Source organism: Mesoplodon mirus (genome assembly GCF_964341445.2).
Source record: "Mesoplodon mirus genome assembly, chromosome: X".
Taxonomy (NCBI): Eukaryota; Metazoa; Chordata; class Mammalia; order Artiodactyla; family Ziphiidae; genus Mesoplodon; species Mesoplodon mirus.
The window spans coordinates 138,214,743-138,356,072 of record NC_138981.1 but is presented as its reverse complement, the minus strand read 5'-3'; the positions used below and the strand labels follow the sequence as shown (position 1 = coordinate 138,356,072).

Here is a 141,330-nt window from a genome sequence, read left to right as displayed (position 1 = left end):
AGAGCAAGTCAGGAGACAGGCGGGGGCTTTGCCGGGGGCTGGACTCCGCAGGTACCGGGGGGCCCTGGGAAGGAGTGGAGGTGGGGGGAGGGCTACGGGCTGCTCGGTTGGGAGCGGGGGAGCGTCGGCGGAGGGCAGCGGGTTGAAGGGGGGGCTGAGGGAAGGGTCCCCCTGTGTTCGGGTCCGAGGGGAGGACCGCTGGCTGCTGGGGTGGCTGGTGGGGGGCGTTTTCGAGTCAGGGTGCAGAGGGTGGGGCTAATGGCTAAGCGTGGGGGGGCCGGAGGAGAGGGCTTCCTGCTGGACGGGTGGGGCCGGCTTTGGGGGCCAGAGGAGAGGACGACTGGCTGTGGGGGTGGGGAGGATGGGATGGGCGGGCCCCCGCCCCACGGGCTGACAAGGGAGGGGAGGGCTAACGGCTGCTGCGTGTGGCGGGAGGAAGGGGGTGCTCATCTGCCCTCAGTCCTCCCTCAGGGCCCTCACCTTGACTCCACGCAGGACCTGGGATTCTCTCCTGTGCCCGCCTGAGACCCCGCCCCTTATCCCCCCTCCCCAGCCTCTCTGAGACCCCTCCTGGCTGAGGCGGGGGTCGATGGGGAGGACTCCCGGGCGCGGGTTCGGTAGTTGTTAGGGGAGCTCCCGCCGGGGCGGGGCGGGGCGTGGGGTGGGGGGAGAGGACGCTCGTGTCAGGAAGGGGGCTCGGGCTCCCGGGTGGGCGGGGGCACGAGGGGTGGGCTCTGCGTCTGGGGTGCGAGAGCTGAGAGCCCCTGGTGCTGAGGGTGCTCGGAGGTGAGAGAGGCACTCAGATGTCTGTGCATGAGGGGGCGCCAGCGGAGAGTCAAGGTGAGGAGCCGAGGGAGCGCTGAGGGACCCCCGCGGGATCATCTCAGCCCTGAGAAGCCCTGGGCTTGGTGGCCTGATGTGTTGTGCATAGATTCCCCCTGGGGGTCTCGGGGCAGTGAAAGCCTTGGTGTGAGGGTCCGGCCTCGGGTGAACACAGGGGGCGTCCCCGGACCTGCCAGGGCTCGAGCTGAGGACTCTGAAGGAGGACAGAGGGGACGCCATTGATCCCCGCCCCTGCCATCAGCCCTGGGCAGTCCCGGGACGGAATGAGCACTTGGCAAGGAGTTTTGACTTCCGCCTCCAGGTCTCAGAGACACTGGGGACCTGGTGTAAGGGGCGAGGCCTAAAGAGGGCGGAGGGAAGAATCCCAGGACCTGCCGGGAGTCGAGGTGAGGAACCTGAGGGAGGAATGAGCGGACCCTGGACCCCAGAAGAGAGGGGGCCCTGGGGAGGCGATAGGGTGGGATGACCCCATGCAGCACTTCCTGACATCCGGGTCTCAGAGACCCTGGTGAGGGGTTAAAAGGGGCGGGGTCTCAGAGAGGCTGGGGAGGGGGTATAAGGGGCGGGGTCTCAGGCGGGCACAGGAGAGAATCCCAGGTCCTGCGTGGAGTCAAGGTGAGGGCCCTGAGGGAGGACTGAGGGCAGCCTGGACCCCAGAACAGAGCTGGCCCTGGGAGGCCATAGGGTGGGATGAGCACAGCAGCACATCCTGACATCCGGGCCTCAGAGAAGCTGGGGACCTGGGATAAGGGGCAGGGTCTCATGAGGGCAGAGGGTAAAATGTCAGGTCCCTGGTGGACTAAGGTTAGAGCCCTTAGGCAGGACTGAGGGGACCCTGAGAGAGGACAAAAAGGACCCACCAGATCCCCGCCCTGGCAGGTGGCCGTGGGAGGCCCCGGGGCGAGATGAGCACAGTAGGCCTGTCCTGACGTCCTGACGTCCGGGTCTCTGAGAGACTGGCGCCCTGGTCGAAGGAGCAGGGACTCACACTGGCAGACGGGACAATCCCAGGTCCTGCCCAGAGTCCAGCCTGCACGCGAGGAAGCAAGGATTGAGGACGTTAGACCCCAACACAGGGAGGGATCCTTTGCCCTTCCACGGGGGCCTTGGAGGCGCCAGAGCACGGTCAGCAGATGAGATGTTTCCTGACTTCTGGCTCAGGGTTCTCGGGAGGTCAGGTGTTTGGTGTGAGGGGTGAGGCTTCAGGTCCGCAGAGGGTGGACTCCCAGGACCCCGAGGGCGGACTGAGCAGACCCCCAGCCCTGGTACAGGGGCCTCCACAGAAACCTGCTCCTGTGGTCAGTGCTGGGAGGCCAGGCAGGATGTGAGGAGGAGGTGAGGACCCAGAATGTCCCCATCCTAGGACCCTCGGGAGGCCCTGGACAGGTGCGGCCACATGTGGGGCCCCCTCACTGCTTTCTGTTCAGACTCGAGGTCTTGTTCTGAGTTTCCCCTCAGGCCCACAAAGGGGAGAGTCCAGGCCCTTAAGGGGAACGGTGAGCACTACGAGCCAGCCCCGAGGAGACCACCCACCCCAGAACTCAGAACTGGGGGGATCTCACAGAGTCCGGCCCATCCCTCCTACCAGCACCGAGGGGCCCAGGGCTGTGCCACAGTCTACACAAGAGGTGCCCCCTCCATCCCTCTTACAGGGGCTCCAGGAACCGGGAGGCGAAGGCCCAAGTCTGAGGACCGTGTCCTCAGGCCACAGAGCAGAGGAGGCCCAGGCAGTGCCAGGAGTCAAGGGGAGGTGCGTGCCCTGAGTGTGTACCCAGGGGCTCCCCCTCCCAGAACAGAGGGGACCCCACAACACCCGAGTCACCCCACCGTCCTGTTCAGCCCCAGAACCTGGGGCCGTGCTGGCTGCACCCTGAGGAGCCCTCTCACTTCCTTCTTCAGGTTGGCAGGGGACAGGCCGCCCAGGAGGAGCGCCCCTGTGAGGCCCGAGGGCACCCCTGAAGACGAGACCTGTAAGTGACTTTTGTCAGAGCTGCCCAGGGTGCCTTTCTCTGCCGAGGCCGCTCACACGCCCTCTCTCCCCCAGGTCCGTGGTCCCTACCTGTCACCCCTGCCCACACTCCCGTCGGCGGCCCGACCCCAGTCATCATGCCCCTGGTCGAGATGAGTGAGCTCCGCCAGCCGGAGACAGACTTTCAGACCCCGGTCCCGGCCCAGGGCCTGGTGGAGGCACAGCTGTTGTGGGCTGAGGGGGAGGAGGCCGTATCCCCCTCGTCCTCCTCTTCTTACTCTGACCTGTTCCTGGGCACCTTGGAGGAGGTGGCTGATGCTGGAGAACCCAGTCCCCCCCAGAGCCCCTCCCCCACTGCCATGGCCACCCCGCCATGGAGCCAATCTGAAGACGACGGCCTCAGCCCCCAAGATGAGGAAGGGCCGAGCACCTGGCATGACCAGGAAGATGTGCTCCAACATGCTCTACGTCAGAAGGCGGATGAACTGGTGGCGTTCCTGCTGTTCAAGCATCACACCAAGGAGTTGACCACAAAGGCAGAAATGCTGACCATCCTCAAAGATTACCAGGACCACTTCCCCGTGGTCTTCAGGCGAGCCTCCGAGGGCATGCGGCTCATCCTTGGCCTCGACGTGAAGGAAGTGGACCCCAGCAATCACTCCTGTGTCCTCGTCCCCACCCTGGGCCTCACCTACGATGGGATGCTGAGTGACAGGCCGAGCATGCCCAAGACCGGCCTCCTGGTGCTGCTCCTGGGCCTGATCCTCCTGGAGGCCGACTCTGTTGCCCCTGAGGAGGTGGTCTGGAGAGCACTTAGCAAGATAGATGTGTGTGCCGGGAGGGAGCACTACATCTTTGGGGAGCCCAGGGAGCTCCTCACCAAAGTGTGGGTGCAGGAGGGCTACGTGGAGTACCGGCAGGTGCCCCACAGCGACCCCGCCCGCTACGAGTTCCTCTGGGGTCCCCGGGCGTACGCGGAGACCAGCAAGTGTCAGGTCCTGGAGCGTCTGCACAGGGTCAGTGAATGGGATCCCAGGTCCTTCCCATCCCTGTCTGCAGAGGGTGTGAGCGACGAGGAACAGGGACCCTGAGCCAGAGCAGCAGCCAGGCTCCTTCCAGGCCCACGTCCAGCAGCTTCTCCTGTGGGGCAGGAAGGGAGGCTGATCCTTCACTCTGAGTTTGAAGAGGGAGTGGTCATCCTTCTAAGCAGTGAGGGCCCAGGCAAGTTGGGGCAACCCGGTGTAGCATCTTTGTTTTCCTGTTTTCTAAGATGACATGGAAATTCATCTGTTTCCTTTAGTGATTTTTCAAATGTTGTTCTTTTTCATAGAAGATGTTTTAAATGCCAATACTTTGTATTTTTTATACAAGTTTTAAAGGTTACATTCAATTTACAGTTGTTACCAAATATTGGCTCTATTCCCCGTGTTGTACAGTACATCCTTGTAGCCCGTCTTACACCCCAAAGTTTGTGCCTCCCACTCCTCCATCCCTGTAGTGCCCCTCCCTCATCCCTACTGATAAGCACTAGTTTGTTCTCTGTATCTTTGAATCTGCTTCTTTTTTGATATATTCACTAGTTTGTTGTATGTTTTAGATTCCACATATGAGTGATATCGTGCATTATTTGCCGTTCCCTGTCTGACTTACTTCACTTAGCATATTGCCCTCCAAGTCCATCCATGTTGCTGCAAAAGGCAAAAGTTTGTTCCATTTTTATGGCTGAGTAGTAGTCCATTGTACATATATAGTACCCGTTCTTTATCCATTCATTTGTCGATGGACACTTAGGTAGCTTCCGTATCTTTGCAATTGTAAATAATGCTTCTATGAGCATTGGGGTGCATGGATCTTTTCGAATTAGTGGGGTTTTGAGGGGATATATACCCAGGAGTGGAATTGCAGGATCCTATGGTAGTTCTGTTTTTAGTTTTTTGAGAAACCTCTATGCTGTTTTCCCCAGTGGCTGCACCAATCTACATTCTCCCAACAGCGTACAAGGGTTCCCTTTTCTCCACATCCTTACCTGCATTTGTTATTTGTGTTCTTTTTCATGATAGCCATTCTGACTAGGTGTGAGGTGATATCTCTTTGTGGATTTGACTTGCAGTTGCCTGATGATTAGTGATGTGGAGGATCATTTCGTGTGCCTGTTGGCCATCTGCATTTTCTCCTTGAAAAAATGTCTATTCAGTTCTTCTGCCCGTGTTTGTAATTGGGTTGTTTGTTTTCTTGACGTTGAGTTGTATGAGCTGTTTATATATATTGGATATTAATCCTTTGTCAGTCACTTCAGCTGCAAATCTTTTCTCCCATTCAATAGGTTGTCTTTTAGTTTTGTCAGTGGTTTCCTTTGTTGTGCAAAAAAGCTTTTAAGTTTAGTTAGGTCCCATTTGTTTATTTTTCCTTTTACTTCTTTTCCTTAGGAGATAGATCCCAAAAAATATTGCTGTGATTTAGGTCAAAGAGTGTTCTGCCTGTGTTTCCCTCTAGGAGTTTTATAGTATCCGGTCTTACATTTAGGCCTTTACCCTATTTTGCATTTATTTTTGTTTATGCTGTTGGACAGTGGTCTAATTTCATTCTTTTACATGTAGCTGTTCAGTTCTCTCAGCACCACTTATTGAAGAGACTGTCTTTTCTCCAGTGTATACTGTATTCCTGCCTAGTTTGTCGTAGATTAATTGACCATAGGTGTGTGGGTTTATTTCTTTGCTTTCTATCCTGTTCCATTGATCTATTTGTCTGTCTTTGTGCCAGTCCCGTACTGCTTTGATTACTGTAGCTTTATACTGTAGTGTGAAACCAGGGAGTATGATTCCTCCAGCTCTGTTGTTCTTTCTCAAGATTGTTTTGGCTCTTCAGGGTCTTTTGTGTTTCCATAGAAAATTTAAAATTATTTGTTCAAGTTCTGTGTAAAATGCCAAGAGTATTTTCATAGGAATTGCATTGATTGCAGTTCTGTAGGTTGACTCGAGTAGTTTGGTCATTTTAACACTACTGATGCTTCCAATTCAAGAATGCAGTGTTACCTTTCCATCTGTTTGTGTTGTCTTCAGTTTCTTTCATCACTGTTATACTTTTCAGTGTACAGGTCTTTGGCCTCCTTAGGTAGGTTTATTCCTAGGTATTCTATCATTGTGATGCAATGGTAAATGAGATAGTTTCCTTAATTTCTCTTTCTGATACTTTGTTTTTAGTGTATACAAATGCAACTGATTTCTGTATATTAATAATAGTATTTAATAAGCTTCAGTTTCTACGTTTGTGAATGGTATTGACCACATATATTTGTACTGATCCAATACAAGGCTGAATTTTGGTATTTGTAAAATCAACTGGGAAACATTCCTTCATAGTTTGTGATGCCAACCTAGATAACACAGCATTGCAATAGGAATTTACTTGGAAATGTGAAAGTAATTACCAGTACAATTAATGGCCACCGGGTTGTTCTTCGGGACACCACGTCGTCGGCTCAGTGGTGCGTGCCCTGCTGTGGGACTGTCCTGTGCCCACCATAGGGCAGGGCCAGGCCCCAGGCATGTGGGCCATAGGGGGAGGGGCTTCCCTGAGGGGAGCAGGCATTGCCAGCACACATCGTCCTGGAGAGAGGCCACATGTGGGGCCCTCAGGAAGGGAGACTGTGGGGGGATGGAGGGCCGATGGGTGGGGTGTAGCGGAGGCACCTTGTTGGGGACCCTGGGGGGGGTGACCCGTGGGGTCCGGTGGCCGTTAGAAGTTCCTCTCTGTGTTATCATGCCCTCCGTTCAATGGTTTCAGTCAATGTTTCTCTTTAATAAATTTCTCGGAACGTTTCAGCTGAGTGTGGCCTCCGCAGTGGGCAATGGAGGGAAAGGATTGCTGCGGGTGAGGGTGGGGGTCCAGAGTCGGATTCCTGCTCAGCACCCGTGGGACACCTCTCCAGTGAGAGGGTAGGGTAGGCACTTTGCAGACCCAGACATGGTGAGGGTTCTTCTTCCATTTCATAGGTGAATTGTACAGTTTTAGCGAAAACTGATAATTGCCTGAAAAGGCAGTAGAGAAGTTAAAATGTAAATGAAAAACTTGATTATCTCAGCAGGAAAAAGGGAACATAGGAGCAACAATAGTTGGACTGACAGTGCTACGGACTGAATATTTGTAATCCTCTCCCCCTCATTCACCTGTGAAATTCTAACCCCCAAAGGGATGGGATTTGGAGGTGGGGCGCTGGGAAGTGATTAGCCCATGATGGGGGAGCCCTCATGGATGAGATTAGCTCCCTTATAAAAGAGACCCCAGACAGCTGCCTCATCCTCTTGTGCCATGTGAGAAGGTGGCTAGTTGATACAACTAGACAAGAAATCAGTCCATATAAAGAAGAGCTTTATTACTATTGCTTTATTACTCAGCTGTACAAAGGAACGAAATGGGTCGTTTGTAGAGACGTGGATGGATCTAGAGACTGTCATACAGAGTGAAGGAAGTCAGAGAGAGAAAAACAAATATCGTATATTAATGCATATGTGTGGAACCTAGAAAAATGGTACAGATGAACCGGTTTGCAGGGCAGAAACAGAGACACAGATGTAGAGCACAGACATGTGGACACCAAGGTGGGAAAATGGTGGGGGCGTGGGGGGTGGTGGTGTGATGAGTTGGGAGATTGGGATTGACAAATGTACAATTTTATGTACAAAATGGGTAACTAATAAGAACCTGCTGTATAAAAAATTACATAAAATAAAATTCAAAAACTAAAAAAGACAAAAGAAATCAGAATAGGTTTATGACATTATCAATCACAGTAGAAAACCACCTGTAAAGACAAATTGAGTGATTTGCCACAATGGGCTCTGCATCGCCAAGTTTGCTCCCCCAACTCCACAGCCTTGCAGGGAGGCCTTCCTACTGGTGCAAGGCCAATGGGCGTGTCTTTTGCTTCCTGAGGCGCCAAACCTTGGGACCTCAGGCCCTCAGTGCGCATGGCTACTGCTGCTTCCGTAGCAAAGCGCCTCCTCACGTGCTCTTGTCATCCAACCACTTTCTCTGTAAAGAGACGTCTAGAACTTTCTCCCTCATCTTCCTGGAGCTTCCGGGAGCACCCGGAAACCCACGTGGCGTTCGCACAGAGTGCCTGGGACCGTCGGCTGCAGAGTTCCTGGCTGCACTGCTGAGACGAGCTCTTCAGCCCCTTCTGAGCGGGACTCCGGAGTCATCCACAGAGTCAGAGCAAGTCAGGAGACAGGCGGGGGCTTTGCCGGGGGCTGGACTCCGCAGGTACCGGGGGGCCCTGGGAAGGAGTGGAGGTGGGGGGAGGGCTACGGGCTGCTCGGTTGGGAGCGGGGGAGCGTCGGCGGAGGGCAGCGGGTTGAAGGGGGGGCTGAGGGAAGGGTCCCCCTGTGTTCGGGTCCGAGGGGAGGACCGCTGGCTGCTGGGGTGGCTGGTGGGGGGCGTTTTCGAGTCAGGGTGCAGAGGGTGGGGCTAATGGCTAAGCGTGGGGGGGCCGGAGGAGAGGGCTTCCTGCTGGACGGGTGGGGCCGGCTTTGGGGGCCAGAGGAGAGGACGACTGGCTGTGGGGGTGGGGAGGATGGGATGGGCGGGCCCCCGCCCCACGGGCTGACAAGGGAGGGGAGGGCTAACGGCTGCTGCGTGTGGCGGGAGGAAGGGGGTGCTCATCTGCCCTCAGTCCTCCCTCAGGGCCCTCACCTTGACTCCACGCAGGACCTGGGATTCTCTCCTGTGCCCGCCTGAGACCCCGCCCCTTATCCCCCCTCCCCAGCCTCTCTGAGACCCCTCCTGGCTGAGGCGGGGGTCGATGGGGAGGACTCCCGGGCGCGGGTTCGGTAGTTGTTAGGGGAGCTCCCGCCGGGGCGGGGCGGGGCGTGGGGTGGGGGGAGAGGACGCTCGTGTCAGGAAGGGGGCTCGGGCTCCCGGGTGGGCGGGGGCACGAGGGGTGGGCTCTGCGTCTGGGGTGCGAGAGCTGAGAGCCCCTGGTGCTGAGGGTGCTCGGAGGTGAGAGAGGCACTCAGATGTCTGTGCATGAGGGGGCGCCAGCGGAGAGTCAAGGTGAGGAGCCGAGGGAGCGCTGAGGGACCCCCGCGGGATCATCTCAGCCCTGAGAAGCCCTGGGCTTGGTGGCCTGATGTGTTGTGCATAGATTCCCCCTGGGGGTCTCGGGGCAGTGAAAGCCTTGGTGTGAGGGTCCGGCCTCGGGTGAACACAGGGGGCGTCCCCGGACCTGCCAGGGCTCGAGCTGAGGACTCTGAAGGAGGACAGAGGGGACGCCATTGATCCCCGCCCCTGCCATCAGCCCTGGGCAGTCCCGGGACGGAATGAGCACTTGGCAAGGAGTTTTGACTTCCGCCTCCAGGTCTCAGAGACACTGGGGACCTGGTGTAAGGGGCGAGGCCTAAAGAGGGCGGAGGGAAGAATCCCAGGACCTGCCGGGAGTCGAGGTGAGGAACCTGAGGGAGGAATGAGCGGACCCTGGACCCCAGAAGAGAGGGGGCCCTGGGGAGGCGATAGGGTGGGATGACCCCATGCAGCACTTCCTGACATCCGGGTCTCAGAGACCCTGGTGAGGGGTTAAAAGGGGCGGGGTCTCAGAGAGGCTGGGGAGGGGGTATAAGGGGCGGGGTCTCAGGCGGGCACAGGAGAGAATCCCAGGTCCTGCGTGGAGTCAAGGTGAGGGCCCTGAGGGAGGACTGAGGGCAGCCTGGACCCCAGAACAGAGCTGGCCCTGGGAGGCCATAGGGTGGGATGAGCACAGCAGCACATCCTGACATCCGGGCCTCAGAGAAGCTGGGGACCTGGGATAAGGGGCAGGGTCTCATGAGGGCAGAGGGTAAAATGTCAGGTCCCTGGTGGACTAAGGTTAGAGCCCTTAGGCAGGACTGAGGGGACCCTGAGAGAGGACAAAAAGGACCCACCAGATCCCCGCCCTGGCAGGTGGCCGTGGGAGGCCCCGGGGCGAGATGAGCACAGTAGGCCTGTCCTGACGTCCTGACGTCCGGGTCTCTGAGAGACTGGCGCCCTGGTCGAAGGAGCAGGGACTCACACTGGCAGACGGGACAATCCCAGGTCCTGCCCAGAGTCCAGCCTGCACGCGAGGAAGCAAGGATTGAGGACGTTAGACCCCAACACAGGGAGGGATCCTTTGCCCTTCCACGGGGGCCTTGGAGGCGCCAGAGCACGGTCAGCAGATGAGATGTTTCCTGACTTCTGGCTCAGGGTTCTCGGGAGGTCAGGTGTTTGGTGTGAGGGGTGAGGCTTCAGGTCCGCAGAGGGTGGACTCCCAGGACCCCGAGGGCGGACTGAGCAGACCCCCAGCCCTGGTACAGGGGCCTCCACAGAAACCTGCTCCTGTGGTCAGTGCTGGGAGGCCAGGCAGGATGTGAGGAGGAGGTGAGGACCCAGAATGTCCCCATCCTAGGACCCTCGGGAGGCCCTGGACAGGTGCGGCCACATGTGGGGCCCCCTCACTGCTTTCTGTTCAGACTCGAGGTCTTGTTCTGAGTTTCCCCTCAGGCCCACAAAGGGGAGAGTCCAGGCCCTTAAGGGGAACGGTGAGCACTACGAGCCAGCCCCGAGGAGACCACCCACCCCAGAACTCAGAACTGGGGGGATCTCACAGAGTCCGGCCCATCCCTCCTACCAGCACCGAGGGGCCCAGGGCTGTGCCACAGTCTACACAAGAGGTGCCCCCTCCATCCCTCTTACAGGGGCTCCAGGAACCGGGAGGCGAAGGCCCAAGTCTGAGGACCGTGTCCTCAGGCCACAGAGCAGAGGAGGCCCAGGCAGTGCCAGGAGTCAAGGGGAGGTGCGTGCCCTGAGTGTGTACCCAGGGGCTCCCCCTCCCAGAACAGAGGGGACCCCACAACACCCGAGTCACCCCACCGTCCTGTTCAGCCCCAGAACCTGGGGCCGTGCTGGCTGCACCCTGAGGAGCCCTCTCACTTCCTTCTTCAGGTTGGCAGGGGACAGGCCGCCCAGGAGGAGCGCCCCTGTGAGGCCCGAGGGCACCCCTGAAGACGAGACCTGTAAGTGACTTTTGTCAGAGCTGCCCAGGGTGCCTTTCTCTGCCGAGGCCGCTCACACGCCCTCTCTCCCCCAGGTCCGTGGTCCCTACCTGTCACCCCTGCCCACACTCCCGTCGGCGGCCCGACCCCAGTCATCATGCCCCTGGTCGAGATGAGTGAGCTCCGCCAGCCGGAGACAGACTTTCAGACCCCGGTCCCGGCCCAGGGCCTGGTGGAGGCACAGCTGTTGTGGGCTGAGGGGGAGGAGGCCGTATCCCCCTCGTCCTCCTCTTCTTACTCTGACCTGTTCCTGGGCACCTTGGAGGAGGTGGCTGATGCTGGAGAACCCAGTCCCCCCCAGAGCCCCTCCCCCACTGCCATGGCCACCCCGCCATGGAGCCAATCTGAAGACGACGGCCTCAGCCCCCAAGATGAGGAAGGGCCGAGCACCTGGCATGACCAGGAAGATGTGCTCCAACATGCTCTACGTCAGAAGGCGGATGAACTGGTGGCGTTCCTGCTGTTCAAGCATCACACCAAGGAGTTGACCACAAAGGCAGAAATGCTGACCATCCTCAAAGATTACCAGGACCACTTCCCCGTGGTCTTCAGGCGAGCCTCCGAGGGCATGCGGCTCATCCTTGGCCTCGACGTGAAGGAAGTGGACCCCAGCAATCACTCCTATGTCCTCGTCCCCACCCTGGGCCTCACCTACGATGGGATGCTGAGTGACAGGCCGAGCATGCCCAAGACCGGCCTCCTGGTGCTGCTCCTGGGCCTGATCCTCCTGGAGGCCGACTCTGTTGCCCCTGAGGAGGTGGTCTGGAGAGCACTTAGCAAGATAGATGTGTGTGCCGGGAGGGAGCACTACATCTTTGGGGAGCCCAGGGAGCTCCTCACCAAAGTGTGGGTGCAGGAGGGCTACGTGGAGTACCGGCAGGTGCCCCACAGCGACCCCGCCCGCTACGAGTTCCTCTGGGGTCCCCGGGCGTACGCGGAGACCAGCAAGTGTCAGGTCCTGGAGCGTCTGCACAGGGTCAGTGAATGGGATCCCAGGTCCTTCCCATCCCTGTCTGCAGAGGGTGTGAGCGACGAGGAACAGGGACCCTGAGCCAGAGCAGCAGCCAGGCTCCTTCCAGGCCCACGTCCAGCAGCTTCTCCTGTGGGGCAGGAAGGGAGGCTGATCCTTCACTCTGAGTTTGAAGAGGGAGTGGTCATCCTTCTAAGCATTGAGGGCCCAGGCAAGTTGGGGCAACCCGGTGTAGCATCTTTGTTTTCCTGTTTTCTAAGATGACATGGAAATTCATCTGTTTCCTTTAGTGATTTTTCAAATGTTGTTCTTTTTCATAGAAGATGTTTTAAATGCCAATACTTTGTATTTTTTATACAAGTTTTAAAGGTTACATTCAATTTACAGTTGTTACCAAATATTGGCTCTATTCCCCGTGTTGTACAGTACATCCTTGTAGCCCGTCTTACACCCCAAAGTTTGTGCCTCCCACTCCTCCATCCCTGTAGTGCCCCTCCCTCATCCCTACTGATAAGCACTAGTTTGTTCTCTGTATCTTTGAATCTGCTTCTTTTTTGATATATTCACTAGTTTGTTGTATGTTTTAGATTCCACATATGAGTGATATCGTGCATTATTTGCCGTTCCCTGTCTGACTTACTTCACTTAGCATATTGCCCTCCAAGTCCATCCATGTTGCTGCAAAAGGCAAAAGTTTGTTCCATTTTTATGGCTGAGTAGTAGTCCATTGTACATATATAGTACCCGTTCTTTATCCATTCATTTGTCGATGGACACTTAGGTAGCTTCCGTATCTTTGCAATTGTAAATAATGCTTCTATGAGCATTGGGGTGCATGGATCTTTTCGAATTAGTGGGGTTTTGAGGGGATATATACCCAGGAGTGGAATTGCAGGATCCTATGGTAGTTCTGTTTTTAGTTTTTTGAGAAACCTCTATGCTGTTTTCCCCAGTGGCTGCACCAATCTACATTCTCCCAACAGCGTACAAGGGTTCCCTTTTCTCCACATCCTTACCTGCATTTGTTATTTGTGTTCTTTTTCATGATAGCCATTCTGACTAGGTGTGAGGTGATATCTCTTTGTGGATTTGACTTGCAGTTGCCTGATGATTAGTGATGTGGAGGATCATTTCGTGTGCCTGTTGGCCATCTGCATTTTCTCCTTGAAAAAATGTCTATTCAGTTCTTCTGCCCGTGTTTGTAATTGGGTTGTTTGTTTTCTTGACGTTGAGTTGTATGAGCTGTTTATATATATTGGATATTAATCCTTTGTCAGTCACTTCAGCTGCAAATCTTTTCTCCCATTCAATAGGTTGTCTTTTAGTTTTGTCAGTGGTTTCCTTTGTTGTGCAAAAAAGCTTTTAAGTTTAGTTAGGTCCCATTTGTTTATTTTTCCTTTTACTTCTTTTCCTTAGGAGATAGATCCCAAAAAATATTGCTGTGATTTAGGTCAAAGAGTGTTCTGCCTGTGTTTCCCTCTAGGAGTTTTATAGTATCCGGTCTTACATTTAGGCCTTTACCCTATTTTGCATTTATTTTTGTTTATGCTGTTGGACAGTGGTCTAATTTCATTCTTTTACATGTAGCTGTTCAGTTCTCTCAGCACCACTTATTGAAGAGACTGTCTTTTCTCCAGTGTATACTGTATTCCTGCCTAGTTTGTCGTAGATTAATTGACCATAGGTGCGTGGGTTTATTTCTTTGCTTTCTATCCTGTTCCATTGATCTATTTGTCTGTCTTTGTGCCAGTCCCGTACTGCTTTGATTACTGTAGCTTTATACTGTAGTGTGAAACCAGGCAGTATGATTCCTCCAGCTCTGTTGTTCTTTCTCAAGATTGTTTTGGCTCTTCAGGGTCTTTTGTGTTTCCATAGAAAATTTAAAATTATTTGTTCAAGTTCTGTGTAAAATGCCAAGAGTATTTTCATAGGAATTGCATTGATTGCAGTTCTGTAGGTTGACTCGAGTAGTTTGGTCATTTTAACACTACTGATGCTTCCAATTCAAGAATGCAGTGTTACCTTTCCATCTGTTTGTGTTGTCTTCAGTTTCTTTCATCACTGTTATACTTTTCAGTGTACAGGTCTTTGGCCTCCTTAGGTAGGTTTATTCCTAGGTATTCTATCATTGTGATGCAATGGTAAATGAGATAGTTTCCTTAATTTCTCTTTCTGATACTTTGTTTTTAGTGTATACAAATGCAACTGATTTCTGTATATTAATAATAGTATTTAATAAGCTTCAGTTTCTACGTTTGTGAATGGTATTGACCACATATATTTGTACTGATCCAATACAAGGCTGAATTTTGGTATTTGTAAAATCAACTGGGAAACATTCCTTCATAGTTTGTGATGCCAACCTAGATAACACAGCATTGCGATAGGAATTTACTTGGAAATGTGAAAGTAATTACCAGTACAATTAATGGCCACCGGGTTGTTCTTCGGGACACCACGTCGTCGGCTCAGTGGTGCGTGCCCTGCTGTGGGACTGTCCTGTGCCCACCATAGGGCAGGGCCAGGCCCCAGGCATGTGGGCCATAGGGGGAGGGGCTTCCCTGAGGGGAGCAGGCATTGCCAGCACACATCGTCCTGGAGAGAGGCCACATGTGGGGCCCTCAGGAAGGGAGACTGTGGGGGGATGGAGGGCCGATGGGTGGGGTGTAGCGGAGGCACCTTGTTGGGGACCCTGGGGGGGGTGACCCGTGGGGTCCGGTGGCCGTTAGAAGTTCCTCTCTGTGTTATCATGCCCTCCGTTCAATGGTTTCAGTCAATGTTTCTCTTTAATAAATTTCTCGGAACGTTTCAGCTGAGTGTGGCCTCCGCAGTGGGCAATGGAGGGAAAGGATTGCTGCGGGTGAGGGTGGGGGTCCAGAGTCGGATTCCTGCTCAGCACCCGTGGGACACCTCTCCAGTGAGAGGGTAGGGTAGGCACTTTGCAGACCCAGACATGGTGAGGGTTCTTCTTCCATTTCATAGGTGAATTGTACAGTTTTAGCGAAAACTGATAATTGCCTGAAAAGGCAGTAGAGAAGTTAAAATGTAAATGAAAAACTTGATTATCTCAGCAGGAAAAAGGGAACATAGGAGCAACAATAGTTGGACTGAATATTTGTAATCCTCTCCCCCTCATTCACCTGTGAAATTCTAACCCCCAAAGGGATGGGATTTGGAGGTGGGGCGCTGGGAAGTGATTAGCCCATGATGGGGGAGCCCTCATGGATGAGATTAGCTCCCTTATAAAAGAGACCCCAGACAGCTGCCTCATCCTCTTGTGCCATGTGAGAAGGTGGCTAGTTGATACAACTAGACAAGAAATCAGTCCATATAAAGAAGAGCTTTATTACTATTGCTTTATTACTCAGCTGTACAAAGGAACGAAATGGGTCGTTTGTAGAGACGTGGATGGATCTAGAGACTGTCATACAGAGTGAAGGAAGTCAGAGAGAGAAAAACAAATATCGTATATTAATGCATATGTGTGGAACCTAGAAAAATGGTACAGATGAACCGGTTTGCAGGGCAGAAACAGAGACACAGATGTAGAGCACAGACATGTGGACACCAAGGTGGGAAAATGGTGGGGGCGTGGGGGGTGGTGGTGTGATGAGTTGGGAGATTGGGATTGACAAATGTACAATTTTATGTACAAAATGGGTAACTAATAAGAACCTGCTGTATAAAAAATTACATAAAATAAAATTCAAAAACTAAAAAAGACAAAAGAAATCAGAATAGGTTTATGACATTATCAATCACAGTAGAAAACCACCTGTAAAGACAAATTGAGTGATTTGCCACAATGGGCTCTGCATCGCCAAGTTTGCTCCCCCAACTCCACAGCCTTGCAGGGAGGCCTTCCTACTGGTGCAAGGCCAATGGGCGTGTCTTTTGCTTCCTGAGGCGCCAAACCTTGGGACCTCAGGCCCTCAGTGCGCATGGCTACTGCTGCTTCCGTAGCAAAGCGCCTCCTCACGTGCTCTTGTCATCCAACCACTTTCTCTGTAAAGAGACGTCTAGAACTTTCTCCCTCATCTTCCTGGAGCTTCCGGGAGCACCCGGAAACCCACGTGGCGTTCGCACAGAGTGCCTGGGACCGTCGGCTGCAGAGTTCCTGGCTGCACTGCTGAGACGAGCTCTTCAGCCCCTTCTGAGCGGGACTCCGGAGTCATCCACAGAGTCAGAGCAAGTCAGGAGACAGGCGGGGGCTTTGCCGGGGGCTGGACTCCGCAGGTACCGGGGGGCCCTGGGAAGGAGTGGAGGTGGGGGGAGGGCTACGGGCTGCTCGGTTGGGAGCGGGGGAGCGTCGGCGGAGGGCAGCGGGTTGAAGGGGGGCTGAGGGAAGGGTCCCCCTGTGTTCGGGTCTGAGGGGAGGACCGCTGGCTGCTGGGGTGGCTGGTGGGGGGCGTTTTTGAGTCGGGGTGCAGAGGGTGGGGCTAATGGCTAAGCGTGGGGGGGCCGGAGGAGAGGGCTTCCTGCTGGACGGGTGGGGCCGGCTTTGGGGGCCAGAGGAGAGGACGACTGGCTGTGGGGGTGGGGAGGATGGGATGGGCGGGCCCCCGCCCCACGGGCTGACAAGGGAGGGGAGGGCTAACGGCTGCTGCGTGTGGCGGGAGGAAGGGGGTGCTCATCTGCCCTCAGTCCTCCCTCAGGGCCCTCACCTTGACTCCACGCAGGACCTGGGATTCTCTCCTGTGCCCGCCTGAGACCCCGCCCCTTATCCCCCCTCCCCAGCCTCTCTGAGACCCCTCCTGGCTGAGGCGGGGGTCGATGGGGAGGACTCCCGGGCGCGGGTTCGGTAGTTGTTAGGGGAGCTCCCGCCGGGGCGGGGCGGGGCGTGGGGTGGGGGGGGAGGACGCTCGTGTCAGGAAGGGGGCTCGGGCTCCCGGGTGGGCGGGGGCACGAGGGGTGGGCTCTGCGTCTGGGGTGCGAGAGCTGAGAGCCCCTGGTGCTGAGGGTGCTCGGAGGTGAGAGAGGCACTCAGATGTCTGTGCATGAGGGGGCGCCAGCGGAGAGTCAAGGTGAGGAGCCGAGGGAGCGCTGAGGGACCCCCGCGGGATCATCTCAGCCCTGAGAAGCCCTGGGCTTGGTGGCCTGATGTGTTGTGCATAGATTCCCCCTGGGGGTCTCGGGGCAGTGAAAGCCTTGGTGTGAGGGTCCGGCCTCGGGTGAACACAGGGGGCGTCCCCGGACCTGCCAGGGCTCGAGCTGAGGACTCTGAAGGAGGACAGAGGGGACGCCATTGATCCCCGCCCCTGCCATCAGCCCTGGGCAGTCCCGGGACGGAATGAGCACTTGGCAAGGAGTTTTGACTTCCGCCTCCAGGTCTCAGAGACACTGGGGACCTGGTGTAAGGGGCGGGGCCTAAAGAGGGCGGAGGGAAGAATCCCAGGACCTGCCGGGAGTCGAGGTGAGGAACCTGAGGGAGGAATGAGCGGACCCTGGACCCCAGAAGAGAGGGGGCCCTGGGGAGGCGATAGGGTGGGATGACCCCATGCAGCACTTCCTGACATCCGGGTCTCAGAGACCCTGGTGAGGGGTTAAAAGGGGCGGGGTCTCAGAGAGGCTGGGGAGGGGGTATAAGGGGCGGGGTCTCAGGCGGGCACAGGAGAGAATCCCAGGTCCTGCGTGGAGTCAAGGTGAGGGCCCTGAGGGAGGACTGAGGGCAGCCTGGACCCCAGAACAGAGCTGGCCCTGGGAGGCCATAGGGTGGGATGAGCACAGCAGCACATCCTGACATCCGGGCCTCAGAGAAGCTGGGGACCTGGGATAAGGGGCAGGGTCTCATGAGGGCAGAGGGTAAAATGTCAGGTCCCTGGTGGACTAAGGTTAGAGCCCTTAGGCAGGACTGAGGGGACCCTGAGAGAGGACAAAAAGGACCCACCAGATCCCCGCCCTGGCAGGTGGCCGTGGGAGGCCCCGGGGCGAGATGAGCACAGTAGGCCTGTCCTGACGTCCTGACGTCCGGGTCTCTGAGAGACTGGCGCCCTGGTCGAAGGAGCAGGGACTCACACTGGCAGATGGGACAATCCCAGGTCCTGCCCAGAGTCCAGCCTGCACGCGAGGAAGCAAGGATTGAGGACGTTAGACCCCAACACAGGGAGGGATCCTTTGCCCTTCCACGGGGGCCTTGGAGGCGCCAGAGCACGGTCAGCAGATGAGATGTTTCCTGACTTCTGGCTCAGGGTTCTCGGGAGGTCAGGTGTTTGGTGTGAGGGGTGAGGCTTCAGGTCCGCAGAGGGTGGACTCCCAGGACCCCGAGGGCGGACTGAGCAGACCCCCAGCCCTGGTACAGGGGCCTCCACAGAAACCTGCTCCTGTGGTCAGTGCTGGGAGGCCAGGCAGGATGTGAGGAGGAGGTGAGGACCCAGAATGTCCCCATCCTAGGACCCTCGGGAGGCCCTGGACAGGTGCGGCCACATGTGGGGCCCCCTCACTGCTTTCTGTTCAGACTCGAGGTCTTGTTCTGAGTTTCCCCTCAGGCCCACAAAGGGGAGAGTCCAGGCCCTTAAGGGGAACGGTGAGCACTACGAGCCAGCCCCGAGGAGACCACCCACCCCAGAACTCAGAACTGGGGGGATCTCACAGAGTCCGGCCCATCCCTCCTACCAGCACCGAGGGGCCCAGGGCTGTGCCACAGTCTACACAAGAGGTGCCCCCTCCATCCCTCTTACAGGGGCTCCAGGAACCGGGAGGCGAAGGCCCAAGTCTGAGGACCGTGTCCTCAGGCCACAGAGCAGAGGAGGCCCAGGCAGTGCCAGGAGTCAAGGGGAGGTGCGTGCCCTGAGTGTGTACCCAGGGGCTCCCCCTCCCAGAACAGAGGGGACCCCACAACACCCGAGTCACCCCACCGTCCTGTTCAGCCCCAGAACCTGGGGCCGTGCTGGCTGCACCCTGAGGAGCCCTCTCACTTCCTTCTTCAGGTTGGCAGGGGACAGGCCGCCCAGGAGGAGCGCCCCTGTGAGGCCCGAGGGCACCCCTGAAGACGAGACCTGTAAGTGACTTTTGTCAGAGCTGCCCAGGGTGCCTTTCTCTGCCGAGGCCGCTCACACGCCCTCTCTCCCCCAGGTCCGTGGTCCCTACCTGTCACCCCTGCCCACACTCCCGTCGGCGGCCCGACCCCAGTCATCATGCCCCTGGTCGAGATGAGTGAGCTCCGCCAGCCGGAGACAGACTTTCAGACCCCGGTCCCGGCCCAGGGCCTGGTGGAGGCACAGCTGTTGTGGGCTGAGGGGGAGGAGGCCGTATCCCCCTCGTCCTCCTCTTCTTACTCTGACCTGTTCCTGGGCACCTTGGAGGAGGTGGCTGATGCTGGAGAACCCAGTCCCCCCCAGAGCCCCTCCCCCACTGCCATGGCCACCCCGCCATGGAGCCAATCTGAAGACGACGGCCTCAGCCCCCAAGATGAGGAAGGGCCGAGCACCTGGCATGACCAGGAAGATGTGCTCCAACATGCTCTACGTCAGAAGGCGGATGAACTGGTGGCGTTCCTGCTGTTCAAGCATCACACCAAGGAGTTGACCACAAAGGCAGAAATGCTGACCATCCTCAAAGATTACCAGGACCACTTCCCCGTGGTCTTCAGGCGAGCCTCCGAGGGCATGCGGCTCATCCTTGGCCTCGACGTGAAGGAAGTGGACCCCAGCAATCACTCCTATGTCCTCGTCCCCACCCTGGGCCTCACCTACGATGGGATGCTGAGTGACAGGCCGAGCATGCCCAAGACCGGCCTCCTGGTGCTGCTCCTGGGCCTGATCCTCCTGGAGGCCGACTCTGTTGCCCCTGAGGAGGTGGTCTGGAGAGCACTTAGCAAGATAGATGTGTGTGCCGGGAGGGAGCACTACATCTTTGGGGAGCCCAGGGAGCTCCTCACCAAAGTGTGGGTGCAGGAGGGCTACGTGGAGTACCGGCAGGTGCCCCACAGCGACCCCGCCCGCTACGAGTTCCTCTGGGGTCCCCGGGCGTACGCGGAGACCAGCAAGTGTCAGGTCCTGGAGCGTCTGCACAGGGTCAGTGAATGGGATCCCAGGTCCTTCCCATCCCTGTCTGCAGAGGGTGTGAGCGACGAGGAACAGGGACCCTGAGCCAGAGCAGCAGCCAGGCTCCTTCCAGGCCCACGTCCAGCAGCTTCTCCTGTGGGGCAGGAAGGGAGGCTGATCCTTCACTCTGAGTTTGAAGAGGGAGTGGTCATCCTTCTAAGCAGTGAGGGCCCAGGCAAGTTGGGGCAACCCGGTGTAGCATCTTTGTTTTCCTGTTTTCTAAGATGACATGGAAATTCATCTGTTTCCTTTAGTGATTTTTCAAATGTTGTTCTTTTTCATAGAAGATGTTTTAAATGCCAATACTTTGTATTTTTTATACAAGTTTTAAAGGTTACATTCAATTTACAGTTGTTACCAAATATTGGCTCTATTCCCCGTGTTGTACAGTACATCCTTGTAGCCCGTCTTACACCCCAAAGTTTGTGCCTCCCACTCCTCCATCCCTGTAGTGCCCCTCCCTCATCCCTACTGATAAGCACTAGTTTGTTCTCTGTATCTTTGAATCTGCTTCTTTTTTGATATATTCACTAGTTTGTTGTATGTTTTAGATTCCACATATGAGTGATATCGTGCATTATTTGCCGTTCCCTGTCTGACTTACTTCACTTAGCATATTGCCCTCCAAGTCCATCCATGTTGCTGCAAAAGGCAAAAGTTTGTTCCATTTTTATGGCTGAGTAGTAGTCCATTGTACATATATAGTACCCGTTCTTTATCCATTCATTTGTCGATGGACACTTAGGTAGCTTCCGTATCTTTGCAATTGTAAATAATGCTTCTATGAGCATTGGGGTGCATGGATCTTTTCGAATTAGTGGGGTTTTGAGGGGATATATACCCAGGAGTGGAATTGCAGGATCCTATGGTAGTTCTGTTTTTAGTTTTTTGAGAAACCTCTATGCTGTTTTCCCCAGTGGCTGCACCAATCTACATTCTCCCAACAGCGTACAAGGGTTCCCTTTTCTCCACATCCTTACCTGCATTTGTTATTTGTGTTCTTTTTCATGATAGCCATTCTGACTAGGTGTGAGGTGATATCTCTTTGTGGATTTGACTTGCAGTTGCCTGATGATTAGTGATGTGGAGGATCATTTCGTGTGCCTGTTGGCCATCTGCATTTTCTCCTTGAAAAAATGTCTATTCAGTTCTTCTGCCCGTGTTTGTAATTGGGTTGTTTGTTTTCTTGACGTTGAGTTGTATGAGCTGTTTATATATATTGGATATTAATCCTTTGTCAGTCACTTCAGCTGCAAATCTTTTCTCCCATTCAATAGGTTGTCTTTTAGTTTTGTCAGTGGTTTCCTTTGTTGTGCAAAAAAGCTTTTAAGTTTAGTTAGGTCCCATTTGTTTATTTTTCCTTTTACTTCTTTTCCTTAGGAGATAGATCCCAAAAAATATTGCTGTGATTTAGGTCAAAGAGTGTTCTGCCTGTGTTTCCCTCTAGGAGTTTTATAGTATCCGGTCTTACATTTAGGCCTTTACCCTATTTTGCATTTATTTTTGTTTATGCTGTTGGACAGTGGTCTAATTTCATTCTTTTACATGTAGCTGTTCAGTTCTCTCAGCACCACTTATTGAAGAGACTGTCTTTTCTCCAGTGTATACTGTATTCCTGCCTAGTTTGTCGTAGATTAATTGACCATAGGTGCGTGGGTTTATTTCTTTGCTTTCTATCCTGTTCCATTGATCTATTTGTCTGTCTTTGTGCCAGTCCCGTACTGCTTTGATTACTGTAGCTTTATACTGTAGTGTGAAACCAGGCAGTATGATTCCTCCAGCTCTGTTGTTCTTTCTCAAGATTGTTTTGGCTCTTCAGGGTCTTTTGTGTTTCCATAGAAAATTTAAAATTATTTGTTCAAGTTCTGTGTAAAATGCCAAGAGTATTTTCATAGGAATTGCATTGATTGCAGTTCTGTAGGTTGACTCGAGTAGTTTGGTCATTTTAACACTACTGATGCTTCCAATTCAAGAATGCAGTGTTACCTTTCCATCTGTTTGTGTTGTCTTCAGTTTCTTTCATCACTGTTATACTTTTCAGTGTACAGGTCTTTGGCCTCCTTAGGTAGGTTTATTCCTAGGTATTCTATCATTGTGATGCAATGGTAAATGAGATAGTTTCCTTAATTTCTCTTTCTGATACTTTGTTTTTAGTGTATACAAATGCAACTGATTTCTGTATATTAATAATAGTATTTAATAAGCTTCAGTTTCTACGTTTGTGAATGGTATTGACCACATATATTTGTACTGATCCAATACAAGGCTGAATTTTGGTATTTGTAAAATCAACTGGGAAACATTCCTTCATAGTTTGTGATGCCAACCTAGATAACACAGCATTGCAATAGGAATTTACTTGGAAATGTGAAAGTAATTACCAGTACAATTAATGGCCACCGGGTTGTTCTTCGGGACACCACGTCGTCGGCTCAGTGGTGCGTGCCCTGCTGTGGGACTGTCCTGTGCCCACCATAGGGCAGGGCCAGGCCCCAGGCATGTGGGCCATAGGGGGAGGGGCTTCCCTGAGGGGAGCAGGCATTGCCAGCACACATCGTCCTGGAGAGAGGCCACATGTGGGGCCCTCAGGAAGGGAGACTGTGGGGGGATGGAGGGCCGATGGGTGGGGTGTAGCGGAGGCACCTTGTTGGGGACCCTGGGGGGGGTGACCCGTGGGGTCCGGTGGCCGTTAGAAGTTCCTCTCTGTGTTATCATGCCCTCCGTTCAATGGTTTCAGTCAATGTTTCTCTTTAATAAATTTCTCGGAACGTTTCAGCTGAGTGTGGCCTCCGCAGTGGGCAATGGAGGGAAAGGATTGCTGCGGGTGAGGGTGGGGGTCCAGAGTCGGATTCCTGCTCAGCACCCGTGGGACACCTCTCCAGTGAGAGGGTAGGGTAGGCACTTTGCAGACCCAGACATGGTGAGGGTTCTTCTTCCATTTCATAGGTGAATTGTACAGTTTTAGCGAAAACTGATAATTGCCTGAAAAGGCAGTAGAGAAGTTAAAATGTAAATGAAAAACTTGATTATCTCAGCAGGAAAAAGGGAACATAGGAGCAACAATAGTTGGACTGACAGTGCTACGGACTGAATATTTGTAATCCTCTCCCCCTCATTCACCTGTGAAATTCTAACCCCCAAAGGGATGGGATTTGGAGGTGGGGCGCTGGGAAGTGATTAGCCCATGATGGGGGAGCCCTCATGGATGAGATTAGCTCCCTTATAAAAGAGACCCCAGACAGCTGCCTCATCCTCTTGTGCCATGTGAGAAGGTGGCTAGTTGATACAACTAGACAAGAAATCAGTCCATATAAAGAAGAGCTTTATTACTATTGCTTTATTACTCAGCTGTACAAAGGAACGAAATGGGTCGTTTGTAGAGACGTGGATGGATCTAGAGACTGTCATACAGAGTGAAGGAAGTCAGAGAGAGAAAAACAAATATCGTATATTAATGCATATGTGTGGAACCTAGAAAAATGGTACAGATGAACCGGTTTGCAGGGCAGAAACAGAGACACAGATGTAGAGCACAGACATGTGGACACCAAGGTGGGAAAATGGTGGGGGCGTGGGGGGTGGTGGTGTGATGAGTTGGGAGATTGGGATTGACAAATGTACAATTTTATGTACAAAATGGGTAACTAATAAGAACCTGCTGTATAAAAAATTACATAAAATAAAATTCAAAAACTAAAAAAGACAAAAGAAATCAGAATAGGTTTATGACATTATCAATCACAGTAGAAAACCACCTGTAAAGACAAATTGAGTGATTTGCCACAATGGGCTCTGCATCGCCAAGTTTGCTCCCCCAACTCCACAGCCTTGCAGGGAGGCCTTCCTACTGGTGCAAGGCCAATGGGCGTGTCTTTTGCTTCCTGAGGCGCCAAACCTTGGGACCTCAGGCCCTCAGTGCGCATGGCTACTGCTGCTTCCGTAGCAAAGCGCCTCCTCACGTGCTCTTGTCATCCAACCACTTTCTCTGTAAAGAGACGTCTAGAACTTTCTCCCTCATCTTCCTGGAGCTTCCGGGAGCACCCGGAAACCCACGTGGCGTTCGCACAGAGTGCCTGGGACCGTCGGCTGCAGAGTTCCTGGCTGCACTGCTGAGACGAGCTCTTCAGCCCCTTCTGAGCGGGACTCCGGAGTCATCCACAGAGTCAGAGCAAGTCAGGAGACAGGCGGGGGCTTTGCCGGGGGCTGGACTCCGCAGGTACCGGGGGGCCCTGGGAAGGAGTGGAGGTGGGGGGAGGGCTACGGGCTGCTCGGTTGGGAGCGGGGGAGCGTCGGCGGAGGGCAGCGGGTTGAAGGGGGGGCTGAGGGAAGGGTCCCCCTGTGTTCGGGTCCGAGGGGAGGACCGCTGGCTGCTGGGGTGGCTGGTGGGGGGCGTTTTCGAGTCGGGGTGCAGAGGGTGGGGCTAATGGCTAAGCGTGTGGGGGCCGGAGCGGAGGGCTTCCTGCTGGGTGGGTGGGACCGGCTTTGGGGCCAGAGGAGAGGACGACTGGCTGTGGGGGTGGGGAGGATGGGATGGGCGGGCCCCCGCCCCACGGGCTGACAAGGCAGGGGAGGGCTAAGGTCTGCTGCATGTGGCGGGAGGAAGGGGGAGGTACTCCTGTCTGAGGCGGGGGTCGATGGGGAGGGCTCCCGGGCGCGGGTGCGGTAGGCGTTAGTGGAGCTCCCACCCGGTCAGGGCGTCGGGGGGGGTCACTCGTGGCAGGAAGGGGGCTCGGGCTCCCGGGTGGGCGGGGGCACGAGGGGTGTTCTCTGCGTCTGGGATGCGACAGGCGAGATCCCCTGGTGCTGATGGTGTTCGGGGGAGGATTCCCCGGTGTGGGGAGTTGAGAGAGGCAGTCTGACCTCTAGGCATGGGGGCTCGCCTGGCTTCCAGGGCCCAGAGCGGAGCGCCACCAGCTGGTGGGTGGGGGAGGGTGTATGGGGGGATGTAGTGGTGGAGGCAGGGAGGAGCCGCCTGGCCTCAGGGGGGCGTAAGTGATGCTGAGAGGGGGAGGCGCTGCGGCTGCTGTGATCTGGTGGAGGCTGCTGGCCATGGCAGATGGATTTGTGGGGGTCCAGGGAGGGGCTCTGGCCCACTGCATGAGGCATCGAGAAGCACCAGGTTGCACTGGAGGCCATAGGGCAGGATGACCACTTACAGTACTTCCTGACATCCGTATCTCAGTGAGGCTGGGGAGCAGTATACAAAAAGTTTCACTTACTTTTATAAAGAAATGAGTCCCAAATCTTAAAGTCCACTCTTAAGCGACAGTTTAAAGTTAAATCAATGTCTCTTAAAGAAAATGAAGATAGCTTTCATAACCAATATTCCATAAAGGGAGTCTTTCGTGTCCTTCCCCTAATAAGGAACATGCACCGATTACATCTAAAACCTCAGCCCCAAGGACATGAGGAAGAAAGGAGAAGCTAAGGGACAACTGGAAGCATAGGGGGAATTTCCCTGGGTGACTGAATGGTGGTTCAAGAATTCCTCAGGGTGTGGGGTGGCCTTTGCCAAAAACAGTATTTCCTCAGCCAAGTCTGAAAATGCCAGACCTAGTTAGCCTACAAAAGATTTCACTTTGAGCATGTTTGTTCACTTTGCAAATTAAGTATTGAGGTTCTATGGCCACAGGTATTTGGGCTCTTGAAGCTAATAGGTAGCCAGCCCAGACAGCTTCTAGACCCTGGACAGGCTAGTCAAAGAACTAAAATCTTAAACGCACCAACACCATTAGCTGTCCATTCTCTGCAGTGACAGCTTCAGTGCCCTATCCCTGCATGGGTTGCAATGTCAAATCAAGGAGTCTCTGCTAGGTTGCTGCCAAGGTCAATGCTCACTCCAGAAGCCTTCTGTGTGCAGTGTCTTTGTTGCCACTAACAACAGACTAGGGACATATCTAACTAACTAACCTGGAGAATACTAGAGGCTAATTTGAAAAGAAGTCATGGGAATTCTTGAAATTTAAAAATTCTGTTGCCTGAATTAAGAAAATATTCTGGTTCTCTGGTGGCTCAGTGGTTAAGAATACGCCTCCCAATGCCAGGGACATGGGTTCAATCCCTGGTCCAGAAAGATCCCACATGCTGCGGAGCAACTAAGCCCGTGTGCCATAACTACTGAGCCTGCGCGCCACAACTACTTAAGCCTGCGTACTCTAGGGTCTGCACACTGCAACTACTGAGGCCTGCATGCTCTAGGCCCCGCGTGCCATAACTACTGAGCCCGCGTGTTGCAACTACTGAAGCCTGAGCGCCTAGAGCCCATGGTCCACAACAAGAGAAGCCACTGCAACGAGAAGCCCGCGCACCGCAAGGAAGAGTAGCCCCCGCTAGTGGCAACTAGAGAAAGTCCAGCGCAGCAATGAAGACCCAATGCAGCCAAAAATAAATAAAATAAAATAAAATATTCCGATAGAAGGAATGACGCCATTGATGACTAAATTAGATAGCTGAAAGTTAACACTGAGTAACTCTCCCAGGAAGACAAAGAAGTGGAAACCGTGAGGAGAAGAGCACTAACAGGATTTCCCAAAAGAGAAACAAAGGAAAAAGGAATACAGCTTCTTCCCTTGGGATGTGGAGAGCTCCCTGTACTGGGTGTCTCTGCTCCTCCCGCCTCCACGCCTCTCCAGCCGCAGTGCTCCATCGGATCTTGTCTTCCTCCCGGAGTGTTCTCAGTGGGAAAAAGCTGTTCCAGAGCGTTATAACCTGGCTGAATCCATCGCCGCCCAGAGCAACTCCCCAGAGCTGCCTCGGCAAGCCCACTTTAACTCTGGTTGGGACATCCGGACTGGTTGTGATCCGCCCCCGTTTGGACGGTATGTGTACCGCGCACACGTATTCCCTGCAGGAATCCAGGAGAAACACCTTCTGTCCCCCAGCATCCTGTGGGGAAGGCACTTCCTGAGCCGTTCAGGCTTGTGAGGGGCTGCAACAGGCTTAGCGGCATCCCCATCACTTCTCAGAGCCTTCCTCCTTCGGCCAGTCAAGAGGCCGCGCTGTCTGGACCACTGCCCTCTGCTGGTGGGAGGTCCTAGTGCGGTCACAGACTTGGAATCTAGCCCCCTGTCTCTGTGAGCCTGACAGTTAAAGCTTCTCTCCTCCAGGCTTTTAAGGGTATTTGAAACAGTAAAGACAGTCCGATATACAGGTAATTTTCCTTAAATGCTTAGGAGTGTTTGATTAGTTTTGTAGCCAATGTTTAAAGGTTTGGAGAAAGTTACTTTGTCAAATCCAAAACTAACAAGGGAATATTCATTCAGAGGAATCTTGGCCATTTGTCTTTCTAAAGTTATTATTATTAGCTGGCTGCTTTAAAGTTCATAAGATTGATTTAAAGGGCATTAAACAGAGTACAAATAGAAGTGACTATTTCTGTGTCTTCCCCCTTTCCCCTGAGCCTTACATACAACCATAGGCGGCCTCTGACGTGGTCTAGGGCATCTTGATCTCCAGTCAGTCTCTGTCTCCATTTTCCCAGCATCCTGCCATGCATAGCCATCCCATGTCCCCTAGATTTCTTGTGCACCACGGTGATGGCAGATTCATTACAGCTTTAAGATTCTGCCAATGTGCCACTAATTAATTAAGAATTTATTAATATGGTCCCTTGAATCATTGGCCTCTGACCAAGCCTCTCCCCTAGAGTGCTCGCTTAAAGAATGAGGGCCCTATTCACTGTTGCCTTCCTTTGTCTACCTCACAAACCACTCACAGGGGAGTAAACATTGATCGAAGTCCTCAGATTCCCCTTTAATTTCTCTTTCCATTCCTCAGTCACAGGGAGATCCCCAAGGTCAAAATCTTTATGCATTGTTCCTACCGCTGGAGCCTGTGGATCCAAGCATGTTGGCAATTGCCTCTCCAAAGCTCCTACCTACTCTGTGACCATCTGACATTTAGCACTGGCACACTAGGTGTGTATGGAAGTTGTGGCTGACACTTAAACAGTTAGATTTGGTCCTGTATGAGTTTTCTATGGCTGCTCTAACAAATTACCACAAACTGGGTGGTATAAAACAACAGAAATTTATTCTATCACAGTTCTGGAGGCCAGAAATTCAAAATTATTATCACTGAGCTGAACCCAGGGTTGACAGGGCTGAGCTACCTCTTGAGGCTCTAGAGTAGAATTCTTCTTTGCCTCTTCCAGCTTCTGTTGGCTGCCAGCATTTCTTGGCTTGTGCCTGCATCACTTCAAGGTCAGCCTTCAAGGTCAGCATCTTCCAATCTCTTTGTGCTGCTTCACATCACCTTCTCCTCCTCTGTATGTATGTATGTGTGTGTGTGTGTGTGTGTGTGAGAGAGAGAGAGAGAGAGACAGAGACAGAGACAGAGACAGAGAGACAGAGAGAGAGAGAGAGAGAGAGATCTCCTCTGCTTCTGTCTTTTTTTTTTTTTTTTTTTTTTGCGGTATGCGGGCCTCTCAGTGCTGTGGCCTCTCCCGTTGCGGAGCACAGGCTCCAGACGCACAGGCTCAGTGGCCATGGCTCACGGGCCCAGCCACTCCGCGGCATGTGGGATCTTCCTGGACCGGGGCACAAACCCGCGTCCCCTGCATCGGCAGGTGGACTCCCAACCACTGCGCCACCAAGGAAGCCCTGCTTCTGTCTTATAAGGACAGTTGTGATTGGATTTAAGGCCCATCCTGATAACCTAGGATAAGCTCCCCATCTCAAAATGCTCCCTTCCCCTGATATCTTCTGTTGGAAAGTTCCTTCAGATAAATGTGTAATAAATCCACGCAGTAAAACAAAGTCTTGGCTTTCTGGTTGAAAAATTATTCTTGACCTTTATATATCCGTCCCCCAACCTGGGAGCTAATAGCTCCTGGCCCCAGGTTTGAAGGGAAAGGGTGATTCTTACAGCCGCCAGTCACCGACAGTCCTCCATAGGAATAGTCTTAAACTTTTCATATGCTTCATAGTGTCACACTTGCAAGACAAACAAGCTTCTCTCTTATTAATATAGACTTTGTCTCATGACATAATCTCAATGTCATAACATGCCATTCTTCACATAAATTATGCAGGGGTAAAGATGGAGAAGAATAGAGCACATGAAGGGGATGCAGAGTCACACTCTGTCATCTTCAGCTCCGTGTGTAATATTGTGTCCAAAGTTTGCATGTGTACACACCAAACGATAACAGTGTTTACCTTTGAGGAAGAGAGCGAGGTTCAGGAAGGGGGTCAAAGATGGACTTTTGCTTTTCACTCAATTGTATCACCTAATATTGTAAGCACTGAATAAATGTTTTGTTTGTCCAAGTAAAAAAATAAAAGATAAATATATGTGACTTACCAATCAAGAGGGAAAACAAGACACAAACAATACTTATAGAATGATCCCATTTAAATAAAAGAAACCAAATTATATATATATATATGTTTATATGTATGAATGTTGAAGGAATAGGCAGAGCTCTGGAAGGATGTTCACAGAGGTGGGAGTGTGACTCTCAGTGTTTCTTCTCTATACTTCCCATTGTTTGAATTCTTTACAATGAAAATACAGTCAGGCAGTATGATGGTTGATTTTATGTGTCAACTTGGCTGGGCTGTACTGCCCAGTTGCTTGGTTAAACATGTATCTAGATGTTGCTGTGAAGGTATTTTTAGATGTGATTAACATTTGAATCAGTGGACTATAAATAAAGCTGATTATTTTCCATAATCTGAGTGCACTGCATCCAAAGAGTTGAAGGTCTTAAGAGAAAAGACTGAAGTCCCTCAAAGAGGAAGAAATTCTGCCTCCAGACTGCGTTTGGACTCAAGCTGTAACATTAACTCTTCCCTGGGTCTCCAGCCTACCTGCCTGCCCTGAAGAAGTCAGGTAGCTATATATCTATATCTATATAACTGTTTCAAACACGTACATTAGAGCTGAAAAGGCCTGGCTTGGAATTGCAGCTTCACCACTTCTAACTGTGTCCTTAACCAATTAAATTCAGCTTTATAGATTTCTACTTACTCATTGGTATAAACAAGGAAAATAATGGAAATAATCAAACGATACTGTGCCTGGTACACTGAGCATTATCACAACTCAGCAAATGCCATTTATTGTGATTAAAAATGTTTTTCATTTTATGCTAAGAAAGCAGTAGGAAGCAGTTGAAGGGTTTTGAGCATGGAAGTAACATAATATGATTTGTTTTTTAAAAATAATTCTGGCTGCTATATGAGGAATGCATAAGAAGGAGGCAAAGTGGATACAAGATCAATTTAGGAGGCTATTGGACTAATATAGGGGATATATGGTCATAATTTGGACTACATGGTGGTAGAAGAGAGGAGAACAGGTGGTAAAATTTGAGAAACATTGAAAGGGTCATGATTTTATTGATTTGACTTCTGCTTATGGGTATGACAGGGTACTTTTTGGCAGACAAATGCTCCTATAGAGAACAACAGGAAAATCCCATTAAAACATGACATGTGTCCCCACCACGAAAAATAAATGATAATTATGTGACGTGACAGACATGTTAGCTAACCCTAAGGTGGTAACACATTGCAACATATAAATGTATGAAGTCAACACATTGTACGCCTTAAGCTTACACAGTTATACGTCAATTATATCTCATTTTAAATGAATTTTTAAAAATAACAATAATGTAGAATAGTGGCATGAGGGTGGACTAGGACTGAATATAAGTGAGGAGGGTCAAGGGGGCTCTGTACCTAAAGCTTACCTTCCTGGTGGATTTGTTACCGCGTCCAAGCTCATACCATTTGGCACATGACAGGCCAATAAATGGAGACACAAGGTGTTGAGGCAAGGAACAATGACTTTATTCAGAAAGCCAGCAGACTGAGAAGATCGCAGATTCATATCACAAAGAACCATTTTACGCAAGTTAGAATTCAGGCTTCTTTTATACTAAAAGGGGAGAGGGTGTGGCTGGTTGTTGCAGACCTCTTGGTGCCGGCCAGACCTCAGAGAGGATGTGATAGTCCCTTGTTCTTGCAGGTGTCCACGTAGGTCAGGTCACGAAGTTCCTGTAAACCTTCAATAAGACAAATTTTATTTTCTATTCTATAACGTTTTATGTCTATATGAATGAAAGTGTTATGGCTTTAAAGGTTAAGCCTGGGAGGCAGAGCCTTGAGAAAAGACTATTGTATATTTCAGGCTATAGGCAATGTTCTTTTACTGATTGAAGAGACAAAGGTTCAGAGCCAGCATGACTAAGCACAGAGATTAGAGCTAAAGGAATAGATCGAATATGGAGTTAGGTTTGTTCTTCTCTGTTACAGATTCATGGGCGTTTGGTTTTCTACTATTCCTTGGACTGTTAATGTACATGATACATTATCTTTCTTTTGCATATATGCAATATTTAATAATAACATTCTAAATAGCAAAAACAATTTTTAAAAATATGACGAAAAAGATCAGTTTAAACCACTGAAGACCTACTGAAGTGATCAGAACTTAAGGGGCCAACGTGCAGGAGAAAGGAGAACCATGGAAAGGTACACTGGTGTTTTGCAGCTTCTTCTCCTCTGGGGACATTTGCCAATTCTAGGGCAGTGAAGGAGGCTGAGAATCCAGGCTTCATCCAGGTAGATGGATATATCTGGGGACCAAAAAACCAGCACAGCTTTCAGTGGTCTCACAGGCCTGGAGACACAAAATTGGAGACTTAAGGAGCCAAGATTGCAATGACAAAGGAGAGGTAGAGGACTGAGTCAGAAGCTAAGGAGCTAAGCAGAAAGCCTTTCTAAGACAGAGAAGAGTTTTGTTTCATGTTAAGGAAAAGAAATAAAAGGTATTCATTATTAGAAAAGAAGTCAAACTGCTGTTATCTGAAGACAACATTTTCTAAGTAGAAAAATCTCATAGACTCTACCAAGAAAAAGCTGCTAGAAGTAATAAGTGAGTTTAGCAAGGTTGCAGGATACAGGAGGGAGGAACTTCAAAAAAAGGGTATGAGAAAGTTTTATCAAACTGTACACTTTAAATATGTGCATTTTAATTATACCTGAGTAAAGTCATTTAAATAAAGATTAAGTGAAAAAGGAGATGACTGACAGATAGGTAGAGACAGAGAAAGGCAATGCCTGAAGGCCCTGAAGAGGTTGGAAAATGACCACAGCGGGGAGTCTGTAATCAGAGTGGGATGCTTGAATCACTGATTATCAAGGTGGGGGCAGTTATAGGAGATAACAAAGCCTGGAAAGTGGCAGCAGAAGTGTATGGCTGAGGTAGAGGTCACTTCTGTGCCCACTACATACTCCGTTATTTTTGCCTGAGCACAACCTCCCTCACTCTTTGCCTGGCCAGCTCCTACTCATCCTTCAGGTCTCAGTATCCACGTCCCTTCACCAAGGGCACCTCAACTGGCACTCCTGCCTCCATCTAACTTAAGTTCCTCTCTAACATACTCTTGTAGCAGTCTTGTAGTACTTGCCTTTCTCAAGCACTTAACATAATGATTACATATGTATTTCTGCAATTCCTCCCACAATTCAAAGCTCCATGACGGCAGGAAGCATGAGTGGTTTCGCTATCCATGGTATCTCTAGCACCTGGGGCAACGCATGGCAGAACACAGCTATATACATATTTATTGAATACATATTTATTAAATATGTAACAGGATGTTAAATGGAATGTTGCCTGTCTCCTCAGGGATTTAGCCCAAACCTGAGGACAAGAGGTGCTAAGTCCCTGCACGGTCTCCGTTCTCAACAGAAATACATCAAAATGCTTGTTATATAAATCAGCCTCAGATGACCTCTGTGTATTGGCCCCTCGCTTTTCTATTTCTATTTCTCAGGCTGAGATTCATTAGCTCAAAATCCCACTGGTGCCAAACTCCAGTTTTTACACATTAAATTATTTTTAAAATAGCCCAAACTAGCAGATTATTAGTCAGTTAGGGCCTGCCTGCCTTGCAATTCCCAGGACACCTTACCCCACATCCACTGGCCATTGATAAGATGCCAAGCCACTGGTGCCCTTCAGAATTCTCTGACCTAGAGACTCCCTGCCATGCTGCTGAGTGCCATCACCAAGACATTTAAGCCTCCTCTCTGATTCCTCTCCCTTAACAGTTACCTTACCCTCCTCTCCTTCTGGGTGGTGTTTCCTTAGCCCACCCATAAGCCTCTGGATGGTCTCATGCTACGGAGCACATGCAACCTAATAAAGCTTGTTGCATGTGATCAGCTCCCAAATCCCTCAAACAAACCCTCTACAGTGCTGAATTTACTAAAATATGGCAAAGCCACTTCAGCAAGCACCATCCCATCAATGCTATTTAAGAGAAGATACAATCTTTGGAAGGTAATTTTTAAAAGAAATTTTTAGGAGGAAAGATTGTTTTGGCTTTTCTCCTGCCTTCACCATGAAAGAAGAGAAGGAGGAGTACTCTCTATCCTCAAATGAAATGTGTCCATTCAGGTCCTGCAGGAAGCCAATATGGAGTTAGAAAGTGCAAAAGATTTATTGAGAAAGATAAAGGGGGGTAGGCAGGAAGAGCCTTCAGACCACAGTGAATGTACGACACCTGTGGAAGGAGAGGGAGATGGAAGAAGGGCTGGAAGGGAGCGCCTTAGACGATGGTGCAGCTTTGAGAAAGTCTTGGCCAGCCGGCTGGGAGCTCTGGTGCAAAGACGGCCCATTGAGGAGTCCCACATTGAGCAGAAATAATTCTAGTAGCCCTGCTCTGCTAAGTCATAGACTGGGTGCTGCCTGGGAATAGCATGACCTCTGTGTAAATGCTGCAGTGGATCCTGAAAACATTGCATCTGGATGCTGTCAGCTGACTGCACTCCTCTCTTAAAGTGACATCTAAGTGGTGAACTTCCATAGCTGCCCCAGTCTGCCCCTTGTGCCACACAGATCCACTATTCCATATACATATGTTCAGGGAGCAGTTTCTCTGTGGTTCCCACGTGCCTTTCTTGAGTGTCCACTTAGAAGAGAGAAATTGGTGGGACAAAGTACAACGCCATTGATGCAGTTGGTCTTGCAGCTGCGACAGCTACTCATTACCTCCCTCCTCCACTGCCTCTGCAGTCTTGGTCACTTTCCCTCAGCCCTGAGGTTTGAGTCCCTGGTATCCATACCCTTCTCAGGGCAGAATTGCTGCACTTGGCCATTCACAGGCACAAATGGGCAAATGAGTACCAAGAGTCACCTAAGCACATCCTCTGTGTTCCGCACATATCCCTGCCTGCCCCAGCTGTAAGAGCAGTTCTACCTCTTCCTTGATAAGTGTTGGTTACCCCTGCTGAAATGGCGACTCTTCCTGCCTGCTGGTCTCTGGACACAGGGGACAAAAAAATGCCGGGCAGCAGTCATCTCTATAGGTACCACAGGACTCTGGCTGTGTCTCCTGGTGAGAGTGCAGTCTTTAGGGACCAGAATATCCTCCCCTGCAAAGTCCAGAGCTAAGGAGATGTGACACACAGTGTCCACCTGAGTAGGTCACTAGGGAAGATGGAAAGTGGGGCCACTCTGGCTTCCACCCCTTGGCTCCCCGTCCCACGTATTCTTCCTACTGGGGACACAGTGCCACATGGAGGTCTCAGATACAGTGCATATATTGCATTCTGGAGGATGGCACCCCATCACTGCAGAAGATCGCCTCTAAGCATGTGCTTTAGCTGCACCTTCAGCAGCACATCGTGGCATGCTACAAAGGTAGCAGCTTCTGGGTGATGCAATGTGTGATACCAGAGGATCCCACGCTCATGCGCCCACTCAGACACATCCTTCAGTCTGAAGTATATCCCCTGACAGTATACCATCTTGTATGGGATGCCAGGCCTGCATTTTTGGTCCCAGCGGCAACAGGGCTGACCAGCAGCGCCCACCCTCCAGCTCTCTGAGCCTCCGCTCTGTTCTCCACTCACTGAGCTGCCCGTTCTGCCACCACAATGAAACAGGCCCTCTCCTTTGCCAAGGACTTCCTGGCCAGAGGCATTGCCGCCACCATCTCCAAGATGGCTGTGGCCCCGATGGAGTGGGTAAAACTGCTGTGAAGGTGCAGTACACCAGCAAGCAGATCACAGCCGACAAGCAGTACAAGGGCATCGTGGACTGCATCGTGCGCATCCCCAAGGAGCGGGGTGTGCTGTCCTTCTGGACGGACAACCTGGGTCATACACTACTTCCCACTCAAGTCCTCAACTCCACTTTCAAGGATAAGTACAAGCAGATCTTCCTGGGGGCCTTGGACAAGCACACGCAGTTCTGGAAGTATTTTGCTGGCAATCTGGCCTCTGGTGGGGTGGCCAGAGCCACCTCCCTCTTGCTTCGTCTACCCCCTGGATTTCACCAGAACCCACCTGGCGGCTGACTTCGGGAAATCTGACATCGAGTTCAAAGGATTAGGAGACTAGTGAAGATCACCAGGTCTGATGGCATCCGGGGTCTATGCCAGGGCTTCAGCATCTCCGTGCAGAGCATCATCATCTACCAGGCCACCTGCTTCGGCATGTACAGCAGCGCCAAAGTCATGCTCCTTGACTCCAAGAACATGAGAGCGGTGGCCAGCATGGTCTCCTACCCCTTCAATGCCAAGTGGTGGCGGATGATGATGCAGTCAGGGCACAAAGGAGCCAACATCATGTACAGGGGGACCCTTAACTGCTAGCAGATCTTCAAAGACGAAAGGGGCAAAGCCTTCTTCAAGGGCACCTGTCCAACGTCCTCTGCCTCATGGGTGGTGCCTTCATGCTGATCCTGTACGATGACCTGAAGGAGGTCATCTAGGCCCCACCCCTCTGGACACACAGACCAAGAGAACCACATAGAATACTTAACTTTTATGGACAATTGACCTTCGAGAAATTTCACCATGTTTGTGATCACGACCATTGGCACACTGTGTCCATGTATTGATTAGGGAGGGAGTGGAATCATGATGTCTTCATGGGTCCACAGGTGAGGCAGCTCCTACCAGACCTAGACTTCAGGTGGTCATAGGACCAACTTCTATTTAAGTATTTATTTTAAAAAATCATGTCTCCCATTTGTACTTGAGCATTATTATCTTTGGCACAGCCAAATATTTGCAGTTATGTTCAATGTTGGGCATTCTGCTGCAAAACAATAAAACCAGGACACAGACAAAAGAAAAACAAAAAACATCCCTTGTACCTCCACCCTAACCCATTTAGGGATTTAGATCTTCCCTCCCCCTTTTCTTTCAGGGACATCCCCAGGTGTGGCTAGAATGTAATTGCCACCCGTTTTCAACTTGTACCCAAAGACCAAGCAAATCCATCCAAAAGCCAAGCTTAGACCTTTTCCTCCTTCTTCATCTGGCTGTATGGGATCCTGTGGCCATAGTGTGAGCTGAGGGAGGAGCTCTGGTATGACTGTGATGGGTAACATGAGGGTCTGTGCTACTGCTCACAAACCTTACTCGTACCTCTGTCCCTGCCCAGGCTGCATTCCAGATGCACCACTTCCATCCGACAGTGAGTTGCTGATCGGCCATCTGATTTTGACTTGACAGGACCCAGCTCATGATGAGAAGTTCCAGACACAGTCAGTTGGTGTCCCATAGTCAAGCATCTGTCTCTACCAGGGCCCAGAAACACACCAGAGGCTATTTCTAGAAAGACATAAAATCTGTGATGCTGATGGCATGACCCTCCTCCAGAACCCCAGGGGACTGAGTGGCAATTCTCTTACAGGGGCTGGCCTTGAAATTGACACTGCATCCTTGCCCATTATTGATACCTCTGACACCATGGGGTCTGTCGTATAAGATGGTCCACACGGCTACTTGCACCACAGCTTGGACCTGCTGCAGGTTCCTCTCCCGCACCCCACGCCTGCTGCAGGCTCCTCTCCTACACCCTACCTCTGCTGCAGCTTCCTCTCCTGCACCCCACCTCTGATGAAGGTGCCTCTCCTGCACCCCAGCTCTGCTGAAGCTTCCTCTCCTGCACCCCAGCTCTGCTGCAGGTTTGTCTCCTGCACCCCAGCTCTCAGCCTTCTCTGTCACCTGATGTATGGACTGCAGCAATAATCCTGGGGCCTACCAGGTGCACTACTTTCTTCTTTGTGGTGGAGGATTCAAGACGCAATGATTTGTCTTGTACTATGGAGGGGGCATCCTGGCATGCCTCTGATTATTGGACTCCTAAAAACTTCACTAAAATGTCAGGTCACTGAATCTTCCTAGGGTTTATCTCCCATGCTCTTGAGAGGCCATGCGTCTTAAGAGAGGCCTCTTACTCTTCCTGTCCAGTCAGTATGATGGTGTCAGTGTAACTGATCTGACTGATGTTCTATGGGTTGTCTAGATGATCCACATCTCTTTGTACCATAAGAGAGTACAGATATGACATAGGGCAGGAGAGTTAACATGGTAGTAGACCAAATTGTAAATAAAGATGTCCACATAATTGTGAACTGCTTCTTATCCTTTTTCTTTGATTGGTTGGAATAGAAAGGAATGCACCCATCAAATCAATGGCCACGTTGAACATGGACCTAAGGCCTTATTCATCTGCTTGAGCAATTATACCACGTCCAGCACACAGCATCCACAACTGGAATTATTAGTTGGTGAAGCCTGGGTATACAGTCACTCTATGGAATTCATCCAATTTCTGCAGCGAACAGACTGGCAAAGTAAATGGAGATATGATGGGGACCACCACCCCTACATCTTTCAGAGCGGCTCTAATCTCTGCCATGCTTCCTGTGATATTGTCTGTAATTGACTCTCTTGGTTGTGTGTGGGGTGTGTGGGGGGGAAGTTCCATAGACTTGCACATAATTTCCACCAATGTAACCTGAGAGACAGACAGACACGCACCCAAAATGTGCTTTGGACATGGAGACCAATGACACCACACACACACACACACACACACCCCAAGAAGTCAAGAAATGGTTCATTACTTACAGAATCAAGGGTTCTCAAGAGAGCAGGATAAGCCTCTCAACCCGTTGTGAAGTGACTTGTGATTTTACCACGGTGAGGAGGCAGGGCCGAGGTGAGAGTTCTCACATGTGGTCAGGGGCATACATGGTTCTAATCTCCCTCTGGTGCCAAAGGAAGGAGCACCCAGGCTTTCTTACCAGTTTGCCCAGATATCGGGCACAAGGGGAAGAGTGAGGGCTAGCTGAAAAGGAAAGGCCAGATTCTACCGAGAATAAGGGACGGGGGTGGTACTCTTCCCTGAACTGCTGGTGCTCTGGGAAATGGGGGCTCTTAGGACTTGAAATATAAGCCTCAAAATTACCTGTGCTGTGCCTGGCCTTAATTCAGGGAGAGGTTTTGCTAGAAAGAATAAAAATCAAATAAGGCTGAAAGGCAGAACCTGACTGTGGAAAGGGAGACAACGAGAGCCACAATCATGTCACCCGGAGTGTAACAGTTGAGCTTTAGTTAAATGACACAGAGGGTCTGTCTGTAATGAACAGTAATGCTAGATGTCTACATAGAATAGAGGTGTTGGCTCACCATCATTAGCATCTGGGAGGCAGGAGGTTAGATGACAAATAGGACAGTTTAAGAAGCACCCCTCCCTCACGTTTGGACTGACTGCCAGAACTATCAGTATGTGTCCACCAGGGTCACCAAGGCCTTAGGGGTAATAATTACCCACGAACTGGAAGCAATACATAATGTGATGAAAGAAAGCACAGGTCCCAGACTTACGAAGCCTAGCTCTGCAACTTGGTAATCTGGACAATCCCCTCAGTCCTCTTCTACTCACTTTCTACCACAGAACAAGGAAAGGCTCCATGAACTCTGAGCTAGGAAGAGGCTCCACTGCTCTGCAGGAAGTCCCTGCCCACCCCATCCCCCTCCTTCCCCCACCTCTTAGGAAAGAGGCCCCTTCCCCATGGATCCTCAGCGCCCAGAGCAGGCATCTCCGCCCGAGGTCCCTCGTGGTTGGAGGATCGAGCCGCCCTCCCCGCGTGTCCACAGCTCCTGGACCCGGCCAGCTCTGAAGGCCAGCGCCCAGAGACCACCGACACCAGGGCACCCCGCCAAATAGCCCCCTTGGCTGCTTGCGGGCACCCAGCTCCCTTCCTCTCTCCCGCCTCCACCGGCACTGCGGCGAGGGTGCACACGTGGTCGGGGGGCTGCTTCAGCCCCAAGGCCGGTGGTACCACCCGTGTCCTCCAGGCCATTGGGGGAAGGGCAGGGAGAGCCCAGGGTGCCCTAGATGGGCGGCCCAGCCCAATTGTGATCCTCACGCGCCATCTATCGGCAGGCGCGGGCACGACCGCGGGAGAAGCGCCGCCGAGGCCTCTCGCGCCCCCGGTAGCCATTTCGCTGTGTGGACGGTCCCGTTTCCCGATAGGCAGCGGACACAAGCTCGGGGCTGCAGGAAATGGCGGTGCGCGCAGGCGCACACTCGCCGAACGCAAACGCGCACCCTCCCGGGGCACGCACGCGCAGGCGCACAGAGCACGGTCTCAGGTCAGGGGAGCTACTCCCGGATCACTAGGGCCCCCAACCCTGGCCGATGCCCTCCTCAGGTGGCACCGAGGGCCCCGGGGGTCCAGAGCCAGCCTCTGGGCAGGAAGGGGTCATCCCCGGGCCCCATATACAGCCTCCCACTCACAGGAACCCAATCCCCCCCCCCGCCTGCTCCCAGGACACAGGAGTGATGCAGGGGAGTGGGAGAGGGAGGGGAGGCCCCTGCCCCTTGGGGGGCCGCCCCGCCAAGACAAGGTGGAGGACAGCTCTCCCTGCCTTTCCGTGCCCCCATCCAGAGCCTCAGGGCTCTGGAACTCCTGCTGGGCAGCCCTCTTTCCCTCGGCCATCCCATAGCCCCAGGTCCCCAAACGTCCCTCAGTGCCTAAACCAGGGCAGGCCACTGCGGGCCGGCAGAGGTAGATGGAGCTCAGGCAGGTGGGCAAACACCCCCCACCCCGGAATCCTGCACCGCGTTCCTGGCAGGGGCCTCGGACCTCACGCCCGGACCCTTCTGTGGCTGGCTGGTCATTGGGAGGGCACACGTGACCTCTCTGAACCATCTGGGTGCCCCGAGCCCCCACAGAGCTGCTAGGGATCCTGGAGCTTCAGATCCTACCTGTCGTCCCTCCCCCTCCCCCCAACGCCTAACCTACTGGTTCCTGGGGACATCCCAAGGTTCCTGGGGACCCAACCAGCCACGGCCTGTACCCACAAGGCCCTGCCGCCCGGCTCCATCCAGCCCAGGAGACCACACGAACCCTCTTGGACCCTGCCGGGACCGTACTTCCATGCCGACTTGGGGTGCCAGGCCACTGCTGCTGCCCCCAACCCCGACCCCACCACAGCAGCCCCTGCCCTCCCGTCCCGTCCTCCCCACCCCCGCAGCCAGTCGTCCTCTCCTCTGGCCCCCAAAGCTGGCCCCAACCACCCAGCAGGAAGCCCTCTGCTCCGCGAGCCCCCCATGCTTAGCCATTAGCCCCACCCTCTGCACCCCGACTCCAGAACGCCCCCCACCAGCCACCCCGGCAGCCAGCGGTCCTCCTCTTGGACCCGAACACAGGGGGACCCTTCCCTCAGCCCCCCTTCAACCCGCTGCCCTCCGCCGACGCTCCCCCACTCCCAACCGAGCAGCCCGTAGCCCTCCCCCCACCTCCACTCCTTCCCAGGGCCCCCCGGTACCTGCGGAGTCCAGCCCCCGGCAAAGCCCCCGCCTGTCTCCTGACTTGCTCTGACTCTGTGGATGACTCCGGAGTCCCGCTCAGAAGGGGCTGAAGAGCTCGTCTCAGCAGTGCAGCCAGGAACTCTGCAGCCGACGGTCCCAGGCACTCTGTGCGAACGCCACGTGGGTTTCCGGGTGCTCCCGGAAGCTCCAGGAAGATGAGGGAGAAAGTTCTAGACGTCTCTTTACAGAGAAAGTGGTTGGATGACAAGAGCACGTGAGGAGGCGCTTTGCTACGGAAGCAGCAGTAGCCATGCGCACTGAGGGCCTGAGGTCCCAAGGTTTGGCGCCTCAGGAAGCAAAAGACACGCCCATTGGCCTTGCACCAGTAGGAAGGCCTCCCTGCAAGGCTGTGGAGTTGGGGGAGCAAACTTGGCGATGCAGAGCCCATTGTGGCAAATCACTCAATTTGTCTTTACAGGTGGTTTTCTACTGTGATTGATAATGTCATAAACCTATTCTGATTTCTTCTGTTTTTTTTAGTTTTTGAATTTTATTTTATGTAATTTTTTATACAGCAGGTTCTTATTAGTTACCCATTTTGTACATATAATTGTACATTTGTGAATCCCAATCTCCCAATTCATCACACCACCCCCCACACCCCCACCATTTTCCCACCTTTGTGTCCATATGTCTGTGCTCTACATCTGTGTCTCTGTTTCTGCCCTGCAAACCGGTTCATCTGTACCATTTTTCTAGGTTCCACACATATGCATTAATATACGATATTTGTTTTTCTCTCTCTGACTTCCTTCACTCTGTATGACAGTCTCTAGATCCATCCACGTCTCTACAAATGACCCAATTTTGTTCCTTTGTACAGCTGAGTAATAAATAATAGTAATAAAGCTCTTCTTTATATGGACTGATTTCTTGTCTAGTTGTATCAACTAGCCACCTTCTCACATGGCACAAGAGGATGAGGCAGCTGTCTGGGGTCTCTTTTATAAGGGAGCTAATCTCATCCATGAGGGCTCCCCCATCATGGGCTAATCACTTCCCAGCGCCCCACCTCCAAATCCCATCCCTTTGGGGGTTAGAATTTCACAGGTGAATGAGGGGGAGAGGATTACAAATATTCAGTCCGTAGCACTGTCAGTCCAACTATTGTTGCTCCTATGTTCCCTTTTTCCTGCTGAGATAATCAAGTTTTTCATTTACATTTTAACTTCTCTACTGCCTTTTCAGGCAATTATCAGTTTTCGCTAAAACTTTACAATTCACCTATGAAATGGAAGAAGAACCCTCACCATGTCTGGGTCTGCAAAGTGCCTACCCTACCCTCTCACTGGAGAGGTGTCCCACGGGTGCTGAGCAGGAATTCGACTCTGGACCCCCACCCTCGCCCGCAGCAGCCGTTTCCCTCCATTGCCCACAGCAGAGGCCACACTCAGCTGAAACTTTCAGGGAAATTTATTAACAGAAACATTGACTGAAACCATTGAACAGAGGGCATGATAACACACAGAGGAACTTCTAACGCCCACGGGAGCCAACGGGTCCCGGCACCCCCACCCCAGGGTCCCCAACAAGGTGCCCCCAATACACTCCACCCGGCAGCCCTGCATCCCCCCACAGTCTCCCTTCTTGAGGGCCCCGCGGGTGGCCTCTCCCCAGGAAGATGGGCGCCGGCAATGCCCGCTGTCCCCAGGGCCGACCCTCTATTTCTGGCCCACATGCCCGGGGCCGGGCCCCGCCTGATGGTGGGCACAGGACAGTCCCACAGCAGGGCACGCGCCACTGAGCCGAGGACGTGGAGTCCCGAGGAACAACGGGGTGGCCCAGCAGAACACAAGCCCTGGAGGGCCTCCTGCAGACCTCCTGCAGCTGTGGTGCAGGTCTTCCTTCCCAAGGTCCCAGGTAGGCTCCCAGGTCCTGGGGTGGGCGCTGGCTGTGACCGTGTCCATGCTGTCCTCCCCGCGGGCTCCTGAGACTGGCCTCGGGGTCTCCGCGCCAGGCAGGGGTGGGGGGAACTGCTCAGAGGACACACGCACATTTCCACAGCAAGCAGTGCTGGGCCTGAATGTACGCCCAGAAAGCACACGTTGAGCTCACGACACTGGCCCACAGAGACCAGAGCCTTGGCTGGCACGTGGCACACTTCAGGGCTCTGCGGGGGGATGATGGCTAGGGTGTGTGTGTTGTGGGGAGGGGAGCGGGGACACTCCCTGGGTCCCTCTGGGGCCTACAGGGACACATTTGGGCTTGCCAGTACAGGGAACAGCCTGCCCCAGAGGGGGGACACTGAATAGGGGTCCCCTCTCGGGAGGAAGGCCCAGGAACCTTGAGTGGCCCCTAACGCCTCCCAGGCCAGTGTGGGTGGCAGCCATCTGCAGGTGCCCCTCACCTAGGCCGGGGCTGGCCACTGAGGGCTGCTCCCGGGTGGCAGGCTTTGGGGCTGGCGCTGGCATTGGCAGCTGGTGAGTTGTGGTTCTCCAGGCCAGTCCCAGGTCTCCAGTGGCCATGCACAAACCTAGAGAGAACAAAACACTCCTCCCTCCCTCCAACAAATTCTCTTGGACCCCGCCCGGACCCCCTCCCCCTCCTGCCCCTCCCCCCCCTCCTCCTCTGGAACATGCTTCCCTGCACCCCCACTCACACCAAAGCCAGTTGTGGGGTACTGGGCAACCAGCTACTCAGCGCCCTGCCGCCAAGCTGAGCTGACGCTCTCGCCTGGGATCGTCTCCTCAGTGTTTGCTGTCCTTGTCCCTACTGCCCTTTCAGGCTGCAGGGGGAGGAGACTTGCCCCTGCCCTCACTTGCGCAGAGGCTCCAGGGTGCTGCCTTCCTGGGGCTCCCCTCGAGCGGTGTAGATGATCCTGAAGTTGGACCCTGTCTCTGCCCCACAGCCCTTCCTCGCCAGCGCCGGCGCCAGCGCCGGCTCCTTCTGGCAGGGGCGGCCCCGGGGGAGGCGCCTCTAGGCCCCGCATGGCCTGGGGGCCCATCAGCGTCATTAGCTCAGAGCCCACAGGGTGGGCGTTTGAGGGTGGCCAGAAGACAGGGCTGATGCCAGAGCCCCCGACTATACCTTTTTCAGCCTCTGCTGTGCTGGGGTCTCTCTCTGAGGCTCGGGTACCCCTCGTGCTGCGTATGGTGGCTCCCCTCGTGTCGCCGGTGCCTCCCTGAGCTGATTTTGGCTGGGTTGGTGGAGTCCCTTCCAGCTGGTGGATGCCGAGGGGACTGGGCCTGGCTGCCCTGCCCCTCTGCCCCAGGCAAGGCCCCCACTGTTTCTGTGGACTGCCCCTTCCCCTCGTTAAAATATTTGTGTTGCCTGCTAGGGGAGGGGGTGCCTGGGTATCTTGAGCCTATGCTCCCTAGGGCTTGGGGTGGCTCATGGCCCCAGCCCCCATCTCGTTTCCCAACTCTTCTGCTGCAGGCTGAGGCTTCTGCTTTGCCGGGGATTGGCCCTCATCCCTAGGACACGCTGTCTGGCTGTGGCCTTCCTCCCCAGTCCCGCAGCAGCATGGCAACTGCGTGCGCTTCAGTGACAGGGTGGCCCCTTCCTGGACGGTCTGCGTGCTGCTCTCACGAAACAGCCTTGCCTGCTCCCTGACCGGAGAGACGAGGACACTGGTTTTTGCCAGTACCTGGGCGCCAGAGGCCGTGCGGCCCCTTTCTACTTGCCTCTGCTTCTCCCTGATCAGTGCCATGGCGGCCTCTAACTCCTCCTCATCTCGAATGAGCTTCATTAACTCCAGGAAAGTGGGCGCATGCCCTCGCTGCTCCATGAGCTTGAGCTTGCCCTGGAGGGAGGTGCTCATGGAGGCCTGAGCCAGGATGTATTTCAGGCGAATCACGTCTGCCCTTCCCACTGACTCGGGGCTGTGCTTCACAGCGTTCTGCAGCATGGGCTCTAACCGTACCAGAAAGGCAGAGACTTTCTCTCTGGACTTCTGGAAGATCTGGAGGAACTTTAACTGTGAGGTTCTATAGTCCTCTTTATTCCCGAAGATCTGCTTCAGGGCGTCCAGGCACTGCGCTACAGTCATGGAGTCGCTGTTGGCCCGGAGCGCCCGCATGATGGACAGGGCGGGGCCGTGTAAGCCTTCCAGCAAACGCCGCTGCTTCTCTACCTCAGACACCTGCCACATCTGCATCAACTCAGTCACCTGTTCTAGCCAGGCTTCAAAGTTCTCTTCGCCTGGGCCTGGGAAAGTGTTTCCCGAAAACACCTTCAGTTTTCGGTACCACATGCTTCCTTTCAGAGGCTGCAGGTCTGGTGGCTTGACTTGAGCCAAGCCTTTTGGCTCTATGTCCTCAAGGTACGTCCCCACGGTTCTGACCACATCTACCATTCTCCGGCCCTCATGTTTCAGGAAGTACTTCAGTCTGTTGATAAATTCATCATCTGACGTACGGGGTTTCACCACCACTTCCCAGGTACCTCCCTTTCCTGGGATCTGACTGGGCGTCGAAGCATAATTGACCGTGTCGGCCAATGCAATGAAAACTGCCTTAGAGTTGTCTTCCCTTCTGAACATTGTGCCCAGCACACTGTAGGCACCCAGGGGCTGTAAGCCCGCCTTCAGGGTCTCTTTTACTTCCTCTTCACTACACTCCACAGGGATGCCCACGATGAGCAGGGCCTTCCTGGGGTCCAGGTCCATCCCTTTGCACCAATCCTCCAACAGATTCACAGCCATTGCTCCCTCTATCTACGGACTGATCTAGTACAAGGGGCAGTAATCAGCTCACAGAGTCTGACCAGGACTCAAGGAATTCTGAGTCAATGCCAAGTATGAAGGCAGAATCGTTCTGGGTTTGCACAGCCTATAATGCAAATGGGGTGAGAGCATCATTAACGCCCACCCTCCCACCCCGACTAAAAGCCCATGCACTACCCCCACTTCTGGTCACAGAGATTCAGGCCCTGCTTTTCAGGGCTTCCCCAGTCACTTGGTGGAGAGGTGTCTTTAGGCCAAGCTCCCCGCACCTCACCCCCTCCCTGCTCACCTCTGCTTGCCGTGGACTCCTCCTCAAAGTCCAAGGACTCTTCTGTGTGTACTGGAGGTGCCTGTGGTGAAAAGGCCAGCGTCAGGAGGAGGGGCCTGACAAAGCCCGCCAAACGGGAGAGGACAGCGGGCTGTCCCACTCCCTGGCTCAGGGCTGTTCAGGCCCAGGGCACCTGGTACCCACTTCTCTGGGGCAAAGGTTGGAGGACGGAGATGTGGAGTTCCCTCCTTTCTCAGAAAATGTCTGACAAGTGAGAAAGATGGTTGGAGCTCTGCACAAGGCAATGAAGCTGGTGGCTGTGGAGAACGTGTGACAAGCTGCAGTGTTGCCATGGATACTGAGAACAGCGTGGACCATGGGTTTCCATCGCAGAGGGCTGTTCTGTGGTAAGGTGAAGGGGCAACAGGTGATGTCACTGGCCTCCAACCAGAGAAGTGTCCTGTTGTTGTTGGAGGGGAGGGGAGATGGGGGGTGGGCAGCAAGGATCAAGTGCTGAGAAACAGTAGCCTACCGTTTCAAACTGTGTGGAAGCTAGAATCAGGGAGAGAAAAGGGACCCAAAAAGGGTCTACAGTGCCACACTGCTGAAACAGACAACTCTCGCCCTAGGTGTGACCCTACCCTGCAGACCCTGTAAACCTTGGCAGGCAACCCCACCCCTCCTGCTTTTTGCCAGGGTTACAGAAGCCTCTCTCAACATAGGTCTACGTCACAGCTGTTCACCATGCTGATTAGGGACCCACCGGCAGTGCAGATACGGGGATTCCACCCACACTCAACACTAGGCATGCCCTCCAGCTCTGCCCAGAGGCAGTTCCTGGTGCTGGGGAGGTGGTACTGCTTCGCTGCATCTGTGCAAGGCAAGGCAGAGGTACTTTGCTATGGTTCTACCCCACACGCCCCTGCTCAGGCTGTGCCAATTCTGAGCCTACAGAGGCTCTCTGGTACAGGGATACAAGAAACGGCTCAGGGGGCTGGGGGGTGTGTGTGTGATGAATTGGGCGATTGGGATTGACATGTATACACAGATGTGTATAAAATGGATGACTAATAAGAACCTGCTGTACAAAAAAATAAATAAAAGTCAAAAATTCAAAAAAACTAAACCAAAACTGCTCAACTGGTATTCAGGGCTAGTACAGGAGGAATCCTACAGTATGATTATTGCCCCGCCCTCAAATCCACCCCCTCCCTCAAACTTTGCCCCCACTGACGCACGACGTAGGCCTTAAGCCCCACCCCTGATGCCAAGCCTCCCCTCACGGAAGTTTGATCCCACCAAGACCTACCCCCAACCCAGGCGCCACCCCCACTTAAGCCCAGCCCCTGACGCCAAGCCCCACGCTTATGGAAGTTCGATCCCTGCCCCCACCGAGCCCCACCCCTTCCCATATCCCAACCCCCCTCACTCAAGTCTGATCCCTAACAAAGCCCTGCCTCCACCCAAGCCAAATCCCTGCCCCCACTCAAGCCATGTCCCACCCCTTCCCAAGCATCATCCCTGTCCCAAGCCCTGACCTCACTCAAGTCCAACTACCGTCCCCAAGCCTCCCGCCCTCATTCCCCTGTTGTCCCCACCCACACCTAAGCCCACCTCCCTAAGCCCCGATGACCCCTTCACACACCCGCTACCTCAAACATTCCTCATTCCAGAGCAGGAATACATCTGGTCAGTGGAAGTTGCTGGAGACCAGGGGAGGAACGGCTGAAGCCACTCTCCCTCTAGGATAAGGCCCAGAACCACTAGTCCTGACCGCAATGGCTGTGAGCAGGGTTAGGTGTGGAATAGGTTCCCCTGCAATTCCTAGGCTGGTCGCGGTGCCCGGAAATGGCATGGAATTGATGCGGCGCCATGCCTGATGTAGTGGGATCCCACGTCCAGGGGAAACCTGTAGCCACCAACCCCTGGGACGCCAAGGGAGATGGCAAGGGTCATTGTGCGGAATCCCATGGGGTTTGGATGGCTCTCTGTGCCCCGGGCCCCGACCAGTACCTGCTGGAGATGCCTACAGGCCGAAACGCCTGGGCTCCACAACCACCACGCGACCGTCACCACTGCTCGCGCGGTGCACACTGGGTCGGGAGCCCGTGGAAAGGGGCTGTCCGGCTACAAACTCCCCGCCCACCCTCGCCCCGCAGAGCTGCACACGGCCCGCTCGCGCCTGCGCCCTAGTAGCGTAGCGCCCACCATCCCCCCTCGAGAGGTGGAGCTCTCGCCCCGCCCTGCACCAGTGTACGCAACTAGGCGGACAGAGTTCGAATTCAACCGGGGCACCTTAAACTGCAGAGCTGGACAGAATCCAGCCTTGGACTGTGAGCAGGGTTAGGTGGGGAATAGGGTCCCCTGCAATTCCTAGGCTGGTCCCTGGAAGGAGACCGCCAGAGCCACCACGTGCCACGCCAGGCCCAGCAGCCATCGTGGCTCTTGTTTAGCATGTCTATTCCCCATTGGACGGGAGCTGTGGCGTGACAGTCACCAGTCGCTCTCCCTATTTGAATATTCCAAGCGGTCAGCGCAGGGCCGGGTGCAAAAGTAAAAGCCCGGTGGGTGTTTACTAAATGAAATCCTGATCTTTTTTTTTTTTTAATTGGTCTGTTTTCTAGAGGAGGACGGCAGAAATACAGCTGCTTCCGGTAAAAATGCAAGGGCACGAAAATTTTTCGTATTCACCGAGACCGAAAGCTTTCAAAGAATTACATTCTCCCATTATTCCCTTGACTTCACAGCCTAGTACTACCCACCTAGTACCCAAACTGCTTCCCGCCCTTTTCCAAAGAAAATTTCTTCCACAGAAGGAAGACTGGAATATTTTCCCTGGGGCCCGCGGGACCCTAACTTGCTATTCCGGAAAACGGCGTGGGGGGAGCTCAGGTTATCGCACTGGAAATCTGCAAATCTGGTAGATCTTGATAAAAATGCAAGTTCTGATTCAGGAGGACTGGGGTGGGACTGAGATTCCGCGTTTCTCGAAAGCTAGGTGACTCCCATGCTGCAGATCCCTGACTACGCTTAGAGTACCAAGGCTCTGAAGCCTGTAGTCACTTTTCGGACCAGAAGTTGTGGTCATTTGTTGACAGAATAGATTTCTTTTGCTTTATTCGGGACACAGAACAAGAGGCTTTTCGATTACATTTTAATAAAAATACTAAAAGCAGACACAATATTAAATTAAAGATTACCTTTAAGTGCAGATATTTCCTGTGTCAGAGAAGGGGAACACAGACCTGAACATGCCTTACCTAATTAGAACGTACTATTGAGAGGCTGTTAAATCATTCTCCTTCCCATGCCAAGAAAAAGGGGTTACCTGCTGGTGTCAGAAAATCCTGGACTCCAAGTGGGACATTTCACTTGTGGGCTCTCATAATAGCAGCCCACTGTGGCTCCATGAAGCCCCCACTCAGCCACGTGGCATTACAGGTATGACAAGGTGTCGTAAAGGGTGATACCATGGGAGGAGAGGTTCTGACCGCCATCCTCGAAAACAGCGGAGGTTAAGAAATATGTATGAAAACATATAACATTATATTAGTTTCAGGTGTATTTGTATATGTTGCAAAATGATCACCATGATAAGTCTAGCAAACATTTATCACCACACATAGTTTTTTTTTCTTATCATGAGAATTGTAAACATCTACTCTCTCAGCCAATTTCAAATATATAATACAGTACAGTATTATTAACTATAGTCTCCATGCCGTACATTACATCCCCAGGACTTACTTATTTTATGTTTTTGTGTGTATGTATGTGTATATAATGTTTCCTACCCTGATGGTATTACCAAATTAAATTATGAAAGTCTTTCAAAGAGCTCCATTATTATTGGTTTAGAGATACTTAAGTGCTTTTATAAATTGAATACTCAAAATTCTCAGGAATTAATGACAGTGAATTTGTTCTCACAAAACTTTATTTCAGCAGTAGTTGTTTCATATGTAGTATGTCAGTCTTAAAGATAGTTTCCAAGATCTTTTGCTAACTTAAAACCTTATACTTATACTAAATTAACTATGCAGGATGTGTTTTTTTGTTGTTGTTGTTGTGTTTTTTTTCGGTATGCGGGCCTCTCACTGCTGTGGCCTCTCCCCGTTGCGGAGCACAGGCTCCAGACGCGCAGGCCCAGCGGCCATGGCTCACGGGCCCAGCCCCTCCACGGCATGTGGGATCCTCCCGGACTGGGGCACGAACCCGCGTCCCCTGCATCGGCAGGCAGACTCTCAACCACTGCGCCACCAGGGAAGCCCCAGGATGTGTTTTTGTTAAATAAAAGAATAATTTTGTCCTAAAGTAAAATGACTGGTTGTTCCAGAATGAAAAAGATGGAAGTGTAGGACAAAACCTGAATGGATATGGTTCTCAGAGGAGATTTTATCTCTTGTGGTCAAAGCTGACTAAAGATCAGTGGGTTTGTTTATAAGATTTTAAAAAATGAGCTATAGGGCTTCCCCGGTGGCGCAGTGGTTGAGAGTCCGCCTGCCGATGCAGGGGACATGGGTTCGTGCCCCAGTCCGGGAAGATCCCACATGCCGCGGAGCGGCTGGGCCCTTGAGCCATGGCCGCTGAGCCTGTGCATCCGGAGCCTGTGCTCCGCAACGGGAGAGGCCACAACAGTGAGAGGCCCACATACTGCAAAATAATAATAATAATAATAATAATAATAAATTAAAATAAAAGAATAAAAATAAATAAAATAAAATAAAATAGAAAATGAGCTATAATATCAAATAGTACAGTGATGCAAAACTAGAATTTGATTTTCTCTGTTAAAATGGAAACATTTCCTTAGATTATTGGTCTGCTCTTAATAAGAGGTAGTAGAAGGTTTTTCTTTACTTTTTGAGTAATCTGCCTAGAAAGCAAAGATTCTTTCTTTCTTTCTTTCTTTTTTTATTCAAGACCCTTTTATTCTCTAGTTTTGCCCACATGGAGACGCCCTCCTTGAAAAGGCGCTAAATCCTTCCATTCACTCTAACACCTTGTGCTGAAAACATGTGTTCCAAGGTTTCAGCTACGAGATCCACATTCTTAAAGCCCTGATTCTTAAACCTCATCTAGATTTCTCCCCTTGGATGGGGGGAGATGACCCAAACACAGAGAAGAACAGCTCAGAACTGTGGGCTCTGCTTGCCCAGAAGACCTTGCAGCCCCCCTGACCACCCCGCTGGAGCCAGGATTAGGGCCCTGAGACGAGGGGCACCTGCTGGGCTGCTGCCACTGCAGATGGGCCACGCTGCCATTGGGCGCCTTCCTGCCCCACTGCCACCGGCCCCCTAACTCCTGTTCTCTTCACTGGCTTGCTGTCACCTCTAGTTTCCCTGGTTTTTGGGGATTCCAGACGGTCTCTGCTCACACTTCTGTATCACGCCTGCTGCCTCAGCACTGCTGATCCACACCAAGGGGGAAAAGCACACAGAACTGCTTTTCAACACACCAACGTTCCGCACAAAAGTTATTTTATGAGCCTGCAGGTTCTTCTTCATCAGAGGACATTCCCAAGGCCATGACTTCCCCTGGCTCCCCACTGCCCTTGCCGGCAGACTGGATGTGCCTGGCCGCCGTGCTGAGTCGGGCACACCACCCTGGCTCCACTCAGGCGCACTCTCCTGGAGAACTGAGGGTGGTGCCCTGGGCTCATCAGCAGGACCTGTCCCGAAGCCAGTCCTAGAGTGACAAGAGCTATACCTGCAGGTCTATTCCACTGACCAGCCGCCGAGGACCGAGCTGGGCCCTCAGACCCGGGTCTGGATTGTGTTGGCTGGTCATTCTTGCCTAGGTTCACAGGCCACCAGCCAGTGTCCTCCCTTTCCTGCTCATCACCGCACCAGCGGCTCACTCCTACCTGCTGCCGTCACACGCCTGGCAACCTGGTGTTCCGGGGCCAGCCAAGAACTGAGACCCCAGCAGACCCCTAGTTCCCAGCAGGCAAACTCCCCATTAAACTACTGCTGCCTAGCCGTGTTCTCGAGGCTTCAGAGCCGGGAGTGTGCAGAGAGCATCGCAAGCCCGGACGCCCCCAGCCCCGAACCCACGATGCTCCGGCGGAGCCACAGGAAGCTCACCACACACCGCCGCCCAACACAGGCGACCTCTGCTCCCGCTTGTCCCGTGGCCCCGGATGCACCTCCGGCCAAAGAGTCTTTCTTATCAGAATAATTTTCTTTGCTTTATGTTGACTTTGTCATAGCCTTCAACCAAGTCTTGTCACTTTTGAAAGAACTAAGGTTCTTTATAATTGCATTACTTCCAAAGATTTACTTTTTAAATATTTTGTCACTTTGGTTAAATAGACAAGTAGTGTTTCTTACTGACACATGATCTTATTTAACCAAGTGTTCAAACCTTCTGACAACTTTTTTATCTTACTTTCCCCACACTCAAATCCTAAGCAATATATTCTTTTTTTCCTCTTCTTTCTTTTTCGCTGCACTGGGTGACTTGTGAGATCTTATTTCCCAGACCAGGGATTGAACCCTGGCCCTTGGCAGGGAAAGTGCTGAGTCCTAACCACTGGAACGGCAGCGAATTCCCCTGAGTGGTATATTCTTGATCTCAAAGCTTATTTGAGTTTTCCCAGATAGAGCCTGGAAAATCACAAAGTATCTCTTACCTTGTAAAAACAGAGGTGCCAGAAATAATTAGGCTTATTTGATATATTGAGTTTCATGGGAGGCTTTTTCAAATCATAAGAGATGCCTAACCTTCTGTAGGTTACACTTCTGTGAGCGAAATGTTATTAATATAAATGTTTTAGAAACCATATTAATTTCCTGGAGGTTTGTCAATGCCCCCCTCAGTGTTCATGATATGTCCTGGTGTTGCTTTGCCCGATATTAAACAGTGTAGTGTTATCAATCATAATTGTAGTTATCTTTTAAAATGTTGCATGCCACAGAAACAACAAAATTTCCTTGTCAATTGCATTATTTTTGCGATGAACTCTCATCAGATCTTTAACCATGAGCATTTTAAACCTTTTGTCATGCACTAAGGCTTCCCTGAAAGCGCTTGCAATCAGCTACAGGCCAGAATGCTTCACCTTCAAGAAAAAGGGACTGTCTCAGACCCCCATGAAAAAGACTATGCCAGATGCTCTGAGGCACAAGCTTCTGATGCCATTACTTAAATAACTTTGAAATCCTGTCACTGGATTAAGCCAGAATTTCCAGAACTCTAGTGAAGAAGCTGATGGGTTCATGAGACTGCTATCCCACGACTGAGCAGAGCAAGAATTAATTACATAGGACTTAATGAACTCATGAAAGATGGTTATGGGTTTTGTTTGGAATATTGCTGATGCTTTCATGCTCTATATTCTGGATATAAGGAACCCTTTCTCATTTCTCTTAAGCTATCCATGACTGATAACAATTTAGTAGACTATACTTTCATAAATGGACACAAACCATTTATTTTTTCTTCCCTGCCCAATCCCTCTAGAATTTGGAAATTATTTTTGAGCACTCTTATTTTCATGGTAATACAGTTACATGCCTAGGTTCAATAAGAACCTGCCTTTCTTATTAACAGGACATAATTAGAAACACTGGTTATATAACCAAGGCTTTGACTGGAATGTCATATTTGTAAATGATGTTCATAGAATCACGTATGACCTGACAATTTTAAGGAACTCGGGTTGAGTTTATGAATCCAAGTCTTATAAAACTCCCTTGGGAACCTGGTACTTGGCTTACAGAGTTCCCAGCCTTACAGATGAGTAAGGAAGGTCTCTTCCTGGCAAGTCCAGGAAACTCAGGTTATTTTGGGTACCTTGAGAGGAATTCACCAATATGTATATATAGGAACCACGGGTGATATCTGGGTGATATCAAGTTCTTGGCTTGGCTTACTAGCCTTGAGAGGCTTTAAAAGTCCAATCTGAAATTCTTTGTAAAAACTTACAGCAAAGCAAACTTTAAAAGGGCTCCATGGCCAATTACCATCCTTGCTGCACCTGTGCAAATAATGAGGTCAAATCTAGTAAGACCAGAGTTAGTTTGCAATCAAGAATAACCTTATTTGAGATTATCTTTGATCAAAAAGAGGGTGACCATTGAGAGAAATTTTGCATTTCATTAGAACGTTAGAAAATACTATGAGATGTGGGTTATGACATTCTGGTCTTGTTCATTGTCTCTGAGCTATTTTGCCCCTCTTTGTAAAACTTCATGGTTTTGTTACCAGGTAAGAATTTGTAAATTGGACTGAATCCTGCAATCTTGTGCACATTGTCAACACTTAACAAATTTTCAGTTATTCCAATTTCTTTCAATATCTGGCTACAACCCTCCAAACTAACATTTCTCATTTTCCTCTCTCCCTCCTGATTTGGCACCACAGACCTAAAAGCTGACTGCCTAGATCCTTATGAAGACTCTAAGTTGTCTTTAAGCATAGATGAATTGGAAAAAAAATGCTTGTTAATCAAACTTTGGTTCAGCTTCTGTCCTTCCTCCAGGCCCCTGAACTTTGGCCCACCCCCAGCCTGAGTCAGCAGACAGCCCCTCCTGAGAATAGACTGGACTCAGTGGAAAATATTCTCTGACCTGCTATGCAATCATGCCACCATTTCATCCCACTTCCCCACATCCAATTCTTTCTAACCTTGCTTACTCTTCTTTAAAAAAGAAAAACTTTTCCCCTAATTTTTCAGATGCTTGCAGAATTTACTATCACAACATTCTTCCTATTGTAAAAGTCCCCCTCCCTCTGTTGCAAAAGTCCCTTTCCCCTCTTTCAACAATTCTTCTGAATAAAAGTCTCTCCTTAATGAGTCTGTATTTGTTTTTTATTTGACAATAGTTAACAGACAATAAAACACATCCATTTTAAGTGTACATATGATGAGTTTTGACCAACGTATACATTCGTATATACTCACCATCCCTCCATCGAAGGGCGCATACTGTATGATTCCATTTATGTAAAACTCTTTATATAAAACTTTTTATATAAAATGCTTTAAAATACAAAGTAATCCATAGTAGCAGAACGCAGATAGGTGGCTGCAGGATAGAAGGATTCCAAAGAAGCAGGAGGAAAGTTTTGAGAGTGATGTATATATTCACTATTTTAATGGGGTGATGAGTCCACAGATACATACATGTGTGAAAACTAATTTTAAAAAGTGAACACTTTTTTTTTTTTTTTTTTTTTTTTTTTGCGGTACGTGGGCCTCTCACTGCTGTGGCCTCTCCCGTTGCGGAGCACAGGCTCCGGATGCGCAGGCTCAGCGGCCATGGCTCACGGGCCCAGCTGCTCCGCGGCATGTGGGATCTTCCCGGACCGGGGCACGAACCCGTGTCTCCTGCATTGGCAGGCGGACTCTCAGCCACTGCGCCACCAGGGAAGCCCAGTGAACACTTTTTATTTTTTTTTTATTTTATTTTTTTTTTTTTTTTCTTTTTGCGGTAGGCGGGCCTCTCACTATTGTGGCCTCTCCCGTTGCGGAGCACAGGCTCCGGATGCGCAGGCCCAGCGGCCATGGCTCACGGGCCCAGCCGCTCCGCGGCATATGGGATCCTCCCAGACCGGGGCACGAACCCGTATCCCCTGCATCGGCAGGCGGACTCTCAACCACTGCGCCACCAGGGAGGCCCCCAGTGAACACTTTTAATGTGTGCAGTTTCTTGTGTGTTAAATATATCTCAATAAAGCTGTTAAAAATATGAGTGTGCAGACAATCTTCACTAGAATGGCCTGTAGCAATCTCTTACAGCTCTTTAGAAAGAGACTCACACATTCCCAAGCAGAGAGTTAGACGCAGAAGGCACCCAGAGGAGGAGGTCACGCTGATTACGTTATGAAGAGTGCAGCAGACAGGAGTTCCTGGGCAGTGGGGGGTGGGATGGGGAGGGAACACAGGCAGCATTCATGAGCAGGGCTCAGTGTTCAGAGGATGTTCAAAAGAAAAGGAATCCTGCAGATGGCATTAGATAACGGGCCTGGCACACAAAGTGCTCCTTGGGCGACAGCACTGTGCAGAAGGTGTTCAGAGACAGAGTGTACAGTGAGGAAGGCCTGGAGCAGGGATTCTTCATGGGACAGATGGCATGGTAGGAAACGCTCACAGGTAGAATGCATGCTGCAGAAGCCATTCACAGGCAGGGCGTGCGGTACAGAAGGAGGTTGGGTGGAGACAGCATTAACAGGGAAGCCCATCAGGAAAGCAGTGCCACTGTTTCCCTAGCAGGAAGGTTTGAGAACAAGGAATCAGTGGCTTACACAAGCAGTAGAAGGCTGGAGCAGTGAAGGTCAGGGAGACTGCTGCTGGTACAGGAGGAAAAAGCCCCCAGCAATTCCACCTGGAGGACTGTCATGGATAATTCGCAGGAGGTTTCCCAGAAGCCACTGGGAAAAAAGCCAGGTGTACCCTCTTTTTGACACCCCATATTTTTCTTACAAATGATAACAACAGTGACACTGTGCTTCTGCTTAGCATGATGCAACCCATACCTCATATACATGAATATGCCTTTGCCTTCTTCAAGAAGCGGGGACGTCAAAAGTCCCATTAGATACACTCTCAATTCTCTGGGGGATGTCTGTTCCTTCTCTAGTTCTGTCATAATTACACTTTGACATACTGTAACCTATAGGTTAAATTATATGATTAAGCACCACCCACACAATTTAAATGCAAGATTTGGAAATGGGAGAAAGAAAATGGGGCAGATTTAAATATATAATAGCAAAGCAAGACGAAGTATGCATAGCTTCTATAGCTGTTATTTTTGCAACTGGCCATGAGGTCACAGTATTTGTAACTTCCTTTCCCACTAGCATTTCAGTTCCCTATGACTTCATCTAGCTGGTCGTGGTTGTCTACCTGGCAGTAAGATACAAACCTTTATTCCTAACCAATCTGATCCCTTAGTGGTCCTGCCTGCATGAGTCATTACCGTCATCCGTTATCTTACACTATTGGACATGGGAACACTAAGAGACACTCCCAGAAGACTTTTCTCCTAGGTTTCAGATGTGGTCCTTGCAGCGACCCTTTTTCCCCTCGATAATCAGGAGCAGTCAGCCAGCAGGTAAAATAACACCCTTCTTGTTGATTCAGTGGCAAGAGGGGCCCCAAATGGCCAGGTAGTGATCTCAACTTTGAATTCAATGTAACCAGTGTTGGGTCCCCTGGTGGAAGCTTTCCTCCCTTGGGAAGTTCATGGGAAAAGGATATTGTGCAGAGAAACATCACAAGAGAAATGTGGTGTGTGGAAATTCACAGGCGGAATACATTCATAAGCAGAGTCCCCAAGAGGACCCCACATGGGGGTGCATGGGTTGGGGGCCCTCACAGGTGTGGATCTATAAAGGGGAAGGAGGAACAGGGGAGGCTGGGTACTGGGGATCAACTGGCTTGGTGGGAACCTGGTCTGCTAAGTCATTTTTCAAAATAACCCTCCCCTCTTTTTTTTCTAGGTGTTGGTGTCACATGCTATCAGCAACAGAGTCCTAGGCCTGGTCAGGAGCCACTGTTAGAGCTCTTGCCTCTGAAGTGGTAAAACCTCTTCTTCCTTTGCCAAATGTACTCATGTAGCCAAGATGGTGGCTGAGGTTGGGGTGAGAAAGTAGCTACAGGGACACTAGTTCAATACCTACTGAATACTAGGTCCCAACGTCCCTGCTCAGTTGTAGAGGGATTCCTCTGTCATGTCTTCTATCTTTGGACTGACTTCTTGACCACCCTTTTTGGCCCCAGGCTGGATCAAGACATCGATGACATGCAAATTATATTTTTGGATACAAAACCTGGAAGCATGGATCACGTGATAGGCAGAATGACTATTCAACAGGATTCTGACAGCTTGGGGCACCAGCCTTAATGAGCAAGATGAAAGTCTTGCCTGTCGGTACACATCTGGAGGAATGGGTTCGGACGTGCAGTTGGGGGGCACCTTTGAGGGTAAGAGATGCATACTCAGAATTCCTGTCAGAGTTGATGGGACCAGGGGTGTTTAAATGAGAGAAGAGTTGACAGAGGAAGAACCCAACAAGCGTATTTATCAATTTTAGGGGCTGGCGTATAAAAGAGGGATTACAGATTACCAGTGGGTGGTAGTTAAAGGGAACAGGTTGTAACTCAGCTGAGGAACGCATTTCCACAGACAGAATGGGCTTGTAAGGGACTGAGCTCTTGGTCATTGAAAGTGTTCAGTAAGGACGAGGCGGCCACCTGTCGACAATGAAAGGAAGGATGGGCCCAAAAGAATAAAATATTCTTCATTACGATCTGACAGGTCTGGAATTGCACACTTGCTGTGCATGCATAGTTTCTAGATAATGCTGTTTATTTCTCTTTAGATTTGATACTTCTTAAAAGTATTTGCTTCTGTAGAGAAAACTTTGATACTCCTTAAAGTATTTATTTGCTTTTGTAAAGAGAGTGGCTTCAGGTAATAGGAGAAAATAAATCACACAGCCAAATACACCAAGTTATTACACCTATAAAAGGAAACGTTAACATTTACACATGAAATATCTTACCATTTATTATAATTGTGTACATTAATGAGTTAAGCAAGTATGATTTAAAATTCTAGGCAAATAAAAAGAAGCGAAAGTGTAATGCAACCACCTCTCTTCCTTAAGTCCGAAGAATTCTGTGCCATTTAAACATGAAAGAGATTTTTTCAGATTGGAGTCAATATCTTGCATGTTGGTTCTAAAACTCTCTTAAAGGCAGAGTGTATCTAGAAGGTAGGGAAGCCAGCCTATCTTGGACCTCTTTATCCTGCCAAGACTCAGGGGTGCTACCTCCCACCCAAAGGCACGACCTTTCTTTCCCTTTCACTCATTCATTCAGCACCTATGTGTCAGTCCCTACCATCTGCGAAGTCCCAGGCTGAGGGCTAGACTTGAGGAAAACCAGCTCATATTTTGTACGAGTACATGGCCAGTTTTCCACTCCAGAGCAAATCTGACGCACATCTATGGAAATAAATGGAACATTCCTCTCTGATCATTTGGCAGGAAGAACAAGTACACCAGCCAATGTGCATAGGGCTCAGAAACTGGAGAGAGATGGAGAGGCATTTTCTAATTAAACCAAGAGAAAAGGCCCTCATTTTTCATCAGAAAAACTGTCAGGTTGTCCTTTCGAGGAACTTACACAGTGATGCTGGTCCCAAAGGTAGAGGGGCCCAGTCGAACCTGAGCAGAGCATCAGCTGACTGCATGAATGGGCCTGCATCTGTCCAGCTGGCCAACAGGTATCCCTGTTCCAAGTACCTGGGGTTTCAGTAGTTGCCACTAGCTTGGGACAGAGTCTGGACTGGAAAATGGGAGGTCACTGAGGGCCCTGTGCCCAGATCGGCTAGCCTACTGGAGCTTCCCCTGGGTTGACAAGCTCTTCTTTGGGAAGGTCTGTGAGTCAAATCTGTTCCCAGCTGAGAGTATTTCAGTTCAGAAGTGTTTTCATGGAAAAGGGAGGTGAGAGGGCCAGTTTGGCTCTTCTGGTACTTTATGGGGACCCAGGATGCCCAGAGGAGGGGTGCAATTCCCCACCTTCCCCTCTTTGTAAAAGTGTGCCTCAGGGAAGGCTTGAGGGCGTGGTGTCACCTCCACACAGCGCTTCGCATATACTCAGCATTGACTCAACGTTCATGTCTGTCATTACCGTTACTAGAGGGAGATAGCGATGGTTCTGCACGATGCAATGACCCCCTCTCTGAGCCTCAACATACTCATTTGCAAACTGCGGAGAAGAATACCCTCTGTACAAGATTAGCATGGGGATTAATGCCACCACTTTGTGATAACGCCTGGTACACAGTAAGGCCTCAAGAAATGTTAGCTGATTTTCTCCCTTCATAATCCTGCTGGAGTCTATAGACCCTAAAACTTGCTTTAGGGGATTTCTGTGTAAAGTTTAGGGATCGGAAATTGAGGGCAAAGTTATTAATTAGCTAGCAAGATTCAGACACAGATTTCCCTTTGGTCAGTAGCCTCTTAAGAATCACATTCTATAGAATTTAAACCTAACGTGTAAACTTTCTAATACATGTCCACATGCCTGCAGGACAAAACGCAACTATATTGAAAGGTAGGTAGGCAGGAGGTCATTAAAATCTGCTATATAACTCAATCAAAAGCAACTAACTAGTTGTAAAAGTATACGGAAAGTTTAAAAAATATATATGGCAAATAGACAAGCTAAACATTAGCCTATGTCAATCCCTAGCATTCAATGTCTGCAATTTACCCACCAGGGATCGTCAACAGTCTTTAACCCCTCAGAAGCTTCAGGAGGTCTCCTTCTTCTGTCAAGTTCCAAAGGCACACTCACAGCTGTGAACCTGAATGTGATTTGCTCTCTGTCCCAAAAGTCAGGATACACCGAACCCCACACTCTTGTCCGTGCCTATTGTACCAGGCCACCTAAACTCATCAGGGAGCTGGCCAGTCTGAGGGAAGCCAAAATGGAATTATTGTTCAATCCTCTTTGCTTGAGCCTGAAGTAACATAACGGATGGGAAGTGCTTTCTAAGCTACAAAAAGCTACACACACAAGTAATTATCATAACATCATTAAGACATGGATGCTACTGGATGTAAGCAAGTTCAACTTAAGAAGAGCAAAAACATGAAGCAATCAAACGGAGGAGAGAGGAAGTGAGGGAAGAAGAGTCAGCAACTTGGGGCAAGCGGGGACAGTCAAACTTGTCCAGGAGTTATCAGCTTCTTCTTAGCCTGGAGGAGCTAAAAGAAAATAGAAGTATTCATGAGATTGGAAATACACACCCAATCCAATGAGCAGTCACAAGCCCTTGGGGAGGGTGACTGCTCCAGGCATCAGGAGTAACAGTCCAGGTCAATGTGTCTTCTGGAGAAAAGGCAGAACAGGCTTGTAGCTGGTGGAGGGCCTGGTTGCTACCGATTCCCATTGCCTTCAAGGGAGATATTCTGCTCTGTGCTTCTAGTTGAGGAGGAGGATCACTGGGCCCCATGAAGCTCAGACACTGGGGTCAATTCCACTGGCTTTTAGCATGCAAACCTGTCTTCAGGCAGAGTTCACAATGTGGCCCAGAAGCTGCCCAGGCACCAGGACAGCACCATCACTTCCCACATATGCCTATGTATCCTGGCCTTGACCTGCTGCTGGTCCCCAGCTATATATCTTGTTTTACTGAATACCTTGGCTGAGTCCTGATCTGATGCTGTAAGAGCAATGGTGGAGGCGACTCAAGGGAATGTGGCAGAGAGCCCCACACCTGAATCTGAAGTCCTGGGTTGAGGTCCTGATTCTGCCATCTACAAGCCAGGTGTTTTCCCATGTCCTTTTGCTTTCTAGGTCTTTACTTCCTTGTTCCCAAATGAGGCTAACAACTTAGGCCTGGCCAGCATCCTAGGGCAGCTAGAGGGCTTAGCTGAGGTGCTGCATGGAAGATGCTTCTTGAGAGGAAGAGACAATGACTCCTGCAACTTGGAAATGTCCATGGGGAGGGTCTTTATCTGCACCACCTAAGACTTCAAAGTATCACAGGGCATAGGGACACAAGGACTCGGGGTCCCCTGAACATAAAGGCTAACAGAGATAGCAGTGTCCCAGGTCAAGACTCAGGGAGAGACCAGAGCACATTTCTTCCCTCTAGTAAGTTTCCAGCACCCACCTAGAAGAGCTTCTCATAGCATTTCCCACAGTGGATGGTGTCACGGTGAATGAAGATCTGATCCAGAAGCTCACCCATTGGTTTACTGCAAATCCCACACTGAAAGAGAAAACAAGCTAGAGGTCAACACACAAGTGAAGTAATATAAACGAGTGGAGTGGGCAGGCTCCAAGCTGATGGCACATCCTGGACTTCGAAGCAGACAATTTAAAAATGGCTAACAGAGACAAAACCCAAACAAAAACAAAAAAAACCCTAACAGGCAGAATGATCACACAGTGGTTAGGAGCCCAGGTTTCAGAATTGGGCCTGGGTTTGAGCCCTAAATCCACTACTTATTAGCTAGATGAGCTTGGGTAAGTTACTGAGGCTCCCTGAGCCTCCATTTCCTCATCTACAGGAGGGCTTTAATTGTGACATTTAAAGTGCAAAAGAAGGTGACATGAAGGCCCACTGAAAGGTAAAGCTATTTCAGCAGTCCAGCCACTCCAGCATGTCTCTCCAGTGAACGTCTAAAGGATGAGAACAGCCAGCCATCTGCAGCGGACCCTCCTGGTACGAGGAGTCAGAGCAGGGTGACCTGCAGACAGTCTCAACTAAGAGGAGACCAAGAGTCCCCATATTTCTGGGACTCCAGCTGTCTCCAGGCCCAGCCTGGACTAAGGCTTCTGGCTTCCAGCTGAAAGCAGCGGAGAACAGCTGCTAGGATCCCCAAGACCCTCTGCTCATTCTCACCAAGCATCTTTCTGATGGCTCTTTCTTCTGTTTTTCAGTTCCTGTCTCCTGGCCATTTATTTTTTATTTTTTGAATTTTATTTTATGTATTTTTTTATATGGCAGGTTCTTATTAGTCATCCATTTTATACACTTCGGTGTATACATGTTAATCCCAATCTCCCAATTCATCAAACCTCCACGCCCACCCCCCACTGCTTTCCCCCCTTGGTGTCCGTACTTTTGTTCTCTACGTCTGTGTCTCTATTTCTGCCCTGCAAACCGGTCCATCTGTACCATTTTTCTAGGTTCCACATATGTGGATTAATATAGGATATTTCTTTTTCTCTTTCTGACTTAATTCACTCTGTATGTCAGTCTCTAGATTCATCCACGTCTCTACAAATGACCCAATTTCATTCCTTTTGATGGCTGAGTAATATTCCATTGTACATATGTACCACAACTTCTTTATCCATTCGTCTGCCGATGGGCATTTAGGTTGCTTCCATGACCTGGCTATTGTAAATCATGCTGCAGTGAACATTGGGGTGTATGTGTCTTTTTGAATTATGGTTTCCTCTGGGTATATGCCCAGTAGTGCAATTGCTGGGTCATATGGTAATTCTAGTTTTAGTTCTTTAAGGAGACTCCATACTGTTCTCCATAGTGGCTGTATCAATTTACATTCCCAGCAACAGTGCAAGATGTTGCACACCCTCTCCAGCATTTATTGTTTGTATATTTTCTGATGATGGCCATTCTGATTGGTGTGAGGTGATACCTCATTGTAGGTTTGATTTGCATTTCTCTAATAATGAGTGATGTTGAGCAGCTTTTCATGTGCTTCTTGGCCATCTGTATATCTTCTTTGGAGAAATGTCTATTTAGGTCTTCTGACCATTTTTGGATTGGGCTGTTTGTTGTTTTCAATATTGAGCTGCATGAGCTGTTTATATATTTTGGAGATTAATCCTTTGTCTGTTGATTCGTTTGCAAATATTTTTTCCCATTCTGAGGGTTGTCTTTTCGTCTTGTTTGTAGTTTCCTTTGCTTTGCGAAAGCTTTTACGTTTCATTAGGTCCCATTCGTTTATTTTTGTTTTTATTTCCATTACTCTAGGAGGTGGCTCAAAAAAGATCTTGCTGTGATTTATGTCAAAGAATGTTCTTCCTATGTTTTCCTCTAAGAGTTTTATAGTGTCCGGTCTTACATTTAGGTCTCTAATCCATTTTGAGTCTATTTTTGTGTATGGTGTTAGGGAGTGTTCTAATTTCATTTTTTACATGTAGCTGTCCAGTTTTCCCAGCACCACTTACTGAAGAGACTGTCTTTTCTCCATTGTATATCCTTGCCTCCTTTGTCATAGATTAGTTGACCATAGGTGCGTGGGTTTATCTCTGGGCTTTCTATCCTGTTCCATTGATCTGTATTTCTGTTTTTGTGCCAGTACCATATTGTCTTGATTACTGTAGCTTTGTAGTATAGTCTGAAGTCGGGGAGTCTGATTCCTCCAGCTCTGTTTTTTTCCCTCAAGACTGCTTTGGCTATTCAGGGTCTTTTGTGTCTCCATACAAATTTTAAGATTTTTTGTTCTAGTTCTGTAAAAAATGCCACTGGTAATTTGATAGGGACTGCATTGAATCTATAGACTGCTTTGGGCAGTATAGTCATTTTCACAGCGTTGATTCTTCCAATCCAAGAACATGGTATATGTCTCCATCTGTTTGTATCACCTTTAATTTCTTTCATCAATATCCTATAGTTTTCTGCATACAGGTCTTTTGTCTCCTTAGGTAGGTTTATTCCTAGGTATTTTATTCTTTTTGTTGCACTGGTAAGTGGGAGTGTTTCCTTAATTTCTCTTTCAGATTTTTCATCATTAGTGTATAGGAATGCAAGAGATTTCTGTGCATTACTTTTGTATCCTGCTACTTTACCAAATTTTTGATTAGCTCTAGTAGTTTTCTGGTAGCATCTTTCGGATTCTCTATGTATATTATCATGTCATCTGCAAACAGTGACAGCTTCCCTTCTTCTTTTCTGATTTGGATTCCTTTTATTTCTTTTTCTTCTCTGACTGCTGTGGCTAAAACTTCCAAAAGTATGTTGAATAAGAGTGGTGAGAGTGGGCAACCTTGTCTTGTTCCTTATCTTAGTGGAAATGCTTCCAGTTTTTCACCATTGAGGATGATGTTGGCCGTGGGTTTGTCATATATGGCCTTTATTATGTTGAGGAAAGTTCCCTCTATGCCTACTTTCTGCAGGGTTTTTAAATCATAAATGGGTGTTGAAATTTGTTGAAAGCTTTCTCTGCATCCATTGAGATGATCGTATGGTTTTTCTCCTTCAATTTGTTAATATGGTGTATCACGTTGATTGCTTTGCGTATATTGAAGAATACTTGCATTCCTGGAATAAACCCCACTTGATCAAGGTGTATGATCCTTTTAATGTGTTGTTGGATTCGGTTGGCTAGTATTCTGTTGAGGATTTTTGCATCTATGTTCATCAGTGATATTGGCCTGTAGTTTTCTTTCTTTGTGATATCTTTATCAGGTTTTGGTATCAGGGTGATGGTGGCCTCGTAGAATGAGTTGGGGAGTGTTCCTCCCTCTGCTATATTTTGGAAGAGTTTGAGAAGGATAGGTGTTAGCTCTTCTCTAAACGTTTGATAGAATTCGCCTGTGAAGCCATCTGGTCCCGGGCTTTTGTTTGTTGGAAGATTTTTAATCAGAGTTTCATTACTTGTGAGTGGTCTGTTCATATTTTCTATTTCTTCCTGGTTCAGCCTTGGAAGGTTATACCTTCCTAAGAATTTGTCCATTTCTTCTAGGTTGTCCATTTTATTGGCATAGAGTTGCCTGTAGTAGTCTCTTAGGATGCTTTGTATTTCTGCGGTGTCCGTTGTAACTACTCCTTTTTCATTTCTAATTTTATTGATTTGAGTCCTCTCCCTCTTTTTCTTGATGAGTCTGGCTAATGGTTTAACAATTTTGTTTGTCTTCTCAAAGAACCAGCTTTTACTTTTATCAATCTTTGCTATTGTTTTCTTTGTTTCTATTACATTTATTTCTGCTCTGATCTTTATGATTTCTCTCTTTCTGCTAACTTTGGGTTTTGTTTGTTCTCCTTTCTCTAGTTCCTTTAGGTGTAACGTTAGATTGTTTATTTGAGATTTTTCTTGTTTCTTGAGGTAGGCTTGTAGAGCTATAAACTTCCCTCTTAGAACTGCTTTTGCTGCATCCCATAGGTTTTGGATCATCGTGTTTTCATTGTCATTTGTCTGTAGGTATTTTTTGATTTCCTCTTTGATTTCTTCAGGGATCTCTTGGTTATCTAGTAACATATTGTTTAGCCTCCATGTGTTTGTGCTTTTTACATTGTTTCCCCTGTAATTGATTTCTAATCTCATAGCATTGTGGTCAGAAAACATGCTTGATATGATTTCAATCTTCTTGAATTTACTGAGGCTTGATTTGTGACCCAACATGTGATCTATCCTGGAGAATGTTCCATGCGCACTTGAGAAGAAAGTGTAATCTGCGGTTTTTGGATGGAATGTCCTATAAATATGAATTAAATCTATCTGGTCTATTGTGTCATTTAAAGCTTGTGTTTCCTTATTAATTTTCTGTTTGGATGATCTGTCCACTGGTGTAAGTGAGGTGTTAAAGTCCTCCACTATTATGGTGTTACTGTTGATTTCCTCTTTTAGAGCTGTTAGCGGTTGCCTTATGTACGGAGGTGCTATGTTGGGTGCATATATATCTATAATTGTTATATCTTCTTCTTGGATTGATCCCTTGATCATTATGTCGTGTCCTTCCTTGTCTCTTGTAACATTCTGTATTTAAAAGTCTATTTTATCTGATATGAGTATTGCTACTCCAGCTTTCTTTTGATTTCCATTTGCATAGAATATCTTTTTCCATCCCCTCACTTTCAGTCTGAATGTGTCCCTAGGTCTGAAGTGGGTCTCTTGTAGACAGCATATATCTGGGTCTTGTTTTTGTATCCATTCAGCAAGCCTGTGTCTTTTGGCTGGAGCATTTAATCCATTCACGTTTAAGGTAATTATCGATATGTATGTTCCTATTACCATTTTCTTAATTGTTTTGGGTTTGTTTTTGTTGGTCCTTTTCTTCTCTTGCATTTCCCACTTAGAGAAGTTCCTTTAGCATTTGTTGTAGAGCTGGTTTGGTGGTGCTGAATTCTCTTAGCTTTTGCTTGTCTGTAAAGCTTTTGACTTCTCCATCGAATCTGAATGAGATCCTTGCCAGGTAGAGTAATCTTGGTTGTAGGTTCTTCCCTTTCATCACTTTAAGTATATCATGCCACTCCCTTCTGGCTTGTAGAGTTTCTGCTGAGAAATCAGCTGTTAACCTTATGGGAGTTCCCTTGTATGTTATTTGTCATTTTTCCCTTGCTGCTTTCAATAATTTTTCTTTGTCTTTAATTTTTGCCAATTTGATTACTGTGTGTCTCGTCGTGTTTCTCATTGGGTTTATCCTGTATGGGACTCTCTGCACTTCCTGGACTTGGGTGGCTATTTCCTTTCCCGTGTTAGGGAAGTTTTTGGGTTTTTTTTCTGCTTTAAAATATACTCTTTATTTTTTTCAATTATAAAGATAATACATTATCCAAACAGATAGCTTAGGAAGCACAAAAATCCACCCAGGAAAACAACAACAAAAGCCCCTCCATCCTACCAGCCAGAGATAAGCGTTGCTGGTGTCTGTGACAAAGGCGCACCTGAGGCCATGCACCGTGTACAGATGATGCCTTTTAAGTCCGGGCAGGAGACAGAAGAACTCACACTAGAAGGAAGGCTGCATGCAGTAAGGCTGCAAAGTTTCTGCACATAGAACGGTGGCCTTAAAGTCTCCTCCCCTTGACCATTTTTGATGCTGCAGAGCCCCACCCACCCAGGGACACAGGAAGAGCTCGTCCCGGCTTCCTGGGGACAGGGCTGGCCTCTGCTCCTCTCAGCCAGACGCCCACGTCCATGGCGACATGAGATGCCCCAGGGCTCCACGGGGCATAGCTGGGACCTGCGGGCAGGGACCCCGAGACTGTGGGTGTGACCATGCATTCCAGAGCGGGCACCAGGAGACAGGGCTGGAGTCCCAGCTCTGCCCCCACTGCCCTTGGACCAGGCAGTCTCTTGGGCCTCAGTTTCCTCGTCTATAAAATGGGAATAACGCCTACCTCATGGGCTCCTGAAGGGACTAAATAAAACATGAGGAGCAGGTCACAGCACTGGCACATCTCAAGGGTCAATAAATGTCACAGTACCCATCACTCCTTCCCATTAACCTGATTCGTGCCAACCCTGTGGCTCTCATTTTTTTAAAAAAACCGTCCCTCTGAGCGCTGACCAAAGCCCAGTGGGTAAAGGGGAGGTTTATCATATCCAGAGCCAACCCGAGTCTAGATCCAGCCAGGCCTGCCAGATGACGAGAAGCCGTGAGCCAGGGGCCTGGACCCTGGACCAGAGAAGAGCAGCCCGGTGAGGGCTCTGCCAGGGCCGTGTTCATGCTGCAGAGCAGACAGGGCCCAACAAAGGACGGGCCTATGTGGAGGGGCCCCGTGGGGGGGCACCGAGGCCACCCGGCAGACCTCAGAGGAAGGAAGCCCTTTCAGCGGCCAAGCTGGAACCCTCCCTGCAAAACAATGAATCCCCCATCATTGTTTTGTGTTTAATCACATTTTTAAACACTTAACATACAAACATCTGTTCCCTGATGTTTCGTCTTTGTGCGTCTGTCATCCTCAAGATGAAAGTCCAGAACCTTCTGCACTAATTTTAAAGTCGGGCTGGATGTTTAGTAATGAACAAAGCTGCTTAAATTTCCCTCTAATTCTGTCTAAGTCTTCATGAAGTTTACCATAAGTAGGGTCATCAGAAGGGAATTTCTAAATCATTCCAATCAATGATTCTAAGACCTTCATCTCTTTGCTGTCTTTCTCAGTGGCCCAGCCGTGCAGGAGACATCTCCACGCAAAAGCAAAACCTTGGTAGCACCCGATCTCAGATCCAATTTTAGCTCCATGTAATGTGCCATACTGTCTTCCTTCAATCATACCCAAACTACTTCCTTCTTCATAGCCTTCCTAATAACCTTCCCCATGAAACCGGGCTTTCCATCACATCTCAGGAGACTAGCAAGGAGAAATACCATCAGATGATCACAAAATGTACTGTGACTGTGGCGCCTGCAGTAGAATAAAGGCTCTGACTTTGAAGGCCCAGCAGTGTAATTGGCACCATCATAACCTCTCATCCGCCATCACGATGGCGTCGAACGTGTCCTGACTCCCGGCCATGGTGGCAGCCAGCCCGCCCCCCACCCCCACCATCTCAAGCTCCAGCGCCATGTGCTACGGCCGCAGAACCAAGAGCCTTGGGCACGGACGCCAGGAAGTTTTTGACTATAATCTCTTCAAATATTTTCTCGTGTCCTTTCTCTCTTTTCCTTCTGGGACCCCTATAATGTGAATGTTGTTGCGTTTAATGTTGTTCCAGAGGTCTCTTAGGCTGTCTTCATTTCTTTTCATTCTTTTTTCTTTATTTTCTTCCTCAGCAGTGAATTCCACCATTCTGTCTTCCAGATCACTTATCCATTCTGCCTCAGTTATTCTGCTATTGATTCCTTCTAGTGTAGTTTTCATTTCAGTTACTGTAATGTTCATCTCTGTTTGTTTGTTCTTTAACTCTGCTAGGTCTTTGTTGAACATTTCTTGCATCTTCTCGATCTTTACCTCCATTCTTTTTTCGAGGTCCTGGATCATCTTCCCTATCATTATTCTGAATTCTTTTTCTGGAAGGTTGCCTATCTCTACTTCCTTTAGTTGTTTTTCTGGGGTTTTATCTTGTTCCTTCATCTGGTACATAGACCTCTGCCTTTTCATCTTGTCTATCTTTCTGTGAATGTGGTTTCTGTCCCACAGGCTGCAGTACTGTAGCTTTTCTTGCTTCTGCTGTCTGCCCTCTGGTGGATGAGGCTATCCTCCTGGCCATTTTTTCACTGTAAATTTATCAGCCCTCTGTGATTCTAGTTACTGTAGACCAGGACTTGAACCTCAACTTAGCCAGCTAATGGTGCTGATCCATTTAGGGGGTCACCTCTGGGAACACAGGAAAAAAATCAACAATCTGGGCTTGCAACATGCCTCACACTGCGGAGAACAGGAACCCTAAAAGGTTGTTGTGATGCTGTGGCCATAAGTGTCTTCTCTTTCTTCCTAAATATAACAATACAAACTAGTATTCCATTTTATTTATTTATTTTAGTATTTATTTATTTTAATGTTCATTTATTTATTTATTTTGGCTGCACCGGGTCTTAGATGTGGCATGTGGGATCTTTGCTGTGGCATGCGGGATCTTTAGTTGCGGCATGCGGACTCTTAGTTGTGGCATGCAGACTCTTAGCTGAGGCGTGTATGAGGGATCTAGTTCCCTGACCAGGGATTGAACCTGGGCCCCCTGTGTTGGGAGTGCGGAGTCTTACCCACTGGACCACCAGGGAAGTCCCCTACAAACTAGTATTTTAAAATGTTATGTCAATCTAACAAAGGTAAGATAAACCTACAATTAAGCATAGTGACAGATTAGTTTATACAAATGAACTTGAGCAATGGAATGGCATTTCCTGGGAGGCTGCAGGGTGTAGCTAAGACAACACTGGCTCTGATGTCGGAACCGGGATTTCCACCCTCGGTTCTGAGCAGCTGTGTGATCTTACGAAAATAATATCCTCTTCACCTCTGTGCTCATGGACCCCAAGGGTGGCTCTCAGGCACCCTGCCCACATTCCAAGAATTCCCCAAGAATACCAGGCCTATTTTGCCACAATTCCAAGTTCCCCAGCCCTGTGTGAGCTCCAATCAGGCAAGTTTAAAATCCTGCCACTCTATGCCTCCTCCTCCCAGGCCTGCCAGCCTCCTGCCTGCCTCTTCATCCCTATTCCCTCTGCACGCACGATGGAGACCTGTTTAGCTACCTGGAAAATACCCTTGGACACCTCTTCACCTCTGACTCTGGACCCACCTCCCTCACAAAGCCTTCCTGGGACTCCAACCCACTCCAACTGCACCCTTCACCCAACACGTGGTTCTGTGAGACCAAATGTGCCCAGAGTTGCTTAGGTCTGAGACTCCCGTAATTTTGCTCTCTGTTTAACAGGGGTGCCCTGTAATTAAAGTACATAACCAGAAGTTGACAAAATATTCTAGATCTCTAGAACTTACTTATCTTGGGTACCTGACACATTGTACCCTTTGACCATCACCTCCCCATTTCCCCCCTCCCCAGCCCCTGGCAACCACCCTTCTACTCTCTTCTATGGGTTTGGCTGTTTTAGATTCCTCACATAAGTGGTACTAGGTAGTATTTGTCCTTCTGTGTCTGGCTTACTTCACTTAGCAAAATGTCCTCCACGTTCATCCATGTTGTTGCAAATGGCAGGATTTCCTTCTTTCTTTAAAGGCAGAATAATATCCCATTTTGTGTATATACCACATTTCCTTTTTTAATGTATTTTTGGCTGCGTTGGGTCTTCGTTGCTGCGCGTGGGCTTTCTCTAGTTGTGGCAGGCGGGGGCTGCTGTTTGTTGCAGTGCGCGGGCTTCTCATTGTGGTGGCCTCTCTTGTTGCAGAGCATGGGCTCTAGGTGCGTGGGCTTCAGTAGCTGTGGCACGTGGGCTCAGTAATTGTGGCTCGTGGGCTCTAGGGCACAGGCTCAGTAGTTGTGGCGCACGGGCTTAGTGGTTCCGTGGCATGTGGGACCTTCCCGGACCAGGGCTCGAACCCATGTCCCCTGCATTGGCAGTCAGATTCTTAACCACTGCGCCACCAGGGAAGTCCCTATATACCGCATTTTCTTCACCCATTCATCAGGCAATGCACAATTAGGTTGCTTCCATGTTTTGGCTATCATTAACCATGCTGCAATGAACAGAGAATACAGACACCTCTTTGAGATCCTGATTTCAATTCCTTTGTGTATATACACAAAAGTGGGATTGCTGGATCATCTGGTAGCTCTATTTCTAATTTTTTGCCTGGCTTTGCTGTCAGGATAATGCTAACTTCATAAAATGAGCTTGGAAGTATTCTTTCTTCCATTTCTGGAAGAGTATAAAAAGGATTGGTATTAATTTTTCTTTAAATGTTTGGTAGACTTGCCCGTGAAGACCCAGCCTTGAGTTTTCCTTTGTTGAGAGGTGTTTGGTTACTGAGTCAATCTTCTTATTATTCATCTGTTTAAGCTTCCAATTTCTTCTTGGTTCTGTCTTGCTAGGTTGTGTGTTTCTAAGGATTTATCCACCTCTTCTAGGTTGTCCAATTTATTGGTATGTAATTGTTCATAACAGTTTCTAATAAGTTTTCATGTAAGTCCAGGAATCAGGGAAACAGAATGTTCTTTGCCAAATGACATGTCACAGTCTCTCCCTGCAGCACTCCTGAGTCAATTCTGGATCCATGCAGATGGAAGAGCTTCCTACCACGTGGCCTTTTGTTCCTTTCCTCCAGTGTTCTGGGCCCCTCTCTACCTCGGCCACTGCTCTGGCCAGACTCTATGTGGACAAGCAGCCTCAGCATTGCCTGGAAACTTGTTCGAGAGGCCAATTCTCAGGTCCCACCCAGACGTACTGAGTTAGATACTGGGCTGGGGCCCAGCCCTCTTTGTCTTAAGAAGCCCTTCAGGGAATGGTCAAGTGTGAGATGCACACTCCAGAGTAAGAACTGCTGCTCTAGACCTCGTTACAACCAATAAGTCATACAGCCCACTGCTTGACTTCCATGTCTTCCAGCTTATTTGGCTGATCTCTGCCACCGCTGGAACCTCCATTACTGGACCAGTTCACCGCCTCACTGTTACTGTTCCATTGCACACAGACCAATCCCTGCCAACTCACCTGGCATAGTCTCCACCCCAGTAAATGCAACTGCCCCTGCTTCACCCTTGTTGCTGAGCCTGGCTAGGGAACAACACAGTACATGCTGATCGGTCTCCATAGGAATGAATGAGCCCTCCCTTCAAGCGGGCTCTGCACAGCCCATCCACCCTCCCTGTCTCTGAGACAATATTTCATAGACTCCCCTTTCTTCTCAAGTGTCCAACACCCCTTGCCCACCCTCACTCATAGATGATCATGTTTTCTAATCGACTGAGAAAACAGAAGCAAGTACTGAAGTTCTTCATTCTTCCACAAGCCAACTTGGGAACTTCTCTGTATGTGACCCAGAGATTTGGCCTTTCCTATTCCTGCCATGTGTCAACTGGTACCCATCTTTCTCTCCTACAGATGTACATCATGATCACCATCAACGTCTCTTTCTCCTGCATCATCAGTGTCTGCTCACTACTGTATCGCTCCCATCAGCATCAACCCATGCCTGGCACCTCTGCCCCACTGTCTGCTTGCACTGCTCCCTTACAAAGCCAACCCATAAGGAGAGTCTTCCAGGCTCACTCTGTCCATTTCCACATGAGCCCACTCCAGTCAACCTTCTATCCCCGTCACTCCAGCAAAACTGCTCCAACTGAGGTCACAGATGACTACCATGCTGCAAAATTCAAGGTCAATTCTCAGGCTTCGTCCCATTTGATCTCTCAGCAACCACTGACAGGGTGACCAATGCAGTCTTTGGAGAAACTGTGTCACTTGGGGCATCGCACTGTGTGTTACTTCTCACCCTCCTCTGTGGACCCCCTCCTCTTCCCAACCTCTAAATGCTAGAAAGCCACAAGGCTCAGCATCAGCCCCCCTCTCCACCCACTCACACCTTAGGTGATTTCATCAGGTCAGGGACGGCTCAGGGAAAAAGTATGCCCTGTGGACTCCCAGCTCCAGCCTTACCCTAGAACACAAACTCACATATCCCAACAACCATGTGAGCTCCTCACGTAGTTCTCACTGAGGCATCTTCAATTTCACTCATCTCCGCCTTCCCTCTGCTCAAACCTGCTCCCCTCTAGTCCTTCCCTTCTCGTTAAAAGGTGCCACCATCCCTTCAGCTAATGGCTTGGGCCCCAAACTTTGCAATCTCCTTTGACTCCTCTCATTTTCTGATAGCCACAACCTGCCAGCTCTATTTTCAAACAGTATCCCCGATCCAGGCACCATCTTGACATGTCCCCTGCCAACTCCCTAATCAAGTGACTGCTTTCTCTAGCTTGATCTACTGCAGCAGTTTCCTAACTGATCTCCCTTTTCCCATTCGTGCCCCTCTACAGTCGCTCCTTCACCTAGCAGTCAGAGGGATCCTTTGAAAAGCATGAGTCAGACCCTGTCTCTCCACCACCCAAACCGTCCAGTAGGTTCCAACTGCATTTACAATAAAACCCAAAGTCTCTCTGTGTCCTGAAAATACTCCATGCTGCTGCCCCAGGGCCTTTGCACTTGTTGGCTGTCTGCTGGTAAGTCTTTCCCCAGAAGACTGCTTTTGTTTCTCTCACAGTATTAAGCACATAGCACTCCTTTCAACTTGGGAGCCCATTCAGCTCCCAGTTGTGCAAAGCCTTTGAGATGGAGCACATTCATACAGAGATAAAGCCTTCTCCACACTCTCAGAACCCATAAAGGCTCCCGAGCTCTGGATGATGTTCTCAGCAGCACCACCTGTCTTCCTTACCTTAAAGCAATAGTCATGGCAGCAAAGGCCAAGGTGTTCTAAGGTAATCTTTGGACAGTCTCCGATCTCCTGGTTGCAGTAAGTACAGACCCCTCCACTTGTTCTGGGAAATGAAAAACAAGAATCCACGGTCAGGCTGGTACGCAGACTATTGATGTGATGCAGCCAGATCCTGTGGTTTGACGCAGCCAGGCTTAGGCTGCTGCCAGGATTCCCAGCCTGCCATCTTTTTCTGTAGTGTGAACTGGCCATATAGCCTTGGGCCAGACTGGACCGCAGCCCACTGTAGACCCTCACATTGTTTCCAGAAACCAGTCCTGTATCTTCACCCTACTCTCTATTGTACGTCTGGCCACTGCGATCTGATTCTTATTCCAGGCAGCTTGCTTGTCTCTGTCCCTCTGCCTAGCATATCTGCATGGGGGGCTGTTCCCACCTGGAATAGGAAAACATACGTCTTCTCCTATAGGAGACACGTCTCTGTATGCCCTGCCTGGCCCCTTGTCTTGATGGCCCTTTTCTTCACGCCTGGGAGCACTGAGTCCTACCTGGAGTATCACAGAGGCAGCATGGGTCCAAGGACTACCACAAAGTCAATGTGGCTGTAGAGCCTGCTGGGAACTCATACTGAAGTCCTAGATACCGACTTGTAGATTGAGTATCTCCCCAGTTCCAGGATCCCTGTCTTTGTTCCTCAAGTCACCCCCTGGTTTTCCTCCTCAGACAGAACCTGTCAAAAGTCCCTGCCTGCCTTGCTGCTGGTCCAGGGCTCAGTCTCTTGACAGTGTTACCCTCGTCACAGCCCCGTTCCTCCCTCTTATTTTACCACCACCAGTCCCAGCTCACAGTTAGGCAGATGGCAAAGTGGAAACACCCCTTACCTGGGAGTACTCAGGGCCCTGGGGTTTAGCCCTAGCTCTGCCACTAACTCACTGCTTTTGCCCTTTGGTCTTAGCTGGATTCAAAGGCTTTCATTGCCACAAGTGTGACACCCCAATGAGGGAGGCAGTGCCCTATGCTGTGGTGTGACACATCCCATCTGGAAATGGACCAGAAGTAGCAAAGCGTCAGACAATAGCAAATGGACTTTCAGCGTGTAAATCTCCCTCACCTGCTTCTCCTCTGGAGACCTGTGAGCTCCCTGGTAACACAGCAGACTTACCTCTCAGAGTATGGAGTAGTGTCACGTGGGAGTTCCTTCTCCATGTTGCCTGAGTCCTCAGTGCTGCTGACGCTGAAGGGAGTGTGATGGGAGAGAGGAGAGCAGTAATGAGTGGAGAATGCTTTTCTGATTAACACATGACTCTGCATGACCAGCCAGCATCTGTTATGTCAAATGAACTTGGTGCCAATGAGGCATAATTCTTTCAGAGAAGAGCTCTTACACTGGGGGCAAAGAAGACCTGCTGTGGTGAGGAAGATGAGAAGGGGGTGGCTAGGGTTCTGGAGAACTGTCAGTTTCATGGACCAGGGGGAAAGGACCATGGCTTTTCGCTCCACATATGCGCCTCGGTTATAATGTGACAATCGCCAGGGGCCCACTCACAGCAGGAATCAACTAAGAATGGGAACAAAAAAAACAAGGAAACATTCCAACATAATACTGTGCTGGGTTACACAGTGGAATTAGGGGTGATTTTTAAATTTTTTTTTCCTTTTCGCATCTTCATTTTTCAATAATATGACTTTTTATAATAAAAAATAATGATCAAAAAAACTATTTCCAGGGAAGGGCAAATAGCTACAAGCTCTGGGATATGGTTTAGTGAAGCTGTCATGCTAACAGGAGGTGTGTGATGACCTCCTGAGGTTAAGTGACCTGCCTAAGGTCATGCTTGGAGAAAGGGGTGAGCCAGAATTTCAGCCCAGCTTCTGATTTCTTTTGAGATTTAAGCTTACCTCTAAGCCTCCTGGAAGGTAAAGCAAAAGGCGAAAACACACTGGACTACACAACTCTAAGTGCCCCATTAAACAAAATACTGGTGGGACTGGAAGAAGAAAAACCAGGAGATGGACAGAGTTCATAGAGGCAAACGCTAGATGGCACCACAAGGAGGGGCCTTCCCTGGCGGTCCAGTGGTTAAGACTCCGAGCTTCCGCTGCACGGGGCACAGGTTCAATCCTTGGCTAGGGAACTAAGATCCCACACGCTGCGTGGCATATCAAAAAAAACCCCCCAAACAAACAAACAAAAACAAAAAAACCACCTCCCTGAAAAAAGCTATAGAGACAGAAAATAGTGGTGGCCAGGGGCTGTGGCTTGTGGTGCTGGGGGCACTGCCAATGGGTCTGGGGTTCCCTTTTTGTGTGATAAAAATGTCCTGGAATTGGATGGTGGTGATGATTGCACAACGTTGTAAATGTACCAAAAACCACTGGACTGTACACTTTAAAGAGCGAATTTTATGACATATTAATTATATCTCAATAAAGCTACTAGGAAAAATCACTCTAAGGAGTTACAAGTGAAGAAACTGAGGCTCATAAAGGTTGAGCATCTTCTCCAAAATGACCCAACAAATGGGGGTTGAGCAGGCACTTGAACTTGACCCCTACACCCATGATCATCATTCCACAGCAGCAGTGAAAGCTGGTCTGGAGTCCCCAGAGCACCAATCCTGAAAGAAGGCCAGGATGCACCTCTCTGTTACTAAAATCCTCACCCTAGCAGTGGGGTGATGGATGTGTCATAAAAAAAAATCCCAGGAATACACTGTCTCAGTGTGGGTTAGTTTTTAGCTGAGGTGGCATGGAGGTACCCTTCAATATGGCATCCGGAAGCAAGCAGACAAAGAGATGATGAGTGAAATGTGTGTTCAGATGAGGCAACCTGGCATGCTGGAAGGAGCATGGGAGCTGAAGAGAGGAGCCCTGAGTTCTGGAACAGGATGGAATTAACCAGATGGTTCTTAAGGGCCTCACAGGCTCTATCAAGAGTGATGCTCTCAGGATTTCACAAAAGAAAGCTTGTAGTCTACCAAGAAACAAATACAGACAGAAACGGATGGTGCTGGAAGTGGAGTGTAGGATGACTTAATGACAAAAGGGGAGCGCAAAGGCACCGGGTTAGGTAGAACACCTGGAAATGCATAAATCATGTCCGTGAGCAATTAACTCATCTACCTATTCAATACATGATTACACAGAAGGTACTCTGGATGAAGTACTTAATGAGGTACTGGGGATGCAGGAATGAGGACAACACAGGGCCTGGCAGGAGAAGGCCGGGACATAGAAAGATCTGGGACTTCTCACCTGCTGTAGAATGAAGACAGTGGCTCCCCGGAAGATACCTCACCAGCATTCACGTACTCCTTCATAAAGAGAATCCCTTTGCTGTAGAAAAAACACAGCAGAACAGAAAAAGGTATACTGGAAGATTCCAGGGGACTGGGCCTGACCCAAAGCAGGGGTCCAGGACAGGAAGGAGGTGCAGGAGCTCATGGGAATGCCTGGGGGCAGAGGTGCTGGTGCTCTAGTCCCCCGGCAGGCAACAAAAGCAGGAAACAGGAGCTGCTAGACTGCTGAGCCCGCTGTGGACTCGGGCTGAAATCAAAGCCCAGGAGTACAGCCCGTGGCGTGTGGATTTGAGTGCTAGGAAGACGCTCCCCACAGCCAGTGGTGGGACACTACCCTCCCGAGACTTCAGTCCAGTGGACTTTCCATTCTCCTCTCTGACCACATTTTGTTTCCGTTCTGCCTGGGACTGAGATCACCTCTAAGCCTCATCTTACACTGTCAAATCTCCATCAGCAATCTAACCTCTCCCTTCCCACTCTTGGAGCTCCAGGGTGAGCTCAGGAAGTTGCCTCACCCGGGACAAGCCCCTGGCAACTTTGGGAACAAGGTCTACCTCACGATGGGCTCACCATGACACCAAATTTGGCCCCATTTATATGCTCTGCACTCCAGCCTGTTGGCTTGATGGCAGTAGACGCTCCTCTGATCTCTCCTACACACACACACACACACACACACACACAGTTCACTCAGCCTCCTTGTAATGGCTCCCTTCCTGCACTCTAAGATGGCAGGTGAGGACAGGAACTCAGGTGAGGCAGTGGTTATGCGCCTCTTCTCACAACAGGTAACGTGAGAGAGACAGACATAGGCCCTGGCCTCAAAGGGATTTCTTTTGACTTCGCAAGCATGTTCCCCAAGAAACGTTAGCAAGGTCCGAAGGATGGCAGAGCCCTAGGAAGTGCCACCTCAGCTTCTCATTGGGAGACTCTGTTCAGGCCCACACACAGGAGTTTATATCAGGGGAACACTTGGGCTACACTCTGTGGTCCCTTGACCAATGGGATGCTGAGAATTGGAGTAGGTCCTAGAGCTAATATCAGGAAGTAACGTGGGACAAAAGCCGAGTCCTTTAGCTCCAGGGAGGAAATAGCCCACAGAACATCTCCGAGATTGTCCCTTCTTACCTGGTTGAGTTAGACTCCAATTCACTTGGGGAGGCTGGCACATAAACCTGAGGCTGCTCAGAGGTGGCAGTGACAGTAACAGTGACCATACAGCTTGAGGGGTTCCCCATCCTGAAAGAAGTGGAGGGAGAAGCGAGTGTGTCACCACTGAGAGCTGGTGTCGTCCAGAGCCCAGCAGGGTTGTCAGGGGCTAACGCCGAGACTGCCACTTCAAAGAGTTGAAAAGAACGCTGACGTTTTTTAAACAACCCTTGAAAATCACTGAGCTGTTTGTTCCTTGAGGCTCCTAAGATCAATGGGTAAAAGTACTCATTTTATAGATGAGAAAACCCAGGCTATGTGACCCAGGTTACATTGTAAGTTGGTGGCAAGACCCCAACCTTCCAGTGTGTGCCCAGAACTACCCCTGCAGCCAAGGGCCTTGGCCTATGACTCACTTGGTTACAGCAGAGCTATGGGGCTAGCAAGGACTTGACAGACACAGCCCCGCTCACCTCCTCAATGGGTGGGGCTGCCCCTTCCTGGAATGAGCTTCCCGCCCCCATCCTCTAGTGAAGTTTCTGTAGAGCACATGGCTGAGGGAGAGAGGGACAAATGAATTTAGCTGTCACCAAGGAAGAGAGGTGGATGGACCTCATTCTGGAAGTCACCTACCATAAGAAGCAGCAGGAGACTGACAGGTATAATGGTTTTTCTGAATCTCCACCCCTTGGCGTAGCACACAGCCCCTGGCCTGGAATCCAGTGCCCAGGACTTCAACTAGTTTGAGAGTGGGGAGGGTAGAGAACAATCATGATAGCACCTGCCCAGCTCCCAGCCTCATCTGTCCAGACAACGTCACGTGTACCTGATCTCTCTCGTACCTTTGCACATGACACCACTTTCTCCTCTGGGAAGCCATTCCCGGAGTACCTGCCCTGTCACCGCAGGCTGGATGAGGTGCCCTGCCTCAATGTGCCCCGTCACCCTGTGCCTAGGCCTAGGTCACTCTAGGACACAGAAATGCACCATGCAGACTGAAGGAGGTGGACTGGCTGGGAGGGGAGGCCCAGTGGGAACGTGGAGAGACAGACGGGGGATAAAGTACAGAACCAGACAGTCAGAAGAGGACCGAGTACGAGAGGAAGGAAACAGCATCCACTTGTGACTGAACAGCTAGCCAGTGTCTGGCATCCTCTGATCCACACACAGCATGACAGTCGAGGGGACAGAGAGCTGAGGGGGCAAGGGGACCTGAAGCACAAGGAGAAGAGGCAGCGGGTGGGCTTCCCTGGTGGCGCAGTGGTTGAGAGTCCGCCTGCCGATGCGGGGGACGCGGGTCCGTGCCCTGGTCTGGGAGGATCCCACGTGCCGCGGAGCGGCTGGGCCTGTGAGCCATGGCCACTGAGTCTGCGCGTCCGGAGCCTGTGCTCCACAACGGGAGAGGCCACAGCAGTGAGAGGCCCGCGTACCGCAAAAAAAAAAAAAAAAAAAAAAAAAAAATGGAGAGGCAGTGGATATAGCAGTGATTAGCAATACAGGCTCTGGGCTGACTGCCGGGGTTCTAATCCCTGTTAGGCCACTGCCTGGCTGGGTGACTATTGGCCAGCTACTCAACGTCCCTCCGCCTCAGCCTCTCAACTATAGAAGAGATATAATAATAGCACCTCTCTCATAGGGTTGGTGTGAGAACTAAATGAGTGAGGACACATAAAGCATGAGAAGGATGCCTGCACATTCTCAGCATGCAGCAAATGCTAATGGTTCCTACCGTGGTGTTACTGCTGTGGTATTTGTGTGCTTCCTGAGGGTGTGCTTGGGGGCCCAGCCATCTTGTTCAGTGTGTGTATGGCCGCTACCTACAACTGGTTCATATGAAGTACTTGCATATCGTCTCTGGATTATTCCCAAACTCATGACCACTTTGGGCAAAGATCTCTGGAGAGCTAAGAGAACACTGAAATGGTGCCACACAAGGCACAGCTTAGAAATCTTCCAGCCCCATGAATGGCAAGGCACCCCGTATCCTTCTGCCAAGCCAGGTCTTCACACTCCATGTGGCTGCCAGACAGCACGGTTCTCTGGGCACCTTCTCTCTATCAGGTTTGGTGCTGTGGTTCCAAACTCAAGCCCACAGAGATCTACCCCTGAGATACTCATTGCTTGTCAGCCTCCCATGGGCTCCTAGCCCATCACACGTGCAGAAGGTAGCTGGCACGCCTAGCGTGTTAGGGTTTGTTCTGGGCTATGGGCCCTGACAAAAGTCAGGTTCAGGCAGGCAGAAGTCTAGCACAGAGTGGCCCTTACCTGCTGGCCTGGCTGTCCACTTCCAGGTGCTGCTCAGGATTTCTGGGGCTGCTCTGCTGCTCGGGGTTGCTGGGGTCTGCCGGCTTCTGGGTGGGTGCAGCTGGGTCTCCCCGGTCATCTTGCTGGGCTCCAGGCCTCCCTTGCCAGGTGTCTTCCACCTTGGTGACCACATTCTCCTCCTCAAGATCAGCCAAGCTGCTGAGGAAGAATAAGCCCTTGGTTACCAACTACACACTGATATCCCCACCCGTGGCCATAGCAGGCTCCTCTCCCAGGAGGTGGGGCAGACAGGAGCCCGGCATGGCCCCCACCTCGGGAAGAGCTCGTGTCTTCCTCAGGAGGACCCCAGCGCCGCTGCTCCCCTCCCACCAACAACGGCCGTCCTCACGTGTATTACATGAAGCCTGAGCCCAGATGCTTTTGTCACCCCCTCAGTCCAGCAAGGAGGGAGTGCCTTCCCTGCTGTCCTTGGCATCAAGCTCTTTGGGAGATCTTCCTTCCTTGCTGGCCTCACATCACAGCTACCCTTGCACATCCCTTGCCACCCCCATCCCCATCCTGAGGTGCTTTGGAGGGCCTTGTTCTCAGTGCTGCTGCCTCCTCCACGTCCCGTGGGATGGTGCTACTGCCTGCTGGCCTCAAGCACCAAAGATGCCATATGCCCACTGGCCGGGGCCAAGACTGAGTGAGATTATTGAAAACATGAGGCTAGTTCACCATCACCTTGATCCTGGCCTGTCCCGAACTCAACCCTCCTCATATCAGCAGCCTGCCTCCAATGGCTGGTGGGGCTACCTTAGGACAAGAAGATCAAACCACCAGCTACCTCCAGCCCTGGGACTCTACTCATGGAAGTTAATCCCATAGTAGGCAGGCAGGCTCGCTGCCTTCAAGCTGGAATAACAAGGGAAGTGGAGCTCATCATACCTTTTGGAGAGTATGCTCTCCTCAGACAATGCCAGCCCCTTAGCCAGCAGAATGCCCTGACACACCCACCCCACCTCTGCCTGTGACATACAGGCTTGAGCTAAAGGCAAACCAAGAAGGCCTAAAGAGTTTGTTTCCCAACTCTGGAAGCCCTGAGCTAGCTTTACCATGGACTTAATCGGAGTCCTGTACCAACCCATATCCCCTACAGAATTACAGTAATACAAGTTACCCTCACCAAGTCTGTGAAGGAAGCCAAGATTCTCAGGAAAGAGCAATTTGGATGTCCACTGCGACACATGGACAAGTGGATGACTAAGGCTCCTTCACCCTAGGCCTCAGAGCAGAGTTACTACAATTACAGGCGGTATAACCCACCTAACCCATAAAAAGGAAATCACAGTAAAACAGTCACAGGAAGTCTTGCTGAGCAATGTAACAACCCAGAGGTCTTCCAGGCCCCTAATGAATCGCCTGGAAGTCAAGTGTTTAGAGATAGGGAAGGTAATACTTCTGGCTGTAACCAGATCAAAGATCCAGAAGCCTAATACAGCTACTGACAATTGGACACAATCACACCCTCTACGTGGAAGAAAACAGCCCCTTCGACTCTTGTGCTACCTCCATGACACTCCCCCAAAGGTTGACGGCAGTTGTCCGCTGTGAACAAATGTGGTTAAAGTTCACCTGTTCCTAATGCAGAGAGAACATAAACCTGAAAAGCCCAGACTTGCAACACAGAGGAAAACAGCATACGCTTTAGATGTAAAGTCTAATAATACAAATTTAGTGAGAAGGTGAGCTAATCTATCTTATTAAGTAAAGTCAGGCCAATACGGCTGGTAAAGGGGACCAGAGGCCAGCTTTCTGAGTGTCCTTAAATAGTCTGGTGGAAAGAGATAGTCCTCTGGGACTGGTTTATTTGGCTGTAACTTCTTATAAAAAGAGAATCCAACATTTATGTAGTACTTTGTGCCAGGAAATGTCCTACATGCAAACACATTTAACCCTCACAACAACCCTGCGTGGTAGGATCTATTACGGCCACTATTCTACAAGTAAGGAAACTGAAGCACATAGATGAGTACGATACCCAAAACCACATAACAAGTAACTGACAGAGCTTAGGTTTGAGCCCAGGCACAGAAGTCCGTGCTCACTATACTATACCTATACCACCTCTTCCTGTACCTGTACTGTGATGAAGCAAACCAAGTTAGAGTAGGGTAGAGTTCCTCAGTTTTGGACAGCTCCACTGCTCTGCAGGAAGTCCCTGCCCACCCCATCCCCCTCCTTCCCCCACCTCTTAGGAAAGAGGCCCCTTCCCCACGGAGCCCCAGCGCCCAGAGCAGGCATCTCCGCCCGAGGTCCCTCGTGGTTGGAGGGTCGAGCCGCCCTCCCCGCGTGTCCACAGCTCCTGGCCGCGGCCAGCTCTGAAGGCCAGCGCCCAGAGACCACCGACACCAGGGCACCCCGCCAAACAGCCCCTTTGGCTGCTTGCGGGCACCCAGCTCCCTTCCTCTCTCCCGCCTCCGCCGGCACTGCGGCGAGGATGCACACATGGTGGGGTGGGGGGCTGCTTCAGCCCCAAGGCTGGTGGAAGCACCCGTGTCCTCCAGGCCTTCGGGGGAAGGGCAGGGAAAGCCCAGGGTGCCCGAGATGGGCGGCCCAGCCCAATTGTGATCCTCGCGCGCCATCTAGTGGCAGGCGCGGGCACGACCGCGGGAGAAGCGCCGCCGAGGCCTCTCACGCCCACGGTAGCCATTTTGCTGTGTGGACGGTCCCGTTTCCCGACGCACACCGGACCAAGCTCACGGCTGCAGGAAATGGCGGCGAGCGCAGGCGCACACTCGCCGAACGCAAACGCGCACCCTCCCGGGGCACGCATGCGCAGGCGCACACAGGACGATCTCAAGCTGGTCTCGACCCAAAAGCGTGCAGGCATGCGCGAGTCGGGGACGCACGCACAGGCGCACACGTTCTGTGCCGGCGCGCGTGCGCAGGCGTACAGTGCGTGCCGGCGCGCGTGGGCAGGCGCTCACATTGCGTGCTGGCGCGCGTGCGCAGGCGCAAACGTTGTGTCCCGGCGCGCGTGCGCAGACGTACATGTTCGTGCCGGCGCTCGTGCGCAAGCGCACACGTTCTGTGCCGGCTGCGCAGTTCCCTGCAGAGCAGGTAGGGACTCTGTCCCCCTTTTTTTCTTCCCATTGCAGAATCTCCTGGCCTCCCATGACATCGTGACAGCTCTAGGACAGAGTTTGTCAGCCTCACCATTACTGACATTTTGGACTCGATAACTGGTGGGAGCTGTCCTCTGCACTGTAGGACGCTGGGCAGCATCCCTGGTCTCCACCCACTATCTGCCAGTAGTACCTTCTTCCCAGTTGTGGCAATCAACAGTGTCTTCAGACATTGCCAAGTGACTCTTGGGGGGTTGGAGGTGGGGGAGATGCCCCTGTTTCAGAACCACTACCCTAGAACAATTGAATCTAAATCTCTCCGCGTGGGTCACAGGATACTTTAAAAAAACACAACAAAACCACTTCTCAGGTGATTATCAAGTGCAGCCAGAGTTGTGAAACACTGATCAAGAAAGTTTGTTTTGATTTTGCGAACTTTTAATCAGAGAAAATTAGTTCTAAGCCTGGGCTCTACAGTTAGCCAGATCTGAGCTCTATTCCTAGCTTTGCTCTTCATAGGAGCCCTCCGTTTCCTCCACTGTCAAACTGCATAATAAGAAGCCAGATCCTTCCCCAGGTTTGGGGAATATTACATGCGATTGTGCAGATGGCATGCTGTACACATTAACCATCTGAAAGTTACTGGTTCTGGGTCTTGAGAATAGGCTCCAAAGAACAGAGTTCATAAACTAGCTTTTCAAAGTTTTTCCTGGGGTTTTTCTTAGAGCCTCTTCAGTTGCGACTCAGCTCTGCCATTTGGAATCCCTTGACAAGTCAGTTAACCCTTCTATGCCTCAGTTTCCCCACCGTATCCATTTCACAGGGTTGCTGGCAAGTGTAAAGCACCTGGCAGAGCGCACTATAGGTGTCAGTTTTTGTTTTCACTCTGTTAATCGTCAGGGCAATTTGAAACAAAAAAGTCACATAATAGGGCCTCATACCTTAGAGATCCGTTACCCACCCCACCCCCAGCATCACGGTTTATGTAGGGGTGACAAATGTAAAAAAGTAGCTGTAATGTGTGAAATGGCAAAAATTCACTCACTTTTTAAACACCTAAATCAGACCGTGTTCCTCTCTGGCTTAAAACTTGAAAGAGCATCCAATCTCCCTCTCATGGCTTAACCAGGGCACGGTTCCATCTATGGTCCCCCTCGCCGGGTAATCTACTTTATGCTTTGGAACCTGCTAAGTGTGTTCCCAAAGCAGGGTTTTAAGTCTGTGTTTCCCTATCTGCAGCTCTTTACTCCTTGCTCTTCCTAGAGTTGTTGGTTCCTCCACTCATCTAAGTAGTACCCTCCTCACCACCATTACTCTCTATCTTAGCACCCCGGCTATTTCTTTCAAAGCACTGTTCTTCCCAGGAGTCACAGAGACCTGACTTCCAGTCCTTTGTTATTCATTATAGTTAGGCACAAAGCTCACATGATTGTGGGGAGGCCCGTATGAGACACTGAGTACAGGGCTGTGCGCACATTAGGTGCCCCAAAGTGAAGTAGCTGTTGTGATTATTAATGATATCTGATACAAAAGGCCAATCAGCCCCTGCTTACCTTGACAAACCTCATGTTCCACGCTTAGCTACTTACAGTGCCCAGTAAACACCAGGTTATTTGGAGTCCTTTATACATCCTGTACCCTTTGCTTGGAGAACTCCTATTCACCTTTCAAGATTCAGCTCAAAAGCCACCTCTCCCATGAGGCTGTCCTGGGGCCCCCTTCCCCTGTTCCAGTCTGGACCAGGTTTTGTCCCCCATTAGCCCTGTCCGATTTGTCTGTGTACTCCAGTCTCCAGCACAGAGCAGGTGCCTTCCAAGTGGTGGCTGACTGAAAGAGTGGTTGACTTCCTGACTATGGAGGACTTCCTGGCAGAGGCCAGAGGTTTCCAGCTGGGGCTTCAGCCCTCGCCACGTCCCTTGGGCCAGCTCACGGGCCTCACTGGCCTCACCTTCCCAGCCAAAGGCTAATGTACACTTGAGCCGCCTCTCTCCACCGCACGAGCTCAGCACTGTTGGCTGATGCCTTACCCCTTTGGGTCCGTCTCCATGTCCTCCAGGTATGCTGGGCTGTTGCTCTTCCTGTCAGCCAGGACAGCAGAGGCAGAAGTGGAACCAGAGCTGAAGGAGGAAGCACACAGACCTTCTGAAGCCTCAGACCAAAGGAGACTTGGGGCCCAGGTCTTCCTCTTCCCAGCTGCATTCTCACAGGAAAGGAGGACCTATGTCTGGCCGTGACCAGCTTGGAATTCCTGGGGAAGTGTCCTCCTAGTTTGGGGTTCCAGCATCCTTGCATGACCTACACTTCCCGGGGCTCTGTGGGAATCTAGAATGATCGTTCCTTACTAAATGTTGCACACACCCACAGCAAAATGGCCACTTCCCACTGGTGGATTGGTAGATGAAATAGGGCAGAAGCCTGCAGCCTGGGAATGCACAACCTCTTCCCATTGCACCTTTGCACCTTCCCAGCCACCTCCACATGCTCCCTGGGGCTGAGCCCTCTACTGCCGGCTGGCTGTCCCTGGAATTCTTCCCACTGACTTCTCCTAGCAGGGTCTCTTCCCAAGCTACACTTCTCAATGCCCTCTTCTCTGCCACCTCAGCTTGGGTCCCTATGGGTAGGTGCTGAGTTGTCTGGGTCCCCTGACTTATCACCTGTACCCACTCCTCCACTGCCCCTGGTGGGTGGGTTCGCCTCCCAGCCTCCTCTGTCCTGCAGTGATCACCTGATGTGAAGATGGCATGGAGCTGAGAGGTTCAAGGGGGACCCTGGGGTGCTGGACGTGAGGATGAACCCTAAGGCCATCTGGCAATGGGATTGGTCATTAGGCAGTTGCCCCACCCTTACCTGGTGGCTGCTGGTCCAGGCTTATGAGGCTGCGAGTTGGCACTGGGCACCTCCTGATCATCCAGGAGAGGGGTAAAGACAGCAGGTGAGCACAGCCTGTGGAAGGAGGCCAAGCCCGGTCTTGGTTCAGGACTTTGCGTCTTTATGTCTACACCCCCTGAGAGGGTGGCTTCTGTTCCCAACAGGTGATGGGCACTAAGGAGTTCCTCAAATGGATGCTTGGAGCACAGTCCTCACTCACATCCTACAGCTGACTGACACCAGGACAGCACGGCCTCGTGGTGAAGTGCACACTCCCTGAGGGGGCACATTACTCTGATTCAAATCACAGCTTTATTAAGCTTCTGGCTATGTGACCTTGGGCACATCAACTGACCTCTTTGGACCTCAGTTGGATCATCAGTGAAATGGGGTGACAACTGTGTCTGCCTCATACATTTTCTGGGAAGAGTAAATGAGTCAATAGATGCCGAGTACTTAGAAAAATGCCTGGGCCCCAACATGTGCTAAAGTGCTCCTGTGATTATTACTGGGCCCTGTGGCCATTTGTAGAAGTAGCAACACTTTGCAGTCCGTCTGTGCCCATCAACTTGATACAGATTCAGTGGGTGCTGTATTATGCAGCCTTCCCAGGTATAGGCTGAGTTCTACATCTCTCTGTGATTCACAGCGTGCTGAGCAGTTACCTGTGCGAGCCTGCACCCTCCGCTTGAATAGCATGCTGAGTTCCTCATATTTGTTTCCACACCCACTTACACCAGTTGTACTTGCAACCATAATCACTGAATTCAATTATTAAGTAAACTCACAAAAATGAATGGAAAAGGAGAGTGGGTGTTTTTTTCATGACAAACAACCTTTTCTTTGCAAAGACCATAAAAGCAAGTCTCTTAAAAATCATTGTCTACAGAAGAGACAATGTAAAAGACTGTTAAAAGTCATAAAAGTCTAGAAGATATTCAGATAATTTTGCAAGTTAATATGAGCTTTGGCTTTATTTTAAGGAAACTGAATGCAGAAAGCAAAGACTTCATTTTGTGAGGGGGCATAAGCAAGAAGGATGTTCTGGATGAATATTCGAAGACGAAGCAGTCAAGAACCAAGCCCAGTCATGTTGGAGCAGAGAATGGAGTCAACCTGCAGGACCGTGCTGGCAGCACTGTGATGCAGGCTGAGGGTGTCGGGCTCTTGTACAGTCCTCCCCACTAGCAGGAGCTCAGAGAACCGAGGCCCCGGCCCCGTGGCGTTTCCTGGCACCGGCTGAGGCACAGTGGGCAGATGCTGGGGCCTGTCATCCTCTTCCCGTGTTCGCTTGTGCTACTGATTTGGAAGTCGGGCCTTGGTGGTCCAGGCATCAGTTGCAAACTAGTAAAGTTAGTCAGGGCAAGGGGGTCCCGGTGGGCTTGGGCAAGTAGGGGCAGCTGAGAGGGCCAGTTGGGAGAGTGGAGATTCTCTCCTTGGCCAGACTGCTGTAGGGCAGGGGTGCGGGCTGGCAGTGTGCCTTGGTGGCTCTCTGTAGGCACCGGCTTCACCATTGCTCCCTGGCCATCTGTTCTGAACCATAAGGGCTTTAGCACAGCTTGGAGCTGAACTACCTGTGCCAACATCTGTACACCTAACCTTTGTCCCCAAGGATGAATCATGTTCGGTTTGGAACCACTTGAGGACAAGTGGGACCTTGCCACTCCCCATATCTCCTGAGAAAATGGCCCCTGACTCTACCCAGGTCCAAGAAGTCAGAGCCCAGCTAGACACGCTTGTCTCCTACTTTGTCTCACTGGGGCCACTGCTTTTCCGCTCACTGAACTTGAGAGCAGAGCTGGCCAGAGGAGGAAGGTGGAGGAGGCTTTGGGGCTTCTGGAAGGGATGAAGGACCGCCTTCCAGCTTGCCCTCACAGCTCAGCCAAGAAGCAGGAAGGCAGCGATTCATCTATCATTCCCTCCTTCCCCACATGTTCATCCTACCTGCCCAGGCCCGCCCTCATGCCTACTTGGGAGGAGCTTGAGAGACAGTGGAAGAGGGTAGGAGAAAGAGCAAGATTGAAGCAGAGGTAAATCTCAGAAGTGGAAAGTCCGGGGATAAAGGATGTGCTGGCGGCGGGAGTGCTGGAGATGCGAGAAGCAGTAGACGGGACTATGGGAAATGACCAGTGCCCCGCCCCCAGCAGCCCAAGCAGCTGTGGCGACTTGACCAGGAACAGGAGAGAATAAAAAACTTGGGGCCACGGGCCTCCCCAAGGTAGCTCACCCTCCTCTCCCAGAGCTGATGTCTGCTCCAGCCAAGCCTTCAGGTGTGGAGCCCATGGCTCCGGATCCCACGTTGCCATCACTTGATCTGTTATGGGAAGAGAAACATTTGCTGACTGATTGGGTTTTCATTTAATGTAACTCATGTCCTGAGAGTGGGCCTCAAGGACCAGAGGCCCAGGCCTTCAGCTGCCAGCCTGCACTGCTCCAACTGAAGCCAAGCTGATATCAGCAATATTTCTGCCTTTTTTCCAAACTTGATGGGCTGGGAGCAAGAGTGGAGCCAGGAAACAGAGCAAGGTGGCACAATGGGGGGCCAATGACCAATGAAACAAGAGGCAAGGCCTCGGGGTCCACTAATAAACCACAGAGCCCAGGGCAGAGACAAGGCTCCCCGAACAATCCTGGAGCGCCTTCCCTCATTCCAGTGCTGGGGCTCCACAGGGTCTAAGGCTGCGCACTAAGAAGACAATGGCAGGCAGACAAGGCTGTGGGCTCTTATCCATTACTTCCTGTTCAGGAAGTGCCCAACTGTGAGCGACTGCTCACCGTCCCCAGGCTCCGCTGGTCTGGCTTGAAGGACAGGTCAGTGGGATGGCTGTGGGATGGCTGGGGCACAAGCAGCCCCTCTGGACTCAGCATCCCCTGCTATCATTCTGCCTCCTATCCCTGCACCCGCTCCGCATCTCCCTTCGCCTACAGGCCACCCTGGAAGGCCCTGTTAGATGCTCTGCTGGGGTCCATGAATCCTTTGGTCACTGACTTCCCGAAACCTCCAGCTTGGCGGCCTTGCTGGCCTAGAGTTTTGTCCTCCTCTTCAGCTGGCTCCCTGAGGAATCTTGGCAGGGGCCTGCCCTTCTCCAGGCCTCATGCATTCCTTCATTCATTCTTTCAGCAGATATTCATTGAGGACCTGCACTGCCCCCAACACTGGGGACACAGTGAAGAATGGGACAGTCCTGGTCCCAGCTCCATCCACTGACCTTGGATGGGGGGACCACATGGGCTCCGTGTCCCTGCACTGAGTTACCTTTCAGAGTCTGCATCAAGGCCCTTGAAGGCCCTTTCACCACTCAAGTCTCTCTTGGGCTCTCTGGGGTTGGGGGCTTCGTTGTCTTTGGAGCCTGGGGAAGACCTATGGTGGAAAGAAACATAAGTTAACTACCCATCAGCCAACCATACTTAGGTGGGCGCAGTTACCTCATCCCCAAATGCCAGCTTCCTCCAAAGAGCGCAAATCCTGATATTGCAGGATTGGCTAATTATCAAACTCTACCAACAGCTAATGTTGACTGAGGGTCAGGCCCCATTCTCATGACTCTGAATGCATTAGCTCTCCACATCAACCCCACAACATGGTCACTGTTCTTATCCATGCCCACTTTCCAGATGAGCAAACTGAGGCACAGAGAGCCTGGAGTGACTTGCCCCGGGTTCCACAACTAACAAGGGGAAAAGCTGAGATTTGAACCCAAGCAGTCTGACTTCAGAGTTCCAGACTATAATCTTCTATGGTGTAAGACTGATCCTAACCCCTGATTCAGCCTCCCTCTATTCTCTCTGAGGTCATCAGGCAGCCTCATGGTGTCAAACCCAACAGAGACACTCCCATCATTCTCACCATTCAGGACCACTGACCCAGTGGGCCACTCCCGCCTTCTCTCCCCCATCCGTCCATCATGATTCTGTGTCACTGGCTTCAATGTTGGTTTTCCCTCTCCATCTGCATGCTCTGCCACCTACCTTGGTCACCTCCTCTGCTCCCATGGCGTCAACTGTCATTCTTAAGCCAATGACGTCTGCCTGTTCCCACCTCTCCTCTGTGCTCTGACCCGTACCCTCACTGCTTCCGGGACTGGCCCTCAGGCACCTCACCCTCAACATGGCCAGAACTGACCACCCTCACCAGCTGCCCTCAGGGGAATGACCAGGCAGCTGCCACCTCCACGATACTATCTGTGCTCAGTTTGCTGGCTCCTCTCTCCTCGAGTCCCTTGACTTTGTACCCCATGTAAATATCGACATTGAACCCCATTATTTCTGCTCTCATCCCTCTGCATAGAACATGGAAATCTCTTGAGCCCTGATCTCTCTCCCAAAGCTCAACCAGAAACCCTCAAAAGCCTCCTGGTAATTTGCATTTGGATGCCTACAAAAAAACTCATCATATAGTCATTTGTAAAGTACTAAGTATTTACAGCACCCCTTCCTGCCCCCTCCCCTTAGTTCCCACTAGTGTAGTGACTTATGGAGCAAAAAGCACAGGGAGGAAGTCAGGCAGTGGGGTGGGAGTCATGGATCTGCCTGCTCTTGGCCGTGTGGCTTTGAGGAAGTTACTTAAGCATTCATGGTCTCAGTTTCCTCATCTGTAAAATGGGCATAGTGATTGCATCTACATCCTGCATGGGGACACGTGTTAGGCTGTTTGGGACAGGGCAGGGCTTAGTGAATTCTAGCTTTCCCTCTTTCTTCCTTTTCTCCAACTTGACTTTCCTGTTAGAAAGTGGGGGAGGGGTGCTCCAGAGGATCTCCAAGGGCTGTTATAGCTTTGTCACTCCCAGACAAAATGCCAGAGGCCTTATGGGTTGTGGAGGCCTTATGGGGCACACAGCACAGACCTTCCTGAGAGACAGCCTGGCTTCCTGCTGCATCTCTCAGGGTCACTTTGCCCCTGTTTCTCAGGGACTGGTCGCCTTAGGGAAACCAGTGAAGCAGCTTCCAGTGTTGCCTTATTAAAGACGTTGTCACACTGGGTGATTTTCAATCATTCCAGCAATAAATGCTCCTGCAGTCCTGTTCTGGGCCAGCCAGGCCTTGAGCTCTCCAGGAGCTTGGAGTCCTTGGGGCAGAGCCATCTGTGAGTGGACAAGTGTGACTCCGTGTGGAAGACTCTGGTGGAGGGGTGAACACAGCGCTGTGTGAGCTCAGTGCGGAAAGCCCCTCACAGAAGCTGCCTCAGAGAGAAACGCAAGCAAAGGAGGTGCTACAAAGGGGAGACATCTGAGCTGAGACTGAAAAATGCAGATGGGAAAGGGCATCCTACAGCCTGCACAGGCGAATGGGGCTGGGGGAGGCTGGGGGGGAGGGCCCAGGGAGGAAGGGTGTATGACGGGAGCCTGGGGAGGGGGTGGATGAGCCCCGCCGGGCAAGGTAGAGAGTTCAGGCTGCAGAGCCTAAAGGGGAGGGGGCATTGCAGGGGTTTTCGCCAGGGACTGGCATAGGACTACTGCTGCCCTTTGGAAATGGCACCCAGGTAGAAATATCAAGGAGATTCTGGGATGGAGCGAGTGATGAAGGAGGCCTGGCCCCAGGGGAAAGGCACTAGGGACAGAAATATCTCTGAAATAGAATGGATAGAACTCAGTGCCTGACTGCGGCGAGGGTGTAGGGAGGGAGGAGCCGGTGAAGACAGTCAAGGGCCCCAGAGATCGGAGCTCCCACCGCCCCAAGGATTAGCCTGGGCTTATGCTCTGGCCTCCCTCCCCAGACTCTGGCTTCACAGGGTGGGGTCCCAGCCTGTCGGCTTCACTGCTGTGAGCTGGGTGAGTAGCTAAATGAGCAGGAGTCAGAGCCCCTCCGGGGACAAGCGGCCCCTCCCTGCTCGCATCTCCCTCTGCCCCCACCCAAGCTTCCCTGGGGCCCAGCTCCCAGCCCCCCAAACCCTGCCTGCATGTTACCTGACTGTCTGCCCCCTACCTCGGGGCAGGGGCTGGGCCTGCCGTGCTCCCTGCTGGTTGTGCCCTCCCCGACCCCCTCCCTTGTCCCTTGAACTGTCAAGGCTGACCTAGTGACCCCGCCCTGTTCCTGGTGCCTCCCCCCGCCACAGCTGCTTCAGTGGCTTCACGGGGCTCTGCAATGCCCAGATCCCCACCCAGCACAGCTGGCTGCTCCCATCCATAGGGCCCAGCAGGGTGAACCATCACTTCCAGGGGCTCCTGGCACACGCTCAGCGTCTCACTTGTGTCTGCGTCTGCCTCCCCCACCAGGCAGACAGTCAGCAACTTCAGTGCGGGGTGGTCGCCGTTGGGTCCCCAGGGCCGGGTCTGGTCTCCCATGGACCAAGTGCTCGCTCCCCAGGAGTTGTGGAGTGAAATGGGATGGGGGCAGAGAACCCAGGTGGCTCATGTCTCCTACCAACCAGCCGCCAGGCCTCATCGCTTGCACCCTGACCCTGCTGCCCCCAACTCTAGAATCGTGTGTAAGGAGCCCAGGCAGCAGCAGGGCCCCTGTACCTCATTTCTTCTAGGTCTGGGGCCACCAGGCGGAGTCCCGCCCCGGGTGTTGTGATCTGCAGGCGGACAGTCTCCTCACCTCTTGCGCTGTGACCAAAGGAGAGTGTCAGAGAGTCAGTCGGTGGTAAGAAAGGCCTCCGCTTCTCCATCTGTGCGGGGGATCCAAGGGCGTCCTCTCTCAGGAGCCTCCTGGCTAGTGCAGTGGGACACCCAGACCGACTGCCTTCCCCCCTCCCCCTTGTTGTTTCTCTCTTGTCTCCTCTTTGGGCTGAGCTCGGGCCACTGACCTCCAGGTCCCAGAGGAAAAGGATTGAAGGACCCCCTCACCAGTCTCCCATCCTCGACCCCAGCCCCCTTCAGACAGGCTGCTGATCAGTTGCAGAGGTGTGCCCTGCCCGTGGCCGCACTGCAGCATCCAAAGTGGCTAGTTGTGAGTTCAGGGGCGGATGGGAACGGGTGATGAACAAAATGCCCAGGAAACCTACAGACCGAATTCGGAGTGAGAGCCAGTGGAAGGGGCATGTGGGAGACTCAGGGGATGAAGGTCAGAGAGAAGGTGCCTGTGAGCTTGAGACCAGGGAGGATCAGACAGTCTCAGCCCTCAGAGGGTCCCTTTTAGGGTTCCTGTGCTCAGAGGCTGGTCCGAGGGTGACTGCACACAGCCCTCCAGTTCCAGTATATTTTTCGCCCCCACTGCAGCTCCTGACGCCCAGCAGGATCGGGCCGTGGTGGTGGCTAGGGCTGGAGAGAATCTAGAACTCCCTGGCTTTCTGGGGTTCCCCCTCATTCCAAACCACACCCGCCCAGGTCCACATCACAGCCACTCACTGTTTCCTTTGGTTGCACCCGGCCACCAGGCTGCAGATGGGGGTGAGCCCCAGGTCTGCCTTGGTGAAGCCCCAGCCCAGCAGGGGGCAGGATGAGGGCCGAGTGGCATGGGCCGTGCACAAAGCCAGCCCCAAAGGCACCCGAAAGGTTCCATGGAGGAGTAGGCCAGCCCAGGCCAACTGGGGGCATATAAGGGGAGGAGGTGGAGGCTGGCGGGGGTCTTAAAAGCAGAGACCAGATTGAGTGTGGCAAAGGGAAGCCACAAGATGGGCTTGAAGTGGGGATTGGGGGGTGGGTCTTGAGATGATCAGCCTGGCACGTTAGAAAGGACACTCCGGGGTCCCAGGAGGAGGAGGGGTGGGGGAACAGGGTGGAGACAGGGACTTGAGTCGTCCGAGTAGTCCTCTTGGAGTTGACCGTGGCATCTGGCTCCAACCTAGACTGGGAGCTCGTGGAGGCCAGGTCAGTGGGCTGCTCATCTCTGTCCCTCCTGGACACTGCAGATGACCAGAGGAAATGGAAGGGCTGCCAGAGACAGGGCCTCTCTGCACATGAAAGAGCGGCGAGGGCCTGGTGCAGGCAGATCGCTCTGATCTCCGCCCGTCTCCATGATAACCACGAAGACAGCGTAAAGCCCTGGGCTGCTGTCGCTACTCTGTCCCATCTAAAGGACATGGTGCCAGGGAGCAAGGACACGTCCCACTTGGGGACATCACAGGCCAGTAAAGCATACCTTCTCCCTGGCGTTTCTAGCTATGTCAGAGAGGAAATAGGGACCCCAGCTGGCGCCTGTCCCTCAACGCCTTGCTCCTGAGCGATTTCTTCTTAAAGGCCCAGCTCAAATGGCACCTCTTCCAGGGGTCCTGTTACACGTTGCATTGTGTCACCGCTAAAAGATATGCTGAAGTCCTAACCCAAGTATCTGGGTGAATGTGACCTTAATTGGAAATAGGGTCTCTGCAGAGGTAATTAGCTAAGATAAGGTTGTACTGCAATAGGATGCATCCTAATCCAATATGGCTGGCGTCCTTACAGAAAGGGGACATTTGAACACAGACACACAGAGGGAAGACAGCCACGTGATGATAGAAGCAGAGGTTGGAGGGATGCATCTACAAGCTAAGAGGCGCCAAGGGTTGACTGCACTACCAGAAGCTGAGAGAAAGGCCTGCAACAGATTCTACCCCAGAGCCTTCGGAGGAGCACACAGCCCTGCTGACACCTTCCTTCATTTAACTTCTGGCCTCTAGAGCTGTGGAAGGACAACTTTCTGTTGTTTAATCCACCCAGTTTCTGGTACCTTGTCACGGAAGCCCCAGCAAATTCATACAGAGGCAGTAGCTCCTTCTCAGGCACCCACAGCGGCATTTCCCTCTGAGACCAGCAGGTGCCAATGTTGGTCTCTCCATTTGTTGAAGAGCTCAGCAAATCAGGAAGCGCCGAACCATACCAGCACCCAGGCAATGTGCAAAGGGCTTTATGTGTACTATCTCATTTAGGATTTGGGACGGCCTCTGGAGGTACGTATCACTGCTCCCTATTTTACACATGAGGACACTGGGGCACAGACAAGTAAAGTGACTTGCTCAAGGTCACACAGCCAGTACAGGGTTTTGCCTTGTGCCAGAAGCTGTGCTCTTACTCACTGCTCCCCAGCCCCTCTGCCAGGCAGCATGTTGGGGCCCAGCCTCCAGGCCCCACCTTGATCAGGTGAGGCAGACAGCCAAGAAAGCTTGAGCAGCGCTGTGATGGGGCCAGCAGCCAGGCCTGGGGCTCTCACACAGGCCAATTTCTCTGAGAGAAGGTATCTGAGTGAGCTCAGTTTGGAAGGTGGGGAAATGAAAGGAACCCAAGAAACCAGCCCCATGGTGCCTGGAGGGAGGGCCGTTGCCACAGGTGGGCAGTGGAGGGGGGAGGGGAGGGGGCTGATGGTGGAGACAGGAGCTCAGATTTGTACACTTGGTGCTGAGGAGCCTTTGAGGCACCCAGGCAGGTCAGGAGTCCAGAGGAAGACGGGGCATCCTTGTGTGGCACTCCTTCTGTTCCTCTCTGAAGTCCCTAAAGGGTTTGGTGCCTAGACAGGGGCGCCCCTCCTAGTTGGCTGAGAAGCTGGCCTTCAGACCCAAGCCAAGGGGGATGTGGCAGGGACACGCTTGGGGAGGGGCCTGGGGACCAGGCTGTGAAATCCTCCTTTCCTACTTTGCCATAAACCAGCCTCCAGAACTGTGAGACAATACATTTCCATTGTCTGAGCCACCAGTTTGGGGGACTTCATTATGGCAGCCTGAGCAAGACAGACAGCCATCTTGCTAGGACAGCAGGTGATGGGTAGTAAACATCTGAAGGAATTTTCTGGAATAAATGTTAAAATGCCTCTCAAATGATAATATAGCACAACCTACTTCTCCTCCTATGTTCTTTCAGAAGGCATCTGAAACCAACATTAATTGCTTTCTTTTATTCAAAAGAGAAATTAAGGAGAATTCAGAGATGTGCATTGTTTTTGCTGAATTGTGTCCCCTCCAAAATTTATATATTTAAGTCCTAATCCCCAGTACCTCAGAACGTGAGCTTATTTGGAATAAGGTGATTGTAGATATAATAAAGATGACGTCATACTTGAGTAGGTTGGTCCCTAATCTAATATGACTAATATCCTTATAAGAAGAGGAGGTCAGGACACAGACACACAGAGGAAGACCTTGTGAAGAGACGCAGGGAGAAGACAGGCATCTACACGCCAAGGAGAGAGGTCTTAGGAGAAACCCTGCCAACACCTTGATCTTGGACTTGCAGCCTCCATAACTGGGAGACAATAACTGGGTTATTTGAGTCAGCCAGTTTGTGGTACTTTGTTACAGCAGCTCTGGCAAACTCAGCCCCCATATTCCATCAATCACCATGTCCCATCAATGCTACCTCGTGAAGAGTTCTCAAAATTTCCTACTTGTTCAAAAGTTCTTACGGTGTCCTGTCTCCCTCCTGGCACAGAAGAGGTGGCCCCAAGGACCGAGGTCACATACAAATGGTTGTGGGGCTTGAGTCGGGGAGGGGCGTGTGGGACATGCAGTGGCAATTCCAAGACCTGTAAGAGCCCCAGAGGCAGTGGCACCGTCGGCAGGACTTAGCATGATTCAGCTCAAAGTACAAGGAGGTATTGATTGCCTTTTGCCTGCAGACAAGAGAGAGCCATTATCTGCCCGGACACTCTGGGGCTCAGAAATCAGGGCAAATCAGAGCCCCACCTGGAGTGAGATCACCCACGCTCAGCCTGTCCCTGCCCTGTCACCCCGCTGCCAGACCCTCCCACCTGATGGCCTCACAGAGCAGAGCCAGTTCTTGGCACCCACCTGGGCTCCCGAGTCCCAGCGGGGCTAGGCAGGCTGGGCGTGCACTCCATCCAAATCGCCCGAGACAGTTTGGCTCTGCCCGCTTCCGCACTGGCAAAGAAGGAGGCGGAGGACAGCATGCGCAGGTTGAACTTGACCAACTTACAGGAGAGCCTTGAACAAGCCTAAGAATAGCAGGGCTCGTGCCCTGGCCACAGACCCTCTCACATCCCACAGCTGGTACTTTTCCTCAGGATGTTGTGGCTGCCACTGGACTCAGTGGTGGACGGGTTAAGTTGACACAGTTTAAGCACTAAACAGACAAGACTGAAGCACTCTCTCCCAGGAGACCAGGCTGTTTTGCGCCTTTCAACCCCAGGACATCCAGCCAGAGAGGCCCTTACTGACTTCTGTGCCCCATCCTATCACTGGGCATACAGGGACACTGACCCTGAGGTCCTGTAGGGAGGTGACCTGGCAGTCACCAGCCCTGGGCAGAGATGAGCAATTGATTACCTGCTTGAGCCGGGAGGGGATCGTGCCAGAGCAGGTGGGTCCTGGCTCTTCTTGGAAGGCCTGTCCTCATCCACTACCTCAACCCTTTGGGCAAGAAGAGAAACAGATGTACCGCTGTCCTCAGGGCACTTTTGGCCTGCGAAGCTGCCCTGGACCTTGCTGACCCCGAAGGACATGCTTTCTTTCAGTGGTGTTTATGGCTTAGCAACTGCAGCTTGGGATAAGGACAGAACACTGGGTTGAATAGCATCCCACCAGAATTCATGTCTTTCTGGAACCTGGGAATGTAATCTTATTTGGAAATACAGTTTTTGCATCAATTTGTCATCAAGTTACAATGAGGCCACACTGGGGTAGGGTGAGCCCTAAATCCATGACTGTTGTCCTTATAAGAGGGAAATCTGGACACAGACACACAGAGAAAAGAAGGTCATGTGATGATGGGGGCAGAGATAGGAGTGATGTGTCTACAAGTCAAGGACGGCCAGCAACAGCAGATGCCAAGAGAGAGGCCTGAGATGGCTTCTCCCTCACAGCTCCCAGAAGGAACCAAGCCTGCCCACACATTGATCTCGGACTTGTAGCCTCCAGAACTGGGGGACAATCTGTTCCTGGACTTTGTGCCAGTTCCCACAAAGTGCCGGTTTGTGGTACTTTGATATCGCAGTCCCAGGAACCGCATACAGCCAGGAGGAGGACAGCATTATCTGTCACTTCCATCATGCTGCCACCACCCTCTGCTGGCTGTATTCTAGTCGGCCTTTTTGGTCTTCCCCACTCCGTGCCTTTGCACAGCTGGGCCCTCTGCCTGGAACACTTGGTATGCCGAGTCCTCCTTGTTTTTCAGTCCTCACCTCGTCATGGATATTTTCCCTCTCTACCCAACAGAATACCCCTAAATTTCAACTGGCCAGAAGTTTCTTCCCTGTCCTCCCCAAATATTCCCTTTTCCCAGAAGATGTCCTGTCAACTAATGGTGCCACCCCTCCCTCAGTCAGCTGGAGTGTCTTGATATCCTGATCATGGCCCACTGAACCCTGTTCACCCTTTAGGGACCATCTCCAGTGTCATGGTCACTTCCAAGGGCCTGGTCAGGCAGGGGCTCCCAATGACAAGCCTCTGGACTCCAGCCCAGTGATCCGTCCTACCAAGGCACTGTCCAGCCCACCCCTGGTAGGGTGGGCAAGAGGGCAAAGGAACAACTTTTCTGTAGCCCAGTAGCTACTTTTGCTGCAAAACCCCAGAGGCCTTGGAAACGCTGAAGCTCCATCTTGGGTCGGGGGCCGGTTTCTCTCAGCCAGGCTCCTGCCTATGCAGCATTGGTTGCCAGGGTCTTATGTGCCACCACAGCCACCCACGTGCTTCCTTGGCTTCCAAACAGAAGCCGCCAGCCCCTCACAACTCCCTCTACTCAGGGACAGTGACCGCATCCCACCCTGCGCCTGCTCTCCCCACACTCCACCCCTGCCACTAGAAGACCTTCCCTTTGCCGACACTTACCTCTTTGCGATGAACGGGACCGGTGTCTCCTGGGCAAGGCTGCTGGAAGAAGGCAGAAAGGTGACGAGTTGGGCAGAACCCACAGACAGGTGACATCAGTCCCAGTACCTTGCCTACCCTGATGGCGGCAGCCAGACCTCTCAGGTTTCCAGAAAGTAGATCTGAGAGTCCCAGAAGGTCTGGTTAGGAGGGCCCCTCAACCCCCCCGTCACCAGCCAGAGGAAGACCAGAGCCCTGAGGGGAAAGGAACTGGCCCAGAGCAGGGAGCGGGCTAGTGGCTGAGCCACAACTCACCTGGCACTCTTCTTGGCCGCCGACAGGACGTAGGAGTGCTCCCGGGGAGCTGTCTTCCTCACCACACTGCTGGCAGCCTCTGACCTGGGGTGGCACAGGGAGGGGGCATCTGATGGCATGAGGGCGGGCTTGCTCTGCCAGCCTAGCCAGGCAGCTACTCGGGAGGCAGGGGGAGCTTTAGGGAGCTGCCTAAGACCCCACACGTAGAGGGCAGCAGAGCAGGCAGTCAATGCCTGGCAGCCTGGCTCTGGAGCTCTCGGCTCTTCCCCGGTACCTCCGAGGCCTGGGGACCCTGCTGCTGTTGACTCCGCCCTTAGGACTGCCTGTCTGCTGGGCCTTCAGTGTGGGGGGCTTTGGTGTGTTTCCTAAGTCACGGAGGGGCCAGCAGATGTTGGGAGTGAGGGCAGGCTGAGCTCGGGGCCTAGCTGCTGCGCAAGCATCCAACCCTCACTTTGGGACAAGGGGCATGGGCACCTCTGGAGCCTGGCCCTGCCCCCAGGCACATACAGGAGGCTTCTCCCAGGGCACCATGCACTGCCTATTTTGGTCCAATTTGCTCAGGAACCTTTTTAAAAAACTATAGAAATTCCTCATTACCTAGGTTCTGCCCTCTCAGAAGGTTCATAAGAGGGTCCCCTGGGCTGGCCCAGCACTGAGTGGGTAGTTCTGGGACCCACAGCGACCCTCCAGCCAACAGAGTAGCACACGTGGTGCACCAGGCTTCAGAGACTTGGGTCCCGCCCTGTCCATGGGACGCCCAGCAGGCACCGTTACCTCCGTTTCTGCTCATCAGAAGAGAAGGGCACCTCCTCGACTTCAGCAGCCGCTGACGCTGAGCTGCGCCTGATGTTGTAGGGTGCCCTGCGGGGGCGGGGGTTGAAGAAGCTGGCGGTTATGGCCCCTCCTCCCTCTACGTCTGCCCCTGCTCCCTGTCACAGGCTGCCACCCTCAGCGGCTTGGCTTCCTGACTTACAACAGTGACAACGCCGAAAACAACACGTGTTGGCATGGTTGCCCCTGGACTCTGCTCGTGCCACTTCTTCCTCTTCGAAAGCTACACTTGCTATCTGTCCCTGTTCCAACCCTTACTGTACCCCAGGACCCAGTTCAAGCCTCACCCCTTCTCCAGAAAGATTCCCTAGCTGCTCTGTGTCACTGGATGATGGTGACAAGGGACAAACAATATAAAGATGTGGGGCCCTGGGAATGCGGGCCCTGGGCACACAGGAGAGGGGCTTGGACAGGGGCCACAAGGGGAGCTCCAGAGGGAATCTCAAAGATTTTTATCCAAGAAGCAGGCCAGAGTTACGCACAAAGTGCCCAGAGGTGATAGGCTGCCAGGGCCAGCAGCATGCTTGGGCTCACCAGGTGCCAGCCCAGCTCGGCGCAGCCCAGGAAACAGCTAGGGCCATGACCCATGACACTTTCTCCAGACCCACTAGCTCCTTCTACAAGCTTCCTACAGCCCCTGCTTTGCTTCACATCAGAAGTATAATGTGCACACTGTCCAATTTTCTGGAGCTTGTCAACCTCTGGTGGGTTCCAGGCCACAGTGGCAACGGGCAGTGATGTCAGGCCGACAGGACTAGCACTCCTGTGCTGTGCTCAGACCTGGCTGTGCTCAGAGGCAAGCAGCCAGCTGCCCTCAGTGGGCCCAGTGCTTGGGCTCGTCCTTGGAGGAGGGAACCAAGTTGGGTCCGTGACTGCATACTCACAGCTTCTTGTAATCCTCTGTGGTCATCCTGTAGCCAGAGGAGGAGGGGCGGGGAGGCCCAGCAGCAGCTGCTTTCCCCAGAGCGGCAGTGCTGCAGAGGCAAGGAATTTCTGTGAGTCTACCTGCAGGGCCCCTCTTGCTTTCAGATTTGCCTACATGGCCCAGCGGGCAGGTGGCAGGTGGACAAGGGGGTGCTGGCGCCCTTTCCTCTCTGCTCTCAGCCCTGCCAGATACCCAGAACATCTGTGCAGGGCAGCCCTCTTGCCACAGACAGACTCAGCCACCTTGGTCCTGCTTTTCTGACGAAGCCCAGGTTCAGCCTGGTGCCAGCTCGGCCTGTTGGGAAGAAGGTGGCCTAAAGCACACAGTTCAGCAAGTCAGGGCTCCCGCCCAGCCGCCTCCCGGTGCCTCTGTCTCAGTGACCAGGGCCAGTCAGGACTGGCCCAAGGAGAAGGGCACTGGTAGTGGTCCAGGGCCTTGCCTTACACAGGAAGAGACCCCCCACCCATCACCCCCTCAGTGACAGGCAGAGGACTCTCTCTGGCCTGAGCGTGGCCTGGGCCCTCACACCTCCCATGGGCCAACTGGCCAGCACCCTGTGAACACACCTTTTTGGAGCTCCGTTGGCCTTGGTGAGGTGCTGCTGGGGCTGAGACGAGCTGTCTACAGGCTTGGTGAACACTCCCCTAAAAGAGAGCCCGGGAAAAGCAGCTCCGTGAGCCCCCCTGGGAGAAGCTGGGGGCGGTGCGGGCGGGCATGGGGAGGTGGGCAGGGTCCTGTGGTCACCTACCGGATGATATAGCCAGTGGGAGCCCTCGTGCTCGGGGGCCTGCCAAGGGAGAAGAAGGTATGATGTGAAGCCAGGCTGCCCAGTGACGGCAAAGTGGGTTGGCTGCTGGGTGTCCCAGTGCAGGCAGAACAAGGGGAGCGACAGTGGCCAGCTGCTTCCCAAGAAGTCCAGCCACGCCTGCACCCCTAGCCGGGCTGCCTGTCCTTCTCTGCCTGTCTCCCTCATGCTCCCCAAGAAAGGTACCCCAGGCCGATTCTTCTGGGCTCTGGCTCACAGCAGGTGCCCAGGAAGGCATGTTCCACGGCTGGGCATTTATACAGAGGTGTCCCCTCCAAAGGCCGGTTTCTGCCTGTTCTGACAGCCCGCCTCACCTCCACTCTCAGAGCTGACCCAGCTCAGGTTGGAGGCTCTGTGCTCAGAGGTCTGGGGCCGAGGCGATGGCAGGCAGAGCCCCTAACCTGATCTGACCCCCTACTCTGCCCAGCGCCCTCCAGGAGGACTCATGAGGGCCCAAGGGGCATTGCTGCCCTTTCCTTCCCGCTCTGCTTGAGCCTCCCTCCCCCAGCCCGTGCGATGCCCACACCACAAGTCTTGATGGAAGTTTGGGACTGGAGGGCACGGCCAGGGCTAGGTCAGTGCCTGGAAAACATTAGACTCCACGTGCTGGGCACCTTCCGCCTGGGAGGGGGCTCAGAGGACTCAGGTGAGGGGTGTGGGCAGGCAAGAGCTGGTGGTGCTGGGGAAGCAGGGCTGTGAGTCCTGCGAACAGAGGCAGGAGACAAGGACTCGGCAGATGGCTCTTCTGTCCAGGAGCAGAGGAGCCTGGGGCTGGAGCAGCGTGAGAGGGTCTTACAGGGACCCGGCCCAGGCAGCTGGGAGGGGCAGTGCAGAGCCCCAGTGTTCTCCATGCCCACGGACCCTGTCATTAACAGGGCATGGCCTCCTGGAGGTGACCAAGTTACAGGAACACTTGGAGTGGAACCCGAGAAAGAAAGGTCACTTATCCCACGTGTTTTCCAAAAAGACTCCCAAAGCAAAGCCCAGGCTGAGAACTGCACCCCCAAAGTAAACATACTCCCCAAAGAATAGATTATCTTTGAACTGTGCTCAGGCTCTGGCCAACTGCCGCTATCACAATCCGCAATTCTCTCTTTCATGCTCATCTCTCTGCTCAGCATGTGCCTGTGTTCCCGGCTAGGATGTCAGTTCCCTGAGGAGAGGGTTGTGTCCTCTGTGCTCAACACAGGACCTGGCAGGTAACAGGTGCTGAGTCATTGAGAGATTACGGGCAAGGGCATAGTTACTGAAGGAAGCCCCTGTGGCTAGCAGTGAACTTGGACCCCTGCCTTCCAGGTGCTGCCACTGCCTGTACCACCACCCCAGGAAGGCACTGGCCCTGCACTCAACTGCCAACTGCTGGCTCTTTGAAGCAAGGATCGAGCCTGAGTTTAGTGGTCCCCCTAACCCTAACGCCACACTTCTCAGGAGTAGTTCCTCCCCATATGGGCAGGATGTGCCCACCCTTCAGAGCCTCCCTGGATGCCATTATGAAAAAGTCCTTGAAATAGAGAGAAGAGCTGGTTCCCCTCAGCCAGCTGTCAAGATATGTCATCTTGAACTTGGGAGACAGTTGGGGCAAGTGTGTGAGTCTCCCCTGGCACTTGGGACGCTGTGCTGATACAACAAAAAAGTGACAAGGAAGCTCGTCTTAGAGCTTGCAGGAATTTGCATAAAACTGAAGTTGTCCAGACCTGTGGGTATTGCCTTTTTAAAAATGTGCCTGATAATGTGTATTATGCAGAATACTCATTTGCTTTTATAATCCCATATGCTCTGGCAAAACTTAGCATTTTGGAGCTAAGACTTTATTATTATGCTCAGTGACAGTTTTCATCCCAGTTGACAGCTGAAGCCATGGACCTGGACCCAGTGACTCCTGCACTCCTTTTCCCAGGAAGCAGCAGAGTGGAAAAGCCATCCTTCCTGTGGAGTTCAAATGACTCAGTGTCCACCAAAGGCTGCAGTACAGGGCCCACCCATCGGCCATCTGGGCACCACTTCTTACCTGGCCTTCGGGACCTCCCCAGCTGAAGAAAAAGATATGGCACGACTCCGGCCTGAGGGCAGCTCACTGAGGAAAGAGGGGACACAAAAGAGGGCGGGCACTACATGTACCCCAGGAACTTGGCCCACCGTTCCCATCTCACCTTCTCCTTCCCTGGCCTGCGTCCACACTGCAGAGGCATGTGTGTCCACGCACGCCCTGGCAGCTGGGCCTTTCTCACCCTGTGACTTAGATTGAGTGTGGCCCATGGAGCGCCACCCCACGCCCAGCCTGTCGCTGCCGGCCCTCCTGGCCTACTGGACTTACAGGCTGTGGCTCTCCGGTTCATCCTGCTTGGTGATCCAGCTCTTGTCCCCTTTCAGCGTGGTGCGAACCTTCATCTGCTTGAGGACATTATTGCGCTCCTCCTCGCCTGGTGGCAGAGGCTTCCCTGGTGGCGGCAAGGCCAGGCAGCATCAGAAGCGGAGCCCAGCCCCAGGACCCCGAGGCCTCCTTTCCAGCCCTCCCAGTACATTGCTGTCACTCGGCTGCCCAGGCAGCGCTGTGGCCTTGCAGGGCAGGCCTGGAAGGAGGCAGCCACATGCCAAGCCCAGGACAAGAGGGCACCCAGGCCTCACCTTTGCTGCCTCCTCCGAGAGCTGAGATACTCATGGTGTTTGCTCTGAACGTCCCTTCTCGGTGGATTCAACAGGGCTCCTGGGGGCAAAGGCAAGCACATGGCTTGTCACTTCATGCAGTTATAATGGCTCGTGGGTCACCGTATGGTCCTTGGCAAACTGAGACCACGCAGACGGTCCTTTGGGTGGAGTCTGGGCAGAGGCCGCCGCTGGGCTGCACACTGGCAAGCAGGGGCTCTCTGTTGGAGAGATGGCTGAGACAGGCAGACCACCAACCCTCTTAGAGACCTCTGATGGCCAGACTCCCGCCCAGCGAGTGTAGGGGAGGGGTGGAAGCAGTGGCCGACACTGGTGGACCCAGGAGGAGGGATGGGGGAAGGAAGGGGACAGGCTGGGGGATGGTCGCTTTGAGGGACCATCTCTCTCACTCCTTAGTCGTCATCTGACAGACCTTGAACGGGTCGTCTAACCTCTCCAGCCAGCCTCAGTGTCCTCATTTATAAAATGGGAGTTAAAAAAAAAAGTCTACCCTTCAGGACTGCTGGGAGGACAGAAGGCACCAATGTTCTTGCAACTGCCCAACACTACCCAGGACAGCAAAGATCGAAGTGACTCTCAACGTGTCCTTGTTGGGAGAGGGGACCCTCGGGGGTCCTTAATCAGCACCAGCACAGCCTGGAGGTGTCAGCCCTGTGTAGTTCGGGGGTTGGGTCCATCTCCGGTGGGGAAAGCCTGGGCCCCCACTGCCAACTCCTCGTGGCCCTCGGGCATGAGGTCATGTTGGGGAAGCAGGGAATGTCCTGTGCTCTGCTTTCTCTTCCTCTGTCTTTTCGACCTGCCCTCCCCCATTGTCTCCTCTCTGCCCCTGAGCCAGGTGCTGCCCTTCTGTGGCCCGTGAAGGGTGGGCCGTCATTGTCCCCGACACCTTCCAGCTCCAGGAGGCGCTGGGGTGAGGAAGCCGGCTCTCCAGGATGGGACTGGCCCAGCACGGGTTTAGTCAAAGCAGTGACCCGCCACAGCCGGCCCCTTGGGCCTCAGGAGAGGGGCTGGAGGCTCAAGCGAGTGGGCATGACAGGAAGCAGGGGCCCTGGCTCTGCCCACACAGTCCTAAGGCACAGCGACCTCCCTCTTAGGGGCCTGCCACCCTCTGGGCCCCTCCAGGGCCAGGCCCTGAGCAGCCGGGCCATGCTGCCAGCTGGCAAGTCCTGGGAATGTTTTCATGGAGGTCACGGGCACACTAAAATGGGCAGGGCAGGGGGCCAAGAGGAAACCAAATTTGCCACGTCAGCAAGAGCTGAATTTCTCATAAACTGCACCGAATGAGCAGCCCAGCAGGCCCGAGCCCTCTGAGTGCCGGGAACGGCACCTCATCACTGTGAATGGGAGCCCCGTGTGCCTAGCCCTGCACCAAGGATGCCACGTCAGGGTTCTACTGAGCAGAGCTCACTCCATAGGTGATCCTCGGACCACACTGCCCAATTGTCCCATCCCAGCAGCCCCTGGAATGGCCCCACTGGGCCTCCTGAGATCTTGGTCCCTCCGTCTCCTGGTGCTGCTGACTGACCGTGTGGCCTTGGGGGAGTCCCTCGCCTCCTCTGGGCCTTGGCTCATCAGTTTCCCCTCAACAAGCCTGTTGGCCACGTTGCCTAGAAATTTTCTGTCAAATCAGAAGCAAATAAGCCACTTACTTCCAAAATCAGGGCAGATGCATGAACATGCAGAATGAGAGAGGCAGAGGGGCCATTGGGGACTCCCAAGCCAAAGGGGCAGGGATGCACCCAAGAGCCCACAGCAAAGGGTGGCTTTACAGCTTCTTGTCCCACCTCACCAGACAAAGAGCAGGACTGATGCTTCATCTCAGAAGTCAAATGTCTTTTTTCATGGAACAAGAAATCTGAGTCAGGAAGTAGAGTCTTCTCATGGGACTGAAGAAGAAGGCAGCGCCTTAGGACAAGGAGACTTTAAGGTGATGAGTCCCAGCCAGATGGATGCACACATGACATCTGAACCTATGTCCCAGCTGGACAGCTGGCTTCTCCCTCCACTTCACTGCCCGCCTTCCCTCCCTGCAACAGCCCTGGTTCAGGCTGCAGTGACTTCTGCCCTCCTTCTGGCAGCACTCATCGGCCCCTGATCCCTCCTGGCCCACATCAACCGGTGCTTCTCACCCAGCTTCTGCTGGTCCCCTACTGTCTCCAAGACTGGGGGCAAACTCCCCAGTCCCCTGACCCAGCCACTTTTCACACCTCAGTGTCAACAGTGTGCTCCAAGCGGACCACGTGCCCCAGCATCCCTGGAACGTGGCCCTGCCAAGTCAATCCCTGTGCCTTTGCTTATGCCGCTGGGCTGGAGGCTGGCGGGGGCCGTGTCATGACTTACCCAATAGCGCCACCACTCCTTTGAGCCAGGTCTCCTCTCAGACCCACCATCCACTCCCCTTGTCTGACCCTTCTCAGAGAGGAGGGCAAAGTAGCCGCCCAATCCGTGGGCGATCAGAAGACCCTCACTGCAGACAAGAGCAGCTTTGGAGGATGGGGGGCAGGTCAGTCAGGGCACCTTGTTGGAGGACAAGTCTCCGTGTGTGTCGAAAGCTTTAGAGAGGGCAAGCCCCTTGATCCAACAGTTCCCCTCACAGTAACCTCTCCTAAGGATTCAAGTGCATAAGTACAACACAGTATACAAGAGGGTGTCATCCCAGTGTAGAATATGATGGTGAAAATTTGGCAATAATCTAAATTCCCAATAGTTGTATTTAAACGTATTATGATCTACTGTTCAAGCAAATAATATGCACCCATTACAAATGATATTGATATATGCTATATTTAACAAGCCTTCAGGTATATTGGTTTCCATATATCATTAAATGAAAGGCAGCTTTTAAAACCAGATGTGTAGGATGCTTCCATTTCCTTAAAAATACATTTACATAAAAATGCCCAGGAAAAGAAACAACTGAAAGGACATATACAGAAATATTTTGCAGAAGCACCCTTGGGAGCAGGCTCAAAAACACAAGAGACGCAGTAGCAGAGAATGAATGCACTTTGCACGTGCAGGCTCTCTGCTCGCCCCCTCACTTGGGGAGAACTGACCAGGCATCGAGGATCCACACCACCCCCCTCCAGCCTGGCTGACTGTAGCCTTGGTCCTGCCCATCCATGGGGCCTTGGGATGTGGGTTGCCAGCATCCAGTCCAGGCATCAGGGCAACCCGCCAGCAGTAAGTACACCATCGTCTTGCTTCACTGTGAGCAAACTGGGATCGGGGAGGTTGGGAAACTGGCCCCAGGCCACACTTCCAACACTTTCAGAGGGTGGTGGGCCCAGCTAGAATCTGAGCCCCAGCTGTGGCTGCACAGTAGCCCTGCTGACCCCACACACGACGTCACGGAGTGCTCCTTGGAGCAAAATCCTGGGGTCCAGGCAGCTCAGCACCAGTATGGTTCCTCCAAAGGAAGGCACACGGCCCCAGCAGCTGGCTCACACCTGCTGCCGGGAGGAGACTCTTGGACTCAGGCCAGCCATGCACACGGTGCCTGTCTGGACTCCCAGCCTCACTACCAACTCTGAGCATCCGACCCCAGCATCCTCTCTGAGGTGGGCAGCCCTCGCCCTGCAGCCGCGGACTCTACCCTCTCCACGTCCAACACGTCAAGGTCTCTTATGCCCAGGGCTTGCACCTGAGATGCAGGATGCAAAATTCAAGAAGACATGGGAAGAGAGAAACTGTTCTGCACCTCCCTACTCACCCCACGCAGAAGGTGGAGAAAGAGATGAGATGGACGCTACATCACTGGAATGTTCCATCTCCAGCTGCCTTCAAAAGTGGGGCAGGAGGCCTCCCGCCTGCCCAGGCCTTCCAGTCTTCCTCTTCGTCTGGGCACTTGGGCTTCTCCCAAACGGTCCTAGGCCCTCCTGGCCCACGAGGCCTGCCATCAGGAAGGGCCACCCAGCCTGAGAGCAAACACTGCCCCCCAGGCTCACAGTGCTGCTCCTCGTCCCTAAGGGGCCTCACGTGGCTGCAATGCTGTCCCACTCTCTGAGCCTCATCTGTGAAGTGGTGCTGAGCCACCAAGCCCGTGAAGCTACTCGCGGGGTCTCCTCTTGGCAGGATGCCTCCAAGCCAGAGCATGTGCCACTCGCTGGAATTTGGTGCCAGTTCTGCCCCATGCCATGGCTTGGTGTCTGGATGCTGGCGGGTGTCCTCACCTCCCAAATGGCCCATGTGAGCACCGGTCTAGTCAGGGCAGCCACTCTGTGCACCATTTCAGGACTATGGCCCCACTTCTACCTTGAGAGGGAGAAGTCTTCTGAGTCTTTAGGAATTCTCACATCGCCTTGCCCAAGGGCCTGGCCTGGGCCACCGAAGGAATGGGTGGCTTATGTGCCACCTTCTACCGCAGCTATCCCTCATGGCACAGCCCTGGATCCTCACTAGATGAAGCCTCACTAGGCAGGACCCCTTCCCATGCTAACTCCCAGGGAAAGGGCTTCCAGCCCTGATTGGATAGCCAGAAGCAAGGAGCCAATGAGGGGCGTGCACGGAGCCTGTGGTCCCGGCCACAGCGAGCCTGGTGGCATCAGAGGCCAGCAGAGCTGATGCAGGCAGACTAGCATGAGGGAGGGAACTGGGAGAGCTGGCAGACAGTGATGCAAATGCTTGGCTGATGTGTAAGGAGACAGAGATGGAGAGAGAGACAGTGAGCAGGGGTCACCCTGTCACCCCACAAGGACGTGCTGTGCCTCCAAAATGAGAAAACTAACTCAGAGAAAGTTTTCTAGAATCGCCAACCTGCCTGACACCCCATGTCGTGCACATCCACTTTCCCAAGCAGGCCTCTGTGTGTCTCCCCTTGCAGCTACCAACTTGACAAATGGCCTCGAGCTGCTGTCCCCACAGCTGGGACGGGCTGGCTTCTTCCAGACAACGGGAAGGACACCAAGGTCAGGGCAAGGCGGCCGGGCCTGAGAACACAGGCAGCCCTGCCCCCCGGTCCCTGCCCAGGATCCTTGTGGCAAGGGCTTGTGTGAAAGGAGACGGCAGGCTGAGTGACTGCTCTTCCCCCGCCCTGGATGGCAGTGAGATGAGCGGAGGGCAGTGCTGGATGCCAGGCAGGGACCTCGTAGGTAAACTGGGAGGGAAGAGGAACAAAACACCTTTAGCCATGCTTTCCAGGAGCACAGAACATCGTTTCACACGCAGGGGCTGCAGCCAGAGGGCACAGCTGTTGGGGCTTGTCTGCAGGTGTGTGTGCTGGGCGCTGGCCACTGTGAACAGGCAGGCGTGGGCGCGCCACTGGCAGAAGAGCGAGGGGCGCGGCTTCTTCCCCAGAGGTGAGCTGTGACACTCTGCACCCAGGGAGCTGACAAGAAGCCCGGCTGTTTCCTCACATGTATCGACCTCCTGCAGGACCCCATCTCCGGCGGGCAGGGATCAGACGCGATTCTGTCTCTTGGCACCAGAGCCCACGGCTCGGCTCCGGGCAGACTCATTAGGTGTGGGTCAGGAGTCAGAGTGAGGAAGCAGCGGGACAAGGCAAGAGGGCAGAACCCACACGGTGACCCATGCAGCCAAGCCTAGCGACCAAATACAGATGTGACGAGGACATCTGGAAGATGTCATTGAGGCTTTGGGCCACCCAGGGGCTGGTTGCTGGGCCAACTTTAGGCCACGTTTCCGTAAAGCTCTGTCTGCGGGCATTTTTATGCGGCTCTGGGGCAGGGACTGCTAACAGCCACAGGGCCCCGAATATGGCCTCCCCCATCACTTCAGCAGAGACACAGCACTCCTATCTGGGGCGGGAGGGAAGAGGTGAAGTGGTGAAAAGTCCCTTGTTTCCCAGCAGCTTGTTCCTGAGACGGGTGGACCCAGCCAGTTCTGATGCTTCAGCTGGGTGCTGCCGGGGCGTCTCAGAGAAGACAGCTGGCCTGGGAGGAAGCAGACTCCTTCCTTCCACGGGGCCTTGGCTCCGGATGAGGGTGTCATGACTAAACCATGAAAAAACAAAACCTGCAAGGGGGACCTCAGCTGTCACACCTGTCCCCTCTGGCCCTCTATGACGAACAGCCTGAGGCTCCGGGCTGCCAGACCCTGCGTTGCTCCCCTGGCCAGAGTCCCTCCATGCCTCCCTCCTGGCCCAATTCAACCTGGGGGCTGCCACCCTCAGCGAGAAGGGGGTGGGAGGGAGGGAGTGAGGACACCTGTGCATGACCTCCCAGGCCGTGCCCCTCCTCACCTGTCCAACAGCTCTACCCACCAGAAGACTTGCCCCGCTGATGGTGGCCACCTCCCAGAAGAGACACCTGGGTCCTCTTTGGGTGTGTTTCAAGCAAATGCCTTTAAGCTTCAACATAAGGGTCCTCCCTAGTGTGTAAGTGCCCGTGAGAGGCCCCTCTCAAGGCCCTTCAGGGTAATGAGGTGTCCCAGAATTGGGGCAGTCTGCATTACCAGGGGACGGGTGACACCAAGGTAGTCAAAGCCCACCTGCTGGAGAGCCCTGCCTCTACCCAACGGGCAGCAGGTGCCTTCACCCACCTTGTCCTGCCTTAGAGAGCTTCCCTCCACAGTTGGCCTGGCAGCCCCTTGAGCCTGAAGGGGGCAGCAGAAACAAAAGCTGACAACGCAGTGGGGACACTGCTTGCTCAGAGCTGAGCCGGCCAGGTCCATCATCTGTCACTTCACAGGAGGGGCACACATGCTGTTTCTTCCAACTCGGGTGCAAGGGAAAGAGCAAGAGACACGGAGTCCAAGTCCTGTTCTGTCAGAAAAGGTCACCGGAAATGTCACTTACCCCCTCCGGCTGAAGATGAAGCCCCAGTTTCAAAGCGCTCCCTGACCCCTGCACCTGGCCGTGGGGGGAAGGCACAGGCTTCAGTGCAGCTCATCACCAGGGCCACAGCCTCCTGTCCTTCCTCTGCAACATCCCCGGAGGTCAAAGGCCTAGCATCGTAGGGAGGGCCCAGGTTGCGCTGGGCTAAGAAAGGCCTTGACCCAGATGAACGATGCTGAGGCCCCAGGCAGGACGTATGAGGGGGCTGGGGACCCCTGTTTGGGTGTCCTCGTCCAGTCCTTTCTCAAGGCACACACTTGGCTGAGTGTCAAAGTTTGGACCCAGGCTGACTTAAGTCAGCACTGGGTCAGCTGACCTGATTCCCCAGGCCAAAAGGGCTGGGACGATCAAACGTCCCATTTTATGAGGCAGTCTCCTGAGACCAAGTCTCATGAATGAGGACATCCTGATTCCCAGTCTCAGCAGCTGGCAAGAGGACAGCCAGCAGACGGCTTGCTTTCCTCCAGGGGTTCCTGGGATCCAGAGATTCTCAGCAGCAGTCCAGGGGGAAGGGGCCCTTCAGAGGCCTTCCGGATCGATGGCTGAGCAGCTGGGTTATGTCCAAGCCCCTCAGTTGGCTGCACAGCACACACAGCTCCCAGGAGCCCTGGCCGGCCTCTCTGGCCTGTGCGAGCGACAGAGTGGAGCATCTCGCCGGCCCGTGATGCTCCAGCCCCAGGCCTCCTGCCTGGAAGCCAAGGGGTGGCAGGAAGGAGGCGTACCACATGGAAAAAAGAGCTGGAGGAGACTTGGGTTCCAGAGAGGGAAAATGTAATATGGCAAAAAAATGCATTGACTGGGGGGAGTATTTGTAAATGTGCTTTACAGGTAAATGACTTCTGCATGAAAGTCTGGAATTTCACCTCCCCTCATCCCACCCCCAACACCCCAGAATCTAGACTTCTCAGCGTCAGCACCAGAGGGGACCTGGGAGGCAGACATCTGAGGCTGGTCAGCTCCCTCCGGGTGGTGGGGAGCTTGAGCCCCAAGAGGACAAAAGGAGCCACAGCCACCCAGCCACACATCACTCCTGTGCCCATTTGCTAGCTCTCAGCCTGTCAGATACAAGCAACTGCTTCGGGCAACTGGGCCATTTCAGAGGTGGCTTGGCCTCAAGGGCCAGCAAGGGTTTCTGGCCGGACCCTCTGAGATGTCTCTGTGGAGGCCAGGGGGCTGGGCGGGGCCAACATGCTGGGGACAGCAGGGCCCATGCATGGGCCTCACCGCACACAGGACCCTTTGCCGGAGCCATGTACATGAGCTATTCCCAGGGCCGTGGCCTCCCCTGCTGTGCCAGGAGAAGGGGCCCAGACAAAGCCCAGGAGCCATCTTGTGGGGCCTGGGCCAGCTCTGTCCCTCCCACCACACACCCCAGCTGTCTCTGCAGCCCAGAACCAAGGTGGTCTTAAGCTCATCCCAGTGGGGCAGAGACGCTGTCCACATCTGCACAGACAGCCAAGGGGGTTGAAAGGGACCCAGGGGTCATTGGAGCCCACTTCCACCCCAAACAACTCTTCCCACCCCAGGAATACACCCTCTCTACTGCCACCCATTCAGCCTTTGCCAGAGCAGGCCCAGTGACAGGGAAGTCCCCTCCCTTTTCCCCTCACTGACATTGGCCAAGGCTGATTCCTTCTGTCCTAGTCACAGGCGATCACGAGTGACGCTGCCCTCTCCCTTCCCAGTCCCCTCCTTTCTCACCTTCCTGTCCACCCCAGACCCAGCGTTCCCTGAACTCCAACCCTATCTCTTATCGCTGTCCTCACTTTTGGATGAGAATATGGAGACCCAGAGAGGAGAAAGTGTTTGCCCAAGGCCACATATTCATTTATTCCATAACCCTTTATAGAAAGTGGAAGCCAGGCCAGGTGCTGGGTAGACAGACAGACAGGATCCTAGAGCAGCACTGCATTTCCCAGGAAGGTGCCCCTGGCTCGGGCCCTTCTGAAAGAATGAAAGAATGAGTAGGAGCTCACTGGGCAGAAGTGATAAGGCAAGTCCTGGCTTTTTGTTTTGTTTTGTTTTGTTTTTTTCAGTCTTAAACCGGGCACTGCCTGATGTAAGCATTTACACCAGGGATACCCGTTCCGCTGCTGGGAATCCTCGGTCACATCAAGCTCCGTGGGAAACGGACCTAGTCATCAGAAAGTGGCGAGCTGAGCCAATGATCACAGGGACCAGACCAAGGCTGCTGGACCGAGCACGCGAGGTGTGCCCACAGACGTGGCCAGAGCCAGGGACTGCCAGAGACAACCAGCAGCAGCGTGGGGCCTGCCCACCGTTGGCCCTGGAGGCCAGGCCTCCTCTTGGACCCAGGGTGTACCACAGAGCCCCACAGCCACCTCAGCTGCCACCACCAGCAGCCCCAGTTCCCGGCTCCCTCTTGAAATGGGAAGTGAGCACCCTCCCCACAGGAAAAGCCTAGGCAGTGTTTCTGAAAGTGGCCTCTGGGTCCCTCTGGCATCCAGGTCACCGGGGACATGTGCTTAAGTTGCAAATTCCTGCTCTCCCCACCCCCATTAGACTTTGAGAATGACACCCACAGGGCCTCTCGTCCTTTCATTTTCCAGTCCCTTCTCCACCCAGCCCTGCCCCTCCTGCTTCCCTACCCCTGCCCTCCTCAGCCCTCAGTCTGCCCTGGGCCCCAGCGCCAAATACGGACGTGCGTATCTGTGAGATAAGGTAGCCTGGCTCTGTTCCTAATCCTCAAATGAGTTTTGAGTTCCTCTCTGTGCCTCAGTTTCCCTTTGGAAAAATGAACTGACACCAGCCCTGCCCACCTCCTGACCCTGCCATGACCACTGGAAGGTGACAGTCACACAAGTGCTCCCACGTCAACTTCCCCCTTCCTGAAGAAAACGATCAGAAATGTTCACAGTGGGGGATGCAGATAAGGGAGTTCTTGGTACCATTTTTACCACTTTTCTGTGAGCTTTTGATTAATCCAAGATAAAAGTTAAAAACAAAAACATTGAAAATTGTCAAAGAAAGCAAATCAGATATGAGTAGGCATCCAGAAATGACCCAAGAATTAAGTGTTAGCAAATCACTGAACTGTGGGTAGACACACTATGCATCGTTGGCATAGACTAGCAGGGCTCTTAAAACAGTTTCTCCTCAGGTGGGGAGGCCACAACCCTCCCAATCTGGCCTCAACCTCAGCCCTGGCGACCACGGCTCCTGGAGGAGGACAGCTCTGACAGCATACGGGTGACAACCTGGGGCCTCCAGAGCTTTCGTGATGCGCTCAGGTTTGCACAACTAGACTGTGGTCGAGCTGGTGTCTTAACCCAGTCTGACCTCCGAGCTGCGTTCTTACCGCTAGGCTGTAAAGGCGCCTCTGTGTCCTATCACACACCCTACGACCAGCCATCTCCCGTCGCCACTTTACAACCCTCAGCAGCAATGGTGCCAACCTCTCCTGAGTGTCACTTTCAGGCGCATGGGTCCCTGCGTGGCTGCTCTTGTCCTGGCATCAGCCAGCTCTCTGCGGGCGCAGCAGGAATGAATGCAGAATCCCTGATGGATCCCAACCTTAGGGGCCCAGAGACCCGGGGTGCCATGTGGGCTGCTGCTCAGGACTCTCCCCCAGCCACGGTCCTGTCCAATGCCAGGGGGGCCTGGCAGTTGGGGCAGCCTTGCTCAGCAAGCAGAAAGCAAGCTGCTGTTACGCATGAGCTGGCACCCCATGAGCTGTGGCTTGAAGCAAGATCCAGACCAAAGGGATCAGTCAGCCATGGAGGCTGAGTGGGGATGGGAGACGGCAGGCTTCCAGCTTCCAGGGTGCACTGGGCCAGATTTGAAACTTTTTGGGGCACGCAGCTGAGGGCAGTTTGGGGACCGGGTGCCAATGTCTATGTAGCCAGGTTGCAGGCCCGCTGCTGGGGGCCCAGAGTCTCTGTCCTGCTTGGTTTTAGAAGGCCACAGGGGCGCTAAGCAGAAACGCAAGGCAGGCTGAAGGAGGCTGAGGTGAAGCATTGGCTGCTCCTGGGGTCACTGCACTCTGTCTGGAATCTGGACTCGAGTTGATAAGGGAGGTTGGACAATTTCTTTACTGAGTGGCCTGTCTCCTTGGGGCAAGGCTTGCACCTGATTTCTCTCCAGGGCCCCACTGCCTAGCTCCAGGTGGAACATAGAGGGCTTAGGAAGAACTGGCTTTGGTCTTTCCTCCTGCTGCTTCCAAGTCCTCCTCCTCCAGGAAGTTTTTTCTGATCCTCCCCTACCCCAGACTCCCACAGCCCCTTGTGCTTATGCCACCTCTGTCGCTGACTTGTGCGTGTCCAGAAGGTGGAAATGAACAGATCCAGAGCACCTACTGAGTGCCTGGCTCTGTGCTGGGTGCCTCTCATCAGCTCCCCACAGTTGAGTATAGAGCCCCCAGCCCGACCCCGGCTTCTCAAGGCCAGGCCAGGAAGGCACACGGGCTGGGGCTGGGAATTAATGGAAAGTGGGGGTAGGGCAGGTGAGGTGGATCTCATCCTGGGGCGGCCCAGGGGTGATGAGGTGAACAGGCCAAGTACCAAGGCCTACCTGCAAGCTGGCTCCTGGGCTGTGCATCCATCTCCCGGCCACCTGCTTCTAAGTGGTGAGCAGGGCCTCTGAGCTGCCCCTGGTTTTTTGGATGAGGCAGTGGAGGCCCTGGGAAGGTAGGACACTCCTCCCCCCGATACCGCCGCCTTCCACCACACCTCTAAGTGACCTGGTGAGGAGGGAGTGGGAACCCAGAGCCCCTCCCCACTGTCCAGGCCCTGCTCCCGTCCCCAGCCAGGTACCACGATCAGAAGTCCAAAAGGCCATGAGGCCCGGGCACGACTGGGTCCAGGTGCCAGAGGCCTGAACCACCGCTAGGTGGGTTGTGAGGGGCTCTCTCTCAGGGTTCGCTGAGTGGTCCTGAGATGTGGCCTTCCACGATGTCAAGACTAAGTGCAAACGGCTCAGTGCAAACACAATTCCTGTTGCGCCTCAGATGTCCCAAACCCCAGGCACAACCACTACCGACCTCATCTGAGACCCCAGCAGCCCTGGGTGGGAAGCGACCTAGTGTCTTACCCCCTTGGACCGTGGAGCTGCTGCCTGGGCTCAGAAGCAGCAGAGTGGACAGAGCAGCTGAGCTTTCAGTCTCTTTCCAAGGCAGAGGTATCACTCTGCCTTTCCAAAGAGGACAAGGCTCTTGGCTCCCCTGCCCCCATGAAACAATCCAGCCACAGAGCCTGCTCACTGCAGATCCCGTCGATAACACCCAGCGGCGCTTGATTCGGCGCCTTCTGTCTGAGAAGCTACCTTCCCAGTGGCCCTTCAGGGACTGCCCTGTGCCCAGCACATGCTCATCACAAGCAACCGGTAAGCCTCCTGCTCTGGGCTCCAGGGTGGGCTGGACTCTGGGTCTCAGTTTTCTCATCTATTAAATGGACACAGGGAGAACTAGCTGATGTGAGATAGCACCCTGGCTCCAGGCCATTTACTAACAATCAAACCCTCTCTTCCAGAAAGAGTGAGGACGCCGGGACCAGGCCAGCCTTAGGTGCCTCTCTCCTCAGTCTCTTTGCTCAAAGTGAAAACCAGAAAACTAAGTACCCTGCCTCAGCCGGCAGAAGCCCAGGAGGGATGCTTAGAGAGGGTGAAGATTATGGATGGGGAAACTGAGGTCCCGAGTTGTCCCTGTCACCCGGCTCATCACTGGCCGGGTTCCCCCCGCTGACTCTGCCGGCCGCGCCAACGGCGACTCGACAGCCCTACCTGGCACAGGTGCCCAGCTCGCGGGGCGGGCGGAGGGTCGGGCGGGCGCGGGGCGCGGGCTCCCTCAGGTGGGCAGCGCCGGCCGGGCCGGGCCGGGCCGGGCCGGACAGCGGACGCGGGGTGCGAGGCGCGGCGGGGAGCGCGCAGGGCGGCGAGGAGGCGCGAACTGGGCTCCGCCTGCAGGAGAACAAACAGGTTTTCTCCTGCGCCCGAGCCTCGCCCCTCGCCCCTCCCCTCGGCCGGCCCCCTTCCTCTGCCCTCTCCCGGGGTAGGTAGATGCGCCTGGCACATTCCGCGCATTCTCCCGCCAGTGTCCTCGGCCCGCCCGCCCCTTCCCGGCCCCGCCCCGCGGGGCTGCTGGAGAAATCAAGGCCCGGGTTCCCCGCACCGAGCCCAAAGCGAGCTCCAGAAGGCTCTGCCGCGGTGGAAAACTTCCAGGCAAATTCCTCCGGGCTCGCGGCCCCGGGCTGGGAGGCCTCCGCCACGTGAAGAGCCCGGGCTGCCCAGTTGCGCCCCTGCCCGCGCCCGACGCGATCTGGCCCCCGCTCGGGCCGATGACTTGCACAGATGCTGCGGGTTAATTCTGTCGAGAACTACTGTTCCTAGATCCATTTTACAGATGGAGATCCCAGACAGGGGCGGGGAGGGGGGCGCTGGGGGATGTCGGCTGAGATCATGCAGGAAGTCCCGGAGGCCGGGAAGGAGAAGAAAGTGGAAGAGCCTGCTCCCCGGCCGCGCCTGAGAAGTTCTCACCCTGGAAAACCATCGTGGGGGGACTTGGGGTTCCCAAGACACTGCAGTGAACACCCTGTCAGCCAGCCAGGCCACCTCCACAAGCTGGGTGGGGAGACACAGGCAGACCCCGAGGGCCAGTGAAGTTTGATAAGTGTCATTCAGTCCTGCTTTTGGAGTACTTGTGTCACTGTCATGCTTGCGGAGTACTTGTGATGGTTAAGGCACTGGGCTGGGGGCTAGGATGGAAGGAGCGTCAGAAGAAGCCCCTAACCCTACCTGTGGGGCTTGTCCAAGAGACCGCACAGAGTTGGCCTATGAGGATGACAGGATCAAAACGATGGACCAACAGGTTCTTCTTCATCGATCCCTGCCAAATCGATGTCCTAAAGGGCCCTCCAATCCATCCACTTCTCTCCATGCCCACTGCCATCACCCTAGTCCAGGCCTGGGCTCCAGGATCAGCCTCCTCGGTGGTTTCCCTGCCTCCGGTCTTGCCTTCCTCCCCGTCTAGTCTCCACACAGAAGTCACTTTAAGACTTTACATGTGGCTCCACTGCCTGCAGCTCTTTGATGGCTTCCCATTGCTCTTGAGATAAAAGGAAACTCTTTAAGGGGCTCAAGGATTCGGCTGTGCCAACCTCTCTGCAGACCCAGCCCCTCTCTCCCTCGGTTCAGTACATTCCAGCCACACTCACCTCCTTCCCCCTTCTGAATACATCCTGTCTCCTTGAGGCTTTTGCTCCTGGCACCACTCAGACTCCCCAGAATGTCCTTTGTCCCCTTGTCTGGTGAGTGAACTCATAGTCATTCTTCAAAACTTTACTCAAGTGTCTAAATCCTCTCCTGACTCTACAGGCCACCCAGGGTTGGGGGGGAAGATCACTTCCTTCGTGCGCTCCCCCAGTTCCCTCTGACTACATCAATCAAGCATAGTGGCTGTCACCTTTTATTGTTCTAGATGATGAGCCTGGGGAGGGTAGGGCCCTGTCTGAGTCATCACTGGGACATGGAAACCAACATGGCAGGTTGGAGGGGATTGAGAGGTGATTGAAACTCAGGAAGCTGTCCTTGTTTTCTTGGGCTTTATCAGGTAGGGAGGAGACTGCCCTGTGTCTGTGTGAATATGTGTGTGGGGTGTGAGGGTGGGGATTGTATATAAAGTATAACGTCACCTCAATTCATCTGTGTCTCTTGCCAACAAACGTTTCTCTGCTTCCAGTCTGGTGGCCAGCATCTAACACCTTCCAGCCCCCTGACCTCACGCTGCTGGTGGCCATGGACTTGGCTTGGCATCCTCGCTCCGAAACATACTCACTATATGACCTAGGGTGTGTTTCCCCCCTCTCTGAGCCCCCTTACCCTTCCAGAGCCCCAAGCTTAAAGAAGTAGAATGGAGAGGACAAGAGGTGAAGGAGTAGAGGTGAGGATGAGAAAGAGGGTGGCCCTTCTCTCTAAGGCCACCAGTAAGAAATGGTAAGCTCACTCCCGAGCCCTGAGTCTGGTTAGCCAGCTAGAGAGGACAGCAAGAGTGCTGTTCAAAGCCACCAATGGCCAGTCAGCGAGGGCTGCCCCGGGCTGGGCTGCCCTGGGGCCTCAAGCTCTTCCCATATACCGGGTGATTCAGCCCCTGCCAGGTCAGATCCGCCAGGACAGTGCCAGTCGGCCTTTCCTTAACTCTTCCCTCCCTGCCAGGCTTCCAGCCCCGCATCTGATCTTGCCTGCAAACGGGTTTGACTCGAATGGTAAGTGCCTTGCCCTGCCCTGCCCTGCCCTGCCCACCTGTTCACTGTCCCAACACAGCCCCCACCGCCCCTGCCAGGGCCACCCCAAGCCACGTCAGCCAGCGTCCATCCGTCTTTGACTCCTTGCCCTCGGGCACGTGGACCCAGACACACCAAGTGCTCTCGTCCCAGCAGGCCACTGCACGCGAGGTCCCCTTGCTGGTGACCTCTCACCCATTTTCAGCCGTAGCACTGGCTCCTTCATGAACTTCCCCTTGGCCCAGAGCTCGAGGGCCAAGACCCTTGTGGCTGCTGGCTGCCCCCACACTGGGCTCACCCCCTGTCCGGCTTGAGCTTGGCCCTGTCCTTTTCTACTCTCAGCTCCTCTTGTGCCTTGACACCCATCTCTAGCTCCAAGGCTGGCCAGCCGCCCACTCTGGCAGAGTCCTCCTGAAGGCCCCCAGCTTGGGCAGTCTCCCCACGACAGGCAAGCCCTCAGCAAGGTCCTGCTCTGAGGCCACCAGTGCTGCCTCTAAGTAGGGTGGGCTGGAGGGTAGGGCCAGGCTGGGCTGCCTGGAAGGTAGAGGCAGGAATGGGCAGGCATTGACCCCCTATATGCTGAGGGGAGCCATGAGCCATGAGCCGGCAATGGAGGCAGATTTTTTGGGAAGCAAGCAGATGACAGGGGGACAGGTGACTGTCTGGAAAGAAGTGGCCACCAGGGCTCCTCCGCCCCAGGATGGCCCCATTCAGATCTCCAGGGCTGGGAACAGAATGCAGGCAAGCCAGTCTAGCCGAAGAGTTCCCAGGTTAGGGAGGAGGACCATGGGTGGGGCCCCGAAGCCAACACACGCAGAGTGTCCCCACATTGGAGGGGAGTGGAGGCCAACAGCTGACCCAAACCCTGTCATGGTGCAAAGGGGGAAACAGGTCCAGAGAGGGACGGCATGCAGCAGCGGCCACACAGCCAGTCTGAGGCAGAGTTGGGACTAAAACCAGGGCTCCAGTTGCTGTGGATGGATCCCTCACCCGGCTAGGGTTCTCAGGTTCACGTGTAGGGAGGGCCGGGCTTCTGTTTGCACCCTAATCCCCTTCTTCCTTCCCTTCTGCTAGGGCCCGCCCTGACACCTCATCCTCCTAAGCTCTTCAACCAGTCTCCACTTGCTGGGTGACTCCACTGGCTCCAAGCAGGGTGGGTCCCCTCGGGGCAGGGGTCCCCAGGCATGGTTGTAGCCACAGGGGCCCCTGCGGAGTCCCGAACCTGCAGGCCAGGCCTCTGAGTCTGTAAGCAGCTCTCTGTGTTGCTGGGAGGTGGTCCAACCCTGCACTGCATGGACTGAGACCCCGCCCGCCCGGTCTTGCCTTTGAGGCCCCAGCTCTACCCTCAACCTGCACCGCCCCTCCCTGGCAAACGTACATACTCTCGCTCACCAAATGCCCCATTTAGGACCTCCCGTCCCCCACCGCACTGCAAGCCCCACTGCACCCAGAGACCAGTCAGACCCAGTCCTGGCTTGGAGTAGCTCCCAGCCTGGTAGGGAAGGCAGACCAGTTCAGCTCCAAGGGGCAGAATCCACACCCGAGGATTTCTTGCTCTGTGGACAGTGGCCCCACCAGGAGCAGGAAGGTTGTACAGGCAGGCCTCCCCAGACACATGGACATCTCCCACCCCTGCAGCCTGGACTCCCCACTGCCTTTTGAATCCACTACTTTGGATAAGCCCAGGAAACGCTCAGCCATTGGTCTTGGCCTGTGTGACCTGATGCCCCCGGAACGCAGACTGCCTTTTGTCTCTGGCTCTGAAGCAGCCCCAGACCAGGCCTCCGGAGCACGAGTGCACGAGCCGAGCCAAGGCCTCGCTGGCAGATAATCCCCACATGCCCTGAAGAATGGCTTTTTGCTGCTTTAAGAATCATCCACAGATCGGAAAAAGAATGTTCTAATTGGAAAACCTCCCCGCCATGGTTTTCCGGAGTTTTAGTACAGTTGGCCGGCAAGGAGGCTCCTGGGATGAGGAGGAAGGGAAGTCATGAGGAGGAGAAAGTGGGCTGGCTGCCCAGCGCCCCCTCGTCCCCCGAGCTCAGCAGCCTGGGGAATCTGGAGGCTGTCTGGTCCTGCTGGGAGGCCCTCCGCCGAGCCAGGCCCAAGCCCTGTCCCCCAGGGACCCCACTGTTGCCCCAGAAGCTGCCCAGGCCCGCAGGACCCTCTGGCAGGACCGATGCCCCCTGGGCATTGTGAGCATGGGCCAAGAAGAGGAAAGGTGTGGGAGCAACCACCTGCGCAAGAAACAGGAAGGTGCCCCCAGACCTGACTGGGGCCCTGGGCTGGGAGACCTAGCCGAGGATGCAGGATGCATGGGAAAACTGACTCCTGAACAACTAGATCTGTCTGGAGAGGGAGGACTCTCTTGCTCAGGGGCCCTGCTAAGCCCGGGCTGGCTAAACGACTCGTGGGAGAAGCCGAGGCCACAGCGACCTGAAAGTCTGTCCAGCTCCAAGGGTTGCTGATTTGTGCCTTTGGGTCAAGCATTGACCTTGCACTTGGGCAATGCCCACCTGGGAAGGGGAAATGCAGTGGATCCTTGAAACTCCTTCACACGGGAGCACCAGGTTACTGAGACTCACCTTAGTTTTTCCAAAAACCTCCCTGTGTGCTTAGACTGTAACCTGTACTTGGGGACTATGAACTTGACCACATGGCTCTAGGCTCCCTGGCATTGTGCCCTCCACCGCTCCCCTTTCTCCCCCGCTTGCCCCCTTTGTGACCCTGAAGACTGCAGCTCCCTCACCAGCACACCTCTGTAGAGCTCCGCTGGCCACACGTGGCTATTTAAATTTAAATGAATTACAACGGAATAAAATTGAACCTTCAGTTCTTCAGTCACAATAGCCACATTTAGCCCCATGGGGCCAGTGGCTCCTGTAATGGACAGTTCATCACCACAGAAAGTTCTATTGGACATTGCCACTCTAGCTGCTTCACTTCTCTTAAGAGGGAAGCTCTCAACTGCCTCCTTAACTGAAGCCGGGGTCCCTCCACTAAGCGAGGTGCCCCCGTAACCTGACCCAAAGGAGGCGTTTCCTTCTCCCACACCCCACCTACCTTGGGGTAGACTATTCTGTCCTTGGATGAAAACCTCTCCCCCATCGAGGCTCAGGCCAACTGGCTAACGCACTCTCCAACATTCAGTCAAGTCTTTGCAGTGGGCTCATTCTTCTTTTCCACCCAGACATCACTGCATGTGAGAAAGTGATTGCAAGAATGGGACAGGACAGCAGTGATGTGGAGTAGTGAGTGTGACGCTTCAGCATCCCTGCCTGTGGACCATCAATCCTCAACCCTCAGGCCTCCCAGTTCTTTGAACCTGACATCTCTGAAAATACTGTCAAGTCCACGGCAGCTGCTTCTTCCCACAGGGACAACCTACATCTTGTTGTCACCTCTGGAGACTCTATGCGGGGCTTCCACTTTCTGACCCCTGTCTCCTCTCTTTCTACTGAGCTTGTTCAGCTACCTCCTGATGAAAGATACCACCAACTATCTTTCCAGCTTATGGAGACCTCCTGTCTGTTGGTCTGCTTTCTTCCCATCCATTAGCCCTTACTTCCCTTCCTTTCTCTCCCTATCCAGCATAGAGTCAATGGCCCATCACTTCAACACCTCTTTTGCTAACATCTGAATTTCCCTTGCTTTGTTGTCCCTCTGTCACCTCCACCTGACACTGCATCAAATCTGGACAAATCTAAACATCTGCTTTCCTCCTGCCTGCCCCAAGGTGATGAAGGTGCTGGCAAAGTTCACACAATCATGCAGAATGGTGCCAATGTAAATTCCTGGATCCCACCCCTTCTCACCTCCGCAATGACTTTGTCTTTCTCTTCTGCATCATAAGAAGGTCCATTTTATTTGGAGCATTCCCTTCAAAGTTAAAAAAAGAAGAGTCTCACTTGACCCCACTCCCACCTCCAGTTAGTGTCCCATTTCTCTGCTCCTCTACTGAGCAAAACTCCATGAAAGAGTTGTCTACACTCTCTGTCCCTGCTTCTTCTCATTCTCTCATAAACCCATTCCTATCAGAATTTCAACCCTACTGCTCCCTTAAAATCGTTCTTGTCAAGGTTACCAGTGATCTCCATGTTGCCAAACCTGGTGCTCACACCTCTGTCTTCGCTTAACCTCTAAACCACAGTTGATCACTCTTTCATTCTGGAAAAACATGCTTCTCTTGGCTTCCCTGACACTCCACTTCCCCAAAGGTATTGAAGGTTAGGAGCACAAACTCTGGAACTGGACTGTCTGGGTGCAAATCCTGGCTGTGCCAATCAATAGCTGTGTGACCTTGGGCAAGTTACTTTACCTCTCTAGATTTCCATTTCTCACCTGTACAAAGGAGGTGAGAATACCAGCATCTACCTCCTGGGGTTGTTGTGAAGGTTATACTGGTAACAGATAAAAGTACTAACAATAGAGCTTGTTACATGGAGAGATGCTCAATGAAATCACCACATGGGTGTTGATGGGGTTCAAGACACACCACCCCCAAACATGGCACCTTGGCATGTTGAATATTTTAAGACGAAGGAGTTTGAAAAATTGGCAGAAGCAAGGAGGTCTCTCTGACCTTCCCCACACTCCTGCCCTTCTCCCTGGAAGCAGGTCATAAGACCCTCATGTAAGAGGTGCTCTCCCCATACCTGGAGAGAAGGAGTATCCTTATCTCTAAGACAGGGGTAATGCCAAGAAGAATCCACACAAACAGGCCTTGCTAAGTTCCCCCCAGTTTACTACACTTTGCTCAAACTCTTCATCAAACCTAGCATCAAAACACTCAGGATTAACCATTCCTTCAGGTCTTCATTTCCTTACGAAGGCTCCCAAGCTTATGTTAAACAGATGTGTGTGCTTTTCTCCTGTCAATCTTTCTTTGTCAGTCTAATTTTCACACCTAGCTGGGGACCCTGAGAAAGTCGAGGAAACCTTTTTCCTTCCCTACAATATCCAAGGTTTGACTCAAGCTAAACACATACAAATAGAGCTCTTGTGCCCTATTCCACACCCTCCAAACCTCTCTTCTCTAGGTCTTCCTCATCTCCATCAGTGGCACCTCCCAAATGTGCACATCCAAAGGCCCAGGTGGCAAACTTGATTCTCTTTCTTTCCTTCATCTCCTACATCCAATCAATCAGCAAGTCCTGATCACGGCTCTACCTTCAAAATATACCCAGAGCTTGACCACTTTTGCCCGCTTCCACTGCCACCACCATCCTAGTCCAAGCAATCACTCTCACTTACCTCTTCCCTGGTCTTCTGGCTTCCACTCTTGTCGTGCTGCATCTACTCTCCTCGAATCAGCCAGAGCAATCTCCCCCTGTGCTCTCAGTCTGGGCGATATGGAGACTTAATTCACCCAGCTCTCCAAGCTGGGAATTGGGGTACCGTCTGAGACTCCTCTTTCCCTCTCTCCCTCCAGCCTCTTCTCCCAACTGTCAAGCTCCAAGGTCCCATCACACTGGACTTCTTGCTGATCCCCACATAAGCCTTGTTCTCTGTCTCCAAACCTTAGTGTTGACTGAGGTCTCCCTGCCCTGGTTAACTCCTACTATGTGCACACCTCTAGCACGAAGTCATCCCTAACCACCAAGACCCAGCACTCATTACCCTGCAGCGTCAGTGTCTCCTGTCTCTCTCCTCCCTTCCACTTGGATGTAGGAAACATGTCTCATACTCACCTGCTCACCCAAGCACCTGGTAGGGTTCCTGAGCGGGCACACAAGAAATATTTGCCAAATGAATGAAGAAGGGATAAACGTTCATGTCAAATGTGGTGTATTATCAAATAATACACTGGCTTTTCAAATCAGTGAACTAAAAGTGTATCACTCAGTGGATGACGTTGGAACGACTGGCCATGTGGAAAAACAAGCTGGATTTCCTACCTCATACTCCACACCGAAATAAACTCCAGATGGCTCAGAAATTTCATGTAAAGAAAAATGAAACCATAAAAGTACTAGAAGGAATCCTGGGGTGGGGATGGCCTTGCTAAGTATGTCATGAAAACCAGAAACCATAAAAGAAAAGACAGAGAAATTAAAAACTTCTGTATGGCAAAACCCATCATAACTGTAGTTAGACAAATGACAAACAAAGAAGAGTTATTTGCACTGCATGTGACAGTGAAAGACTTAATTTTCCTAAAATAAAAAAGGGCTTCTTTCAAAGCGAGCAATAGGAAAATGGGCCAGCAAAGAAGGGAACAGGCAATTCACAAAAGGAGACTTACGGGAGCCTCCGTTAACATCATGTGAAGGAAATACAAGTACAGACTCAGAGAAGTTAAAGTTAAATTAGATCTGCAAAACCCGGGGTTACCTGAGGTGTGGGAAAATGGTCACCCTCAGGCCCCAGGGGCCCTAGAGGTGGGAGGATTAATTGTTGTGACCTTTCTAGAAATACGTAACAAAAAGAACGTTGAAGACTCCCTTTGACCTAGCAATGCCAACATTCAAAAATTCCTTCTGTGGGGCCTCCCTGGTGGCGCAGTGGTTGAGACTCTGCCTGCCAATGCAGGGGACACGGGTACGAGCCCTGATCTGGGAAGATCCCACATGCCGCAGAGCAACTGGGCCCATGAACCACAACTGCTGAGCCTGCACATCTGGAGCTTGTGCTCCGCAGCAAGAGAGGCCGCGGCAGTGAGAGGCCTGCGCACCGCGATGAGGAATGGCCCCCGCTCGCCACAACTAGAGAAAGCCCACACACAGAAACAAAGACCCAACGCAGCCAAAAATAAATAAATAAATAAATAAATAAATAAATAAATAAATAAATAAATAAATAATTCCTTCTGGGACTTCCTTGGCGGTCCAGTGGTTAAGACTCCGCGCTTCCACTGCAGGGGGCACGGGTTCGATCCCTGGTCCGGGAACTAAGATCTCACAGCCCGCATGCCGTGCGGCATGGCCAAAAACCAAAACAAAACAAAATAAAACTGATTAATTGTGCTGTACACCTGAAACTAACACGACATTGTAAATCAACTATACTTCAATAAAATTAAATTTAAAAAAATAAAAAAAATTCTTTTTATTATCTGATATATATATAAAATGACATACATGTATATTATATAAAATGTGATGCATCTAAACATCTACCCACCAGCCAGTGCCATTATCTACACCTTCTGCCCTCTGTCCTAGTACTTGGGGTGACCTGTACTGGCTTGGGCCCTTGATTCCATCTCCTGCCACCTAGTCAGAGACGGCCCGCTAACATTTTTTTCCTTTCCTCCTGGGTCATCAATTATTTCTTCTTGGCTGGATCATTCTGATCAGCATGCAAACATGCTGTAATTCTTCCCGCCATCAAAAAACTTTTCCTTGTTTGCATCTTCCCCTCCAGCTACTCTCCATTTATTTCCCTTGTCCGTTTCTCTGTAGCAATCCTGGAGAGAACTATCTACACTTCCTGTCTCTGACTCCTCCATCTCATGGCCAGCACTTCACAGAAATGGCTCTTGTCAAGGTCACCGGTGCTCTCCATCTTGTGAAATCCAATGGTCAGCTTTCAGTTCTCATTTTACTGGATATGTCAGTTGCATTGGACACAGGAAACACTCCTTCTGGAAACACTTTTCACTTGACCCCTTCTCATTGTCCCCACCCTGTCCAACCTCTTCACTTTGGAGGGTCCCAGGACTCAGTCCTTGGAACTCTTCTCAATGATATTCATTTTTATGGTGTTTTCTATCCATCTCGTGTCTTTAAACACCATCTGAAGACTGGCAACTCCCAAATTTACATCTCCAACTCAGGCTTTTCCCCTTAATTTCAGATTCCTATATCCCAAGGCCTATTCTATGCATACCTATTAGACACTGTACTTGGTGTCCCAAATGAAACTCCTTATCGGCCTCTCCAAACCGGTTCCTTCCACAGTTGTACCCACCGAAGTTGGGGATACAGAAATCTGGCCACTTCTCCTCATCTTTACTATTTGGTGGTTTTTCTGTTAAGAACAAGGCTGCTCTGGAATCCTTGTACACATCTGACCACATGGGAAAGAGATTCTTTAGATGAGTGGTTCTCATACTTTGGGGGCTTCAGAATCCCCCAAAACAGAGGGCTTGTTAAAACCCGGAGTGCTGGACCTCACTCCCAGAGATCCCAATTTGGTTAGGAATGTATTTGCATTTCTAACAAGATCTCAGGTGATGCTGATGCTACTGGTGGGGAAATCACACTTGGAGATCCACAGCTCTAGGGCATATTATACCCAGGAGTGGAAATGCTGGGTCATAGAATATGTGCATAGTCAACCTCACAACAGAACACTGCTCTTCCTTTCGATCAGCAGTGCGGGAGAGCGCCCAGTGTTCCACATCCTCGCCAATATCTGGTGTTGTCAGAGGTGTTACGGTTGCCAATGTAATAGATACGAAGTGTTAGCTCATTGTGGGTTTTGAGTTACTGGCATTTATCTTCAGGTGGCAACTACATGTTCTCTCTCTCAACTCCATGGGAAATGCCTATAAAATATATTGTTGAACAAGAGGGAAAAAGCAGTTTCCATGAGATACGTGACAGCATGTATAGTGTGATTTCATTTCTGTAACATTGTCTGAGGCACTGAGAAACATCTTGGAGAATATTAACACTTGGTATCTCTAGGACATGGATTTTGAGCTACCTTTACTTTCTTTTCTTGTTTTTCTGCGATGTTTGAGTTTTTAGAAAAATGTGCGTATCTCTTTTTTGTTTAAAAAAGTGATTTTCAGGGGCTTCCCTAGTGGCGCAGTGGTTGAGAGTCCGCCTGCCGATGCAGGAGACACGGGTTCGTGCCCCGGTCCGGGAAGATCCCACATGCCGCGGAGCAGCTGGGCCCGTGAGCCATGGCCACTGAGCCTGCGCGTCTGGAGCCTGTGCTCCGCAATGGGAGAGGCCACAACAGTGAGAGGCCCGCATACCGCAAAAAAAAAAAAAAAGTGATTTTCAAAAACTACATGATTATGTTTCTGGAAGGTTTCACATGAAAATGATCAGAGCGGCTGCCTCTAGGCAGTGGGTTTGTGTGGGCCAAGTGGGAAAGTACTTTGTCGTTTCTTGAGGGCCACGAGAAGGGGCTACTTCCTCCTCACAGTAGCTCCTCTGAGCTACTGGCCACTGCCATGTCAACATACGTGGCTCAGTCCCTTCACAGAGCATGTCACGTGGTCGTCGTGTGGTTTGCCTCTGTTTCTCACACAGCCCGTGAGCTCTAGAAGGCAGAAACAGGCTCCCATTCATACCCCTCCTCTTCGCGACAGGCCCGGGGCCTGGCACACACTCAGTGCTCAGTAAGTGTTGGGTCAACGGAGTGGAATCATCTCCAGTATAGAAAGAACATGGAGATGCCATTTTGCAAATGCTCATTTTCAAAAGTCAAGGTAGAGTCACAGCTGGAGGTGTCCCAGCATCACTGTCCAATCTGCAATGGTTCAGCAGGCCCGTCAAGACGGGCCCTCCCCAGGGAGTGGCTTGGAGGAGGTGACATATACTTTCTCTTTAATAGAACAGCCACACAAAACACAAAGTGTATGGGACTTCACAGTGTCCACCTCCCTCCCCTCCTCCACTGTGGGCGGCAGGCAGAACCAGCCTTCAGCTGTCCTTGCATGATTACTGAGTTTGGCCACTGTTAACACTTGTGTGGGGATAATATTTGTAGGAGCCCAGTAAATACTTGGTATGTTTATTAAAACAGGTTAAATTGTGCCTTTTCAAGTTACATCTTAAAAGTCATACATACTTGCTCTAAGATATCAAAATTGCATAGGATTGTATGATGTCATCCCAGAAGGTGCTCCTGGAGCTTCCTCCCCTGCCGTCTCCCCATGACACAGGACAGAGGGAAATGACATTGGGAGGCAGGCTTCAGGTGGCCTGCACCTTTGTCTCGTATGGGAGACAAAACTGCAACAAGTCACTGAGTCCTGAGGCAAGAACTAGTGCCAGCTGGAACGGGGCAGAGGGCTGTTGGGGGAAAAGTGAAAGAGATGGTCGTGGGAAGAGTGGACTTCAGGGGAGACCCATTTACAAAGGAGTTCCAAGCTCCCTTTAGCCTCAGGCCTCAGGGAAGGAGGAGACCGAGATGGCAGGTGAAATCATGTCCTCCTGGGGTGGCAGAGAGCTCCTTCAGGTCATAGGTCTTGGCCCCTGGCTACACCACAGGGGGACATGGGCTGCTCGGTCGATGTTTGCAAAAAGATGGAGAGAGGGAGAAAGGGAAGGAAGTGGGAAATCTCCTGTCAATGAAATGCCACCAGCATCAAGGGTCTTTGCTGTTTATTCCCTACATGTAAAAGTTGGACCCACAGCAGCTTTTCTAAGGCCCCCCTGACTATGAAATCAAGACTCCATGTAAAACTAAGTAAATGTGGAGTCACATTTGTCCGTCTTCAATTAGCTCATCTTGTGGCCACTTTGGTGTAGGTTTCTTGCAGCAGCAGGAGCATTCCTATGTGGCTGGGATAGACTTTCATCTCCTCTTTCCCTGGCCCCCACTCCCAGCTTTGACAAGGGAGACCGCCACCAGCCCTGTCCTCCCTAGGTTCAGAGGAGCTGAACCGTTTGCCCCATCCACAAAGAGAGAGGCAGGTGTTTGGGGGCATTAGAACAAGAAATGGGCTGAGCCCAGACAGAGTTTGGGTCGGGAACGGGAGAGACACAGAGAGGGTGCCTGCTTGCTTCAGTTGCTTGCGCAAATCTTTTATTCGGGACTTAGAGAAGCCTCATGAAATAATTGAGGAAGGGAGTGAGACTGAGGGGCCTGTGCAACAACCACTTGGAGAAGACTGACTGACACTCAGATATTACGGGGCTGGGGCTCGGAGGCACAGTCCAGGGTGGAGGCCAAGCATGTGCGGGCAGAGGTAGCTTGCGATGGCCGCTGGGCAGTATGGGAGGGTTGAGTGTGTAGAATGATAAGGAAGGCCAGGGAGGAGCCCCGCCCAGCTAAACTGAAAGGGAGCCCCCATGAGGAAAGAGACTTTGAAGAAGGGGTCAGAGATCAGGCATGAGCAGTCACATTTGTCAAGACTCATCCAGTTGCCAGGAAGCCTGAGCAGAGGGGAACAGGACGCCTGCAGCTCTGACCTGCTTGATCCCAGGGGCTATTCGCAAATGACTGATTTGTTCCCACTAAGAGCCGGGCACTCTTCTAGTCCCCCGCTGAAAATGAAACGTGCGGCATTAAGTGTCCTCACAGTCTAAAGGCATCCACCAACAGTGGCAGCCCGATACCTTCCACTGAGATGTTCAAAAGGTGGCAATACAGGCCTTGCCATTGTCACCAGCCACTGCCACAGCTCCTCCCCACCCCCATGCCTCTCCCCACCAAGGGAGATAAAAGAGCAGGGGCTGGCTTGACCACGACAGGGAACTGACAGTGGAGATGCTCCCCAAAAACCCTTAAAAGAACTCAACACCTCCCCCCACCCATGAAAGTGCCAGCATCCCTTAATTTTCCCAAAGAGGGTACAGTGGCAGGAGGGTCTCAGACAGCCAGGGTCTCAGGGAGGCTGCCCTGGGTGGGAGGTGGGGAGGGGAGAGTTAAATCCAGTCTGAGATTGACATTTTAGTCTCCTCTGAATTTCAATAACCAAAAAGGAGAAACTTCTGAAACCTCACCTCTGAGGGCAACACTATGATTATCCCCATTTTACAGTTGAGGAGACCGAGGTCCAAGGTCACACAGCTGGTGCATGGTAGAGGTAGGATTTGAGCCTGGGCTGTCTCCAGAACCTGGACTCCTAACTTCCACATCTATCACCTCACTGGGTTCAAACAAATAACCCTGGAGAACTGCGTGGGGAGTTTCAGGAAGTTGGAAAGGATACCAAGGATATGAAGGCAATTGAAGAACGTGCATTGAGTTCAAATGCATTTCATTAGAAAGTTTAAGTGTTGGTGTGCTACTTACTTCCCAAATTGAATTTCATTATTTACATTAATATGAATTGGCCCTGCAAGACCCAGTGTGCAACTGCACTCTGGTGCCAACACCAGATGGTCATGATATAAGATCCTTTGACTGTGGCCACTTGGCTAATATTTTGTTGAGGGTTTGTGTGTGTGTGCGTGTGCGTGTGTATTTATGGTGAGTGGGATTGGTCTATCATTTTTCTTTTCCATTCTGCTCCTATTAGGGAGCCTTCCTTCTTTTCCTAGTCTCTGGAAAGTATTGTTTTTGTCAGACTGGAATTTTTTCCTTGGTTGGTTGATAGAATTCACTACTGAAACCATCTTTGCCTGGAAGTTGTGTTTGGGCAGGGAGTGTATCAGTCAGGGTTCAACCAGAGAAACAGAGTCAGTAGGAGATATATAAAGATATGTATTGTCAGGAATTGAGGGCTGGCTAGGAAGCCCGAAGTCTGTAGGGCAGGCTGTGAAGAAGGACAGGCTAGAACTCTCTGCTCTTAGAGCTTTTCAATGGATAGAATCAGGCCCACCCAGATTATCCAGGATAATCTCCCTTAAAGTCTATTGATTATGGGCTTTAACCACATCTATAAAATACCTTCACAGCAACACCTAGAAGAGTGATTGAGTAACTGGGGACTGTAGCCTAGTCAAGTTGGCACGTAAAATTGGCCGTCACGGGGTTGGGGGACTTCTAATTGCTGATTCAATTTTTAAATGGTTATAAGACTATTTGGACTTTTCTAAGTTGCATTGTTTTCTATGAATTGTATTTTATTTCAAACTTTCTGGTTTTGCTCATAATTTCCTCTTATTATCATTTAAAGTCCACAGCATTTAAAATTACAGCCTCTTTTCTATTCTTGTGTTTTCTGTCTTTTTCCTTGATTAATCTCACCAAAATTTTGCTAATTTTATTAGTCTTTTCAAAGAGTAAATTTTGGTTTTGTTGACCCTCTGTATTGAGTTGTTTTTCTTTTTAATTAATTTTTGTCCTTATCTTCATTCATTCATTCTTTTGGGGGGGTTATTTTGCTGTTCTTTTGCTAATTTCTTGAGAGGAATACTTAACTCATTAATTTTAGCCTTCTTTCTTTTTGAACCGCACACATTTGTGGTTAAAATTTCCCTCTAAGCACGACCTTGACTGCATCCCACAAATCTTGGTATGTATTATTTTCCCCATCAAAACATTCAAAACATTTTCAACTTTCTATTATGAAATTTTGACCTACAGTTATTTAGAAGCATGTTGCTTAATTTCCAAACATGTCACAAATTTTCCAGCTATTTTTTGATACCAATTTGTAGCTTAATTGCATTCTTGTCACAGGGTATATACTTCATATGATTTCAATCCTGTTTCCTGTAGATATTTTTCAAGTTTTTCATTCATTTCCTTAAACATAATAAATGTAGTTCTTTTACAGTATGTGTCTGATAAGTAATGGTGTTTGGGGGGTACCTGCCACAGGGGAGCTTAGGAAGATGGGCAAGTATCATACTGTGGAGGATATTGCATATCTCACTACGAGCTAGAACACTTATTGGAGGTCAGTATTGCCCACCCTTTAGTCACTTGCATGCTATTTTCACCAATTTTTGCCATAAAAAGAAACATTACAATAAAAAGGAAATAATATGACAAATCATCCAAAATATTATTATCTGATGAATGCTTTAAGGCTGAGGTCTGCTCTCTTATTGTTAAAAATAGAAGATTTAGGGGGCTTCCCTGGTGGCGCAGTGGTTGAGAGTCTGCCTGCCGATGCAGGGGACACGGGTTCGTGCCCCGGTCCGGGAGGATCCCACATGCCGCAGAGCGGCTGGGCCCGTGAGCCATGGCCGCTGAGCCTGCGCGTCTGGAGCCTGTGCTCCGTAACGGGAGAGGCCACAACAGTGAGAGGCCCGCGTACCACAAAAAAAAAAAAAAAAGAAGATTTAGCGAGCGTTTGAGGACCTAGTGAAACACTAGCAGCACAGTGCAAGGCAGTAGGAAAAGGATGGATTTTCCAATAAATATTATCTGTAACACGACATTAAAAACACTTTTCTCATCATTGCAAAAATCATCAATGGATGCTAAATATAGGGGAGGGGGCAAGTTTCATGAAAATTATTTGCAAGATCCTGAAGTGTCTCTTGCAGATTGCTTATTAGTTGTAAGGGGGGAAAGTGTAACTACACAGGGGAGAAATTGGCTATCACTTTGATTGGGCAATCAAAATTAATATCATCTAGATGACACACTTTTAAGGACTCAACGTCACCTAGTTGTGTATTCATATGGAAAAATTGCTGATGAATCCCCACTGCACATCACATAAAAAAATTAGTTCCAGGGGCTTCCATGGTGGCGCAGTGGTTGAGAATCCGCCTGCCAATGCAGGGGACACGGGTTCGAGCCCTGGTCTGGGAAGATCCCACATGCCGCGGAGCAACTGGGCCCGTGAGCCACAATTACTGAGCCTGCGCGTCTGGAGCCTGTGCTCCGCAACAAGAGAGGCCGCGATAGTGAGAGGCCCGCACATGGCGATGAAGAGTGACCCCCGCTTGCCACAACTAGAGAAAGCCCTCGCACAGAAACGAAGACCCAACACAGCCATAAATAAAATAAATAAATTAAAAAAAAAAATTAGTTCCAGACAGGCTGCAGATCTAAATGTGAAAGATAAAACAACAAAGCTTTTTGAAGAAAAACATAGGAGAATATCTTGGTGAACTTAGAGTAGTCAAGCGTTTCTTAAACACAACAAGAAAAGTGCAAAGTATAAAATAAAAAATTGATAAATTGAACTACTTGAAAATGAAAAACTTCTGTTCATCAAAACACACTGTTAAGAAAATGAAAGGCCACCCCCAATATGGAAATCTCCACAATACAGAAATCCAGAGAAACACTCATCCAGAATATATTAAACAAATAACTACTATAAATCAACAAGAAAGACAGACAACCCAATAGGAGAGTGGGTAAAAGATCTGAACAGGTATTTCACCAAAGAGCATAACCAAATGGTTCAACATATGGAAAGGTGGTCAGTTTCATTAGTTCTCAGGAAATGCAAATTAAAACCATGAGATCTAAAATTAAAAGAGACAGAGAATACCAAGTGTTAGCAAGGATGTGAGGGCAACTAGAACACTCATGCATGGCTGGAGGGAGGGTAAATGGGTACAAGAACTTTAAAAGACTGTTTGACCTTGTCTACTAAAGTTGAATATGCATGTTCTCTGACTGTTATAGAAGCTGGGAGTGGGAGCCAGGGAAAGAGGAGGTAAAAGTATATCCCAAACACTCTGAAGTGTTATGGGTTGAATAGTGTTCCTCCCAAATTCCTATCTTGACGTTTTCACTCACCATACCTCAGAATGTGACTGTAGTATTTGGAGACAGGGTCTTTACAGAGGTAATTAAGTAAAAATGGGGTCGTTAGGGAGGGCCCGAGTCCAATATGACTTCTTATAAGAAGAGGAAATGAGGACCCAGACACACACAGAGGGAAGACCATGTGAGGACACAAGGAGAAGACAGCTGTCTAAATGCCAAGGAAAGAGGCCTCAGGAGGAACCAGCCCTGTCCACACCTTGATCTCAGACTTCTAGTCTCCAGAACTTGGAGGAAAGAAATTTTTGTTATTTAAGCCACTCAGCTTGTAGTACTTTGTCATGGCAGCCTGAGCGGACTAACACAGTATACATTCAACACAGTTGCATATATATGTGCAACAAAAGGCACACACAAGGAATATCCATAGCAGCATTATTTATAATAGTCAAAAGCAACCCAATGCCCATCAGAGCATTTCCACAGAACTATAAACGTATGGATGAGGCTCTCAAACATAATGTTGAGTGAGAGAAGCCAGACATATAAGGGCACATATTGTGTGGTTTCATTTATGTAACACATGAAAATGGGCAAACCTAACGTCTGCTACTAGATATCAAGAGAGTGGGTCCCCTCAGGGAGGGGACCTGACAGATGGACTTGTGGGGTGCTGGTAATATTCTGTTTCTTGAGCTGGGTGCTTTCGTACAGATAGTGTCCTCTTTGTGAGCTGACATCAAGCTGCACACTTATGTATGATATGCATACTCTTTTTAGTATCTATTTTGCTTCAGTACAAAGTAAAAAAACACAAGGACACCAAACTTGGAGTTTTTGTTTTTATAAAAAAATAATCTGAAGGATTGGAAGATAATCGGGCAGGGATGGCCTTCCTTCCTTTGTTATTGGACAACGATTTTTTTTTTTTTTTTTTTTACCACTGATGGTATCCCAGGGCACCCACTGGGACACACAGGTGAGGGCAGCCGGAAGCCTTTGCCTAGTGTTTGGTGGGGATTGGCAGGACCAGACCCGCCTGGTGCATGGAGCCCCTGGTTGTTGGGTGGGGGACAAAGGGGAGCCTGTGCAGAGTCAGGGAGACCCGGGCCAGGGCTGCTTCCCTCCTCCAGGTTAATCAGTGGCGTGCCCACTGTCTAACCTATTGGGGCCCCCAGTGCTGTGGGGACAGCCCCAGCCCTGCCCCTCCCTGCCATGCCCAGTGGGCCTTGGTCTGAGTTTCTCCCCACTGACTCGGGGCAGGTTCCTGCCTCCAGGCCTTGCAAGCAGCTACTTGCCCGGCTCAAGTACTGATCGCCCGCTGAGGTCCTGAACATAAAGGGTGGAGGGATTCTTCTCTTTGGTTCTACAAGGCAGGGTTGCAGAACAACAGAGGGCCATCCTGTGGTGGAATACTTGAAGGTACATCTGAGTTTTTGTAGGCTGTTATTTAGAACCTCCAGTAAGACCATTTCAGTGATGTGGAACGGTGCAGGGCTGCGTGGTTCTCCCTCTCTCTCTCTCTCTCTCACACACACACACACACACACGCTTAATCACAGAAACCATTTGGGTCACATGTGCTTGATTGACCAAGAGTGCCCACAGCTGGCCGTTTTCTGAAGCCCGTGGAGCTGAGGGGTAGAGGGGCCTCCCAGACTGCTGTTCCAGGGATGGTTGTGAAAGGCACAACATGTTTCCACAAGATGAAGCTCACAGCCCAGCAGTCACCAGACTTCACTTGTGGCTAGATCTGGGCACAGAATGGAGATGATGTCATTAGAGCTTCACATCATTTCATGCAAATTAACCGAGAGTTAATTAGTATGTCCGCAATGCTTCGAAGCCAAGGAGTGCTGTTTATTCTCGATTGGGGTGGAGCATGATAGATGAGCTTCTATCCCTGACTTGCTGTGAGGCTACTAGGAGATAAGTGTCAAAGCGCATATAGGAGTGTCCTGGGCCTGCCAAAATATAGAGTGCCATATGCAGGGCAGGGTGCGGGGGAGCTTTAAACAACAGACATTTATCTTCTCAAAGTTCTGGAGGCCAGAAATCTGAAATCAAGGTATGTGCAGGGCCGTGCTCCTTCAGAAACCTCTAGGAGAAAATACTTCCTGCCTCTTCCAGCTTCTGGTGGCCCTAGGCTTTCCTTGGCTTGTGGCCACATCACTCCCACCTCTGCCTCCGTCTCGACATGGCAATCTGTGTCTCTCTTTCCTCTCCTCATTAGGACATCATCTTATCACATTAGGGTCCCCCTGAATGCCCTCGTCTCAACTTGCTTGTCTACTAAGACCCCATTTCCATATCACGTCACGTTCACAGGTACTGGGGGTTAGGGCTTCAATGTGTCTTTTGGAGGAACACGAGGCAACTGGTAACAGTGCCCGTCTGGTTTCCAGTGGCCAGTGAGAGCTTTATTCCTGTGACTTTCCCTCCCTCACTACTTTCCTCAGCACAGACTTCTAGAAGGAGCTGGACAGAAGATCTAGGATGGGATTATCATTGTAATAGCTATTCTTTCATGAATAGGCTTTTCTTCTTAGACTAATCTCAGCCCTCCCTGAGTCTTGACCCCTTATCTGAGCAATGAAGGGGCTGACCTAGATGCCCTCAATCAGTTCCAGACCCTAGAGGAGGAAAGTCAGCCAACTGGGTGCTGGACTCTGGCCCCTGAAGACTGCTAGGCAGAGCCTGGCTGTTCCCAGGCAGTCTTAGGCCAACTTGGACTCATGGAGCTTGGGTCCTGGAGAATTCCTTCAGCCCTGGGTAATTACTGCTATCTCATTACTGTATTGCTGGGCTTTCATGCCAGTGGCCTACTACAGCAGAGGCCTCCTCTAGCTAACCCCCAAGGCAGCTTCTGCCTTCTCTTCAATTCCATTTAGTTCAGCTCTGTGGAACACTCATGCTGAGGTGGGGAGAGGTAGGCTCCAGGGTGCCAATGCCTGTACTGGCAATTCAAGGGTCACAGGGAGGTTCTGAGTGGGCCCTGTCTTGGAGGACTCCTTAGTCTAGAGGGATGCAGGTATAAGAGCCAGGAATCTTGGGCTAGTGCCAGTGGTAGAGGAATCAGGCACAGTGGGAGCTTGGGGGAGGGCACAGCGGGACCTTCAACTGGCCAGGCTGCCAGCCCAGGCAAAGGGGACAGGAGGCATTCCAGGAAGAGGCCCTTACGTGCTACCATAGGTCTCCCTCTAAAGCTCCTGAGCAAAGTGCGTGTGGAACCCCCCGGCCATAGATGTCAAAGGTTACCTTGGGCCCCTCCACACCGAAAACAGCCTCTCAACATCCAGTAGTCTGAGCCAGAACTGGCTTTGGAAAATTGAGCAATCAGACAGTCATGTTAACAGGACAGGGACCTCTGGAGCCCTTGGCACTGCAGTGGCATGGGGCACCCTCTCCTGAACAGCCTGCAGTGCCGTCGAGCCTTGGGTCTTGTCCCTGCCTCTCTTGCAGGGCCCAGTCTCTACAGGTTTGTTATCAGCACCACATGGCCCATACTGGGAGCCCCTTTAGTTGGCTATGGCTAGATGGCCTTTGGCTGGTTGGCCTTAGCTTAGCCTCTGAGCTTCATTCCCCTGAATGCTAATCCCAGCCCCAAACAGGGCACAAAGAGCATGTCCAAATCCCAGTCCCTCCCTTACTGGGACCCAAGGCCCAGTCCAGGATCAGAGGCTCTGGCCCTGGTCCTGGAGGCAGTGCTGGAGCAAACACTTGCTCACCTGGGCCACTGGATTCTCAGGCCTTTCTGAGCCTTCCCTACAGATCCACCCACATTTCTCAGCACCTTCTAAGCCAGTGCCATCCTATTAGTAACCTCCATACAGGTTTTACAATCGTCACTTGTGCCAAACTAGCCCAGTGAATGATCTGAATAATATTTGGCAGACAGGGCTCCAGGGATGTAGCAGTTTGCTCAAAGCCCTTGGCCCAGCAGAGGCAGGTTAGACCGTTAGGTAGGCAGCCCTTTGGCACTTTACCCAGGGCCTCGTCTCTTCCAGCCAGCTCTGCAGGAGCTGCCCCACACTGGATTCATGGCTGTTGAGCCCAGCAGGACTTGTCTGTCCTTTGGCCCCCTCTTCCAGCTGGAGGCCTGTCACGTACCTGGGCCCCTCCCATGCCTCAATGGCCTGCTCAGCACCCTCTGTGTGCATCTACCCATAGTGTTGCAACTCTACCTGGCCACCGCCTAAGCTAGTTGTCTCACTGCCTTGTACTTGGGTTCAGACAGAACTTCATGCTTGACTGGTTTTGCCAGATGAATGTTAGAGGACTAGGACACTCCTACCCCGCTGACCACCAGCCCAGAGGAATCCCTTTCTAGATCCCATGTACCTCATTAGCCACTGTGGTAGGTTGATTAATGGCTCCCAAAGATGTCTACGTCTTGAGGAGAAGGAGATGTGGCAATGGAAAACAGAGACTGGAGTGAAATAGGCAAGAAAAAGGATTTTCACCCCAGAGCCTCCAAAAGCAACCGGTTGACACTTTGACTTTCTGTCAGTGTAACTGATTTTGAACTTCTGACTTCTAGAACTGTAAGAGAATAAGTTTCCATTATTTTAAGCCACTAAGTTTGCAGTAATTTGTTACAGCAGCCACAGGAAACTCATACATCTAGTATTCCCATCCAGTGCAGGGGATAGGGGCTCAGGCCACTCAGGATTATCCTGGGAGAGTGGAAAGCCATTGGGGAAAAGAATGTTGGGTCAGAGGGCAGCCCGCCTGGGGTTAAGGCACAACTGTGACTCAATCAGCTGTGTGTCTTGAGAAAACCCCTCTCCCCCGCCCAAGGCTTTGGGCTTCCTTGTACAAAGTGGGGATCAGAATAAACAGGATTGTTGTGAGGATCAAAGGAGAGAACACTGATCCGTGTGTCTGTTCATCCATATATTTGGGAATGTGCTGGCTGAGGAGGTGCTGAACAAAAGCCAGCCCTCTGCCCTCCTCCCTAAGACCCTGCTCCGGTCATCTTGCTCTGCATTCCTCTTTGGCCTTTTCTCCAGTCTCCTCCTATCAAAATCATTTAACAAATCTGGAGTGTCATTGGTGTGACTAGCATCATCTGGGTCAGGAGTTGGAGGGTTCTTTAAAGTCAAAGAAAATCTGCCCTTGAGAAGACAACCATCAAAGAAGAATACGGAGGGGAAGATGAAGGAAGGATTCGAGTTGCATGAGCAGGACATGGAAATCTGCCTTGGGTACAAGAGTACCACTGACTGATAATGCTTGCTGCCTCAGGCTGCAGCTTCTCTGTGACCACTGAGCCCAGTTGTAATGAACTGTGATTCTGTCATTAATAACTACCTCTTCCTCCCTGCAACCTCATCTCCTACCATTTCTGGAAGGTGGAATGCTATTCTTCCTCAAGTTGGCCAAATCGGTCTCATTTTATTTTGCTTTGTTTTGTTTTTTTTTGATAGTAGCCATCCTAATGCGTGTGAGGTGATATCTCATTGTGGTTTTGATGTGCATTTCCCTAATGATCAGTGATGTTGAGCAGCTTTTCATGTGCTTGTTGGTGTACTGGTCACTCTTAAGCAGAGGTTGGCAAACTTCTTCTGTAAAGACGAACTATTTTAGGCTTGTGGGTCACATGATCTCTGTCATAACTGGTCAACTCTGCCGTGGTAGCACAAACACAGCCATTGACAACATGTAAAAGAATGGACGTGCCTGTGTGCCAATAAAACTATATTGACCAAACCAGGCAACAAGCAGGATGTGACCCTGACTTCACAGTTTGCAGACCTCTGCTCTTGAGGCAAGGAGCACTTGAGTTGTTACTTTCTCTGTGGGACTCACTGACAGTAAGGGCTCTGTCTTGGTCACTTCTGTAACCCTTTGGACTTAGCAGGTGGTCAGTTAATGTTTTCTGCATTGATGGTCCCCGACTTCCCCTGCCACAGCCAATGGCGCCTGTGTCTCCTAGCACCTGCTAGACAAGGCATATTGCAAGAGTTAGTTGGGAGACAGGCTCCAGTAGAGGACAAAAGGAGGGACCCTTTTCCCTCCTTTCCTCCCTTACCCAGGTCACTCTAGAAAGTTCTCTGGGCTGAAGCAGCTAATGTGAACAAAACTGCTGGGGCTGAGTGGGTGCGAGGCAGACCCAACAAAGGGAAGTCTACTTTGTGTCCACCATAATTTGGAGTCTTCCGAGATCAACAACTAGGTAGTGCTTATGGAAAGAGGTGAATGCTGGTGATGGAAGGTTCTAGTGTCTCCCAACATGCCTCTTTTCTTTCTCCCCATTCCTAAATATCTATTTGTGCCCTTTGAGTCCTTCACTTTGGAAAGCCTCAGATGAGAGCCTGTGTCCCTTGGTGGTGCATTAAGCTGCCTGAATCTAGATGGTAACATGGGGTGCGCTGGCCTGGGGAATCGGGAGCCCATGGTCCAGCCCTGGCTGTGCTCAGTGCCTGAGTGCCCTTGGCTGTGGCTGCTTCTCTCTGGGGCTCCCCCAGCTGGTCAGTGTGGGTGTTACTGGCTTTCTCCTCTCAGTGCCCTTCCAGTCTGGTGACACTTACTGATCACCTTCTCGGGAGTAAGCACTACATAGGACTCCAGGGACAGAGAAATGAATCAAAAGCCCCTGGCCCTTGAGCAGTGTAGCGGCTCATAGGAGATCTGGGCAACTGAGCCAGTGCTTACTGTGTGACTGAGAAAGTGCTCAGATGGCAACGCAGGCCAGGATTTGTAGGAAGCCAGAAGAGAGAGATCTTCATGGGGGAAAGCTGTGAGGAGGAAATGCTGCT

General features: G+C 51.7%; 4 protein-coding genes and 2 pseudogenes across 7 annotated transcripts; 4 read left to right on the top strand and 2 right to left on the bottom strand.

Moving 5' to 3' along the window:
• Window positions 1-2,866: 2,866 nt before the first annotated feature.
• LOC309796330 (melanoma-associated antigen 8-like) lies at window positions 2,867-3,903 on the top strand (the record flags this gene model as incomplete). Its single annotated transcript, XM_082609363.1, has 1 exon — window positions 2,867-3,903. The coding sequence occupies exon 1, from the start codon at window positions 2,950-2,952 to the stop codon at window positions 3,901-3,903; it is 954 nt and encodes a 317-aa protein (XP_082465489.1). The 5' UTR covers window positions 2,867-2,949.
• A 6,986-nt stretch (window positions 3,904-10,889) lies between these two features.
• On the top strand, window positions 10,890-11,926 carry LOC309796328 (melanoma-associated antigen 8-like; the record flags this gene model as incomplete). Its single annotated transcript, XM_082609359.1, has 1 exon — window positions 10,890-11,926. The coding sequence occupies exon 1, from the start codon at window positions 10,973-10,975 to the stop codon at window positions 11,924-11,926; it is 954 nt and encodes a 317-aa protein (XP_082465485.1). The 5' UTR covers window positions 10,890-10,972.
• A 6,969-nt stretch (window positions 11,927-18,895) lies between these two features.
• LOC309796327 (melanoma-associated antigen 8-like) lies at window positions 18,896-19,932 on the top strand (the record flags this gene model as incomplete). Its single annotated transcript, XM_082609358.1, has 1 exon — window positions 18,896-19,932. The coding sequence occupies exon 1, from the start codon at window positions 18,979-18,981 to the stop codon at window positions 19,930-19,932; it is 954 nt and encodes a 317-aa protein (XP_082465484.1). The 5' UTR covers window positions 18,896-18,978.
• Window positions 19,933-34,784: 14,852 nt separating this feature from the next.
• Window positions 34,785-35,671, top strand: LOC309796326 (ADP/ATP translocase 3-like; annotated as a pseudogene). Its single transcript has one exon. The product of its transcript is annotated as an ADP/ATP translocase 3-like (transcript).
• A 22,176-nt stretch (window positions 35,672-57,847) lies between these two features.
• Window positions 57,848-116,908, bottom strand: ZNF185 (zinc finger protein 185 with LIM domain). 2 transcript variants are annotated; one of them, XM_082610643.1, is made up of 24 exons: window positions 116,826-116,908; window positions 104,258-104,336; window positions 103,947-104,070; window positions 103,641-103,706; window positions 101,576-101,614; window positions 101,394-101,471; window positions 100,787-100,876; window positions 99,846-99,932; window positions 99,072-99,155; window positions 98,778-98,819; window positions 97,278-97,361; window positions 96,783-96,872; window positions 92,605-92,691; window positions 89,403-89,507; window positions 88,374-88,460; window positions 86,126-86,221; window positions 85,306-85,395; window positions 80,172-80,369; window positions 77,886-77,996; window positions 76,714-76,794; window positions 74,621-74,692; window positions 73,459-73,561; window positions 61,099-61,197; window positions 57,848-60,187 (listed from the first exon to the last, which is right to left on the bottom strand). In XM_082610643.1, exons 2-23 carry the CDS (start codon window positions 104,289-104,291, stop codon window positions 61,099-61,101), a joined length of 1,947 nt encoding a protein of 648 aa, XP_082466769.1. In that variant the 5' UTR covers window positions 104,292-104,336; window positions 116,826-116,908; the 3' UTR covers window positions 57,848-60,187. The 2 variants fall into 2 exon arrangements, with proteins under 2 accessions (XP_082466769.1, XP_082466770.1); XM_082610644.1 differs by having other exon boundaries at window positions 57,848-60,178.
• On the bottom strand, window positions 67,387-68,142 carry LOC309796584 (protein LTO1 homolog; annotated as a pseudogene). The gene is made up of 2 exons: window positions 68,097-68,142; window positions 67,387-67,955 (listed from the first exon to the last, which is right to left on the bottom strand). The product of its transcript is annotated as a protein LTO1 homolog (transcript).
• Window positions 116,909-141,330: the final 24,422 nt, after the last annotated feature.

Excerpts from the sequence above, each read along its gene's own strand:
- ZNF185 (XM_082610643.1), bottom strand. The coding sequence starts at position 104,291 with ATGAGTATCTCAGCTCTCGGAGGAGGCAGCAAAG. Across the intron at positions 99,156-99,845 it reads TCTGATGAGCAGAAACGGAG|GTCAGAGGCTGCCAGCAGTG; the intron begins GTAACGGTGCCT and ends GTGCCACCCCAG. Across the intron at positions 73,562-74,620 it reads ACTACTCCATACTCTGAGAG|AACAAGTGGAGGGGTCTGTA; the intron begins GTAAGTCTGCTG and ends TTCATTTCCCAG.